Genomic DNA, 144,179 nt, shown 5'->3' with positions numbered 1-144,179 from the left:
GTGTTCCACTCCAAGGTGTTCTCCAGGTTGCCTTTCCTGAGCTTCGATCTTCCGGCTCTCGTTTAGTAGTTGTTGGAAACTACACTGCATTAGGCCTACAAATTGGGTATGGGGTGTAGAGAGATGGTGTGTTCCACTCCAAGGTGTTCTCCAGGTTGCCTTTCCTGAGCTTCGATCTTCCGGCTCTCGTTTAGTAGTTGTTGGAAACTACGCTACATTAGGCCTACAAATTGGGTATGGGGTGGAGAGAGATGGTGTGTTCCACTCCAAGGTGTTCTCCAGGTTGCCTTTCCTGAGCTTCGATCTTCCGGCTCTCGTTTAGTAGTTGTTGGAAACTACACTGCATTAGGCCTACAAATTGGGTATGGGGTGTAGAGAGATGGTGTGTTCCACTCCAAGGTGTTCCCCAGGTTTCCTCGCCATTGCTGCGATCTTAATGCTCTCGTTTAGTAGTTGTTGGAAACTACACTGCATTAGGCCTACAAATTGGGTATGGGGTGTAGAGAGACGGTGTGTTACACTCCAAGGTGTTCCCCAGGTTTCCTCTCCATTGCTTCGATCTTCTGGCTCTCGTTTAGTAGTTGTTGGAAACTACACTGCATTAGGCCTACAAATTGGGTATGGGGTGTAGAGAGATGGTGTGTTCCACTCCAAGGTGTTCTCCAGGTTGCCTTTCCTGAGCTTCGATCTTCCGGCTCTCGTTTAGTAGTTGTTGGAAACTACACTGCATTAGGCCTACAAATTGGGTATGGGGTGTAGAGAGATGGTGTGTTCCACTCCAAGGTGTTCCCCAGGTTTCCTCTCCATTGCTTTGATCTTCATGCTCTCGTTTAGTAGTTGTTGGAAACTACACTGCATTAGGCCTACAAATTGGGTATGGGGTGTAGAGAGATGGTGTGTTCCACTCCAAGGTGTTCCCCAGGTTTCCTCGCCATTGCTGCGATCTTAATGCTCTCGTTTAGTAGTTGTTGGAAACTACACTGCATTAGGCCTACAAATTGGGTATGGGGTGTAGAGAGACGGTGTGTTACACTCCAAGGTGTTCCCCAGGTTTCCTCTCCATTGCTTCGATCTTCTGGCTCTCGTTTAGTAGTTGTTGGAAACTACACTGCATTAGGCCTACAAATTGGGTATGGGGTGTAGAGAGATGGTGTGTTCCACTCCAAGGTGTTCTCCAGGTTGCCTTTCCTGAGCTTCGATCTTCCGGCTCTCGTTTAGTAGTTGTTGGAAACTACACTGCATTAGGCCTACAAATTGGGTATGGGGTGTAGAGAGATGGTGTGTTCCACTCCAAGGTGTTCCCCAGGTTTCCTCTCCATTGCTTCGATCTTCATGCTCTCGTTTAGTAGTTGTTGGAAACTACGCTGCATTAGGCCTACAAATTGGGTATGGGGTGTAGAGAGATGGTGTGTTCCACTCCAAGGTGTTCCCCAGGTTTCCTGTCCATTGCTTCGATCTTCATGCTCTCGTTTAGTAGTTGTTGGAAACTACACTGCATTAGGCCTACAAATTGGGTATGGAGTGTAGAGAGATGGTGTGTTCCACTCCAAGGTGTTCTCCAGGTTGCCTTTCCTGAGCTTCGATCTTCTGGCTCTCGTTTAGTAGTTGTTGGAAACTACGCTGCATTAGGCCTACAAATTGGGTATGGGGTGTAGAGAGATGGTGTGTTCCACTCCAAGGTGTTCCCCAGGTTTCCTGTCCATTGCTTCGATCTTCATGCTCTCGTTTAGTAGTTGTTGGAAACTACACTGCATTAGGCCTACAAATTGGGTATGGGGTGTAGAGAGATGGTGTGTTCCACTCCAAGGTGTTCTCCAGGTTGCCTTTCCTGAGCTTCGATCTTCCGGCTCTCGTTTAGTAGTTGTTGGAAACTACACTGCATTAGGCCTACAAATTGGGTATGGGGTGTAGAGAGATGGTGTGTTCCACTCCAAGGTGTTCCCCAGGTTTCCTCGCCATTGCTGCAATCTTAATGCTCTCGTTTAGTAGTTGTTGGAAACTACACTGCATTAGGCCTACAAATTGGGTATGGGGTGTAGAGAGACGGTGTGTTACACTCCAAGGTGTTCCCCAGGTTTCCTCTCCATTGCTTCGATCTTCTGGCTCTCGTTTAGTAGTTGTTGGAAACTACACTGCATTAGGCCTACAAATTGGGTATGGGGTGTAGAGAGATGGTGTGTTCCACTCCAAGGTGTTCTCCAGGTTGCCTTTCCTGAGCTTCGATCTTCCGGCTCTCGTTTAGTAGTTGTTGGAAACTACACTGCATTAGGCCTACAAATTGGGTATGGGGTGTAGAGAGATGGTGTGTTCCACTCCAAGGTGTTCCCCAGGTTTCCTCTCCATTGCTTCGATCTTCATGCTCTCGTTTAGTAGTTGTTGGAAACTACGCTGCATTAGGCCTACAAATTGGGTATGGAGTGTAGAGAGATGGTGTGTTCCACTCCAAGGTGTTCTCCAGGTTGCCTTTCCTGAGCTTCGATCTTCTGGCTCTCGTTTAGTAGTTGTTGGAAACTACGCTGCATTAGGCCTACAAATTGGGTATGGGGTGTAGAGAGATGGTGTGTTCCACTCCAAGGTGTTCCCCAGGTTTCCTGTCCATTGCTTCGATCTTCATGCTCTCGTTTAGTAGTTGTTGGAAACTACACTGCATTAGGCCTACAAATTGGGTATGGGGTGTAGAGAGATGGTGTGTTCCACTCCAAGGTGTTCTCCAGGTTGCCTTTCCTGAGCTTCGATCTTCCGGCTCTCGTTTAGTAGTTGTTGGAAACTACACTGCATTAGGCCTACAAATTGGGTATGGGGTGTAGAGAGATGGTGTGTTCCACTCCAAGGTGTTCCCCAGGTTTCCTCGCCATTGCTGCAATCTTAATGCTCTCGTTTAGTAGTTGTTGGAAACTACACTGCATTAGGCCTACAAATTGGGTATGGGGTGTAGAGAGTCGGTGTGTTACACTCCAAGGTGTTCCCCAGGTTTCAACTCCATTGCTTCGATCTTCTGGCTCTCGTTTAGCAGTTGTTGGAAACTACACTGCATTAGGCCTACAAATTGGGTATGGGGTGTAGAGAGATGGTGTGTTCCACTCCAAGGTGTTCTTCAGGTTGACTTTCCTGAGCTTCGATCTTCCTGCTCTCGTTTAGTAGTTGTTGGAAACTACACTGCATTAGGCCTACAAATTGGGAATGGGGTGTAGAGAGATGGTGTGTTCCACTCCAAGGTGTTCCCCAGGTTTCCTCTCCATTGCTTCGATCTTCATGCTCTCGTTTAGTAGTTGTTGGAAACTACACTGCATTAGGCCTACAAATTGGGTATGGGGTGTAGAGAGATGGTGTGTTCCACTCCAAGGTGTTCTCCAGGTTGCCTTTCCTGAGCTTCGATCTTCTGGCTCTCGTTTAGTAGTTGTTGGAAACTACACTGCATTAGGTCTACAAATTGTGTATGGGGTGTAGAGAGATGGTGTGTTCCACTCCAAGGTGTTCCCCAGGTTTCCTCGCCATTGCTGCAATCTTAATGCTCTCGTTTAGTAGTTGTTGAAAACTACGCTGCATTAGGCCTACAAATTGGGTATGGGGTGTAGAGAGATGGTGTGTTCCACTCCAAGGTGTTCTCCAGGTTGCCTTTCCTGAGCTTCGATCTTCCGGCTCTCGTTTAGTAGTTGTTGGAAACTACACTGCATTAGGCCTACAAATTGGGTATGGGGTGTAGAGAGATGTTGTGTTCCACTCCAAGGTGTTCCCCAGGTTTCCTCTCCATTGCTTCGATCTTCATGCTCTCGTTTAGTAGTTGTTGGAAACTACGCTGCATTAGGCCTACAAATTGGGTATGGGGTGTAGAGAGATGGTGTGTTCCACTCCAAGGTGTTCTCCAGGTTGCCTTTCCTGAGCTTCGATCTTCTGGCTCTTGTTTAGTAGTTGTTGGAAACTACGCTGCATTATGCCTACAAATTGGGTATGGGGTGTAGAGAGATGGTGTGTTCCACTCCAAGGTGTTCCCCAGGTTTCCTGTCCATTGCTTCGATCTTCATGCTCTCGTTTAGTAGTTGTTGGAAACTACACTGCATTAGGCCTACAAATTCGGTATGGGGTGTAGAGAGATGGTGTGTTCCACTCCAAGGTGTTCTCCAGGTTGCCTTTCCTGAGCTTCGATCTTCCGGCTCTCGTTTAGTAGTTGTTGGAAACTACACTGCATTAGGCCTACAAATTGGGTATGGGGTGTAGAGAGATGGTGTGTTACACTCCAAGGTGTTCCCCAGGTTTCCTCTCCATTGCTGCAATCTTAATGCTCTCGTTTAGTAGTTGTTGGAAACTACACTGCATTAGGCCTACAAATTGGGTATGGGGTGTAGAGAGATGGTGTGTTACACTCCAAGGTGTTCCCCAGGTTTCCTCTCCATTGCTTTGATCTTCTGGCTCTCGTTTAGTAGTTGTTGGAAACTACGCTGCATTAGGCCTACAAATTGGGTATGGGGTGTAGAGAGATGGTGTGTTCCACTCCAAGGTGTTCTCCAGGTTGCCTTTCCTGAGCTTCGATCTTCTGGCTCTCGTTTAGTAGTTGTTGGAAACTACGCTGCATTAGGCCTACAAATTGGGTATGGGGTGTAGAGAGATGGTGTGTTCCACTCCAAGGTGTTCCCCAGGTTTCCTGTCCATTGCTTCGATCTTCATGCTCTCGTTTAGTAGTTGTTGGAAACTACGCTGCATTAGGCCTACAAATTGGGTATGGGGTGTAGAGAGATGGTGTGTTCCACTCCAAGGTGTTCTCCAGGTTGCCTTTCCTGAGCTTCGATCTTCTGGCTCTCGTTTAGTAGTTGTTGGAAACTACGCTGCATTAGGCCTACAAATTGGGTATGGGGTGTAGAGAGATGGTGTGTTCCACTCCAAGGTGTTCCCCAGGTTTCCTGTCCATTGCTTCGATCTTCATGCTCTCGTTTAGTAGTTGTTGGAAACTACACTGCATTAGGCCTACAAATTCGGTATGGGGTGTAGAGAGATGGTGTGTTCCACTCCAAGGTGTTCTCCAGGTTGCCTTTCCTGAGCTTCGATCTTCCAGCTCTCGTTTAGTAGTTGTTGGAAACTACACTGCATTAGGCCTACAAATTGGGTATGGGGTGTAGAGAGATGGTGTGTTCCACTCCAAGGTGTTCCCCAGGTTTCCTCGCCATTGCTGCAATCTTAATGCTCTCGTTTAGTAGTTGTTGGAAACTACACTGCATTAGGCCTACAAATTGGGTATGGGGTGTAGAGAGACGGTGTGTTACACTCCAAGGTGTTCCCCAGGTTTCCTCTCCATTGCTTCGATCTTCTGGCTCTCGTTTAGTAGTTGTTGGAAACTACGCTGCATTAGGCCTACAAATTGGGTGTGGGGTGTAGAGAGATGGTGTGTTCCACTCCAAGGTGTTCTCCAGGTTGCCTTTCCTGAGCTTCGATCTTCCGGCTCTCGTTTAGTAGTTGTTGGAAACTACACTGCATTAGGCCTACAAATTGGGTATGGGGTGTAGAGAGATGGTGTGTTCCACTCCAAGGTGTTCCCCAGGTTGCCTTTCCTGAGCTTCGATCTTCTGGCTCTCATTTAGTAGTTGTTGGAAACTACGCTGCATTAGGCCTACAAATTGGGTATGGGGTGTAGAGAGATGGTGTGTTCCACTCCAAGGTGTTCCCCAGGTTTCCTCTCCATTGCTTCGATCTTCATGCTCTCGTTTAGTAGTTGTTGGAAACTACACTGCGTTAGGCCTACAAATTCGGTATGGGGTGTAGAGAGATGGTGTGTTCCACTCCAAGGTGTTCTCCAGGTTGCCTTTCCTGAGCTTCGATCTTCCGGCTCTCGTTTAGTAGTTGTTGGAAACTACACTGCATAAGGCCTACAAATTGGGTATGGGGTGTAGAGAGATGGTGTGTTCCACTCCAAGGTGTTCCCCAGGTTTCCTCGCCATTGCTGCAATCTTAATGCTCTCGTTTAGTAGTTGTTGGAAACTACACTGCATTAGGCCTACAAATTGGGTATGGGGTGTAGAGAGACGGTGTGTTACACTCCAAGGTGTTCCCCAGGTTTCCTCTCCATTGCTTTGATCTTCTGGCTCTCGTTTAGTAGTTGTTGGAAACTACGCTGCATTAGGCCTACAAATTGGGTATGGGGTGTAGAGAGATGGTGTGTTCCACTCCAAGGTGTTCTCCAGGTTGCCTTTCCTGAGCTTCGATCTTCTGGCTCTCGTTTAGTAGTTGTTGGAAACTACGCTGCATTAGGCCTACAAATTGGGTATGGGGTGTAGAGAGATGGTGTGTTCCACTCCAAGGTGTTCCCTAGGTTTCCTGTCCATTGCTTCGATCTTCATGCTCTCGTTTAGTAGTTGTTGGAAACTACGCTGCATTAGGCCTACAAATTGGGTATAGGGTGTAGAGAGATGGTGTGTTCCACTCCAAGGTGTTCTCCAGGTTGCCTTTCCTGAGCTTCGATCTTCTGGCTCTCGTTTAGTAGTTGTTGGAAACTACGCTGCATTAGGCCTACAAATTGGGTATGGGGTGTAGAGAGATGGTGTGTTCCACTCCAAGGTGTTCCCCAGGTTTCCTGTCCATTGCTTCGATCTTCATGCTCTCGTTTAGTAGTTGTTGGAAACTACACTCCATTAGGCCTACAAATTCGGTATGGGGTGTAGAGAGATGGTGTGTTCCACTCCAAGGTGTTCTCCAGGTTGCCTTTCCTGAGCTTCGATCTTCCGGCTCTCATTTAGTAGTTGTTGGAAACTACACTGCATTAGGCCTACAAATTGGGTATGGGGTGTAGAGAGATGGTGTGTTCCACTCCAAGGTGTTCCCCAGGTTTCCTCGCCATTGCTGCAATCTTAATGCTCTCGTTTAGTAGTTGTTGGAAACTACACTGCATTAGGCCTACAAATTGGGTATGGGGTGTAGAGAGACGGTGTGTTACACTCCAAGGTGTTCCCCAGGTTTCCTCTCCATTGCTTCGATCTTCTGGCTCTCGTTTAGTAGTTGTTGGAAACTACGCTGCATTAGGCCTACAAATTGGGTATGGGGTGTAGAGAGATGGTGTGTTCCACTCCAAGGTGTTCTCCAGGTTGCCTTTCCTGAGCTTCGATCTTCCGGCTCTCGTTTAGTAGTTGTTGGAAACTACACTGCATTAGGCCTACAAATTGGGTATGGGGTGTAGAGAGATGGTGTGTTCCACTCCAAGGTGTTCCCCAGGTTTCCTCGCCATTGCTGCAATCTTAATGCTCTCGTTTAGTAGTTGTTGGAAACTACACTGCATTAGGCCTACAAATTGGGTATGGGGTGTAGAGAGACGGTGTGTTACACTCCAAGGTGTTCCCCAGGTTTCCTCTCCATTGCTTCGATCTTCTGGCTCTCGTTTAGTAGTTGTTGGAAACTACACTGCATTAGGCCTACAAATTGGGTATGGGGTGTAGAGAGATGGTGTGTTCCACTCCAAGGTGTTCTCCAGGTTGCCTTTCCTGAGCTTCGATCTTCCGGCTCTCGTTTAGTAGTTGTTGGAAACTACACTGCATTAGGCCTACAAATTGGGTATGGGGTGTAGAGAGATGGTGTGTTCCACTCCAAGGTGTTCCCCAGGTTTCCTCTCCATTGCTTCGATCTTCATGCTCTCGTTTAGTAGTTGTTGGAAACTACGCTGCATTAGGCCTACAAATTGGGTATGGAGTGTAGAGAGATGGTGTGTTCCACTCCAAGGTGTTCTCCAGGTTGCCTTTCCTGAGCTTCGATCTTCTGGCTCTCGTTTAGTAGTTGTTGGAAACTACGCTGCATTAGGCCTACAAATTGGGTATGGGGTGTAGAGAGATGGTGTGTTCCACTCCAAGGTGTTCCCCAGGTTTCCTGTCCATTGCTTCGATCTTCATGCTCTCGTTTAGTAGTTGTTGGAAACTACACTGCATTAGGCCTACAAATTGGGTATGGGGTGTAGAGAGATGGTGTGTTCCACTCCAAGGTGTTCTCCAGGTTGCCTTTCCTGAGCTTCGATCTTCCGGCTCTCGTTTAGTAGTTGTTGGAAACTACACTGCATTAGGCCTACAAATTGGGTATGGGGTGTAGAGAGATGGTGTGTTCCACTCCAAGGTGTTCCCCAGGTTTCCTCGCCATTGCTGCAATCTTAATGCTCTCGTTTAGTAGTTGTTGGAAACTACACTGCATTAGGCCTACAAATTGGGTATGGGGTGTAGAGAGTCGGTGTGTTACACTCCAAGGTGTTCCCCAGGTTTCAACTCCATTGCTTCGATCTTCTGGCTCTCGTTTAGCAGTTGTTGGAAACTACACTGCATTAGGCCTACAAATTGGGTATGGGGTGTAGAGAGATGGTGTGTTCCACTCCAAGGTGTTCTTCAGGTTGACTTTCCTGAGCTTCGATCTTCCTGCTCTCGTTTAGTAGTTGTTGGAAACTACACTGCATTAGGCCTACAAATTGGGAATGGGGTGTAGAGAGATGGTGTGTTCCACTCCAAGGTGTTCCCCAGGTTTCCTCTCCATTGCTTCGATCTTCATGCTCTCGTTTAGTAGTTGTTGGAAACTACACTGCATTATGCCTACAAATTGGGTATGGGGTGTAGAGAGATGGTGTGTTCCACTCCAAGGTGTTCTCCAGGTTGCCTTTCCTGAGCTTCGATCTTCTGGCTCTCGTTTAGTAGTTGTTGGAAACTACACTGCATTAGGTCTACAAATTGTGTATGGGGTGTAGAGAGATGGTGTGTTCCACTCCAAGGTGTTCCCCAGGTTTCCTCGCCATTGCTGCAATCTTAATGCTCTCGTTTACTAGTTGTTGAAAACTACGCTGCATTAGGCCTACAAATTGGGTATGGGGTGTAGAGAGATGGTGTGTTCCACTCCAAGGTGTTCTCCAGGTTGCCTTTCCTGAGCTTCGATCTTCCGGCTCTCGTTTAGTAGTTGTTGGAAACTACACTGCATTAGGCCTACAAATTGGGTATGGGGTGTAGAGAGATGGTGTGTTCCACTCCAAGGTGTTCCCCAGGTTTCCTCTCCATTGCTTCGATCTTCATGCTCTCGTTTAGTAGTTGTTGGAAACTACGCTGCATTAGGCCTACAAATTGGGTATGGGGTGTAGAGAGATGGTGTGTTCCACTCCAAGGTGTTCTCCAGGTTGCCTTTCCTGAGCTTCGATCTTCTGGCTCTTGTTTAGTAGTTGTTGGAAACTACGCTGCATTATGCCTACAAATTGGGTATGGGGTGTAGAGAGATGGTGTGTTCCACTCCAAGGTGTTCCCCAGGTTTCCTGTCCATTGCTTCGATCTTCATGCTCTCGTTTAGTAGTTGTTGGAAACTACACTGCATTAGGCCTACAAATTCGGTATGGGGTGTAGAGAGATGGTGTGTTCCACTCCAAGGTGTTCTCCAGGTTGCCTTTCCTGAGCTTCGATCTTCCGGCTCTCGTTTAGTAGTTGTTGGAAACTACACTGCATTAGGCCTACAAATTGGGTATGGGGTGTAGAGAGATGGTGTGTTCCACTCCAAGGTGTTCCCCAGGTTTCCTCGCCATTGCTGCAATCTTAATGCTCTCGTTTAGTAGTTGTTGGAAACTACACTGCATTAGGCCTACAAATTGGGTATGGGGTGTAGAGAGATGGTGTGTTACACTCCAAGGTGTTCCCCAGGTTTCCTCTCCATTGCTTTGATCTTCTGGCTCTCGTTTAGTAGTTGTTGGAAACTACGCTGCATTAGGCCTACAAATTGGGTATGGGGTGTAGAGAGATGGTGTGTTCCACTCCAAGGTGTTCTCCAGGTTGCCTTTCCTGAGCTTCGATCTTCTGGCTCTCGTTTAGTAGTTGTTGGAAACTACGCTGCATTAGGCCTACAAATTGGGTATGGGGTGTAGAGAGATGGTGTGTTCCACTCCAAGGTGTTCCCCAGGTTTCCTGTCCATTGCTTCGATCTTCATGCTCTCGTTTAGTAGTTGTTGGAAACTACGCTGCATTAGGCCTACAAATTGGGTATGGGGTGTAGAGAGATGGTGTGTTCCACTCCAAGGTGTTCTCCAGGTTGCCTTTCCTGAGCTTCGATCTTCTGGCTCTCGTTTAGTAGTTGTTGGAAACTACGCTGCATTAGGCCTACAAATTGGGTATGGGGTGTAGAGAGATGGTGTGTTCCACTCCAAGGTGTTCCCCAGGTTTCCTGTCCATTGCTTCGATCTTCATGCTCTCGTTTAGTAGTTGTTGGAAACTACACTGCATTAGGCCTACAAATTCGGTATGGGGTGTAGAGAGATGGTGTGTTCCACTCCAAGGTGTTCTCCAGGTTGCCTTTCCTGAGCTTCGATCTTCCAGCTCTCGTTTAGTAGTTGTTGGAAACTACACTGCATTAGGCCTACAAATTGGGTATGGGGTGTAGAGAGATGGTGTGTTCCACTCCAAGGTGTTCCCCAGGTTTCCTCGCCATTGCTGCAATCTTAATGCTCTCGTTTAGTAGTTGTTGGAAACTACACTGCATTAGGCCTACAAATTGGGTATGGGGTGTAGAGAGACGGTGTGTTACACTCCAAGGTGTTCCCCAGGTTTCCTCTCCATTGCTTCGATCTTCTGGCTCTCGTTTAGTAGTTGTTGGAAACTACGCTGCATTAGGCCTACAAATTGGGTGTGGGGTGTAGAGAGATGGTGTGTTCCACTCCAAGGTGTTCTCCAGGTTGCCTTTCCTGAGCTTCGATCTTCCGGCTCTCGTTTAGTAGTTGTTGGAAACTACACTGCATTAGGCCTACAAATTGGGTATGGGGTGTAGAGAGATGGTGTGTTCCACTCCAAGTTGTTCCCCAGGTTGCCTTTCCTGAGCTTCGATCTTCTGGCTCTCGTTTAGTAGTTGTTGGAAACTACGCTGCATTAGGCCTACAAATTGGGTATGGGGTGTAGAGAGATGGTGTGTTCCACTCCAAGGTGTTCCCCAGGTTTCCTCTCCATTGCTTCGATCTTCATGCTCTCGTTTAGTAGTTGTTGGAAACTACACTGCATTAGGCCTACAAATTCGGTATGGGGTGTAGAGAGATGGTGTGTTCCACTCCAAGGTGTTCTCCAGGTTGCCTTTCCTGAGCTTCGATCTTCCGGCTCTCGTTTAGTAGTTGTTGGAAACTACACTGCGTAAGGCCTACAAATTGGGTATGGGGTGTAGAGAGATGGTGTGTTCCACTCCAAGGTGTTCCCCAGGTTTCCTCGCCATTGCTGCAATCTTAATGCTCTCGTTTAGTAGTTGTTGGAAACTACACTGCATTAGGCCTACAAATTGGGTATGGGGTGTAGAGAGACGGTGTGTTACACTCCAAGGTGTTCCCCAGGTTTCCTCTCCATTGCTTTGATCTTCTGGCTCTCGTTTAGTAGTTGTTGGAAACTACGCTGCATTAGGCCTACAAATTGGGTATGGGGTGTAGAGAGATGGTGTGTTCCACTCCAAGGTGTTCTCCAGGTTGCCTTTCCTGAGCTTCGATCTTCTGGCTCTCGTTTAGTAGTTGTTGGAAACTACGCTGCATTAGGCCTACAAATTGGGTATGGGGTGTAGAGAGATGGTGTGTTCCACTCCAAGGTGTTCCCTAGGTTTCCTGTCCATTGCTTCGATCTTCATGCTCTCGTTTAGTAGTTGTTGGAAACTACGCTGCATTAGGCCTACAAATTGGGTATGGGGTGTAGAGAGATGGTGTGTTCCACTCCAAGGTGTTCTCCAGGTTGCCTTTCCTGAGCTTCGATCTTCTGGCTCTCGTTTAGTAGTTGTTGGAAACTACGCTGCATTAGGCCTACAAATTGGGTATGGGGTGTAGAGAGATGGTGTGTTCCACTCCAAGGTGTTCCCCAGGTTTCCTGTCCATTGCTTCGATCTTCATGCTCTCGTTTAGTAGTTGTTGGAAACTACACTCCATTAGGCCTACAAATTCGGTATGGGGTGTAGAGAGATGGTGTGTTCCACTCCAAGGTGTTCTCCAGGTTGCCTTTCCTGAGCTTCGATCTTCCGGCTCTCATTTAGTAGTTGTTGGAAACTACACTGCATTAGGCCTACAAATTGGGTATGGGGTGTAGAGAGATGGTGTGTTCCACTCCAAGGTGTTCCCCAGGTTTCCTCGCCATTGCTGCAATCTTAATGCTCTCGTTTAGTAGTTGTTGGAAACTACACTGCATTAGGCCTACAAATTGGGTATGGGGTGTAGAGAGACGGTGTGTTACACTCCAAGGTGTTCCCCAGGTTTCCTCTCCATTGCTTCGATCTTCTGGCTCTCGTTTAGTAGTTGTTGGAAACTACGCTGCATTAGGCCTACAAATTGGGTATGGGGTGTAGAGAGATGGTGTGTTCCACTCCAAGGTGTTCTCCAGGTTGCCTTTCCTGAGCTTCGATCTTCCGGCTCTCGTTTAGTAGTTGTTGGAAACTACACTGCATTAGGCCTACAAATTGGGTATGGGGTGTAGAGAGATGGTGTGTTCCACTCCAAGGTGTTCCCCAGGTTGCCTTTCCTGAGCTTCGATCTTCTGGCTCTCGTTTAGTAGTTGTTGGAAACTACGCTGCATTAGGCCTACAAATTGGGTATGGGGTGTAGAGAGATGGTGTGTTCCACTCCAAGGTGATCCCCAGGTTTCGTCCACATTGCTTCGGTCTTCCGACTCTCGTTTAGTAGTTGTAGAAAACTACACTGCATTAGGCCTACAAATTGGGTATGGGGTGTAGAGAGATGGTGTGTTACACTCCAAGGTGTTCTCCAGGTTGCCTTTCCTGAACTTCTATCTTCAGGCTCTCATTAAATTGTGGTTAAATGGAACAACTGCATTTGGCGTACTAGTTGGTTTGGGGCCTACTATCGGTGTCTGCCACTCCTTGCTGTTCTCCTGGTTTCCTGTCCTGAAATTCCATTTTCAGGCTCTCGTTAAGTAGTTGTTAATGTTAGACTGCATTTGGCCTACTAGTTGGGTTGGGGCCTACTATCGGTGTCTGCCACTCCTTGCTGTTCTCCTCCACTGAACAAAGCTGTGCCGCCTGTTTACTACGGTTGCCAATTTTGAACTGCATTTCGACTACTTACTGATTTGGGCCTACTCTCTGTGTCAGACTCTCATTCCAGTTGTCCTCCACTGCAATGCCCCCTGGTTAGTCCTGTGTTACCAATTTTGAACTGCATTTAGCCAACTTTATTCTTTGGGCCTATATCTGTGTTTCCTCCTCATCCTGCCCATTGCCCAGCCAGTGATAGAGGAGTCTGCTGGTACATTGACCCATAACGCAAAATTCCCCGTGCACGCTACACAGCAAGATTGTGACCCTGCTGAAAGTCAGGTTCCTCTTCCCGCATACCATACCACATTACACGGGGACAAAGAGGAAGGTGCAGATGAAAGTGCAGGTTCCTTCATCAGGTGGGGGGAGGAATACTAGTTGGCGACGTCACTGGCACAGGGTCTCTCATAGTACGCAAAAGTGTTGCTGCCGGTGTGAGGCGCCCCCGCCGTGCAAACACACCGCTGTACTTTGAGGGGCCCTGTGCCAGTGCCAATGCCAACGAGTGGGCCCCCCCTGCTTGCTCAGGATCACAGCACTTGCAAAGTTGAAATACTTACCTCTCCCTGCTCCACTGCCGTGACGTGGTCCAGATTTACTGGGCCCACTAACTACTTGAACCAGCCCTACCCCCCACAACTTTAGCCAAATGACCCCCAATTTAAAATGCCTTCCAATTATTATAAGCTAAATTATGATTGACAAGCTTCTGTAACAAGAATGGATGTTTTTGCCATTAAAATGGGCAGTGTAGGTGTTTTCCTGGCCTCCACTCACTGCCGACTATGCTCCCCCATTGACTTGCATTGGGTTTCTTGTTTCGGGCGATACCCGACTTTTCGCCATAATCGGCCGATTCCACTCGACTCGACTCTAAAAAGGTCAAGGTCGCTCAACCCTATTCATCACCACAAAGTAACAAAGTGGGATATGGCAGCCTGTATCATGTTTAGCAGCAGATTTTTTTCTTTAATATCCATGAGCTCTGCAGCTTAATTTCACTGCCACCAATTTACAACATAGGATATGGTGTGCTGAATCATGTTTACAACAGCCAATATTTTTTTTTTTTACTGTGAGACAGCTCTACACACAGAAGAATTTCACTGCCACAAAGTTACAAGGTGGGATATGGTGGGCTGTATCACATTTAGCAACAGAATTTTTTTTTAATCTACATGCGTTATGCAAACAGTTGAATTGCACCGCCAATAAATGACAAGGTGAGATATGGCTTGCTGAATCACGGTAGCAACTGCCCCCCAAACAGTGCACAACACATTTCTACGACATGTGCCTTCCTGCTGTCTTTGTCTGTGGACCTCAGTAATGGAACAAAAAAAAATGCTAGAAGGCCAATTTCACAGCCACACAGGACACTAGCTACCTAAACTATCAGACCTCAAAACAATTGCCTAGCTAACTAGCTAAAAATCTATCAGCAAACAGTGCAGAGAGGAGCAGCCTCTCTGCGCTGTTACATTGTAAAATGGTGCTAAAACAAGATTCCGTTCTTTATATGGAGAGGGACATATGGACATTTGATTTGAGCAGCCAATGACAGAAGCCGTTGTGTAAAGACATTGTGGAATTTTCCTGCGCCCAGATTGGCTAACTGCAATGTGCACACAAAGTTAGAAGAAAAAAAAAAGTTTACAAGCACGCCGCTCCTCTGAGCTCTGCCAGCCCCCTACCCTCATAAAACACATGCCCCAAACTCATCATACACCAGAATTATCATAGCCAAAGTGCTCAAAATACTTTAGTTGGCAACGCCAATAATTTACTTCACTTTTTACCAGATGTTACCAATTTTTTCCGATTTTATAAAATTTTGCTCTTGTTTCCGATCACAAATCCGAATGTGTCATATTCATGCCAATTTTATGTTTGGCAATCTTTTTTCGAACAAATTCACTCATCGCTAGTCAGCATGCCCATTTTAGTCTAAGGCTAGGTTCACATTGCGTTAGTGCAGTCCGTTTAATGCATACGTTAAACGGACTGCGCTAACGCAAGTGCCGACTTTGCACAGCACTAGCACAGATGGAGCATCTGCTAGCTCCATCTGCACTAGCAGTGACGGACCCGGAAATGCTGCAGCCCGCGTCTTGGGTCCATCACTCAAATGACGGCACATCGCTAGCGCACACCCATTGTGGGGGTGCGCTAGCGATGCGTCCGACATTGCATTCAATGGCGGCAATAACGGACTATCTTACACCGCGTTATACTGCGGTGTAATGTAGTCCGTTTAACGTAGTCACTGAATGCAATGTGAACCTAGCCTAAATCAGCAGAAAAATTTCCAAAAATCAAAGAAAGTACAGATCATGCATTTTTCCATCTTATCTCACTGCTTGCTGTCCCCCCATATAATCCTCTGCGTCTCTTATTACTATTGCCACTTAATGGCAATGACAGATTTCTTCACACTAGGCTTCTGCAATTAGACCCAAAATTCCTCTGCATGTTGTAAGGTCATGTGAACTTGTGATCTTCACTCTAGGACAGGACTTCTGCTCACGTCAAGGTCTGCTAAAACGCACCCCAAATTTTGAAGAGAAAAATAGGAAAAAACCTTTTTTAATAAAATGGTGGTGCCTCTTATAATCCATGCAACTTATTGCTTACCGGGGGTGGTGGCCGTGGTGAAGAGGGGTCCCGGGTCGCTGCTGGGGGAGGCAAGAGTGGAGCGTTGCTCCAGGCGGCAGGCTGGGATGAGGGGGTGTTCGGATGTGCTACATGCGGCTGTGTGAGTTTGGTGCTGCGGGGGGCTCTGCCAACATTTTGTGAAAGCCCAGAGTCCCCGCAGGTACATGGTTTCCTATGCGGTGGACTCTGTGAAAATGGCTGTCGGGGGCGGCGCAGGGTCTCTGGGCTTTCACAAAATGTCGGCAGAGCCCCAGCAGCACCGAACACCCACTGCAGCGCGCCGCACATCCGAACACCCCCTCATCCCAGCCTGCAGCTTGCAGCAACGCTCCGCTCTTGCCTCCTCCAGCAGCGCCCATGAGACCCTGCTCCACCATGGTCAGTAAGGCATATCCGCATTTTAAGACGCACCCCCATTTTACCTCCAAATTTTGGGGAAAAAAGTGCATCTTATAATCTGAAAAATCCGGTATGTGTGTCGTAAGATTCAAGGACTAATGAGGAGATCCGGGTGTTCAAGTGTGCTGCATCAGAAAAAAAGAGGACCGTACAGTGGAGGATCGGGGTTGTCTTGAGAGGTGACCCGTAAGTGGGGAGTTTTTTTGGCTTTTTTCCCCAAAACTTTATGTTTATATATAGTGATGGGTGGACCCATGGATGTTCGAATCCGTTTAGTTTAGTTGGACTTTCAAAAAAAAGTTTGGTTCTGCAACGAACTCGAACCTGAACCCAGACCATATTCAAGTGAACTGCGAGCCCAAACATTCTGCATTTCCCACGCTGTCATCTGGATGACAGTGCGAAAAACACCAGCTCTGTCACTGCACAACAGTTGCCTTCCCAGTTCTATTTGCCCATTTTTAGAATGGAAACAAAGCTGCAGAACATTTTATTTTTCCATCTAAAAAAGGAGCACATAACTGAAGCCAGAAGGACCCGATTATAATCATTGAGGATCCTCCTTGTTGTGAGTTCCGTTCTGGAGCTCCCTCCTGTGGTTGCTAATGGTATTTTTGCGAGTTCTGCCCTTGGGCTCCCTCTGGTGGTTTCAAGTGGAACTGCTGCTCCGTTAGGTAGTTGTAGCAGCTGCCTTCACTAATCGCCTTGCCTGGGTTTGTTATTTAAACCTGCTCTGGGCTTTAGTCCTTGCCTGCTGTCAATGTTCTTGGTTGGATTTGATTCTTCCCTTGGATTTCTCATATGGCCAGTCCTTGTCTGCAAAAGATAAGTTTTGCTAGTTTTGTTTGTCCATTTGTTTGGACTCTATTGCTTTGCATTTTGTCTCTTTGTCCAGCTTGTCACTATGTCTTATTCAGGCTAGCTGGAAGCTCTGGGAAAGCAGTTTTGCCCCTCCACACCATGAGTCGGTGTGGAGTTCATTTTTGTAAACTCTGCGTGGATTTTGTAGTTTTTAATACTGACCGCACAGTATCTTTTGCTCTCTGTCTATCTAGTTTAGTTTTGGCCTCCCTTTGCTGAAATCTAATTTCATTTCTGTGTTCGTCATTTCCCTCTCCTTTCACAGTCAATATTTGTGGGGGGCTGTCTTTCCTTTTGGGGGTTTCTCTGAGGCAAGATAGCTTTCTATTTCCTTCTTTAGGGGTAGTTATATCTGAGGCTGTGACGAGGTGTCTAGGGAGTGTCAGGAACATCCCACGGCTATTTCTAGTTGTGTTGTTAGGATTAGGGACTGCGGTTAGTAGAGATACCACCTTCTCAGAGCTCGTTCCATGTTGCGTTTTAGCCACCAGGCCATTTCAGTGTGGCCTCTTAACCACCAGGAAATAACAATACAGCTGGCCCATAATGAATTGAATGCATCTCAAAAGAAGGATAAAAGAAGAGTTCTGAACCATTTTTTTTTCTGTGCTCTGTTCTGTCTTTTTTTTCCTCTTGATATCTGGGTGGTGCTGGATATATGCTCTGGTATGGAGGTTCAGGGTTTGTTTTCTCGTGTGGATCAACTTGCTGCAAGAGTCCAGAGTATCCAAGATTATATTGTTCAGACTCTGGCTCTAGAGCCAAGAATTCCTACTCCTGATTTGTTTTTTGGGGACAGATCCAAGTTTTTGAACTTTAAAAATAGCTGCAAATTGTTTTTTGCTTTGAAACCCCGTTCTTCTGGTGATCCCATTCAGCAAGTGAAAATCATCATATCCTTACTGCGTGGTGATCCTCAAGACTGGGCATTTGCTCTTGAAACAGGGAATCCAGCATTATTGAATGTAGATGCATTCTTTCAGGCGCTCGGATTGTTGTATGACGAACATAACTCTGTAGAGCATGCTGAGAAAACACTGTTGGCCCTGTGTCAGGGTCAGGAAGCGGCAGAGTTATATTGCCAGAAATTTAGAAAATGGTCTGTGCTCACTAAATGGAATGAAGAGGCGCTGGCTGCTATTTTCAGAAAAGGTCTTTCTGAAACCCTTAAAGATGTTATGGTGGGCTTTCCTACGCCTACCGGTTTAAGCGAATCTATGTCTCTAGCCATTCAGATTGATCGGCGCTTGCGTGAGCGCAAGGTGGTGCACCATATGGCAGTTTCCTCTAAGCGAAGTCCTGAGCCTATGCAATGTGATAGGATTTTGACTAGAGCAGAAAGGCAGAAATTCAGACGTCAGAATGGCCTGTGTTTTTACTGTGGTGATTCAGCTCATGCTATTTTTGATTGCCTTAAGCGTACTAGGAGGGTCCATAGGTCTGTTACCATTAGTACTGTGCAGCCTAAATTTCTCTTGTCTGTTACCCTGATTTGCTCATTGTCATCCTCTTCTGTTATGGCATTTGTGGATTCTGGCACTGCCCTGAACTTAATGGACTTTGCCAAGCGCTGTGGTTTTTCCTTGGAACCTTTGCAGAGTCCTATTCCCTTAAGGGGGATTGATGCTACGCCTTTGGCCAAGAATAAACCTCAGTACTGGACACAGTTAACCATGTGCATGGCTCCAGCACATCAGGAAAATATTCGTTTTTTGGTGTTGCATAGTTTGCATGATGTTGTTGTGCTGGGTTTTCCATGGTTACAGGAACATAATCCAGTGCTGGATTCGAGATCTATGTCTGTGACTAGTTGGGGTTGTCAGGGGATACATAGTGATATTCCTTTGATGTCCATTTCCTCATCCCCTTCTTCTGAAGTTCCTGAGTTTTTGTCGGATTTCCAGGATGTATTTGATGAACCCAAGTCCAGTTCCCTGCCTTCTCATAGGGACTGCGATTGTGCCATTAATTTGATTCCTGGCTGTAAGTTCCCTAAGGGCCGACTTTTCAATCTGTCTGTGCCAGAGCATGCCGCTATGCGGAGTTATGTAAAGGAGTCCTTGGAGAAAGGGCATATTCGCCCGTCTTCGTCACCGTTGGGAGCCGGATTTTTTTTTGTTGCCAAGAAGGATGGCTCCTTGAGACCCTGTATAGATTATCGCCTTCTCAATAAGATCACTGTCAAATTCCAGTATCCGTTACCTTTGCTTTCTGATTTGTTTGCTTGGATTAAGGGTGCTAGTTGGTTTACTAAAATCGACCTCAGGAGGGGCGTATAATCTTGTGCGTATTAAACAAGGTGATGAATGGAAAACAGCATTTAATACTCCTGAAGGCCATTTTGAATATCTTGTAATGCCATTCGGGCTCTCTAATGCTCCATCGGTATTTCAGTCCTTTATGCATGATATCTTCCGGAATTATCTGGATAAATTTATGATTGTGTGTTTGGATGATATTTTGGTTTTCTCCGATGATTGGCAGTCTCATTTGAAGCAGGTTAGGATGGTGTTTCAGGTCCTTCGTACTAATGCGTTGTTTGTGAAGGGGTCTAAGTGCCTCTTTGGAGTTCAGAGGGTTTCTTTTTTGGGTTTCATTTTTTCTCCCTCGGCTATTGAAATGGACCCTGTTAAAGTCCAGGCCATTCATGATTGGACTCAACCTACATCTGTAAAGAGCCTTCAGAAATTTTTGGGCTTTGCCAATTTTTATCGTCGCTTTATTGCTAATTTTTCTAGTGTGGTGAAGCCTCTGACCAATTTGACGAGGAAGGGCGCTGATGTGGTGAATTGGTCCTCTGCGGCTGTTGAGGCCTTTCAGGAGCTTAAACGTCGTTTTACTTCTGCCCCTGTGTTGCGTCAGCCAGATGTTTCTCTCCCTTTTCAGGTTGAGGTTGATGCTTCTGAGATTGGGGCAGGGGCCGTTTTGTCTCAGAGAAATTCTGATTGCTCTTTGATGAAACCTTGTGCCTTCTTCTCCAGAAAATTTTCGTCTTCTGAGCGTAATTATGATGTCGGCAATCGGGAGTTGTTGGCTATGAAGTGGGCATTTGAGGAGTGGCGACATTGGCTTGAGGGAGCCAAGCATCGCGTGGTGGTTTTGACTGATCACAAGAATCTGATTTACCTCGAGTCTGCTAAGCGGTTGAATCCTAGACAGGCTCAATGGTCTTTGTTTTTCTCACGTTTTGATTTTGTGGTCTCGTATATTCCTGGATCTAAGAATGTGAAGGCTGATGCCCTTTCTAGGAGTTTTTTGCCTGATTCTCCGGGAGTTCTTGAGCCAGCGGCGATCCTCAAGGAGGGGGTGATTCTTTCTGCCATCTCCCCTGATTTACGGCGGGTACTTCAGAAGTTTCAGGCTGATAAACCTGACCGCTGTCCTGTGGGGAAATTGTTTGTTCCTGATAGATGGACTAGTAGGGTAATTTCTGAGGTTCATTGTTCGGTGTTGGCTGGTCACCCTGGGATTTTCGGTACCAGAGATTTGGTGGCTAGGTCCTTTTGGTGGCCTTCCTTGTCGCGGGATGTGCGTTCGTTTGTGCAGTCCAGTGGGACCTGTGCTCGGGCTAAGCCTTGCTGTTCCCGTGCCAGCGGGTTGCTTTTGCCTTTGCCTATTCCTGAGAGGCCCTGGACGCATATTTCCATGGATATTATTTCTGATCTTCCTGTTTCTCAGAAGATGTCTGTCATCTGGGTGGTTTGTGACCGGTTTTCTAAGATGGTCCATTTGGTGCCGTTGCATAAGTTGCCTTCCTCTTCTGATTTGGTTCCATTATTTTTTCAGCATGTGGTTCGTGTGCATGGTATTCTGGAGAATATTGTGTCTGACAGAGGTTCCCAGTTCGTTTCTAGGTTTTGGCGGTCCTTTTGTGCTAGAATGGGCATTGATTTGTCTTTTTCTTCTGCATTCCATCCTCAGACAAATGGCCAAATGGAGCGAACCAATCAGACCTTGGAAACCTATTTAAGATGCTTCGTGTCTGCTGATCAGGATGATTGGGTGACCTATTTGCCGTTGGCCGAGTTTGCCCTTAATAATCGGGCTACTTCGGCTACCTTGGTTTCGCCTTTTTTTTGTAACTTTGGTTTTCATCCTCGTTTTTCTTCAGGGCAGCTTGAGCCTTCTGACTGTCCTGGTGTGGATTCCGTGGTGGACAGGTTGCAGCAAATTTGGACTCATGTGGTGGACAATTTGACGTTGTCTCAGGAGAAGGCTTAGCGTTTTGCTAACCGCCGTCGGTGTGTTGGTCCCCGGCTTCATGTTGGGGATTTGGTCTGGTTGTCTTCTCGTCGTGTACCTATGAAGGTTTCTTCCCCTAAGTTCAAGCCTCGCTTTATTGGGCCTTATAAGATTTCTGAAATTATCAATCCAGTGTCTTTTCGTTTGGCCCTTCCAGCTTCCTTTTCCATTCATAATGTGTTCCATAGATCCTTGTTGCGGAGATATGTGATACCTATGGTTCCCTCCGTTGATCCTCCTGCTCCGGTGTTGGTTGAGGGGGAATTGGAATATGTGGTAGAGAAGATTTTGGATTCTCGTTTTTCGAGGCGGAAGCTTCAGTATCTGGTCAAGTGGAAGGGTTATGGCCAGGAGGATAATTCTTGGGTTGTTGCCTCCGATGTTCATGCTCCCGATTTGGTTCATGCTTTCCATTTGGCTCGTCCTGATCGGCCTGGGAGCTCTGGTGAGGGTTCGGTGACGCCTCCTCAAGGGGGGGTACTGTTGTGAGTTCCGTTCTGGAGCTCCCTCCTGTGGTTGCTAATGGTATTTTTGCGAGTTCTGCCCTTGGGCTCCCTCTGGTGGTTTCAAGTGGAACTGCTGCTCCGTTAGGTAGTTGTAGCAGCTGCCTTCACTAATCGCCTTGCCTGGGTTTGTTATTTAAACCTGCTCTGGGCTTTAGTCCTTGCCTGCTGTCAATGATCTTGGTTGGATTTGATTCTTCCCTTGGATTTCTCATATGGCCAGTCCTTGTCTGCAAAAGATAAGTTTTGCTAGTTTTGTTTTTCCATTTGTTTGGACTCTATTGCTTTGCATTTTGTCTCTTTGTCCAGCTTGTCACTATGTCTTATTCAGGCTAGCTGGAAGCTCTGGGAAAGCAGATTTGCCCCTCCACACCGTGTCGGTGTGGAGTTCATTTTTGTAAACTCTGCGTGGATTTTGTAGTTTTTAACACTGACCGCACAGTATCCTTTGCTCTCTGTCTATCTAGTTTAGTTTTGGCCTCCCTTTGCTGAAATCTAATTTCATTTCTGTGTTCGTCATTTCCCTCTTCTTTCACAGTCAATATTTGTGGGGGGCTGTAGTTCCTTTTGGGGGTTTCTCTGAGGCAAGATAGCTTTCTATTCCCTTCTTTAGAGGTAGTTATATCTGAGGCTGTGACGAGGTGTCTAGGGAGTGTCAGGAACATCCCACGGCTATTTCTAGTTGTGTTGTTAGGATTAGGGACTGCGGTTAGTAGAGATACCACCTTCTCAGAGCTCGTTCCATGTTGCGTTTTAGCCACCAGGTCATTTCAGTGTGGCCTCTTAACCACCAGGTCATAACACCTCTGGTTTAGTTTGTATCAGACAAAAGAAAGATATATATCTTTGCTCCTCAGACCTTGTGGGGGCATCACAAAACAGAACCAGACCTCAATCAGAGGACAATAAAACATTCACACTCCTTATCTATGAACTGTTCCAATATTTATGGACACAACTGTTTATCACTCTCCCATAATGGTAGTTTTGCTTCACATCACCTGTCTTATCTATGGCATTATTTCTTAGCTGTGTTGTGCATAAATATGTGATTCTTCAGATTTTGTATTAGTCTATGCCTGATGAAGGGACCTGAATAGTCTCGAAAGCTTGCAATTTGTTACCATCTTTTCAGTTAGCCATTAAAAGGTATCAACCACTGAGGACTCTCAATTCTAAATATTTTTCTATCAGACAAAAGGTCACTTTTAGAAATTAATTATGTTTGTCAGACAAATGGAATATCCTAATAATTATGAACACAGCTTTACACGTATTATTGCTACTGTTCATTATTTAGGACATTGTGTCTGTTAAGTCTTCTGCTTCAGCTTTCTAGTACTCCAATATTATTTTAGCCTTTGCTTTAATGCCCACTAGCTTCATAGCAATGCATAATACTAGGATGACATCTAGTGGTTTCTTTTGGGTCTCCATATTACATTTTGTGACACAGTGCAACTTTATGCTTGGTAACTATTACATGACAATGCGCCTGGAAACTACAGCACCTTACAGAGCATAACATGTAATAGATTTATTTGTAAGTTCACCTAGACTTAAATGTTTGATCATTTTTAAATTAGATAGCGCTAAAGTTCATTTTCTAATGAAAAATTAACAGTAGATAAAACATTTTTTTTATTGAAAGTGGTATTGCAGCAATCATAATCACCATAGAATACAGTTTAAATGTTAAGTAGATGACAACATTCCAGACATTTTCATGAGGAGCAGGATGGACATCTTCAGCCTTAAGATATACTGTCTACGCACTATGTATATAATGCAACATGTTTATTCAAAAACTTTCCAGGCAGCACAGATTATATTAAAACCTTTTTACGTCAATAAATCATCTGTATGCCAAATTAAATTCTGAAACAATAATTAGACCCTTATACAATGGTGAGTGCAGTCTTTCACTATATATCAAATCCACAGAGTAAAATTAACGTCACTGCTATCATACATTGAATGTCCTAAAAAGAAACCCCAAAACAATAGCAGAATGGCTGCTTCTTTCATTACACATAGGTGCTTTTTACCACTTATTACTAATTTAAGCTAAATAATTTTGTTCCAGATGGATAGACTGGTGCAGACTAGAGACAAGGCATTGCCCTCCTGATCTGCCAGCTTCGGTGGCTTTGAAGACACTGTCCTAAGCACGGTCTATTAGATCATGAGTCAGTGTAAGGCTACAGTCACATGAGCCGTAATTCTCTCATGCAAGAGAATCGGCCCGATTATAGTAATGACACATTGATCAAACTCTGATCTGAGTTTGGTCAGAGTGTCTGATTGCTAAGATCTGATTCTTCATCCTACTGACATAGTCTGCTTAAGACCGCATTCAGATGACATGCAAATGCAGTCTGATATTTCACACCCACCCACAGACTTGTATGTATTTGCAGGCCATTTGCAGGCCACTCGCAGCATGCTGCGATTTTTTTCCACAGACCGATTCGATCTGTATAAAAAACACAGCTCTGCATCGCACCATAGAATAACATTGGCCTGAGGGCTATCCAATAAAACATCACACAGCAGTCATCCAAGTTATATGCCTGAGTGAGCGAGCCCTAAAACTGTCAGATCTAATTCACTGCAATACCTAAGTTTTGCAGTGTTTTGTACCAGAGATCTTTCTATTAAAGTTCAAGTCCCATAGCGGGAAACTCAAAAAATACAATAAAATTTTTTTAAGAATTGAGAAAGAACAGAAACACCAACAAAAATCTTTTGAAAACAATAATGATGTATTTATTTGCATTGCTCAGAGTCAACCTTTATTTTCAGAGTCAACCTTTTCTTTAGGTAACCATACCATAAAATACTCCTACTAATGTGAGATGTTGATTGCAAATTAAATTTTTAATTATGCACATCTTAAAAAAGACAATTTTCTCAGGTCACAGGGATGTATGGATACATCCAAGGTCAGAAAGTGTTACTAGGGCACAGGAAGCTGGCGGCTGCAGCTAACAGTGTGCCTGCTATTAAAGGGAATCTGTCACCCCAAAATTGGCCTATAAACTAAGGCCACCAGCATCAGGGGCTTATCTACAGCATTCTGTAATGCTGTAGATAAGCCCCCGATGTATCCTGAAAGATAAGAAAAACAGGTTAGATTATACTCAACCAGGGGCGGTCCCGATGCGGTCCGGTCCGATGGGCGTCGCAGTCCGGGTCCGGCACCTCCCATCTTCATACGATGATGTCCTCTACTTTTTTTCTTCTGCCACAGCTCCTGCGCAGACGTACTTTGTTGAGGGCAGAGCAAAGTACTGCAGTGCACAGGTGCTGGGCCTCTCTAAGCTTTCTCGGCCCCTGCGCACTGCAGTACTTTGCTCTACCCTCAACAGGGCAGACAAAGTACGCCTGCGCAGGAGCCGTGGTAGGAAGAAAAGAAGAGGACGACATCGTATGAAGATGGGAGGTGCTGGACCCAGACCGCGACGCCCTTCGGACCAGATAGCACCGGGACCGCCACTGGGTGAGTATAATATAACCTGTTTTTCTTATCTTTCAGGAAAACATCTGTGGCTTATCTACAGCATTACAGAATGCTGTAAATAAGCCCCTGATGCCAGTGGTCTTAGTTTATAGGCCAATTTTGAGGTGACAGATTCCCTTTAAACATAATTATTATTCGCTGCTCTCTACGCCCATAGTCCCAGGCGTGGGGAGCAGTGAATATTCCAGCAGATGACCACAGTGTGTGAGGGTGCATGGCAGTGACATCATGCGCTGTTTACACACTGAAATCAGTTGCTGGCATCAGAACAGGCTGTATTTTGTAGTATTCAAGAGGAAAAATATTTTTCCACCACCACGAGCAAAACGGTAACAATGCAGTGATATGACAAAAATCTGCATAACTAATCATATGCTAAATAGTTGAAAGTCAAATTTAAGTATGAGATATCCAAGATTATTGTCTATAAAATGATGGTAGTCTCACGTTTGAAGCAATAGTGGATAATGACATATGGAGCCTGAAAATCAAAAGTTTATAACATTGTTACTCTTTTGATCATCACTGTATGGCTGCCGTCACACTAGCAGTATTTGGTCAGTATTTTACATCAGTATTTGTAAGCCAAAACCAGGAGTGGAACAATTAGAGGAAAAGTATAATAGAAACATATGCTACATTTACAGTTATATGAAAAAGTTTGGGCACACCTATTAATCTTAAGCTTAATGTTTTATAAAAATGTTTTTTTTTTTGCAACAGCTATTTCGCTATTTCAGTTTCATATATCTAATAACTGTTGGACACAGTAATGTTTCTGCCTTGAAATGAGGTTTATTGTACTAACAGAAAATATGCAATCTGCATTCAAACAAAATTTAACAGGTGCATAAGTATGGGCACCCTTATCATTTTCTCATTTTAAATAAACCTACTTTTTACTGACTTACTAAAGGACTTTTTTTGGTTTTCTAACCTCAATGAGCTTTGAACTTCATAGCCAGGTGTATGCAATCATGAGAAAAGCTACTTAAAGTGGCCACTTGCAAGTTGTTCTCCTGTTTGAATCTCCTCTGAAGAGTGGCATCATGGGCTCCTTAAAAGAACTGTCTAATGATCTGAAAACAAAGATTATTCAACATAGTTGCTCAGGGGAAGGATACAAAAAGCTGTCTCAGAGATTTAACCTGTCAATTTCCACTGTGAGGAACATAGTAAGGAAGTGGAAGAACACAGGTACAGTTCTTGTTAAGGCCAGAAGTGGCAGGCCAACAAAAACATCAGAAAGGCAGAGAAGAAGAATGGTGAGATTAGTCAAGGACAGTCCTCAGACCACCTCCAGAGAGCTGCAGCATCAACTTGCTGCAGATGGTGTCACAGTGCATCGGTCAACTATACAACGCACTTTGCACAAGGAGAAGCTGTATGGGAGAGTGATGCGAAAGAAGCCGTTTCTGCAAGCACGCCACAAACAGAGTCGGCTGAGGTATGCAAAAGTACATTTGGAGAAGCCAATTTCTTTTTGGAAGAAGGTCCTGTGGACTGATGAAACCAAGATTGAGTTGTTTGGTCATACAAAAAGGCGTTATGCATGGCAGCCAAAAAACATAGCATTCCAAGAAAAACACTTGCTACCCACAGTAAAATTTGGTGGAGGCTCCATCATGCTTTGGGGCTGTGTGGCCAATGCCGGCACCTAGAATCTTGTTAAAGTTGAGGGATGTATGGATTCCTCTCAGTATCAGCAGATTCTTGACAATAATGTTCATGAATCAGTGACAAAGTTGAAGTTACGCAGGGGATGGATCTTTCAGCAAGACGATGATCCAAAACACCGCTCCAAATCTACTCAGGCATTCGGGCAGAGGAACAATTACACTGTTCTTGAATGGCCATCCTAGTCCCCAGACCTGAATATCATTGAACATCTGTGGGATCATTTGAAGAGGGTTGTCCATGCTCGGCGACCATCAAACTTAACTGAACTGGAATTGTTTTATAAAGAGGAATGGTCAAAAATACCTTCATCCAGGATCCAGGAACTCATTAAAAGCTACAGGAAGTGACTAGAGGCTGTTATTTTTGCAAAAGGAGGATCTAGAGGCTGTTATTTTTGCAAAAGGAGGATATTAATGTCACTTTTCTGGTGGGGTGCCCATACTTATGCACCTGTCAAATTTTGTTTAAATGCAGATTGCACATTTTCTGTTAGTACAATAAACCTAATTTCAAGGCAGAAACATTACTGTGTCCAACAGTTATTAGATATATGAAACTGAAATAGCTGTTGCAAAAAAAACAACTTTTATAAAACATTAAGCTTAAGATTAATAGGGGTGCCCAAACTTTTTCATATAACTGTATCATCCACTCCTGGTTTTGGCTTCCAAATAGTGATGTAAAATACTGACGAAATACTGCTAGTGTGACGGGAGCCTATATGTTAATGATTCCTCTGCTCAGAGTGTCTGGGACTCAGTGATTGACTCTTCTGTCATACTATCCTGTGCTTGGGCGTGCTGACTGTCAGTATTTTGATCGACAGCTCAGTTGACCTATCTGAGATTGGGAGTGCATAGATTTCCACAGGTGCTCCCTGTTCTTGGTAATTGCCCTGCAATTTAGGTGAGCTGCCTAGCCCAGATCACTGCCAGTCAAAAGCTTGATCTTAGTGTTAGTGCTTGATCTTAGTGCTCTCTGGTGTGTGTTCGCCTGATACCTGTGCTGTAAGTTCTGATCTTCTGCTGCTGACCATTGGACTGTGTTCTGACTACCGGATTGTTATTGCCTATTTGCATATGACATTCTGCTGCTGATCTTTGGACCGTGTTCTGACTACTCATTTGTTATTGCCTATTTGCTTATCTGCTATTTCTCTGGTATTCTGACCCTGGAATGGGACTTGCCTTATGACTTTGTATTTTTCCTCGGTTTACTATGTGCTTGGAGCACCAGCTAGAGCCGTGAGTACTTGGGCCAGGTCCGACAGTTCTTAACCCCTCTCTGACCTTAGATGTACTATCCCGTCGAGGTGCCCTGGGCCTATCTGACCCTCGACGGGATAGTACGTCATATCGATCGGCCGCGCTCATGGGGGGGCGTGGCCGATCGCAGCCGGGTGTCAGCTGCCTATCGCAGCTGACATCCGGTACTATGTGCCAGGAGCGGTCACGGACCGCCCCCGGCACATTAACCCCCGGCACACCGCGATCATGATCGCGGTGTGCTGGCGGTATAGGGAAGCGTCGCACAGAGAAGGGGCTCCCTGCGGGCTTCCCTGAGACCCCCAGAGAAACGTGATGTGATCACGTTGCTGTGAGGGTCTCCTTACCTCCCTCCCTGTGGCATCCGGGTCCTGCAGGGAGGGAGGTGGCTTACCAAGTACCTGCACAGAGCAGGCGCTTGGTAAGCCTGCAGTGCTCTAAGTCAGATCACTGATCTGACAGAATGCTGTGCAAACTGTCAGATCAGTGATCTGTGATTTTCGGCCCCCCCCCCCCCCCCTGAGACAAAGTAAAAAAGTAAAAAAAAAAAATTTCCACACGTGTAAAAAAAAAAAATCCTAAATAATGGAAATAAATATATATTATTCCCATAAATACATTTCTTCATCTAAATAAAAAAACAAACAATAAAAGTACACATATTTAGTATCGCCGCGTCCGTAACGACACAGCCTATAAAACTGTCCCACTAATTAAACCCTTCAGTAAACACCGCAAGAAAAAAAATTCGAGGCAAAAAACAACGCTTTATTATCATACCACCGAACAAAAAGTGGAATAACACACGATCAAAAAGACAGATATAAATAACCATGGTACCCCTGAAAACGTCATCTTGTCCCGCAAAAAACGATCCACCATACAGCATCATCAGCAAAAAAATAAAAAAGTTATAGTCCTCAGAATAAAGCGATGCAAAAATAATTATTTTTTCTATAAAATAGTTTTTATCGTATAAAAGCGCCAAAATATAAAAAAATAATATAAATGAGGTATTGCTATAATCGTACTGACATGAAGAATAAAACTGCTTTATCAATTTTACCAAACGCAGAACGGTATAAACGCCTCCCCCAAAAGAAGTTCATAAATAGCTGGTTTTCAGTCATTCTGCCTCACAAAAATCGGAATAAAAATGTTAACTCGTCCCGCAAAAAACAAGACCTCAGATGACTTTGTGGACCAAAATATGGAAAAATTATAGCTCTCAAAATGTGGTAACGCAAAAAATATTTTTTTCAATAAAAAGCGTCTTTCAGTGTGTGACGGCTACCAATCATAAAAATCCGTTAAATAACCCGCTATAAAAGTAAATCAAACCCCCCTTCATCACCCCCTTAGTTAGGGAAAAATGAAAAAATTGAAAAAATGTATTTATTTCCGTTTTCCCATTAGGGTTAGGGCTAGGGTTAGGGTTAGGGCTAGAGTTAGGGCTAGGGGTTAGGACTAGGGTTAGGGCTAGGGTTAAGGCTACAGTTAGGGTTGGGGCTAAAGTTAGGGTTAGGGTTGGGGCTAAAGTTAGGGTTAGGGTTTGGATTACATTTACAGTTGGGAATAGGGTTGGGATTAGGGTTAGGGGTGTGTCTGGGTTAGAGGTGTGGTTAGGGTTACCGTTGGGATTAGGGTTAGGGGTGTGTTTGCTTTAGGGTTTCAGTTATAATTGGGGGGTTTCCACTGTTTAGGCACATCAGGGGCTCTCCAAACGCGACATGGCGTCTGATCTCAATTCCAGCCAATTCTGCGTTGAAAATGTAAAACAGTGCTCCTTCCCTTCCAAGCTCTCCCGTGTGCCCAAACAGGGGTTTACCCCAACATATGGGATATCAGCGTACTCAGGACAAATTGGACAACAACTTTTGGGGTCCAATTTCTCCTGTTACCCTTGGGAAAATACAAAAATGCGGGCTAAAAAATAATTTTTGGGGGAAATTTTTTTTTTTCACGGCTCTGCGATATAAACTGTAGTGAAACACTTGGGGGTTCAAAGTTCTCACAACACATCTAGATAAGTTCCTTGAGGGATCTAGTTTCCAATATGGGGTCACTTGTGGGGGATTTCTACTGTTTAGGTACATTAGGGGCTCTGCAAACGCAATGTGATGCCTGCAGACCAATCTATCTAAGTCTGCATACCAAATGATGCTCCTTCTCTTCCGAGCTCTGCCATGCGCTCAAACGGTGGTTCCCCCCACATATCAGGTATCAGCGTACTCAGGACAAATTGGACAACAACATTTAGGGTCCAATTTCTCCTGTTACCCTCGGGAAAATACAAAACTGGGGCTAAAAAATAATTTTTGTGGGGAAAAAAATTTGTTTTATTTTTATGGCTCTGCATTATAAACTTCTGTGAAGCCCTTGGTGGGTCAAAGTGCTCACCACACATCCAGATAAGTTGCTTAGGGGGTCTACTTTCCAAAATAGTGGCACTTGTGGGGGGTTTCAATGTTTAGGCACATCAGTGGCTCTCCAAATGCAACATGGCGTCCCATCTCAATTCCTGTCAATTTTGCATTGATAAGTCAAACGGCGCTCCTTCCCTTCCGAGCTCTCCCATGCGCTCAAACCAGGGCCGGACTGGCCATCGGGCAGTTCTGGCAAATGCCAGAAGGGCCGGTGGCAGTAGTGGGCCGCTCGAGTGTGCCGCTGTCGGCACACTCCCGGCCCCGCATTCAACTCTACCGGCATCATAGACGTCGGTACAGTTGAATGCAATGATGGAGGAGAGAGAGCGTCTGCTGTCGCTCCATCTCCCATCATTCCCCGCTCTGCCTGCCGCTGACACTGCGGGTGCGCGATGACGTCATATCATCGCGCACCTGCTGTGTGACCAGGCGGGCAGACTACAGCTACTGAGACCGAAGCCAGGAGCAGCGCGGGGCAAGAGGAAAGGTGAGTAGAGTGTTTTTTTTATTATTATTATTATATATCAATGAGTGATAACTGGATTGTGGGGCTATGGGGGGCTGTATTACATTCTATGGGGCTGGGCTGCATTATATTGTATGGTGGCTGTGCTGCATTACATCCTATGGGAACTGGCTGCATTACATTGTATGGGGGCTGTGCTGCATTACATTCTATGGGGACTGGCTGCATTACATTGTATGGGGGCTGTGCTGCATTACATTCTATGGGGCTGTGCTGCATTACATCCTATGGGAACTGGCTGCATTACATTCTATGGGGGCTGTGCTGCATTACATTCTATGGGGGCTGTGCTGCATTACATCCTATGGGAACTGGGTGCATTACATTCTATGGGGGCTGTGCTGCATTACATCCTATGGGAACTGGCTGCATTACATTCTATGGGGGCTGTGCTGCATTACATTCCATGGGGGCTGTGCTGCATTACATTCTATGGGGGCTGTGCTGCATTACATCCTATGGGAACTGGCTGCATTACATTCTATGGGGGCTGTGCTGCATTACATTCTATGGGGCTGTGCTGCATTACATTCTATGGGGATGTGCTGCATTACATTCTATGGGGACTGGCTGCATTACATTCTATGGGGGCTGTGCTGCATTACATTCTATGGGGGCTGTGCTGCATTTCATTCTATGGGGGCTGGCTGCATTACATTCTATGGGGCTGTGCTGCATTACATTCTATGGGGGCTGGCTGCATTACATTCTATGGGGGCTGTGCTGTATTACATTCTATGGGGGCTGGCTGCATTACATTCTATGGGGGCTGTGCTGTATTACATTCTATGGGGGCTGGCTGCATTACATTCTATGGGGGCTGTGCTGCATTACATTCTATGGGGGCTGGCTGCATTACATTCTTTGGGGGCTGTGCTGCATTACATTCTATGGGGACTGGCTGCATTACATTCTATGGGGGCTGTGCTGCATTACATTCTATGGGGACTGGCTGCATTACATTCTATGGGGACTGTGCTGTATTACATTCTATGGGGCTGTGCTGTATTACATTGTATGGGGGCTGTGCTGTATTACATTCTATGGGGGCTGTGCTGTATTACATTCTATGGGGCTGGCTGTATTACATTCTATGGGGGCTGTGCTGTATTACATTCTATGGGGGCTGGCTGCATTACATTCTATGGAGGCTGTGCTGTATTACATTCTATGGGGGCTGTGCTGCATTACATTCTATGGGGGCTGAGCTGCATTACATTCTATGGGGGCTGAGCTGCATTACATTTTATGGGAGCTGTGCTGCATTACATTCTATGGGGGCTGAGGTGCCTTACATTCTATGGGGGCTGTGCTGTATTACATTTTATGGGGCTATGCTGTAATGCTGGATACAGCTGTGATTATATGTTATATAGTCGTGTTACACTCCCCTCACTTCTTGTAACCTACAAGTGTACAAAGATATTATACAGTCACCATGCGACAAGTGGGCCTGTGTGACTTCAAATGCCAGGGCTGAATTTTAGTCCCAGTCCGGCCCTGGCCCAAACAGTGGTTTACCCCCACATATGGGGTATCAGCGTACTCAGGACAAATTGTACAACAACTTTTACAGTCCAATTTCTTCTCTTACCCTTGGGAAAATAAAAAATTGGGGGCAAAAAATAATTTTTGTGAAAAAATATGATTTTTTATTTTTACGGTTCTGCATTATAAACTTCTGTGAAGCACTTGGTGGGTCAAAGTGCTCACCACACCTCTAGATAAGTTCCTTAGGGGGTGTACTTTCCAAAATGTTGTCACTTGTGGGGGGTTTCAATGTTTAGGCACATCAGTGGCTCTCCAAAACGCAACATGGCGTCCCATCTCAATTCCTGTCAATTTTGCATTGAAAAGTCAAATTGCCCTCCTTCGCTTTCGAGCTCTGTCATGCGCCCAAACAGTGGTTTACCCCCACATATGGGGTATCGGCATACTCAGGACAAATTGTACAACAACATTTAGGGTCCATTTTCTCCTGTTACCCTTGGTAAAATAAAACAAATTGGAGCTGAAGTAAATTTTTTGTGAAAAAAAGTTAAATGTTCATTTTTATTTAAACATTCCAAAAATTCCTGTGAAACACCTGAAGGGTTAATAAACTTCTTGAATGTGGTTTTGAGCACCTTGAGGGGTGCAGTTTTTAGAATGGTGTCACACTTGGGTATTTTCTATCATATAGACCCCTCAAAATGACTTCAAATGAGATGTGGTCCCTAAAAAAAAATAGTGTTGTAAAAATGAGAAATTGCTGGTCAACTTTTAACCCTTATAAATCCCTAACAAAAAAAAATTTTGGTTCCAAAATTGTGCTGATGTAAAGTAGACATGTGGTAAATGTTACTTATTAAATATTTTGTGTGACATATCTCTGTGATTTAATTAAATAAAAATTCAAAGTTGGAAAATTGCAAAATTTTCAAATTTTTCGCCAAATTTCCACTTTTTTCACAAATAAACGCAGGTAATATCAAATAAATTTTACCACTATCATGAAGTACAATATGTCTCGAGAAAACAATGTCAGAATGACCAGGATCCATTGAAGCATTCCAGAGTTATAACCTCATAAAGGGACAGTGGTCAGAATTGTAAAAATTGGCCTGGTCATTGACGTGCAAACCACCCTTGGGGTAAAGGGGTTAAGGGGGTGGTCACGACAGCAGTGACCCAGTCCGTGGCCCTGGATGTCCAATAAAATTAATGAAATGAAGAAGAAATAGAGTCTATTGGGAGTTAGTTCATGACGCCACCTGTGGTGTTCAGCAATGGATAGCTGAAGCTGCTTAAGGTGACCACTGGGCCCGATGGTGACACAGCTGGGATGGTTCTGCTCCCTACAAGTGGGGTTGGGCCCCAGGGCTACTGGTATAGTTGGTAAGAGATCGTAGACAATGGGGTGCAGGACTGAGAGTGTGGAAAATGACTGAAGGACACAAGGATTGCAGCTTCCTTTACCTTTACTTGGCAGTTGCAGGTGCAGTCCAGAGCACAGGTAACAGGTGATGATGGGGTCCGAGCAGCCTGGAAGGAGATTGAGATCCACCTAGCCAGGAGGGTTTGAAGACCTTCCTTCTGCACTTCTCTCTTAGGTCCTTGCTGCTTTAAGCTCTGTTCAAGTTCCTCTCCTGCGTGTTGCTTCTAACCTGTATGGCAGGCAGCATGAACTTATCATGGGAACTGGCAGCCCTGTCTCTTGGTCTGTTGCGGTGCCTCCAGGCATTCAGTGTGGCCAGGGAGCTTGCAGTTCCCTGTCCTCCAGATTCAGCTGTCAGGGCGTACAGCACCCACACAGCCAAGGACTCTGGCATCCTCTTTGTCAGTGCTTTGTTCTGGAGTGAGCCTGGCTACAGCTCCACTCCCCAGGTTCTTGCCTGCTGTCCTCTCACTAGACTCCAGCTACAGACTTACTAACTCCACCTCCAGGCCAGAACTTATATGGAAGCTCCCCTAAAACCGGGTGTTAGATCTTACCCTTCTGGTCTGAAGTCAGGAAGGTGTTGGATGCTGGTATTACCTGGTAAGGGGACCCCTACTTGCTTCCAGGCATGACATCACCCCCTGTGAGGAAGGCAATGCCACTGTGACAACCAGACTCCTGGGGTGCCATATGCTCTTTTGGTATTGAACATGGAATGTCTGACTTCGTTAGCTCACGGCCTGGCATCATATTCGCTCTGTTCTTGGGTTGTGATTAGCATCTCAGTATATACCAGGATGGGGGATATTAACCCCTTTCTGACATCTGATGTACTGACGATGCCTGGGCCCGTATAACCATTGACGGTATAGTATGTCATATGCGATCAGCCGCGCTCATGGGGGGAACGCGGCCGGGTGTCAGCTGATTATCACAGCTGACATCCGACACTACGTGCCAGGAGTGGTCATGGACTGTTCCCGGCACATTAACCCCTGGAACACTGAGATCAAACATGATCCCAGCGTTCCTGTGGCATTGGGAAGCATCGCGCAGGGAGAGGTCTCCCTGTGTGCTTCCCTGAGACCCTCAGAACAACGCGATGTTATCGCGTTGTCCAGAGGGTCTCTTCCGTTCTCCTTCTCCCTGCAGCCCCCGGGAAATCTCTGGGTTCTGCAGGGAGGTGGTTTGCGAGCACCTGCTGAGAGCAGACGACAGCAAGCCTCCTGCACTGCCTGTCAGATCGCTGATCTGACACAGTGCTGTGCAAAGTGTCAGATCAGCGATCTGACAATGTATAGTGAGGTCCCACCCTGGGACAATAAAAAAAAAAATACACTGTGTAAAAATATACGAGGGGCGATCCAAAAGTAATGATAATCAATACTAAACACAATAAATATAGTCAAAAAATAAATTTATTTTTCTACATAGTCTCCTAACAAGTCTATACATTTAGTCCATCTCTTTTCTAAACTTAGAATTCCCTTTGAAAAAAATTCTTGATCTTGACCCTCAAAAAAATCCCCAACAGCGGTTATCACGTCGCTATTGTCGTCAAATTTCTTGCCCCGGAGGTGTTCCTTGAGCCAAGGAAAGAGAAAGAAGTCACTGGGGGCTAGATCTGGTGAATAGCGGGGGTGTTCCACCAGTTCAAAGCCCGCTTCTTGAATGGTAGCCATGGCAACAGCAGCTTTGTGAGCCGGCGCGTTATCTTGGTGAAACAACACTCCAGCCCGCAGTTTGCCGCGCCTTTTCTCCTTGATAGCCTCCCGCAATCTTCTTTTTTGTTCTGCGTAGTAGGAGCCCGTAATAGTGGCTCCCTTCTCCAAATAGTCCACCATAATAATTCCTTCAGCGTCCCAAAAAACGGACGCCATAACCTTCCCTGCTGAGCTTGACACTTTGAATTTCTTCGGCGTCGGTTCGTCGGCTCGTTTCCATGTCATCGATTGTTGTTTAGTTTTAGGATCAAAGTGGTGGATCCAGGTCTCGTCCATGGTCAAAAAACGTGACAAAAAATTTTCCTTGTCTGCTTGGAACTTTTCGAGATTTGCTATTGAAATGTCAACTCGTTTCTTCTTTTGTTCGTCGGTTAACATTTTTGGCACCCAACGCGCGGAGACCTTTCTCATATGCAATTCTTTTGCAAGGATTCTTTGAATACTGCCTTATGAGATCCCTGTGACCTCAGCTACATGCCTGATAGTCACTCTTCGATCTGCCAATACAACTTCTTCAACTTTTTTCACGTTTTCTTCATTGAGGGACGTGGATGGGCGTCCTTCACGATGTTCATTTTCCGTCTATGTTCTTCCCAGCTTAAATTCCTTGGCCCAGCGTGCAACTGTGGAATATGGAGGAGAAGAGTCCCCCAATGTTTCCACCAAGTCGCTGTGTATGTCTTTGGTAGTCATTTTTTTCAAGCAGAGGTATTTGATGACAGCTCTGAGCTCGTTTTTTTCCATTTTGATGTTTACTCCTCGGCAGTTCATATTCAAATGAATGTAGCTCCCGGGAATCGTGGTCTATTTAAGTAATTTTTTTTTCCTGGACTAGTGGGTACCTAAGAGAGAAGAAAACATTTTATTTTAATTTCTGTGTGCAATAGAAATAACCGATTATCATTACTTTTGGATCGCCCCTCGTATTTTTTTAAATTCCTAAATAAAGAAAAAATATATATATTGTTCCAATAAATGCATTTCTTTATGAAAATAAAAAAACAATAAAAGTACACATATTTAGTATCGGCGCGACTGTAATGACCCGACCTATAAAACTGTCCCACTAGTTAACCACTTCAGTGAACACCGTTAAAAAAAAATAAATAAAAAGCGAGGCAAAAACAATGCCTTGCAGCGCTGGGGTCCTGGGTTCTAATCCCACCCAGGACAACATCTGCAAAGAGTTTGTATGTTCTCTCCGTGTTTGCGTGGGTTTCCTCCGGGCACTCCGGTTTCCTCCCACATTCCAAAGACATACTGATAGGAATTCTAGATTGTGAGCCCAATCGGGGACAGCGATGATAATGTGTGCAAACTGTAAAGCGCTGCGGAATATGTTAGCGCTATATAAAAATAAAGATTATTATTATTATTATTAATGCTTTATCATCATACCGCTGAACAAAAAGTGGAATAACACGCGATCAAAAAGACAGAAATCAAAAAACATGGTATCGCTGAAAATATAATCTTGTCCCGCAAAAAGCGAGCAGCCATACAGCGTCATCAGAGAAAAAAAAAACAAGTTATAGCCCTCAGAATAAAGCGATGCAAAAATAATAATTTTTTATATAAAATAGTTTTTATTGTATAAAAGCGCCAAAACGTAAAAAATGATATAAATAAGGTATCGCTGTAATCGTACTAACCCGAAGAATAAAACTGCTTTATTAATTTTACAAAACGCGGAATGGTATAAACACCCCCCCAGCCCCCAAAAGAAATTAATGAATTGCTGGTTTTTGTTCATTCCTCCTAACAAAAATCGGAATAATAAGCGATCAAAAAATGTCATGTGCCTGAAAATGGTACCAATAAAAATGTCAACTTGTCCTGCAAAAAACAAGACCTCACATGACTCTGTGGACCAAAATATGGAAAAATTATAGCTCTCAAAATGTGGTGATACAAAAACTATTTTTTGCAATAAAAAGAGTCTTTTAGCGTGTGACAGCTGCCAAACATAAAAACCCGCTATAAAAACCCACTATCAATAGTAAATCAAACCCCCCTTTATCACCGCCTTAGCTAGGGAAAAATAATAAAATAAAAAAATTGTATTTATTTCCATTTTACCATTTGGGTTAGGGTAAGGGTTGGGGGCTAAAACTAGGGTTGGGGCTAAAGTTAATAATTGTTAAGAATAAATTGTACAACAACTTTTGGGGTCCAATTTCTCCTCTTACCCTTGGTAAAATAAAACAAATTGGATCTCAAGTAATTTTTTTGTGAAAATATTTAAATGTTCACTTTTTTTAAACATTCCAAAATTTCCTGTGAAGCACCTGAAGGGTTAATAAACATCTTAAATGTGGTTTTGAGCACCTTAAGGGGTACAGTTTTTAGAATGGTGTCACTTTTTGCTATTTTGCTATATAGACCCCTAAAAGTGATATCAAATGTGATGTGGTCCCTAAAAAAAAATGATGTTGTAAAAATGAGAAATCGCTGGTCAACTTTTAACCCTTATAACTCCCTAACAAAAAAAATTTTTGTTCCAAAATTGTGCTGATGTAAAGTAGACATGTATGAAATGTCACTTATTACGTACTTTGTGTAACATATCTCTGTTATTTAAGGGCATGAAATTTAAAATAGGAAAAATTGCTAAATTTTCAAAATTGTCACCAAATTTCCATTGTTTTCACAAATACACGCAAGAAATATAAAAGAAATTTTACCACTAGCATGAAGTACAATATGTCACAAAAAATCAATGTCAGAATCACTGGAATCCATGCAAGCGTTCCTGAGGTATTACTTCATAAATGGACAGTGGTCAGAATTGTAAAAATTGGCCCGGTCATTAACCCCTTCACCCCGAAAGCCTGTTTTCATCTTCCTGACCAGGCCAATTCTGAAACGCTTCAACGGATCCTGGTGATTCGGAGATTGCTTTCTCGTGACATATTGTACTTTATGATAGTGGTAAAATTTCTTTGATTTGACTTGCGTTTATTTGTGAAAAAATGGACATTTGGCGAACATTTTGAAAATTTAGCAATTTTTGAAATTTGAATTTTTATGCCCATTTAAGGCTTAAGGATTTAACAGACAGATATGTCACAAAAATTTGTTCATATATAACATTTCCCACATGTGTACTATACATGAGCACAATTTTGGAACCAAAATATTTTTGGGTCAGGAAATTAGAAGGGTTAAAATATGACCTGGGATTTTTCATTTTTTCAATAAAATTTAGCAAACCATTTTTTTTAGGGACCACCTCATACTTGAAGTTACTTTGAGGGGTCTATATAACAGAAAATACCAAAAAGTGACACCATTCCAAAAACTGCACCTCTCAGAACCACATTTAAGAAGTTTATTAGCCCTTCTGGCGCTTCACAGGAGCTGAAGCAATGTGGAAGGAAAAAATGAACATTTAACTTTTTAGTCACAAAAATGATCATTCGGCAACAATTTGTTTATTTTCTCAAGGGTAAAAGGAGAAAATGATCTACTAAAGATGGTGAGCAATTTCTCCTGAATATGCCAATAACCCATATGTGGGGGAAAACCACTGTTAGGGTGCACAGCAGGGCTCGGAAGGGAAGGAGCGCCTTTTGACTTTTTGAACGCAAAATTGGCTGGAATTGAAAGTGGACGCCATGTTGCGTTTGAAGAGCCGCTGATGTGCCTAAACATTGGAAAACCCCCACAAGTGACCCCATTTTGGAAACTAGACCCTTTACCAAACTTATGTAGCTGTGTGGTGAGCACTTTGAACCCCCAGGTGCTTCACAGTTTATAACGTAGAGCTGTGAAAAAAAAAATCACATTTTTGCCATGAAAATGATTTTTAGCAATGATTTTTTTTATTTTCACAAGTGTAAAAGGAGAAAATGGTCCACTAACATTGTTGAGCAATTTCTCCTGAATATGACGATACTCCATATGAGGGCAAAAACCACTGTTTGGGCGTACAGCAGGGCTCGGAAGGGAAGGAGCGCCTTTTGACTTTTTGAACGCAAAATTGGCTGGAATTGAGAGTGGGCACCATGTTGCGTTTGAAGAGCCCCTGATGTGCCTAAACATTGGAAAGCCCCCACAAGTGACCCCATTTTGGAAACAAGACCCTTTAATGAACTTATGTAGCTGTGTGGTGAGCACTTTGAAACGTAGAGCCGTGAAAAAAAAATTACATTTTTTTCCACAAAAATGATATTTAGCCCCAATTTTTTATTTTCACAAGTGTAATGAGTAAAAATAAACCACTAAAGTTGTTGCACATTTTCTCCTGATTACACCGATACCCCATATGTGGGGGAAAACCCACTGTTTGTGCGCATGGCAGGGCTCAGAATGGAAGGAGCGCCATTTTGTATTGCAGACTTTGATGGAGTGGTCTGCGGGCGTCATGTTGCATTTGCAGAGCCCCTAATGTACCGAAACATTGGAAAACCCCCAAAAGTGACCCCATTGTGGAAACTAAACCCTTTAACGAACTTATGTAGCTGTGTGGTGAGCACTTTGAACCCCCAGGTGCTTCACAGAAGTTTATAAGGTAGAGCCGTGAAAAAAAAATCAAATTTTTTCCATAAAAATGATCTTTTAGCCCCAATTTTTTTATTTTCACAATGGTAATGAGTAAAAATAAACTACTAAAGTTGTTGCACATTTTCTCCTGAATATGCCGATACCCCATAAGTTGGGGGAAAACCACTGTTTGTGTGCACGACAGGGCTCTGAATGGAAGGAGTGACGTTTTGGATTGCAGACTTTGATGGAATGGTCTGCGGACATCATGTTACATTTGAAGAGCCCCTGATGTGCCTTAACAGTGGAAATCCTCCACAATTGACCCCATTTTGGAAACTACACCTCTGAAGGAATTTATCTAAAGGCATAGTTTTATAGTAATAACTATATTGCTTTTGGTTTTAGTGTATGAATTTATAATGTGGTGGTATGTGTAAGATGTGCTTGCTACATCAGATTATAGATGTGTTGTGTCAAAAGGGTATAAACTAATTTTATTAATTTGTGGACGTGTGGTACGCTTTGAAACAATCCTTAATGCAAAGGCCAGGTTTCTCAGGGCAGGTTTCACAATGGTAAGATGTGTCCTTTCGGATTCCCCTCTTGGAGCATACTCTGCACCGCTTTTGTGATCGGACTGTCCTTGCTGCTTGGGGAACCTGTCCTGGGAAATGTTGACCTGGGACAATACGGGCACTATCAGATTCAGAAGTACTCGGGCCCTCACCTCCCCGAGTGCCAAACATTAGGGCCTTGTTGACTTCCTCCTGAAACTGAAGGAAGGTCACCGTATTGCCTGCAGATCGGGACAACACAAAAGCATTGTACAGTGCTATCTGTACAATGTGCACGGCCAATTTTTTTGTACCATACTTTGGCTTTTCGCATTGGCACTGTATGGTTGGAGGACCTGATCTGAAAGATCCACACCCCCCATGTACCGATTGTAATCCAAGATACAATCTGGCTTTCGGACTCGTACTGTGGTCCCACGAGCAGTGACAAGGGTGCTATTGTCACGGTGTATGGTGGTCAGGATAAGGACATCCCTTTTTTCCTTATACTTGATCACCAGCATGTTGTTGCTGCATTGGGCTCTGCTTTCCCCTTTTCTCAGCATTTGCCCAATTAGCGGCTTAGGGAGGCCTCGCTGATTTTTTTTGCACGGTGCCACATGCAGCTGTACCTCTGGCAGAGAGGGCCTTGAAGAGTGGGATGCTGGTCAATGTAGCGGTGATAACCCTTATCCAGCAGTGGGTGCAGCAATTCCCCCACAATTTTCCCACTCACCCCCAGGATAGGGGGGGCATTCAGGGGGGTTAATTTGGGTGTCCTTTGTTATGATCCGGTGACCTTGGAGCCGCATGGAACTTTCTCTGGAGTTGGTGTAAACTGTACTGACCGCAAATCCTGAACTTAACACCGCAACTAGAAGTAGCCGTGGGGTGTGCCTAACAAATCCTAGACACCTAGACACAGCCGGAGGACTAAATACCCCTATAGATGGAAAAAGGAATTCTACCTTGCCTCAGAGCAGAACCCCAAAGGATAGGCAGCCCCCCCCCCACAAATATTGACTGTGAGTAGTAGAGGAAAAGACACACGCAGGCAGGAAACAGGATTTAGCAAAAGAGGCCACTCTAGCTAAAATAGGAAAGGATAGGACAGAATACTAAGCGGTCAGTATTAAAATCCTTCCAAAAATATCCACAGCAGAAAATACAAAAAACTCCACCATCTAACTAAAGATGTGGAGCGTATATCTGCAACTCCAGAGAATCCAACAAGACTGAGAAAACACTGACACAGTCTAAGCTGGACAAGAGAAAACAAATGAATAGCACAGAATTATTAAGCACACAGCATGTGTGCCACAGAAACAAAAACCAGACACTTATCTTTGCTGAATTGGCAGCAAGGCAGGAGGAACCAGACAAAGATCCAAAACCTCCCAGAACCATGGACAACTGGCAAGGACTAATGAATGCTGCACACCTAAATACCCCAGTCAGAACTGCAATCAGCAGAAATACCTGACCAAGACTGCAACTCAGGGACAACTGCATTACCACCTACAACCACTGGAGGGAACCCAAAAGCAGAATTCACAACAGTCCTTCCCCTCGTAGACCCTAAATCTGTGGGTGTACCCTGAGGTTCCCTTGCACAGTTTGTACAGCTTTATTCCGTACCTGGACCTCTTACTGGGCAGGTATTGTCGGAATTTTAGCCTCCCTTTGAAATGAACGAGAGATTCATCAATAGCGATGTCCCTCTGAGGTATGTACACCTCAGCAAATTTTCTACTGAAGTGTTCAACCACTGGCCGAATTTTATATAGATGATCAAAGTTAGGACCGTCTTGGGGTGGACACTGCGCATTATCACTATAATGCAAAAATCTTTGGATCCCTTCAAATCGTGTCCTTGTCATGGCCATGCGGAATACCAATGTACTGTCGAGAATATCAGTACTCCAGTACTGACGAATCTCTGTTTTTTTATTATGCCCATATGCAGCACAATTCCCCAAAATGTCATCATCTCTGCTGCATTTACGGGGGTCCATCTGGCGTATGATGACCTCGGATTTGGGGTGAAAAATTGCTGGGCATACAGGTTCTTCTGGGCCACCATAAGATTTATTATTTCCTCACGAAAAAGAATTTGAAGAAGTCAATTTCAGTGAGACCAGTGTGTCAAACTGGATTCCTGAGCTGCTGCTGAAATCCGGAATGACGGGCTGAAAATTTTTTTGGGGTGCAATCCATATGGGATCGATTGCTGCAGGAGTTGCCTGGGTCCTAGGGCGCCTTGTTGGGGGTCCGTCCTCACCAGATGAGGAGGATGAGGAGGAGGAGGATGAATAGAGGGATGTGGGATCTTCCTCACTGGCTGTATCCGTGTCGGACGCAAGGATGGCGTAAGCCTCCTCTGGTGAAGAGCGCCTTGTTGACGAATGGGCCATTTTTATTTTTTTTCCCAAACCCCGGGGATGTGTATGTAAGTGGTGCTTTTACACGTGTAATGTGTGGGGCTTGTGTATAGGGTACTCTTTATTATAACAAAACAGAGAAAAAAGAAGCAGAGGTAAAATGTAGAAAAAAAAATGTAAAGAAAAATCAGATTTAAAAAAAAGTTTGTATGAAAAAAACATACAAACCACATAGTAACAGGGAGCTATAAATTTATATGACGAAAATTATTTTTTACAAAAGAAAAACGGACGTCACCAACAATGTGATGTACGCTCCCCTAATGCACTTTTTATGGAAGAAAAAAAAAGCTACCTCCCTACCTATAAAACTACTCTGTACTTTTTTTTGCTAAAACAAGATCGGTCGTCACTAACGCTGTGACACCGGCTGTACTAACACGCTACCACTAGGGTTGAGCGAAACGGATCGGACAAATTCAAAAATCGCCAACTTTCGGCAAAGTCGGGTTTCATGAAACCCGACCCGATCCTAGTGTGGGATCGGCCATGAGGTCGGCGATCTTCGCGCCAAAGTCGTGTTTCGTATGACGCTTTCAGCGCCATTTTTCAGCCAATGAAGGAGGATGCAGAGTGTGGGCAACGTGATGACATAGGTCTAAGTCCCCACCATCTTAGAGAAGGGCATGACAGTGATTGGCTTGCTTTCTGCGGTGTCACAGAGGCTATAAAGGGGCGTGCATGCCGACCGCCATCTTACTTCTGCCGATCGTAGCATAGGGAGAGGTTGCCGCAGCTTCATCAGAAGAAGGGATATAGTTATGGAGGGAAGATTAAGCCCCGAAACTGCTTGTGCTGTAGCGATTTCCACTGTCCAACACCAACTTTTGTTTGCAGGGACAGTGGAGGCTATATTTTTGTGCATCAGCTCTGTAGCTTATTAGGCTGCCTTATAAGGCTCCCTGACAGCTGAATTGCTGTTTGCACGCCACTATGCAAACCAACTGCTTTTTTAAAAGCAAAAATCCTGTTGCTCCTTTCTGCACGGTTATCTTGTTTATTTGTCCACACTTTTGTGTGCAGCAGTCCTTTTTATTGCTGCCATACTTTTCCTGAGATCATTATAGGGAGACTGAAATTGTACTACAGTCCTTGTATTTTTTCATATATCTTCCAGCCACGTTCTGCCACTTACATTGTGTTGTTTTATACACTGGGCCTGAGTTTTGGTTCAGTCTCCCAAAAACAAAGTGAGATTCAAATTCTCACAAAGTGGATATACTTCAGTCCTGTTAGTTTGTTGTATATCAGCCATTGGAACATTGGCCCACATGGCTGAGTATGCCTTGCGTATCCTAAAAATGGACCCCCGCATTATCAAAATGATGACCAATGACGATTACTGGTTGGCCTGCCTCCTGGATCCACGATATAAAGGAAAATTACAAAATATCATGCCACATGAGAACCTTGAGCAAATATTGGCTACCAAACAAGCAACTCTTGTAGACTGTTTAGTTCAGACATTCCCAGCACACAGCGGCGGTGATGGTTCTCACACGAGCAGTAGGGGGCAACATGGCAGAGGTGTTAGAGGTGCACAAATCCGAAGTGGCATTGGACAGAGGGGTTTTATGACCGGGTTGTGGAGTGATTTCGCAATGACTGCTGACACGACAGGTAGTGCTGCATCGATTCAAAGTGACAGGAGACAGCATTTGTCCAGTATGGTTACAAACTACTTTTCCTCCCTTATTGATGTTCTCCCTGACAGGTCATTCCCCTTTGATTACTGGGCATCTAAAATAGACACCTGGCCTGAATTGGCAGAATATGCATTACAGGAGCTCGCTTGCCCTGCTTCTAGTGTGCTATCAGAAAGAGTCTTCAGTGCTGCTGGTTCAATACTGACCAAAAAAAGGACAAGTCTGGCTACCCAGAATGTTGATGATCTAACCTTCATTAAAATGAACCAATCATGGATTTCAAATTATCTTTTTACGGGGCTACTGCGACAGAGAGGTTCCAGAGAACCGCAGCGCTCTGGGCCTCGTTCACACACAGAAGCTCTTCACCTATATTCTGACCTGGCTGCTTTGTGCCAGCAGTGCAGGAGTTAACCTTATTGCTGAGTTGCTGAGAGCTGGGTCTCTCTCACCTAAAGTGGATTTTGTAATCTGATCCTCTATATAGACGCAGTCCTGACTTCAGCTATTGTCAGTGATCAGTTCTACTGCCTGGCTTGGAGGTTGAAAGAGCATAGTGTTGGTGTTGGAAGTTTATTTATAGAGATTGGTGTCTGCGGTTTTGGTTGCATGTTTAACCTGTTTTCCTTCCTAGTTTATTCCTTCTCTTCCCTTCTCTGTGTTTCCTCTGTGTTTGTGTGAGCATTTGGTGATTTTCAGATTTTTAGTCACCTTGTCTGTATACCCTGTTATTTGTTGCATTATTACACTGGTGCAGTCCACCTCCTTTGGGGGTAGAGGGGGCCACTGATAGGGCCTGCACAGGAGACAGGGATACGCTGGCGGCTCGGGCCTCCTAACCATTATAGGTACCCCCGAGATAAGGGAAAGCCAGGGCCCCATTAAAGTGGTAGGGACAGGTTCGGGTCCCAGTACGCCGTCTTGCCCCTTTTACGCCGCTTACGGCGTGACAGTATCACTGACCTTAAAAATTTTCCTTGGTCCAATATGGATCCCATTGCTGCTTTAGCTGGACAAATGCAGCAACTAAGTCTAGAGGTGGCTGACCTCCGCTCGGCAGTTGTACAGCGCACTCCAGTGGCCACTGCAAGGGTTGCTACACCTCCACAAGCTTAGCTGGAGCCGAAGATTGCGTTACCTTACAGGTGATCAGGGGGCGTGACAAATTTGTAAACTGCCTAAGAGTAGGCTATACAACATCTCAGCCCCAGAGAGACAGGCCATGAAGGACTATATCACAGAGAGTCTGGCCAAGGGTCATATCAGACCCTTGTCATCACCCATTGCTGCCAGGTTCTTTTTTGTTAAGAAGAAGGATGGGGATTTACGCCCAAGCTTAGACTTCCGTGAATTAAATCAGATTACGGTCCAGGATTCTTTTCTGCTCTCTCTTTTTCCGGACCTCTTTAACCAAATTGTGGGGGCTAAATGGTTCTCCAAATTAGACCTTAGGGGGGCATATAATCTCATTTGGATGAAGGAGGGGGATGAATGGAAGACGGCATTTAATACTCCAGAGGGGCATTACGAGAATTTGGTTATGTTTTTTGGGTTAAGTAATGCTCCTGCTGTGTTTCAACACTTTGTCAATGATATACTTAGTCACTTAATAGGTAGGTTTGTGGTGGTATATCTCGATGGCATCTTAATTTATTCCCCTGACCTCGAGTCTCATCAGGATCATGTACGTCAGGTCCTTCAGGTACTCAGGGACAATAAACTGTTTGCCAAACTTGAGGAATGCATGTTCGCGGTCGAAGAGATTCCGTTTCTGGGTTATTTCTTATCCTCCACAGGTTTTCGTATGGATCTGGCTAAGGTCAGGGCGGTCTTGGAGTGGGATCGTCCTGAGGACCTTAGGGCTTTACAGAGGTTTTTAGGTTTTGCAAATTTCTATTGCAAATTTATTAAAGACTTTTCAGTAGCCAAACCATTGACAGACATGACTAAGAGAGGCACGGATTTCTCCGTATGGTCCAGTGCGGCCAGTAAAGCTTTTGAAACTTTGAAAAAGTGTTTTTCCACTGCACCCATATTAGTACAGCCTGACATCACTCAGCCATTTGTGGTAGAGGTGGATGCCTCTGAGGTAGGGGTGGGAGCTGTATTGTCTCAGGGGATTTCTCCGAGTAAGTGGCATCCGTGTGCATTTTTCTCGAGAAAATTATCTCCTACGGAGAAGAATTATGGCATTGGTAACAGGGAGCTGTTAGCAATTAAATGGGCATTTGAGGAATGGCGTCATTTTTTGGAGGGAGCACTTCACCCTGTCATGGTGATCACAGATCACAAAAATCTGTTATATTTAGAATCTGCAAAGCGTCTTACACCTAGGCAGTCAAGGTGGTCTCTTTTCTTCGCCAGGTTCAATTTCTACATTATGTACTGGCCAGGAAATAAGAATGTCAAGGCTGATGCATTATCCCATTCTTTCACGGGGGGTGGGGATAATTGTGAACCAGGTCCTATATTGCAGAAGGGTGTAGTAGTCACCGCAATTAATTCTGATCTTGAGAAAGAGATGGTAGAGGCACAGGGGGACGTCCCAGCATCCTGTCCGTTAGGTAAACTTTTTGTTCCAGCTAATCTCCGTCTCAGGGTCATAAATGAGCATGACTCAGTTTTGGCCGGACACCCTGGAAGTAAGGTTACCGCGGACCTACTCACTCGGCGTTTTTGGTGGTCTGGGGTAAGACATGATGTACAGGAATATGTCGCTGCCTGCAGTGTGTGTGTGCGTTCCAAGTCCTCTCGCTCTCACCCGTCTGGGTCTCTCCAACCTTTGGAGATTCCCAATACACTTTGGACTCATTTGTCAATAGACTTCATCACTGACTTACCGGTTTCGGAGGGTAATACAGTTATTTTAGTCGTAGTTGATAGATTTAGCAAGATGTCTCATTTAATTGCGCTCCCCGCATTACCAAATGCTAAGACTCTGGCACAGGTCTTTATTAAGGAGGTTGTGAGACTGCATGGTATTCCTTCAGATATTGTCTCAGACCGGGGGGTGCAGTTTATTTCTAAGTTTTGGAGGGCTTTCTGCAGCCGGCTGGGGACTCATTTGTTGTTTTCTTCAGTTTTTCATCCTCAACCCAATGGTCAGACTGAACGCGTAAATCAAAATCTTGAGACTTATCTCAGGTGTTTCATCTCAGAGAATCAGGAGGACTGGGTTAAATACTTACCGCTAGCAGAATTTGCTATAAACAATCGTACTCATGAGTCTACTGGTAAGTCCCCGTTTTTTGGGGCATATGGTTTTCATCCTCAATCTAGTTCATTTAATAGGAGGGATTCCTCAGGTGTTCCTCAAGAGGAGAGGTTTTCTTCATCCATCACGTCCATATGGCAAGGGGTTCTTGAAAAATTAAAGAGAATGGGTTCCAGGTATAAGAATGAGGCTGATCGGAGACGTGTGGAAGGTCCGGACCTGTGTGTGGGTGATTGGGTTTGGTTGTCCTCGAAAAATATTAAGCTGAGAGTTCCCTCGTGGAAATTGGGCCCTAGGTTCATTGGCCCTTATAGGATTGTGGCCGTCGTGAATTCCGTTGCTTTTCGGCTGGCTTTGCCTCAGTCATTTAAGATCCATAATGTTTTTCATCGCTCCTTACTCAAAAAGGTTGTGGCATCATCCAATCAGTCCCCTTCACCTCCATCTCCGGTCCTTGTTGATGGAAATCTCGAGTTCCAGATTTCCAGGGTTATGGATTCTTGTTTAGTTCGTCGATCCCTACAATATCTGGTACACTGGAGAGGGTACGGTCCTGAGGAAAGGACGTGGGTACCTGCTGCCAATGTCCATGCGGTTAGGTTGGTTCGGGCATTTCATAGAGCTCATCCTGAGAAACCTGGTCCTGAGGTTCCGGAGGTCCCTCGTAGAAGGGCGGGTACTGTCACGGGGCTACCGCGACAGAGAGGTTCCAGAGAACCGCAGTGCTCTGGGTCTCGTTCACACACAGTGAACAGAAGCTCTTCACCTATTTTCTGACCTGGCTGCTTTGTGCCAGCAGTGCAGGAGTTAACCTTATTGCTGAGTTGCTGAGAGCTGGGTCTCTCTCAGCTGAAGTGGATTTTGTAATCTGATCCTCTATATAGACCCAGTCCTGACTTCAGTTATTCTCAGTGATCAGTTCTACTGCCTGGCTTGGAGATTGAAGGAGCATAATGTTGGTGTTGGAGATTTATTTACAAAGATTGGTGTCTGTGGTTTTGGTTGCATGTTTAACTTGTTTTCCTTCCTAGTTTATTCCTTCTCTTCCCTTCTCTGTGTTTCCTCTGTGGTTGTGTGAGCATTTGGTGAGTTTGAGACTTTTAGTCACCTTGTCTGTATACCGTGTTATTTGTTGTATTATTACACTGGTGCAGTCCTCCTCCTTTGGGGGGAGAGGGGGCCACTGATAGGGCCTGCACAAGAGACAGGGATACGCTGGCGGCTCAGGCCTCCTAACCATCATAGGTACCCCCAAGATAAGGGAATGCCAGGGCCCCATTAAAGTGGTAGGGACAGGTGCGGGTCCCAGTACGCTGTCCTGCCCCTTTAACGCCGCTTACGGCGTGTCAATTTTGCCCCACCTTCTCCTGCTGACACGTAGCTTGCCTGAAAATTGTCTTGCTTTTGGCCTCCTCTTACTGACTTCTCCAATTCCACCATTTGCAGCTACTGAATGTCCACCATAGGCAATTTTTATACCTCCCTAAATGGGCTGACTCCCCCCACAGGGCCCTGGTCACCACCTGGCGCAAGCACCCGTGCGAGTGCCGTTTGCCTGGACAGGTGGGTGCGCCCACTCTTCGGCGACAGCATTGGCACAGGGTCCCTCATAGTACAATGAAGTGTCTCTGATGGTGGTGGTGCACAACCAACGTCAGACACACCGTCGTAATATGAGGGGCCCGGTGCCAGTACCGCCACCCACGAGAGAGTGTTCTTCCCCAGCTCGAACTGTGCTCTACCACTTGCAATACTTACCTCTCCCTGCTCCACCACTGTGTAGTCTGTGCTGTTAAATCCTTCAATGGCACTGCCAATACAAATTTGTTGAAATGATAGATGATAGTTAAAATATACAGGGGCCCTGGCCTCCATTTAGACCAGTTAATACTTTGCGCCTACTACCACTGTCTGCTACGCAGCAGAGGAGCCCACCCCAGTACCTAGCTATGCCGCTTGTTTAGTCCTGTTACCAATTTTGAACTGCATTTAGCCTACTTTTGTATTGTGGGCCTGCAAACTGTGTCTGCGCCACTCATTACAGTTGTCCTCCACTGAACAAAGCAATGCCGCCTGTTTAGTCCTGTTACCAATTTTGAACTGCATTTAGCCTACTTTTTTATTGTGGCCTTACAAACTGTGTCTGCGCCACTCATTACAGTTGTCCTCCACTGAACAAAGCTATGCCGCCTGTTTAGTCCTGTTACCAATTTTTAACTGCTCTTAGTCTACTTTTTTATTTTGGGCCTACTAACTGTGTCTGCGCCACTCATTACAGTTGTCCTCCACTGAACAAAGCTAGGCCGCCTGTTTAGTCCTGTTACCAATTTTGAACTGCATTTAGCCGACTTTTTTATTTTGGGCCTACTAACTGTGTCTGCGCCACTCATTACAGTTGTCCTCCACTGAACAAAGCAATGTCGCCTGTTTAGTCCTGTTACCAATTTTTAACTGCTTTTAGCCTACTTTTTTATTTTGGGCCTACTAACTGTGTCTGCGCCACTCATTACAGTTGTCATCCACTGAACAAAGCTATGCCGCCTGTTTAGTACTGTTACCAATTTTGAACTGCATTTAGCCTACTTTATTATTTGGGCCTATATCTGTGTTTCCTCCTCATCCTGCCCATTGCCCAGCCACAGCTAGATGAGTCTGCTGGTACAGTGACCCAGACCACTACATTCCCCTTGCACTCTACACAGCCTGAATCTGACCCTGCTGAAAGTCAGGTCCCCCTTCCCGCATACTATACCACCTTACACGGGGACAAAGAGGAAGGTGCAGATGAAAGTGCAGGTTCCTTCATCAGGTGGGGGGCATACTCGTTGGCGACGTCACTGCCACAGGGCCCCTCATAGTACGCAAAAGTGTCTCTGGCAGTGGGAGTGCCAAGTGCCAACGAGTGCCCCCCCCCCCCGCTTGCTCAGGATCACAACACTTGCAAATTTGAAATACTTACCTCTCCCTGCTCCACCACCATGACGTATTCCGCGTTTCCTGGGCCCACGAAAATCATGAGCCAGCCCTACCCCCCCACAACTTTAGCCAAATGACCCCCTGTTTTCAATGCCTAGCAGTTATTAAAAAGTGAATTAAGATTGACAAACTTCAGTAATACGAATTGATGTCTTTGGCATTAAAATGGGCACTGTAGGTGTTTTCCTGTCCTCCACTCACTGCCGACTTTGATTTCCCATTGACTTGCATTGGGTTTCATGTTTCGGTCGGCCCCCGACTTTTCGAAATAATCTGACGATTTCACTCGACCCAACTTTTGAGAAAGTCGGGTTTCGCGAAACCCGACTCGGTCCTAAAGAAGTAAATGTCGCTCAACTCTAGCTACCACTAAAACTACGCTGTACAATTGTTTTTTTTCTCTAAAAGAAGTTCAGTCGTCACTAACGGTGTGACGCCAGCTACGCTACCTTGCTATGTGTAAGGCTATATTCACACTTTGTGGTTTTTACCGCGGAACCGCCGCGATTTTGATGCTGCGAGTCCGCAGCAGTTTCCATAGCGTTTACAGTAACATGTAAACCCTATAGAAACCGCAAACCGCTGTGCACATGCTGCGGGAAAAACCGCGCGGGAACGCAGCGGTTTACAACCCGCAGCATGTCACTTCTTTGTGCAGAATCGCTGCGATTCTGCACCCATAGGAATACATTGAACCGCTTACTTCCCGCATGGGGCTGTGCCCACGTTGCGGGAAGTAAGCGTATAATGTGCGGTTCCTACCCGGGGTGGAGGAGAGGAGACTCTCCTCCAGGCCCTGGGAACCATATTTGGGGTTAAAAAATAAAAAATCATGTTATACTCACCCTCTGAAGTCTTCAGCGCTGCACGCGGCCGTCCGGTCAGAGTTGCTGTGCGACCAGGACCTGCGGTGACGTCGCGGTCACATGACCGTGACGTCACGAAGGGTCCTTCTCGCACAGCATCTTTGGAACCGGACCGCCGGGTGCAGCGTCGAGGAGATCGGGACGTCAGAGGGTGAGTATAACCAATTTTTATTATTTTTAACATTACTATTGATACTGCATATTGCTGCATATGCAGCATCAATAGTATAGGCGGAAACCCGCAGCGGAAAACGCGGAACGAACCGCGATAAATCTGCAGGGAGAACCGCAGTTGTTTTGCCCTGCAGATTTATCAAATCCGCTGCGGGAGAACCCGCAGAAGGACAACGCAAAGTGTGAACATAGCCTAAAACTATGCTGTACTAATTACTATTATTTTTTTCTAAAAAGAACTTGGATGCTGCTTAGACTGCGAAGTCCACTACACTAACTAGCTAAAAAATAAAAATTCCTGTGGCGCAGTCTCTGATCAGCAGCGATACTGATCAAAGCGCTGCGGACACAGAAAGAGCACGAATGCTCTACGTGGGACGCCGCGCACAGCAAAAAAAGGCGCAAAAAAGTGCGCTAAAAATTCAATTGGACGGGGGGACGTCACCAAACACTGACGCCGGCTACACTACTTTGCTATGTCTAAAACTACACTATAATAACTATGATTATTTTTTTATAAAAAAACTTGGACGTCGCTTAGACTGCAAAGTCAGTTGCACTAACTAGCTAAAAAAGAAAAATTCCTATGGCGCAGTCTCTGATCAGCAGCAATACTGATCAAAGTGCTGCGGACACAGGAAAAGCACTAATGCTCTGCGTGGGACGCCGTGCACAGAAAAAAAAAACGCAAAAAAGTGCGCAAAAAAATCAATTGGAGGGAGGGGGTACTGGAAAAGGGAGGAGGGATGGAAAATTGGACATCAAATACTGACGCTGGCTACGGTACTTTGCTGAGTCTGAAACTACACTGTACTAACTACGATTATTATTTTTTCTAAAAAAAAAAAATCGGACTTCGCTCAGACTGCGAAGTCCACTACACTAACTAGCTAAAAAAAGAAAAATTCCCGTGGCGCACTCTCTGATCAGCAACAATACTGATCAAAGCGCTGCGAACATAGGAAGAGCACGAATGCTCTGCGCGGGACGCCGCGCACAGGAAAAAAAGCGCAAAAAAACAATTGAGGGGAGGGGGTTACTGGAACAGGGATGGGGGATGGGAAAGGGGTGGGGGAGGTGCTGCTGCTGCTGCTGCTGTGATCACAGGCCTCACACAGCAGGCAGATGGCAGCAGAGAGCAGGCAGATCACAGTGAAGATGCAGCAAAGGAGGACAGGAGATCGCCGGGTTGATCGCACTGGCCACCAATGGAATCGTTTCTCAGGTCAGACAGAGGGGCTTGGACAACCGCTCTGCATGCCAAATCTGAGGTAAAGATGGTGTGCAGGGCGGTGATCGGTATTTTAAATTAACCCCTTTGGCGCTGATTGGCTAGAAGCTTTTGTTCAGCCAATGAGCGCCATAGGGGTTAATCAGGTGAGGTGACGTGGTGATCACCCCACCTACTGTGACGGCTGTGATTGGCGCGACATCACACAGCACCAGTCACAGCCTGTCACATGCTTTTTTTTTAACAACTTTATTGTCAGCTTTGCTGTGATTGGCTGGTGAGAGTTCGCCAGCCAATCACAGTGATCGCTGATGGGGGGGGAGGGGGCGGATCCGCCCCTCGTGGTGACGTGCCAGGATGGTCTGCTGTTAGAAACAGCAGCCATCCTCACCTGGTCACCGCGCGATGACCGAATATTGCAGCGCCGTACTAGTACTGCGGTTCCCGCAAAGCAGTACTAGTACGGCGCATGTCAGGAAGGGGTTAACGTGCAAACCACCTTTGGTGGTAAAGGGGTTAATATAGAATTGGGGGACATTACCACCATAACAGTGTTAGCATCAGATCCTCCCCCCATAACAGTGCATCGTGACCACATTTTTAAATTAAATTTGTTTTATATTCCTCCTCTAAAACCTAAGTGTGTCTTATAGCCCGAAAAAATATGGTGTATACAGTATTTTTTTTTCTACAATACAAATGTGTCACCTTTAAATTTAGCTCTTTTAGAGATAATTTAATCTTCAATTTGCTTAATAGTGATGAGCGAATATACTCGTTACTCGCGATTTCTCGAACATGCTCGGGGGTCCTCCTAATATTTTTTAGTGCTTGGAGTTTTAGTTTTTAGTGCTGCAGCTGAATGATTTACATCTGTTAGCCAGCATAAGTACATGTGGGGGTTGCCTGGTTGCTAGGGAATCTAGCACTCAAAAATTCTCAGAGGACCCCCGAGCATGCTCGACAAATCTCGAGTAACGAGTATATTAAAGGAAGTAGGAAGTGATGAGGCATTAAATAAATACAGAAAATTAAATAAATTCTGTAAAAAGCAAATCAAGGAAGCAAAGATTGAGACAGAGAGACTCATTGCCAGAGAGAGTAAAAATAATCCCAAAATATTCTTTAACTACGTAAATAGTAAGAAACTAAAAAATGATAGTGTTGGCCCAGTTAAAAATAGTCTGGGTGAAATGGTGGATGAGGATGAGGAAAAAGCCAATATGCTAAATGACTTTTTTCATCAGTATTTACACAAGAAAATTCCATGACAGACAATATGATCAGTGATAACAAAAGTTCCCCATTAAGTGTCACCTGCTTAACCCAGCAGGAAGTGCGGCGGCGTCTAAAAATCACTAATATTGACAAATCTCCGGGCCCGGATGGGATACACCCCCCGAGTACTGCAGGAATTAAGTACAGTCATTGCTAGACCATTATTTTTAATCTTTAAAGACTCCATAATAACAGGGTCTGTACCACAGGGCTGGTGTATAGCAAATGTGGTGCCAATATTCAAAAAAGGGACAAAAACTGAACTCGGAAATTATAGGCCAGTAAGCTTAACCTCTACTGTGGGTAAAATCCTGGAGGGCATTCTAAGGGATGCTATACTGGAGTATCTGAAGAGGAATAACCTCATGACCCAGTACCAACATGGGTTTACTAGGGACCCTTCCTGTCAGACTAATTTGATCAATTTCTATGAAGAGGTAAGTTCCGGACTGGACAAAGGGAACCAAGTTGACGTAGTGTATATGGACTTTTCAAAAGCTTTTGATACGGTGCCACACAAAAGGTTGATACATAAAATGAGAATAATGGGGATAGGGGAAAATATGTGTTAGTGGGTTAAGAGCTGGCTCAGGGATAGGAAACAAAGGGTGGTTATTAATGGAGCCAGGGCCGGCGTTTGGCACAGGCAGACTAGGCAGACGCCTGGGGTCCCCACCTACAAAGGGGGCCCCCTGCATCTGCAACCCCTGTATGAAGTGCCCAGAGGGTGTACAGCAGTGAAGCAGCAGTCCCAGAGCGTCTCTCCTAAACCCCCCTTGAGACCCCCTCAGTGCAGTGATTTACTCATGTGGTCCTGGAGCTCTGTGCTGTTTGCTGTAGGATCAGGTTTCACAGTCACATACAGCAGCCATCAGCATAGCCTCTGACCACAGTCACTGCTTGTAATCTGACAGGGCGACCTGCTGTCACTACTGTCTGGATGACACAAGGCAGGAATATTGTCTGCTGAATCAGGGTATTTATTATATAGAAATAATTGAATTCCCACATGAAACAATAAGGGTAAACTGTACACATATATAGTACAGGTGTGCATAGGAATCAGCTTTTTTGGTGCATTTTTTTTGCAGCCAAAGCCTGCTCTCTTGGCAGTAAAAACACTGCTTTCAAAACACCCATTTTTTTAGGGTATGTGCAGAGGACCTGGAAATGGCAGCACCTTGGACGCAGTGGACATGTGCTGCGTCCAAAGTGCTGCCATGTTTTGAACACAGGTGATTCCGCATGTGTTCATTGAACTGTGTGGAATCACCACGTTCTATACATTGCAAGGGTGAGATTTCTCTTGTGGAGACTCCGTCTACACCAGATAAATTGGCATGCTGAGGTCTGGAGAGACGCGCCGCATGTCCGTCTCTGCGGGTGAGGTGCAGGTGATAGTGCACACATAGTAGAGATGGGGTTTCTTGAAATCCCATCCACTGTACTGTAACATCTGGCCGCTGCGGGTTGGACACATATACCGGTATCTTGGGACAGACTGAAAACTGTGTTTTAGGCTATGTGCACATGCCCCGCAGCGTTTACTGATTGTGGACACACACCCTTAGAGCTTTTGGTGTTTGTTTTTTACAGTTTGCATATTGTTTACAGTACATGTTTAATAAAGTTAGTGTTATTCACAAAAAGCGCAGCAAAAAACAACGTTGCAATATATTTGCAGCATTTTTTAAACTTTTTCATTGCTTTCTATGGGTGAAAAAATTTGCTGAAAGTGACACGCTGCAGAATTCAAAAAGGTTGCAGTTGTGAAATTCTGTCAGGGGAAAATAAAAGGGTGTGCAGGAGATTTCTGAAAATCTCAGTTTTTGCTTGTGTTGTAAACTGCTGTAAACTTCTTATTTGCAGAAGAAAAAGCTGCAAAAATTCTGCATATGAACATGACGAAAAGCTGCTTTTCAAATTGCCAGCAAAACATAGGAGATTTCCGAAATCTCCTGCAGGCGCTTGTTTTTTTCTGACTGGATTTCAGAACTGTAGCGCTATTTAAACTGTAGCGTGTCACTTCTTTCAGTGTGTTTTCACCTGTAGAAAGCAATGAAAGAATAAAAAAGCTGCAGATATTGCAACGGCATTTTTCACTGCAATTTTTTCAGTGGTTTTGGTGAATTAAACTATTAGGTCTCGTTCACATGTTCAGTATTTGTAATGCAGAAACAGCAATGGAACAATGAGGCTATGTACACACGTTGCGGAATCTGCCACGGATTTTTCCACGCAGATTCCTAAAAATCTGCAGGTAAGACGCCCTGCGTTTTACCTGCAGATTTATGGCGGAATTACCGCGGTTTTTGTGCGGTTTTCAACAGCGTTTTTACACCTGCGGATTTCTATTATGGAGCAGGTGTAAAACGCTGCAGAATCCGCACAAAGAATTGACATGCTGCAGAAAATACAGCACAGCATTTCTGCGTGGTATTTTCCGCAGCATGTGTATCGTGGATTTTGTTTTCCATACGTTTACATGGTGCTGTACAATGCATGGAAAACTGCTGCAGATCCACAGCAGAATCCGCAGCGTGTGCACATACACTGAGAAACACGTCACCACTTCTGTATTTATCACCCTCCTGGTTTTGGTTTACACATACTGACGTGAAATACTGATCGTATGAATGTGGTCTTAAACATACTGTAGACAAAGCAAACATCCTCACTCCCAAAAAAAGCTGAAGAAGGTGTGAAGAACACCACAAAACAAGCTGAAAACAGGTGTTTTGAACGCAACATTTTTACTGCTAATAGAAAAGGTTTTGGCTAGTGATAAAAATGCTGCATGTGAACATAGTCTTACTCTGAAACACTATGTCTATCTGTGGTGTTACATAGGACTGCATGTGATATATACTAAATTATCTGTACTCAGAGAATTATCACTGCTATCTCTGGTGTTACATAGGACTGCAGGTGACATCTACTACATTATCTGTTCTCAGAGAGTTAGCACTGTTTTATCTGAAGAGTTAAAAAAAATTAAGAGGGGGTTGGGGGCAACTCTTTGTCTTGGGGCTTGGGCCCCCAATCTTTTCTGACCCTAGCAAACGCCCCTGCATACAGCTAATAGTGGCAGACTAGTTGGCTGATATAAGGCCCCTAAATATGGGGGCCGCAGTGTGAGCACCCCTCCACCAACTGTATCCGCATCCTGCTCATGTACTGTAATCTAAATGTTTGTGTGATTTTACAATGTTAGCATTTGGGGCCCCACTTTAAATTTTTGCCTAGGGCCACACTTTGTCTAAAACCGGCCCTGAATGGAGCACACTCGGACTGGGTCGCGGTTAGCAGTTGGGTACCACAGGGGTCAGTGTTGGGCCCTCTTCTTTTTAACATATTTATTAATGATCTTGTAGGGGGCATACAGAGTGGAATTTCAATATTTGCAGATGACACTATACTCTGCAGGGTAATCAATACAGAGGGGGACAATTTTATATTACAGGATGATTTATGTAAACTAGAAGCTTGGGCTGATAAATGGCAAATGAGCTTTAATGGGGATAAATGTAAGGTCATGCACTTGGGTAGAAGTAATAAGATGTATAACTATGTACTTAATTCCAAAACTCTGGGCAAAACCGTCAATGAAAAAGACCTGGGAATATGAGTTGATGACAAACTCACATTTAGTGGCCAGTGTCAGGCAGCTGCTACAAAGGCAAATAAAATAATGGGATGCATTAAAAGAGGCATAGATGCTCAAGAGGAGAGCATAATTTTACCTCTATACAAGTCACTAGTTTGACCACACTTAGAATACTGTGTACAGTTCTGGTCTCCGATGTATAAGAAGGACATAGCTGAACTGGAGCGGGTGCAGAGAAGAGCGACCAAGGTTATTAAAGGACTGGGGGGTCTGCAATACCAAGATAGGTTATTACACTTGATCTATGGTGATCTTATGTTATTGTACAAGTATATGAGGGGACAGTGCAAAGATCTTTCTGATGATCTTTTTAATCATAGACCTGAGACCGGGACAAGGGGGCATCCTCTACGTCTGGAGGAAAGAAGGTTTAAGCATAATATAACAGACGCGGATTCTTTACTGTAATTTAAGAGGGGACTGGATACTTTTCTGGAAAAGTATAATGTTACAGGTTATATATACTAGATTCCTTGTTAGGGTGTTGATCCAGGGAACTAGTCTGATTGCCATATGTGGAGTCGGGAAGGAATTTTTTTCCCCAATGTGGAGCTTACTCTTTGCCACATGTTTTTTTTTTGCCTTCCTCTGGATCAACTGCTCATAGTAACATGAAAAACATGCAGCGTATCATTGTCGTGTTGAAAAACAGCTCCTAGAACACTTTCTCACACCTTTGTGAAAGTCTCCTCATGAGATGAGCCAATTGAATAAATTGACCAGGGAGTGGTGCCCAAACTTTTACATGCCACTGTATAACTGGCAGCCAGAGACAGACTGCTTAAAAATGAAACATAGTAGGATGATAGTGCAGCGCCCCAGAGACCTGGTCGTTGCAGTAATGTCGCTCTGCCGCTAAGGAGGGTGATGCTATGTCTGATTGCACTAAAGGAGTTCACCTGACCAGGTATCACAAGCACACATTACACTTCACACTCCGGCCTCTGGGGGGAACAAAAGGCACTATGTATTAGGCCACTCCTCACACTGGTAAAACTAGGGGTCGGATAGGAAGTTAGGAGAGAACGCAGTCTGGGGAGAGTCCAGGGAGGACCTGTCAGGGGTGGGTTCCTTACAGGGGCCTAGCAGAACGAATAGAAAGCAATGGAACCGTGCCTGCACTACCTTGCGGCGGTATCCTAAGAAAGGGCAAGAAGAGAAGGATATTGTGGACAGTGAGAAATGAGATCAAGCACAAAGGAGAGCCAGTAGGAGTCGTGCCCCGAGAACGGCAACATCCTACTGAGGCGCGTAGGCGGTGACCGGAACACCGAGGAAGTAACTGACATTATGCCTTACTTCAAATACCGCAGGACAGTTGATTATAGGTTGGCTGTCTACCAAACATCACCTAAGTAGACATAGGGGCAAGCGTGGAGAGGGGCGTCTCTAGGGTCCCAAAATAGCTCCAAGCCTTCCCGTCAAACGGGTGCGTCCTATCCAGATAAACTAGGGGGACAGAGAAAGAGAGAAAGAGAAAGAACGAGAACAGAAGTTGTGAGGACTATCCCGAATGCTCAGCAGGGAAGAACTACAACACACAGGCGCTAGTGGTAGGCAACGATTTCCACCTGCAAAGGGAACTGTGGATATGCTTTGGACCGGCCGGTCTCAGACAGCCCAGTTGACAGTGCTCTGGATTGAGGATCCCGAAGCCTTCAGTAAAAGGTAAAGAGACTGCAACCCTGTGTCCTCGTTATTGACTGCGCCTTACACCATCGCCACTTACACTACCGGGAAGCCCTGGGGACATACTTCACCTGTGGGAAGGTATACCATCTAGCTGCCATCACATCACCCCAGTGGACCCCTTGCAGCGTCGGTTGACCTGACCGAATACCACAGGTGGCGTCACAAAATTTTAGCCGACTTTTATCATCCCTTTTATTGGACGCCCCTTGGCAGGGTCACGGACCGGGTCCAGCCACCGTGACCACCCTAGAACTGAGACAGAGAGGACCGGTACCGAGTAACCTGCGGCCCTGCGTCTGGGGGCGCTCCAATTTGGCGTAACGAACAGGATCCTACTTAAGCCTGAGGAATCAGGTCATGTGTGCCTTGGAACTGTGATTGAATTGTGCTTGAACTGTGATTTATTGCAAAGACTGTGCATTGCTAATTGCCGCAAAGATTCCCGCCAAAACCTCCGCCATTGTAGTGCCATGAGGAGCGCAGAGGAAGAAGAAGAAGAGCGTGGAGTTGTGGGCATGAAGGAGCTGAGAAGCGCGAAAAGCCATGGCCACCCAGTCCAAATATTTCTGCACGTTGAGGACTTGTCCGTCAGCAGCCGAGATACGCCTCCTGATCCTGAATGGTGGGCGGAGGCCAAAGAAACGAAACCGCCCACGAAGAGGTCGCAACGCCACCTCCCTATGGTACTCACCGCCTCCAGCGCTTTGACCCCTAGGACCAGGTCACGGGTATGGGGCGGTTCCTTAAGGCCCCGATCGAGCCCATTACGCTGTCGGAAGAAGTCTATGCCGAGCGGACCGTATACCGCTGGGTGAACCCAGGGTCGGACTTCATGGGGTTTCCCGGGGCCGAAAAGCAGGAGGGAGAGAAAGTGGAGGTCCTTAGTTGGGAAAGCTACCAGGCCCAACTTGCCCGGGAGTGGGAGGAGAAGGAGGCCGAATCCCAGGCCAAGCGCCAGGCCTACCACCGGAGGGATCAAGCGGTCAAGGCTAAGACCCGTAAAGACTGCAGCACGGACCCGGCTCTGCGGAGGCAGGGCCAAGTGGTAACCTTTCGACTCCGTGGAGGCTGGGGTTTCATTAAAGAACCTGGGCTGTATGCGGAGGTGTTCGTCAATCGCAGAGATGTAGAGTCGCATCTAATAGAGGGACACCCGGATCGGAACCTCTACCCGGGGGACATTGTCACGTACACCAGACATTTTGGGGAGAAGGGCTGGTTTGCATTGAATGTGCATAAAAAGAAAAGTCCGGTGGCGCACCCGACCAAGGCGCCGACACAGCCGACCCCTGCAGTGACAGTGTCCCCTGGTGGCCAGGCTTCCGCGGTTACCGAGACTATCGTGAACACTCCGGCATGTACCATTGTCAGGACCACTACCTGCACTGTCACCACTACAACCGCCGTAGTTGCCAGAGAGTTGACCGCCATGACGACCGGTATTCCAGTGACTCCCAAGCAGGGAACGGTGGGTACGCAGACCCCTGTGTAGGATGAAGGAGTCCCTTCACCCTGTAGCTGCCAGTGCTTAGCTGGGCTACCGAGACCGGTGCTACCCCCTGAGTGGAACTAAACCTCGAAACCTGTATATAGTTAACTAACTGTTCCCTGCTCCTTTTGCTACTTGAACCCGTCTACGGTTAATCCCTAAAGGGGTCCCTTCGTTTATCGGGATCCCTATTGTTTTATATTTTTTTTATTTTTGCACAAGTTCCTTACTGTTTAAAAGACTGCCGAATCATGAACGGTGAATGATTCACAAACTGTGTTGTATATAGTTCGCACCCTCTTAAGGGTGCTCTCTACTGGTTTTACAAAGAAGGAAGACTTTGTGAAGAGACAATTCCAGATGACGACGTGGCAGTTTTTCGAGTCTTGCAGTTCCTTAGTGACTTGATGAAAGTTTGAACTATCTCAGAAAAGACTGATTTCCCCTCTTACAGGGAATGTTATTTGTTGCCTTTTGATAGTGATGCCTTAAGTAGTAAGATAGTGATAATGTTTGCATAGTAGATGCCATGTAGCTAGAAGAGCTAGAAAGTGAACCCATAGGGGTTAGTGAGTCTGAGAACCATAGAGAGATGGTTGCTGTGGACCTAGAAGAAGAGAGGCAGTAGGCCCGGACGAATAGCCAGGCGGTCCTGCATCTGAGTGAAGTTAGAAGAAGTAAAGAAAACGTTAGATTTGAACTGTAATGTTTTATAGTAAGCCTTTAGCGGGTTTAGCTTATACGCCCTCAAAGGAGAAGTTAAATTATTGTTCAAAGATTTGCACTTAGTAGAACACCAGGCTGGGTAATTGTAATTATTTATAGCTAGAAGATTAGAATGTTAAGATATTTAAACATGTTTCTGTTTGTAATGTTCAAGTGACCTCACCTCCCATAAAGGGAAGTATTGTAATGTTTACATTGTTCAAAGCATTTAAAAACTTTGTATATCCTTTTCTAATAACTATTGTTGTTCTTCTTTTCCCAGTCCGGGAGTACTGGATTTAACCGGGGGGAGTGCAGCGCCCCAGAGACCTGATCGTTGCAGTAATGTTGCTCTGCCGCTAAGGAGGGTGATGTTATGTCTGATTGCACTAAAGGAGTTCACCTGACAAGGTATCACAAGCACACATTACACTTCACACTCCGGCCACTAGGGGAGCAAAAGGCACTATGTATTAGGCCACTCCTTACACTGGTAAAACTAGGGGTCGGATAGGAAGTTAGGAGAGAACGCAGCCTGGGGAGAGTCCAGGGAGGACCTGTCAGGGGTGGGTTCCTGACAGGGGCCTAGCAAAACGAATAGAAAGCAACGGAACCGTGCCTGCACTACCTTGCGGCGGTATCCTAAAAAAGGGCAAGAAGAGAAGGATATTGTGGACAGTGAGAAACGAGATCAAGCACAAAGGAGAGCCAGTAGGAGTCATGCCCCGAGAACGGCAACATCCTACTGAGGCGCGTAGCCGGTGACCAGAACACCGAGGAAGTAACTGACTTTATGCCTTACTTGAAATACCGCAGGACAGTTGATTATAGGTCGGCTGTCTACCAAACATCACCTAAGCAGACATAGGGGGCAAGCGTGGAGAGGGGTGTCTCTAGGGTCCCAGAATAGCTCCGAGCCTTCCCGTCAAACGGGTGCGCCCTATCCAGATAAACTTGGGGGACAGAGAGAGAGAGAAAGAGAAAGAACGAGATCAGAAGTTGTGAGGACTATCCCGAATGCTCAGCAGGGAAGAACTACAACACACAGGCGCTAGTGGTAGGCAACGATTTCCACCTGCAAAGGGAACTCTGGATGTGCCTTCGGACCGGCCGGTCTCAGACAGCCCAGTTGACAGTGCTCTGGATTGAGGATCCCAAAGCCTTCAGTAAAAGGTAAAGAGACTGCAACCATGTGTCCTTGTTATTGACTGCGCCTTACACCATTGCCACTTACACTACCGGGAAGCCCTGGGGACATACTTCACCTGTGGGAAGGTATACCATCTAGCTGCCATCACATCACCCCAGTGGACCCCTTGCAGCGTCGGTCGACCTGACCGAATACCACAGGTGGCGTCACGAAACTTTAGCCGACTTTCATCATCCTTTTTATTGGACGCCCCTTAGCAGGGTCACGGACCGGGTCCAGCCACCATGACAACCCTAAAACTGAGACAGAGAGGACCGGTACCGAGTAACCCGTGGCCCTGCGTCTGAGGGCGCTACAATAAGACTAAAAATCAGAGCAAAAGATATCATCTAAATTATAAGCAGAAGAAGACTAAGCAGTGTATGTCCGAGTCCGTTCCTCCTCGTGGTGCCCCTGGAAAAAGTCTGCTGCTGAACGCCAAACTGAACGCGGACAAATCCTGTTGTAACTCTTTTGTGACAGGCAGAACGGAAGGTGTAATCTTCAAACTTTTATAGATAACAACTACAGGAATGCCTGTCACAAATAAGAATATGATGAAGAAGAATATGAAGAAGATGAAGAAGTAGAAAATGAAGAATTATAGTTGAAAAAAAAGAATATGAAGAATGTTAAAAAAAAAGAATAATAGGAAGAAGGTGAAGAAAAAGATGAATAAGGTGAAGAAGAAGTTGACGAAAAAGATGCTGTTGCTGAGGATGATGAAGAAGAAAGTGTGGGAGAAGTAAAAAAGAAGGTGAAGAGCATGGAATTAGTGAATCATAAATATCTGACAAAATATAAAAAAATCTTAACATATTAACATAGTCAATATCTTTGTAACTCTGAACGTCTTAAAAAAAAATTTAATTCCTGCTATTCCATTTGATTGGGCTAAACCTCTATGCATTTAATGTCTCCTCCACCTCCCCCAATACATCCTACACTGTTCTTAGTTGTTTTCCTTCATGTAGAATTAACCTACAAGGAAAGAAAGGGTTTAATTTAATTCAGATATTTTTGTCCCATTGACTTGCATTGGTATCGGGTATCGGTATCGGCGATATCCGATATTTTTTGAATATCGGCCGATCCAATCCGATACCGATATTTCCGAATATCGTAAGGTATCGCTCAATACTAACTGTCACCCTTACAGATAAGCACCCTCAAAGTATGATATTTCCCCACCATGCTTCACGGTTGGGACAGTATACTTGGGGTGGTTATCATCCTTCATGTTCCTCTAAAAACGGCGAGTGGAGTTGATACCAAAAAGTTCCATTTTGGTCTCATCTGACCACAGGACCTTCTCCCATGCTTCCTCTGGATCATTGAGATGGTCATTGGGGAACACCAAGGGGCCTGGACATGTGCTGGCATGAGCAGGGGCACTTTGCTTGCCCTGCAGGATTTTAATCCATGATGGCGTAGCTTGCTACTAATAGTAATGCTTGGGACTGTTGTCCCAGCTCTCTTCAGGTCATTGACCAAGTCCTCCCATGTAGTTCTGGCCTAATTCCTGACCATTCTCAGAATCATCCTTACCCCACGAGGCAAGATCTTGCATGGAGCCCCAGACCAAGGAAGATTGATAGTCATCTTGTGTTTCTTCCATTTTCTGATAATTGCGCTAACAGTTGTTGCTTTCCCACCAAGCTCCTTGCCTATTGTCCTGTAGCCCATCACAGCATTGGGCATGTCTACAGTTTTGACCCTAGTGTCCTTAGGGAGCTTTTTGGTCTTGGCCATGGTAGAGAGGCTGGCATGTGATTGAGTGAGTGTCTGTACAGATGTCTTTTATACAGGTAACAAGTGCAAACAGGTGCAATACCAGTGATGAGTGCAGATTAGGAGGGCTTCTTAAAGAAAAATTAACAGGTCTGTGAGAACCAGAATTCTTGCTGGTTGCTAGGTGATCAAATACTTATTTCATGCAATAAAATTCAATTTAATTTACGGTATTTAAAAATCAATAATGTGATTTTCTGTTTTTTAGATTCTGTCTCTCATAGTTGAACTGAGCCTACGATAAAAATTACAGACCCTTCCATTCTTTGTAGGTTGGAAAAACTCACAAAATCTGCAGTATATCAAATACTTATTTTCCCCACTTTAGTTTAGCAGAATTTGCATCAAGTAAACATTAATAACTTCTTTGATAGCATGCCATGGTGTGTAAATGTGTCAGTGCTAGTATTTCTGCGCACAGCATTTTTCTTCAATCTCAATAATAATCTTTATTTTTATATAGCGCTAACATATTCTGCAGCGCTTTACATTTTGCACACATTATCATTGCTGTCCCCGATGGGGCTCACAATCTAAATTCCCTATCAGTATGTCTTTGGAATGTGGGAGGAAACCGGAGTAACCAGAGGAAACCCACACAAACACGGAGAGAACATACAAACTCTTTGCAGATGTTGTCCTTGGTGGGGTTTGAACCCAGGACTCCAGCGCTGCAAGGCTGCTGTGCTAACCACTGCGCCACCGTGCCTCAATCAATTGATATTAGAAAATTTTGTTTCCATTTTTTAATCATTTGCATATCATTAATATAAATGCAATGATTTTCCTTAATTTAACTACTTTTCCTTCTTTGTTTTGTAATTTCAGTGTTGAGAAGTGTACTTTTTATTTCTTTATTTATTTAATCATCATGTGACATGGAAACTATTCTGAAACCCATTGTGTAACTACTTTGTTGGAACATCATCCTACTACGTTTACTTTTTAAGCAGTCTGTCTCTGGCTGCCAGTTATACAGTGGCATGTAAAAGTTTGGGCACCACTCCCTGGTCAATTTATTCAATTGGCTCATCATGAGGAGACGTTCACAAAGGTGTGAGAAAGTGTTCTAGGAGCTGTTTTTCAACACAACAATGATACGCTGCATGTTTTTCATGTTACTATGAGCAGTCTGCAAGGCCTAAACATGCTAACATTGCTTTCAATGTCTATGGACATGTTTCCCATCTAGTTCAACCCATAGCTTAACCTAACATGCCCTAACATGTTGATCCAGAGGAAGGCAAAAAAAAACCATGTAGCAAAGAGTAAGCTCCACATTGGGGAAAAAAATTCCTTTCCGACTCCACATACGGCAATCAGACTAGTTCCCTGGATCAACACCCTAATAAGGAATCTAGTATATATACCCTGCAACATTATACTTTTCAAGAAAGGCATCCAGCCCCTCTTAAATTTAAGTAATGACTCACTCATTACAACATCATACGGCAGAGAGTTCCATAGTCTCACTGCTCTTACAGTAAAGAATCCGCGTCTGTTATTATGCTTAAACCTTCTTTCCTCCAGATGTAGAGGATGCCCCCTTGTCCCTGTCTCAGGTCTATGATAAAAAAAGATCATCAGAAAGGTCTTTGTACTGTCCCCTCATATATTTATACATTAACATAAGATTACCCCTTAGCCTTCGTTTTTCCAAACTAAATAGCCCCAAGTGTAATAACCTATCTTGGTATTGCAGACCCCCCAGTCCTTTAATAACCTTGGTCGCTCTTCTCTGCACCCGCTCTAGTTCAGCTATGTCTTTCTTATACACCGGAGACCAGAACTGTACACAGTATTCTAAGTGTGGTCAAACTAGTGACTTGTATAGAGGTAAAATTATCCTCTCCTCTTGAGCATCTATGCCTCTTTTAATGCATCCCATTATTTTATTTGCCTTTGTAGCAGCTGCCTGACACTGGCCACTAAATGTGAGTTTCTCATCAACCCATACTCCCAGGTCTTTTTCATTGACGGTTTTGCCCAGAGTTTTAGAATTAGGCCGGGGTTACACTAGACCGTAATACGGACGAGTGCAATGCGATAAAAAAATCGCATAGCACTCGTCCCAATGTTAATCAATGGGGCAGCTCCCATCATCCGATATTTTCTCGGCCGTATTCAGGATCCGAGTGAAATCGCAGCATGCTGCGATTGTCAGCGTTTCTCGGCCGAGAATCGCCAATGAAAGTCTATGGAAGCCCCAAAAATACGGATCACACACGGACCAGCAGTGTGACTTGCGAGGAATACGCAGCGCTGTTAGAGAGAAAAGCCGGTAATTCAGTGCGTTGTACAGTAAAATCACACTGACAGCTTAGAATAGAATAGGTCGAATAAATGTGTACACATAGAATAGGTATATATATATATATATATATATATATATATATATATATATGTCAGTGAGACACACATATATATATATATTAATATTTCTTCCAGCGCTAGACAGCTTTAAAGCCGGTAATTCAATTACCGGCTTTTGCTTTCTCCTTCCTAAAACCCGACATGATATGAGACCTGGTTTACATACAGTAAACCATCTCATATCCCCATTTTTTTTGCATATTCCACACTACTAATGTCAGTAGTGTGTCTATGCAAAATTTGGCCGTTCTAGCTAGTAAATTAAGGGGTTAAATGGCGGAAAAAATTGGCGTGGGCTCCCGCACAATTTTCTCCGCCAGAGTAGTAAAGCCAGTGACTGAGGGCAGATATTAATAGCCTGGAGAGGGTCCATGGTTATTGGCCCCCCCCCTGGCTAAAAACACCTGCCCCCAGCCACCCCAGAAAAGGCACATCTGGAAAATGCGCCTATTCTGGAACTTGGCCACTCTCTTCCCATTCCCGTGTAGCGGTGGGATATGGGGTAATGAAGGGTTAATGCCACCTTGCTATTGTAAGGTGACATTAAGCCAAATTAATAATGGAGAGGCGTCAATTATGACACCTATCCATTATTAATCCAATACTAGTAAAGGGTTAAAAAAATACACAAACACATTATTAAAAATTAATTTAATGAAATAAACACAAAGGTTGTTGTAGTAATTTATTCTACTCTCAATCCACTCACTGAAGATCCTCGATCTGTAAATCAAAAAAACATAATAAACCAACAATATACATACCTTCCGATGATCTGGCACGTCCAACGATGTAGATCCATCTGAAGGGGTTAAACTATTTTGCAGACAGAGCTCCACTAATGCAGGATGCTCATTTCTGCAAAACCCCGGCGAATGAAGCTAAATATAGGTCAATGATCTGTCACATGCTTTTTTTTTTAACAACTTTATTGTCAGCTTTGCTGTGATTGGCTGGTGAGAGTTCGCCAGCCAATCACAGTGATCGCTGATGGGGGGGGAGGGGGCGGATCCGCCCCTCGTGGTGACGTGCCAGGATGGTCTGCTGTTAGAAACAGCAGCCATCCTCACCCGGTCACCGCGCGATGACCGAAGATTGCAGCGCCGTACTAGTACTGCGGTTCCCGCAAAGCAGTACTAGTATGGCGCATGTCAGGAAGGGGTTAACGTGCAAACCACCTTTGGTGGTAAAGTGGTTAATATAGAATTGGGGGACATTACCACCATAACAGTGTTAGCATCAGATCCTCCCCCCATAACAGTGCATCGTGACCACATTTTTAAATTAAATTTGTTTTATATTCCTCCTCTAAAACCTAAGTGTGTCTTATAGCCCGAAAAAATATGGTATATACAGTATTTTTTTTTCTACAATACAAATGTGTCACCTTTAAATTTAGCTCTTTTAGAGATAATTTAACCCCTTAATGACCGCCAATACGTCTTTTAACTGACCTGAGATATAAGAGAATAGCCTCCCCATACAGGTGACAATCCAGCATCTGTCGGTTGTACACTATAGCTGACAACTTGCTGTACCAGCCACGATCAGTATTTGCACCATCTAAATCTGTTTAACCCCTTAGATGCTGCTGTCAATAGTGACTACATCATTATAAATGGTTAACAGAGTGTGGTGGCTTCTTCTTTGTCACAATTGGTGCCCTCAGATCATGATTTTGTTGTCCTGATGTTTGCCATGGCAATTCATGACCAAATAGCGGCCTTAGAGTCTGACGGCTGTAGTAATCTGTTTAGAAGTTAGCAACATTTAGGTGGTAAAAATGCACATTTTCATTTCTGTCATACCACTTTGCATTAATTCCTGTAAAGCACCTGAAGGGTTAATAAACTACCTGACAGCAGTTTTCAATATGTCAGGGGGTGCTGTTTTTAAAATGGTATCACGTTTGTGGGTTTCCCAATATATGGGACCCCTAAAGTCACTTCAAACATGGATAAGTCCCTAAAAAAATAAATTTTGTAAATTTCTTTGAAAAAATGAAAAATTGTTGCTACATTTTTAAACCTCCTAAAATGCTAACAAAATAAAATAACATTTTACAAATGGTGCTGATGCAAAGCAGACATGTGGGAAATGTTATTTATTAATGGTTTGCTGTTGTATGACTATCTGGAATAAAGGAATAATCATTCAAATTTAGAAAATTGCTAATTTTTTAACATTTTTCTAAAATTTTTGATATTTTTTATAAATAAACACAAAAAATGTTAAACAAAATTTACCATTATCATAAAGTATAATGTGTCACGAAAAAACAATCTCAAAATCACTGGGATTTGTTGAAGCGTTGCAGAGTTATTACCACATAAAGTGACACTGGTCAGATTTCAAAAATTTGGCTCGGTCACTAAGGGGTTAATCTTCAATTTGCTTAATAGTGATGAGCGAATATACTCGTTACTCACGATTTCTCGAACATGCTCGGGGGTCCTCCTAATATTTTTTAGTGCTTGGAGTTTTAGTTTTTAGTGCTGCAGCTGAATGATTTACATCTGTTAGCCAGCATAAGTACATGTGGGGGTTGCCTGGTTGCTAGGGAATCTAGCACTCAAAAATTCTCAGAGGACCCCCGAGCATGCTCGACAAATCTCGAGTAACGAGTATATTAAAGGAAGTAGGAAGTGATGAGGCATTAAATAAATACAGAAAATTAAATAAATTCTGTAAAAAGCAAATCAAGGAAGCAAAGATTGAGACAGAGAGACTCATTGCCAGAGAGAGTAAAAATAATCCCAAAATATTCTTTAACTACGTAAATAGTAAGAAACTAAAAAATGATAGTGTTGGCCCAGTTAAAAATAGTCTGGGTGAAATGGTGGATGAGGATGAGGAAAAAGCCAATATGCTAAATGACTTTTTTCATCAGTATTTACACAAGAAAATTACATGACAGACAATATGATCAGTGATAACAAAAGTTCCCCATTAAGTGTCACCTGCTTAACCCAGCAGGAAGTGCGGCGGCGTCTAAAAATCACTAAAATTGACAAATCTCCGGGCCCGGATGGGATACACCCCCCGAGTACTGCAGGAATTAAGTACAGTCATTGATAGACCATTATTTTTAATCTTTAAAGACTCCATAATAACAGGGTCTGTACCACAGGGCTGGTGTATAGCAAATGTGGTGCCAATATTCAAAAAAGGGACAAAAACTGAACTCGGAAATTATAGGCCAGTAAGCTTAACCTCTACTGTGGGTAAAATCCTGGAAGGCATTCTAAGGGATGCTATACTGGAGTATCTGAAGAGGAATAACCTCATGACCCAGTACCAACATGGGTTTACTAGGGACCCTTCCTGTCAGACTAATTTGATCAATTTCTATGAAGAGGTAAGTTCCGGACTGGACAAAGGGAACCAAGTTGACGTAGTGTATATGGACTTTTCAAAAGCTTTTGATACGGTGCCACACAAAAGGTTGATACATAAAATGAGAATAATGGGGATAGGGGAAAATATGTGTTAGTGGGTTAAGAGCTGGCTCAGGGATAGGAAACAAAGGGTGGTTATTAATGGAGCCAGGGCCGGCGTTTGGCACAGGCAGACTAGGCAGACGCCTGGGGTCCCCACCTACAAAGGGGGCCCCCTGCATCTGCAACCCCTGTATGAAGTGCCCAGAGGGTTACAGCAGTGAAGCAGCAGTCCCAGAGCGTCTCTCCTAAACCCCCCTTGAGACCCCCTCAGTGCAGTGATTTACTCATGTGGTCCTGGAGCTCTGTGCTGTTTGCTGTAGGATCAGGTTTCACAGTCACATACAGCAGCCATCAGCATAGCCTCTGACCACAGTCACTGCTTGTAATCTGACAGGGCGACCTGCTGTCACTACTGTCTGGATGACACAAGGCAGGAATATTGTCTGCTGAATCAGGGTATTTATTATATAGAAATAAATGAATTCCCACATGAAACAATAAGGGTAAACTGTATACACATATATAGTACAGGTGTGCATAGGAATCAGCTTTTTTGGTGCATTTTTTTTGCAGCCAAAGCCTGCTCTCTTGGCAGTAAAAACACTGCTTTCAAAACACCCATTTTTTTAGGGTATGTGCAGAGGACCTGGAAATGGCAGCACCTTGGACGCAGTGGACATGTGCTGCGTCCAAAGTGCTGCCATGTTTTGAACACAGGTGATTCCGCATGTGTTCATTGAACTGTGTGGAATCACCACGTTCTATACATTGCAAGGGTGAGATTTCTCTTGTGGAGACTCCGTCTACACCAGATAAATTGGCATGCTGAGGTCTGGAGAGACGCGCCGCATGTCCGTCTCTGCGGGTGAGGTGCAGGTGATAGTGCACACATAGTAGAGATGGGGTTTCTTGAAATCCCATCCACTATACTGTAACATCTGGCCGCTGCGGGTTGGACGCTGCCCCGCAGCGTTTACTGATTGTGGACACACACCCTTAGAGCTTTTGGTGTTTGTTTTTTACAGTTTGCATATTGTTTACAGTACATGTTTAACAAAGTTAGTGTTATTCACAAAAAACGCAGCAAAAAACAACGTTGCAATATATTTGCAGCATTTTTTAAACTTTTTCATTGCTTTCTATGGGTGAAAAAATTTGCTGAAAGTGACACGCTGCAGAATTCAAAAAGGCTGCAGTTGTGAAATTCTGTCAGGGGAAAATAAAAGGGTGTGCAGGAGATTTCTGAAAATCTCAGTTTTTGCTTGTGTTGTAAACTGCTGTAAACTTCTTATTTGCAGAAGAAAAAGCTGCAAAAATTCTGCATATGAACATGACGAAAAGCTGCTTTTCAAATTGCCAGCAAAACATAGGAGATTTCCGAAATCTCCTGCAGGCGCTTGTTTTTTTCTGACTGGATTTCAGAACTGTAGCGCTATTTAAACTGTAGCGTGTCACTTCTTTCAGTGTGTTTTCACCTGTAGAAAGCAATGAAAGAATAAAAAAGCTGCAGATATTGCAACGGCATTTTTCACTGCAATTTTTTGAGTGGTTTTGGTGAATTAAACTATTAGGTCTCGTTCACATGTTCAGTATTTGTAAAGCAGAAGCAGCAATGGAACAATGAGGCTATGTACACACGTTGCGGAATCTGCCACGGGTTTTTCCACGCAGATTCCTAAAAATCTGCAGGTAAGACGCCCTGCGTTTTACCTGCAGATTTATGGCGGAATTACCGCGTTTTTTGTGCGGTTTTCAACAGCGTTTTTACACCTGCGGATTTCTATTATGGAGCAGGTGTAAAACGCTGCAGAATCCGCACAAAGAATTGACATGCTGCAGAAAATACAGCACAGCATTTCTGCGTGGTATTTTCCGCAGCATGTGTATCGTGGATTTTGTTTTCCATACGTTTACATGGTGCTGTACAATGCATGGAAAACTGCTGCAGATCCACAGCAGAATCCGCAGCGTGTGCACATACCCTGAGAAACACGTCACCACTTCTGTATTTATCACCCTCCTGGTTTTGGTTTACACATACTGACGTGAAATACTGATCGTATGAATGTGGTCTTAAACATACTGTAGACAAAGCAAACATCCTCACTCCCAAAAAAAGCTGAAGAAGGTGTGAAGAACACCACAAAACAAGCTGAAAACCGGTGTTTTGAACGCAACATTTTTACTGCTAATAGAAAAGGTTTTGGCTAGTGATAAAAATGCTGCATGTGAACATAGTCTTACTCTGAAACACTATGTCTATCTGTGGTGTTACATAGGACTGCATGTGATATATACTAAATTATCTGTACTCAGAGAATTATCACTGCTATCTCTGGTGTTACATAGGACTGCAGGTGACATCTACTACATTATCTGTTCTCAGAGAGTTAGCACTGTTTTATCTGAAGAGTTAAAAAAAATTAAGAGGGGGTTGGGGGCAACTCTTTGTCTTGGGGCTTGGGCCCCCAATCTTTTCTGACCCTAGCAAACGCCCCTGCATACAGCTAATAGTGGCAGACTAGTTGGCTGATATAAGGCCCCTAAATATGGGGGCCGCAGTGTGAGCACCCCTCCACCAACTGTATCCGCATCCTGCTCATGTACTGTAATCTAAATGTTTGTGTGATTTTACAATGTTAGCATTTGGGGCCCCACTTTAAATTTTTGCCTAGGGCCACACTTTGTCTAAAACCGGCCCTGAATGGAGCACACTCGGACTGGGTCGCGGTTAGCAGTTGGGTACCACAGGGGTCAGTGTTGGGCCCTCTTCTTTTTAACATATTTATTAATGATCTTGTAGGGGGCATACAGAGTGGAATTTCAATATTTGCAGATGACACTATACTCTGCAGGGTAATCAATACAGAGGGGGACAATTTTATATTACAGGATGATTTATGTAAACTAGAAGCTTGGGCTGATAAATGGCAAATGAGCTTTAATGGGGATAAATGTAAGGTCATGCACTTGGGTAGAAGTAATAAGATGTATAACTATGTACTTAATTCCAAAACTCTGGGCAAAACCGTCAATGAAAAAGACCTGGGAATATGAGTTGATGACAAACTCACATTTAGTGGCCAGTGTCAGGCAGCTGCTACAAAGGCAAATAAAATAATGGGATGCATTAAAAGAGGCATAGATGCTCAAGAGGAGAGCATAATTTTACCTCTATACAAGTCACTAGTTTGACCACACTTAGAATACTGTGTACAGTTCTGGTCTCCGATGTATAAGAAGGAAATAGCTGAACTGGAGCGGGTGCAGAGAAGAGCGACCAAGGTTATTAAAGGACTGGGGGGTCTGCAATACCAAGATAGGTTATTACACTTGATCTATGGTGATCTTATGTTATTGTACAAGTATATGAGGGGACAGTGCAAAGATCTTTCTGATGATCTTTTTAATCATAGACCTGAGACCGGGACAAGGGGGCATCCTCTACGTCTGGAGGAAAGAAGGTTTAAGCATAATATAACAGACGCGGATTCTTTACTGTAATTTAAGAGGGGACTGGATACTTTTCTGGAAAAGTATAATGTTACAGGTTATATATACTAGATTCCTTGTTAGGGTGTTGATCCAGGGAACTAGTCTGATTGCCATATGTGGAGTCGGGAAGGAATTTTTTTCCCCAATGTGGAGCTTACTCTTTGCCACATGTTTTTTTTTTGCCTTCCTCTGGATCAACATGTTAGGGCATGTTAGGTTAGGCTATGGGTTGAACTAGATGGACTTAAAGTCTTCCTTCAACCTTAATAACTATGTTACTATGTTAGTATGTTATATTCGCTCATCACTATTGCTTAACTGTTCACAATAACAGTCATTTTGACCAGGGGTGCCCAAACCTTTACATGCTACAGTATAGCCGGCAGCCCGAGATGGACAGTTGAAAAATTAAACAGAGACAAGCCCTAGTGCCTATGGCTCCTGGAGGAAAGCTAATTACACAGATGTCCAGCACTCTTCTGCAAAATACAGAAGAACTGGAGGGGGAATAACAAGCCCCAGCCTCTCTTTTCAATTGTCGACCAATGAAATTCCATATTTGCTTGATGGGAAACATGTCCATAGACATTGAAAGCAATGTTAGCATGTTTAGGCCTTGCAGACTGCTCATAGTAACATGAAAAACATGCAGCATATCATTGTCGTGTTGAAAAACAGCTCCTAGAACACTTTCTCACACCTTTGTGAAAGTCTCCTCATGAGATGAGCCAATTGAATAAATTGACCAGGGAGTGGTGCCCAAACTTTTACATGCCACTGTATAACTGGCAGCCAGAGACAGACTGCTTAAAAATGAAACATAGTAGGATGATAGTGCAGCGCCCCAGAGACCTGGTCGTTGCAGTAATGTCGCTCTGCCGCTAAGGAGGGTGATGTTATGTCTGATTGCACTAAAGGAGTTCACCTGACCAGGTATCACAAGCACACATTACACTTCACACTCCGGCCTCTGGGGGGAACAAAAGGCACTATGTATTAGGCCACTCCTCACACTGGTAAAACTAGGGGTCGGATAGGAAGTTAGGAGAGAACGCAGTCTGGGGAGAGTCCAGGGAGGACCTGTCAGGGGTGGGTTCCTTACAGGGGCCTAGCAGAACGAATAGAAAGCAATGGAACCGTGCCTGCACTACCTTGCGGCGGTATCCTAAGAAAGGGCAAGAAGAGAAGGATATTGTGGACAGTGAGAAACGAGATCAAGCACAAAGGAGAGCCAGTAGGAGTCGTGCCCCGAGAACGGCAACATCCTACTGAGGCGCGTAGGCGGTGACCGGAACACCGAGGAAGTAACTGACATTATGCCTTACTTCAAATACCGCAGGACAGTTGATTATAGGTTGGCTGTCTACCAAACATCACCTAAGTAGACATAGGGGCAAGCGTGGAGAGGGGCGTCTCTAGGGTCCCAGAATAGCTCCAAGCCTTCCCGTCAAACGGGTGCGTCCTATCCAGATAAACTAGGGGGACGGAGAAAGAGAGAAAGAGAAAGAACGAGAACAGAAGTTGTGAGGACTATCCCGAATGCTCAGCAGGGAAGAACTACAACACACAGGCGCTAGTGGTAGGCAACGATTTCCACCTGCAAAGGGAACTGTGGATATGCTTTGGACCGGCCGGTCTCAGACAGCCTAGTTGACAGTGCTCTGGATTGAGGATCCCGAAGCCTTCAGTAAAAGGTAAAGAGACTGCAACCCTGTGTCCTCGTTATTGACTGCGCCTTACACCATCGCCACTTACACTACTGGGAAGCCCTGGGGACATACTTCACCTGTGGGAAGGTATACCATCTAGCTGCCATCACATCACCCCAGTGGACCCCTTGCAGCGTCGGTCGACCTGACCGAATACCACAGGTGGCGTCACAAAACTTTAGCCGACTTTCATCATCCCTTTTATTGGACGCCCCTTGGCAGGGTCACGGGCCGGGTCCAGCCACCGTGACCACCCTAGAACTGAGACAGAGAGGACCGGTACCGAGTAACCTGCGGCCCTGCGTCTGGGGGCGCTCCAATTTGGCGTAACGAACAGGATCCTACTTAAGCCTGAGGAATCAGGTCATGTGTGCCTTGGAACTGTGATTGAATTGTGCTTGAACTGTGATTTATTGCAAAGACTGTGCATTGCTAATTGCCGCAAAGATTCCCGCCAAAACCTCCGCCATTGTAGCGCCATGAGGAGCGCAGAGAAAGAAGAAGAAGAGCGTGGAGTTGTGGGCATGAAGGAGCTGAGAAGCGCGAAAAGCCATGGCCACCCAGTCCAAATATTTCTGCACGTTAAGGACTTGTCCGTCAGCAGCCGAGATACGCCTCCTGATCCTGAATGGTGGGCGGAGGCCAAAGAAACGAAACCGCCCACGAAGAGGAGAGCGAGAAAAGGACAAAGAGGACAGCAGCCACGTGGAGGAGGCTATGACCAGTCACCCGGAGCCGGAGTGTGAGGTCAAAGACAGAGACCTCCCCAGTTACCCGGAGGAGCCTCATGGGCTAGCCATCGCTGCTGACGCCGATTCCCTGCAGCTTGGGATGGAGGAGCTGATTGATCAACTCCTGGAGCCGCAGGTAGAGACTAAGTCCTTGCACCTGGTGGCGCCGGCGGAGGACCCGTCGTCGCTGATGTCGACCCTTGTGCCGCGATCGGAACCCCTGCTGACACCATCGCAGAGCCCGCCGCCGGCAGAGCCAGCCGACCCCGAGGACATCGTGGAGGCAGGTAAAGACACCGATCCTGTCCCGGTGGCTGAGGACCTGTTAGTGGGCCCGGTTGCAACGCCACCTCCCTATGGTACTCACCGCCTCCAGCGCTTTGACCCCTAGGACCAGGTCACGGGTATGGGGCGGTTCCTTAAGGCCCCGATCGAGCCCATTACGCTGTCGGAAGAAGTCTATGCCGAGCGGACCGTATACCGCTGGGTGAACCCAGGGTCGGACTTCATGGGGTTTCCCGGGGCCGAAAAGCAGGAGGGAGAGAAAGTGGAGGTCCTTAGTTGGGAAAGCTACCAGGCCCAACTTGCCCGGGAGTGGGAGGAGAAGGAGGCCGAATCCCAGGCCAAGCGCCAGGCCTACCACCGGAGGGATCAAGCGGTCAAGGCTAAGACCCGTAAAGACTGCAGCACGGACCCGGCTCTGCGGAGGCAGGGCCAAGTGGTAACCTTTCGACTCCGTGGAGGCTGGGGTTTCATTAAAGAACCTGGGCTGTATGCGGAGGTGTTCGTCAATCGCAGAGATGTAGAGTCGCATCTAATAGAGGGACACCCGGATCGGAACCTCTACCCGGGGGACATTGTCACGTACACCAGACATTTTGGGGAGAAGGGCTGGTTTGCATTGAATGTGCATAAAAAGAAAAGTCCGGTGGCGCACCCGACCAAGGCGCCGACACAGCCGACCCCTGCAGTGACAGTGTCCCCTGGTGGCCAGGCTTCCGCGGTTACCGAGACTATCGTGAACACTCCGGCATGTACCATTGTCAGGACCACTACCTGCACTGTCACCACTACAACCGCCGTAGTTGCCAGAGAGTTGACCGCCATGACGACCGGTATTCCAGTGACTCCCAAGCAGGGAACGGTGGGTACGCAGACCCCTGTGTAGGGTGAAGGAGTCCCTTCACCCTGTAGCTGCCAGTGCTTAGCTGGGCTACCGAGACCGGTGCTAACCCCTGAGTGGAACTAAACCTCGAAACCTGTATATAGTTAACTAACTGTTCCCTGCTCCTTTTGCTACTTGAACCCGTCTACGGTTAATCCCTAAAGGGGTCCCTTCGTTTATCGGGATCCCTATTGTTTTATATTTTTTTTATTTTTGCACAAGTTCCTTACTGTTTAAAAGACTGCCGAATCATGAACGGTGAATGATTCACAAACTGTGTTGTATATAGTTCGCACCCTCTTAAGGGTGCTCTCTACTGGTTTTACAAAGAAGGAAGACTTTGTGAAGAGACAATTCCAGATGACGACGTGGCAGTTTTTCGAGTCTTGCAGTTCCTTAGTGACTTGATGAAAGTTTGAACTACCTCAGAAAAGACTGATTTCCCCTCTTACAGGGAATGTTATTTGTTGCCTTTTGATAGTGATGCCTTAAGTAGTAAGATAGTGATAATGTTTGCATAGTAGATGCCATGTAGCTAGAAGAGCTAGAAAGTGAACCCATAGGGGTTAGTGAGTCTGAGAACCATAGAGAGATGGTTGCTGTGGACCTAGAAGAAGAGAGGCAGTAGGCCCGGACGAATAGCCAGGTGGTCCTGCATCTGAGTGAAGTTAGAAGAAGTAAAGAAAACGTTAGATTTGAACTGTAATGTTTTATAGTAAGCCTTTAGCGGGTTTAGCTTATACGCCCTCAAAGGAGAAGTTAAATTATTGTTCAAAGATTTGCACTTAGTAGAACACCAGGCTGGGTAATTGGAATTATTTATAGCTAGAAGATTAGAATGTTAAGATATTTAAACATGTTTCTGTTTGTAATGTTCAAGTGACCTCACCTCCCATAAAGGGAAGTATTGTAATGTTTACATTGTTCAAAGCATTTAAAAACTTTGTATATCCTTTTCTAATAACTATTGTTGTTCTTCTTTTCCCAGTCCGGGAGTACTGGATTTAACCGGGGGGAGTGCAGCGCCCCAGAGACCTGATCGTTGCAGTAATGTTGCTCTGCCGCTAAGGAGGGTGATGTTATGTCTGATTGCACTAAAGGAGTTCACCTGACAAGGTATCACAAGCACACATTACACTTCACACTCCGGCCACTAGGGGAGCAAAAGGCACTATGTATTAGGCCACTCCTTACACTGGTAAAACTAGGGGTCGGATAGGAAGTTAGGAGAGAACGCAGCCTGGGGAGAGTCCAGGGAGGACCTGTCAGTGGTGGGTTCCTGACAGGGGCCTAGCAAAACGAATAGAAAGCAACGGAACCGTGCCTGCACTACCTTGCGGCGGTATCCTAAGAAAGGGCAAGAAGAGAAGGATATTGTGGACAGTGAGAAATGAGATCAAGCACAAAGGAGAGCCAGTAGGAGTCATGCCCCGAGAACGGCAACATCCTACTGAGGCACGTAGCCGGTGACCAGAACACCGAGGAAGTAACTGACTTTATGCCTTACTTCAAATACCGCAGGACAGTTGATTATAGGTCGGCTGTCTACCAAACATCACCTAAGCAGACATAGGGGGCAAGCGTGGAGAGGGGTGTCTCTAGGGTCCCAGAATAGCTCCGAGCCTTCCCGTCAAACGGGTGCGTCCTATCCAGATAAACTTGGGGGACAGAGAGAGAGAGAAAGAGAAAGAACGAGATCAGAAGTTGTGAGGACTATCCCGAATGCTCAGCAGGGAAGAACTACAACACACAGGCGCTAGTGGTAGGCAACGATTTCCACCTGCAAAGGGAACTCTGGATGTGCCTTCGGACCGGCCGGTCTCAGACAGCCCAGTTGACAGTGCTCTGGATTGAGGATCCCAAAGCCTTCAGTAAAAGGTAAAGAGACTGCAACCATGTGTCCTTGTTATTGACTGCGCCTTACACCATTGCCACTTACACTACCGGGAAGCCCTGGGGACATACTTCACCTGTGGGAAGGTATACCATCTAGCTGCCATCACATCACCCCAGTGGACCCCTTGCAGCGTCGGTCGACCTGACCGAATACCACAGGTGGCGTCACGAAACTTTAGCCGACTTTCATCATCCTTTTTATTGGACGCCCCTTAGCAGGGTCACGGACCGGGTCCAGCCACCATGACAACCCTAAAACTGAGACAGAGAGGACCGGTACCGAGTAACCCGTGGCCCTGCGTCTGAGGGCGCTACAATAAGACTAAAAATCAGAGCAAAAGATATCATCTAAATTATAAGCAGAAGAAGACTAAGCAGTGTATGTCCGAGTCCGTTCCTCCTCGTGGTGCCCCTGGAAAAAGTCTGCTGCTGAACGCCAAACTGAACGCGGACAAATCCTGTTGTAACTCTTTTGTGACAGGCAGAACGGAAGGTGTAATCTTCAAACTTTTATAGATAACAACTACAGGAATGCCTGTCACAAATAAGAATATGATTAAGAAGAATATGAAGAAGATGAAGAAGTAGAAAATGAAGAATTATAGTTGAAAAAAAAGAATATGAAGAATGTTAAAAAAAAAAGAATAATAGGAAGAAGGTGAAGAAAAAGATGAATAAGGTGAAGAAGAAGTTGACGAAAAAGATGCTGTTGCTGAGGATGATGAAGAAGAAAGTGTGGGAGAAGTAAAAAAGAAGGTGAAGAGCATGGAATTAGTGAATCATAAATATCTGACAAAATATAAAAAATCTTAACATATTAACATAGTCAATATCTTTGTAACTCTGAACGTCTTAAAAAAAAATTTAATTCCTGCTATTCCATTTGATTGGGCTAAACCTCTATGCATTTAATGTCTCCTCCACCTCCCCCAATACATCCTACACTGTTCTTAGTTGTTTTCCTTCATGTAGAATTAACCTACAAGGAAAGAAAGGGTTTAATTTAATTCAGATATTTTTGTCCCATTGACTTGCATTGGTATCGGGTATCGGTATCGGCGATATCCGATATTTTTTGAATATCGGCCGATCCAATCCGATACCGATATTTCCGAATATCGTAAGGTATCGCTCAATACTAACTGTCACCCTTACAGATAAGCACCCTCAAAGTATGATATTTCCCCACCATGCTTCACGGTTGGGACAGTATACTTGGGGTGGTTATCATCCTTCATGTTCCTCTAAAAACAGCGAGTGGAGTTGATACCAAAAAGTTCCATTTTGGTCTCATCTGACCACAGGACCTTCTCCCATGCTTCCTCTGGATCATTGAGATGGTCATTGGGGAACACCAAGGGGCCTGGACATGTGCTGGCATGAGCAGGGGCACTTTGCTTGCCCTGCAGGATTTTAATCCATGATGGCGTAGCTTGCTACTAATAGTAATGCTTGGGACTGTTGTCCCAGCTCTCTTCAGGTCATTGACCAAGTCCTCCCATGTAGTTCTGGCCTAATTCCTGACCATTCTCAGAATCATCCTTACCCCACGAGGCAAGATCTTGCATGGAGCCCCAGACCAAGGAAGATTGACAGTCATCTTGTGTTTCTTCCATTTTCTGATAATTGCGCTAACAGTTGTTGCTTTCCCACCAAGCTCCTTGCCTATTGTCCTGTAGCCCATCACAGCATTGGGCATGTCTACAGTTTTGACCCTAGTGTCCTTAGGGAGCTTTTTGGTCTTGGCCATGGTAGAGAGGCTGGCATGTGATTGAGTGAGTGTCTGTACAGATGTCTTTTATACAGGTAACAAGTTCAAACAGGTGCAATACCAGTGATGAGTGCAGATTAGGAGGGCTTCTTAAAGAAAAATTAACAGGTCTGTGAGAACCAGAATTCTTGCTGGTTGCTAGGTGATCAAATACTTATTTCATGCAATAAAATTCAATTTAATTTATGGTATTTAAAAATCAATAATGTGAAATAATGTGATTTTCTGTTTTTTAGATTCTGTCTCTCATAGTTGAACTGAGCCTACGATAAAAATTACAGACCCTTCCATTCTTTGTAGGTTGGAAAAACTCACAAAATCTGCAGTATATCAAATACTTATTTTCCCCACTTTAGTTTAGCAGAATTTGCATCAAGTAAACATTAATAACTTCTTTGATAGCATGCCATGGTGTGTAAATGTGTCAGTGCTAGTATTTCTGCGCACAGCATTTTTCTTCAATCTCAATAATAATAATCTTTATATAGCGCTAACATATTTCGCAGCGCTTTACATTTTGCACACATTATCATTGCTGTCCCCGATGGGGCTCACAATCTAAATTCCCTATCAGTATGTCTTTGGAATGTGGGAGGAAACCGGAGTAACCAGAGAAAACCCACGCAAACACGGAGAGAACATACAAACTCTTTGCAGATGTTGTCCTTGGTGGGGTTTGAACCCAGGACTCCAGCGCTGCAAGGCTGCTGTGCTAACCACTGCGCCACCGTGCCTCAATCAGTTGATATTAGAAAATTTAGTTTCCATTTTTTAATCATTTGCATATCATTAATATAAATGCAATGATTTTCCTTAATTTAACTACTTTTCCTTTTTTGTTTTGTAATTTCAGTGTTGAGAAGTGTACTTTTTATTTCTTTATTTATTTAATCATCATGTGACATGGAAACTATTCTGAAACCCATTGTGTAACTACTTTGTTGGAACATCATCCTACTACGTTTACTTTTTAAGCAGTCTGTCTCTGGCTGCCAGTTATACAGTGGCATGTAAAAGCTTGGGCACCACTCCCTGGTCAATTTATTCAATTGGCTCATCATGAGGAGACGTTCACAAAGGTGTGAGAAAGTGTTCTAGGAGCTGTTTTTCAACACAACAATGATACGCTGCATGTTTTTCATGTTACTATGAGCAGTCTGCAAGGCCTAAACATGCTAACATTGCTTTCAATGTCTATGGACATGTTTCCCATCTAGTTCAACCCATAGCTTAACCTAACATGCCCTAACATGTTGATCCAGAGGAAGGCAAAAAAAAACCATGTAGCAAAGAGTAAGCTCCACATTGGGGAAAAAAATTCCTTTCCGACTCCACATACGGCAATCAGACTAGTTCCCTGGATCAACACCCTAATAAGGAATCTAGTATATATACCCTGCAACATTATACTTTTCAAGAAAGGCATCCAGCCCCTCTTAAATTTAAGTAATGACTCACTCATTACAACATCATACGGCAGAGAGTTCCATAGTCTCACTGCTCTTACAGTAAAGAATCCGCGTCTGTTATTATGCTTAAACCTTCTTTCCTCCAGATGTAGAGGATGCCCCCTTGTCCCTGTCTCAGGTCTATGATAAAAAAAGATCATCAGAAAGGTCTTTGTACTGTCCCCTCATATATTTATACATTAACATAAGATTACCCCTTAGCCTTCGTTTTTCCAAACTAAATAGCCCCAAGTGTAATAACCTATCTTGGTATTGCAGACCCCCCAGTCCTTTAATAACCTTGGTCGCTCTTCTCTGCACCCGCTCAAGTTCAGCTATGTCTTTCTTATACACCGGAGACCAGAACTGTACACAGTATTCTAAGTGTGGTCAAACTAGTGACTTGTATAGAGGTAAAATTATCCTCTCCTCTTGAGCATCTATGCCTCTTTTAATGCATCCCATTATTTTATTTGCCTTTGTAGCAGCTGCCTGACACTGGCCACTAAATGTGAGTTTCTCATCAACCCATACTCCCAGGTCTTTTTCATTGACGGTTTTGCCCAGAGTTTTAGAATTAGGCCGGGGTCACACTAGACCGTAATACGGACGAGTGCAATGCGATAAAAAAATCGCATAGCACTCGTCCCAATGTTAATCAATGGGGCAGCTCCCATCATCCGATATTTTCTCGGCCGTATTCAGGATCCGAGTGAAATCGCAGCATGCTGCGATTGTCAGCGTTTCTCGGCCGAGAATCGCCAATGAAAGTCTATGGAAGCCCCAAAAATACGGATCACACACGGACCAGCAGTGTGACTTGCGAGGAATACGCAGCGCTGTTAGAGAGAAAAGCCGGTAATTCAGTGCGTTGTACAGTAAAATCACACTGACAGCTTAGAATAGAATAGGTCGAATAAATGTGTACACATAGAATAGGTATATATATATATATATATATATATATATATATATATATATATATATGTCAGTGAGACACACATATATATATATATATTAATATTTCTTCCAGCGCTAGACAGCTTTAAAGCCGGTAATTCAATTACCGGCTTTTGCTTTCTCCTTCCTAAAACCCGACATGATATGAGACCTGGTTTACATACAGTAAACCATCTCATAGCCCCATTTTTTTTGCATATTCCACACTACTAATGTCAGTAGTGTGTCTATGCAAAATTTGGCCGTTCTAGCTAGTAAATTAAGGGGTTAAATGGCGGAAAAAATTGGCGTGGGCTCCCGCACAATTTTCTCCGCCAGAGTAGTAAAGCCAGTGACTGAGGGCAGATAGTAATAGCCTGGAGAGGGTCCATGGTTATTGGCCCCCCCCTGGCTAAAAACACCTGCCCCCAGCCACCCCAGAAAAGGCACATCTGGAAAATGCGCCTATTCTGGAACTTGGCCACTCTCTTCCCATTCCCGTGTAGCGGTGGGTTATGGGGTAATGAAGGGTTAATGCCACCTTGCTATTGTAAGGTGACATTAAGCCAAATTAATAATGGAGAGGCGTCAATTATGACACCTATCCATTATTAATCCAATACTAGTAAAGGGTTAAAAAAATACACAAACACATTATTAAAAATTAATTTAATGAAATAAACACAAAGGTTGTTGTAGTAATTTATTCTACTCTCAATCCACTCACTGAAGATCCTCGATCTGTAAATCAAAAAAACATAATAAACCAACAATATACATACCTTCCGATGATCTGGCACGTCCAACGATGTAGATCCATCTGAAGGGGTTAAACTATTTTGCAGACAGAGCTCCGCTAATGCAGGATGCTCATTTCTGCAAAACCCCGGCGAATTAAGCTAAATATAGGTCAATGATCTGTCACATGCTTTTTTTTTTAACAACTTTATTGTCAGCTTTGCTGTGATTGGCTGGTGAGAGTTCGCCAGCCAATCACAGTGATCGCTGATGGGGGGGGAGGGGGCGGATCCGCCCCTCGTGGTGACGTGCCAGGATGGTCTGCTGTTAGAAACAGCAGCCATCCTCACCCGGTCACCGCGCGATGACCGAAGATTGCAGCGCCGTACTAGTACTGCGGTTCCCGCAAAGCAGTACTAGTATGGCGCATGTCAGGAAGGGGTTAACGTGCAAACCACCTTTGGTGGTAAAGGGGTTAATATAGAATTGGGGGACATTACCACCATAACAGTGTTAGCATCAGATCCTCCCCCCATAACAGTGCATCATGACCACATTTTTAAATTAAATTTGTTTTATATTCCTCCTCTAAAACCTAAGTGTGTCTTATAGCCCGAAAAAATATGGTATATACAGTATTTTTTTTTCTACAATACAAATGTGTCACCTTTAAATTTAGCTCTTTTAGAGATAATTTAATCTTCAATTTGCTTAATAGTGATGAGCGAATATACTCGTTACTCACGATTTCTCGAACATGCTCGGGGGTCCTCCTAATATTTTTTAGTGCTTGGAGTTTTTGTTTTTAGTGCTGCAGCTGAATGATTTACATCTGTTAGCCAGCATAAGTACATGTGGGGGTTGCCTGGTTGCTAGGGAATCTAGCACTCAAAAATTCTCAGAGGACCCCCGAGCATGCTCGACAAATCTCGAGTAACGAGTATATTCAAGGAAGTAGGAAGTGATGAGGCATTAAATAAATACAGAAAATTAAATAAATTCTGTAAAAAGCAAATCAAGGAAGCAAAGATTGAGACAGAGAGACTCATTGCCAGAGAGAGTAAAAATAATCCCAAAATATTCTTTAACTACGTAAATAGTAAGAAACTAAAAAATGATAGTGTTGGCCCAGTTAAAAATAGTCTGGGTGAAATGGTGGATGAGGATGAGGAAAAAGCCAATATGCTAAATGACTTTTTTCATCAGTATTTACACAAGAAAATTCCATGACAGACAATATGATCAGTGATAACAAAAGTTCCCCATTAAGTGTCACCTGCTTAACCCAGCAGGAAGTGCGGCGGCGTCTAAAAATCACTAAAATTGACAAATCTCCGGGCCCGGATGGGATACACTCCCCGAGTACTGCAGGAATTAAGTACAGTCATTGATAGACCATTATTTTTAATCTTTAAAGACTCCATAATAACAGGGTCTGTACCACAGGGCTGGTGTATAGCAAATGTGGTGCCAATATTCAAAAAAGGGACAAAAACTGAACTCGGAAATTATAGGCCAGTAAGCTTAACCTCTACTGTGGGTAAAATCCTGGAGGGCATTCTAAGGGATGCTATACTGGAGTATCTGAAGAGGAATAACCTCATGACCCAGTACCAACATGGGTTTACTAGGGACCCTTCCTGTCAGACTAATTTGATCAATTTCTATGAAGAGGTAAGTTCCGGACTGGACAAAGGGAACCAAGTTGACGTAGTGTATATGGACTTTTCAAAAGCTTTTGATACGGTGCCACACAAAAGGTTGATACATAAAATGAGAATAATGGGGATAGGGGAAAATATGTGTTAGTGGGTTAAGAGCTGGCTCAGGGATAGGAAACAAAGGGTGGTTATTAATGGAGCCAGAGCCGGCGTTTGGCACAGGCAGACTAGGCAGACGCCTGGGGTCCCCACCTACAAAGGGGGCCCCCTGCATCTGCAACCCCTGTATGAAGTGCCCAGAGGGTGTACAGCAGTGAAGCAGCAGTCCCAGAGCATCTCTCCTAAACCCCCCTTGAGACCCCCTCAGTGCAGTGATTTACTCATGTGGTCCTGGAGCTCTGTGCTGTTTGCTGTAGGATCAGGTTTCACAGTCACATACAGCAGCCATCAGCATAGCCTCTGACCACAGTCACTGCTTGTAATCTGACAGGGCGACCTGCTGTCACTACTGTCTGGATGACACAAGGCAGGAATATTGTCTGCTGAATCAGGGTATTAATTATATAGAAATAAATGAATTCCCACATGAAACAATAAGGGTTGTCGGGATCACACTCAGTCGGAGCAGCCTTTGGAAGTGGTGAATCACCAGAAATAATACACAAGACACGTCTCGTATAGTGTATCACTGGGAAGTCTCTGTTGCACGCCTGCCTTCAGAGTGCTATCCCTTCTTTTTATAGTTGTTTCAGCAGGCTTAGTGGTTATACAAGTTTTGCATGTTTAAACAAAGAGACAAAACAGGAAAGAAAGAAAAGAAAAGAAAACAGTTTCGTGGGCGGCAGTTTCACAACAAACAGTACAAAGGCAATTCCACAGACAAGAAAAACAGGATTTCATACTATAGCTAAAATGTCCTTGAATGGACAGGTCAATATTTATCACAAATTCCTTTTTTTATTTTTGTTCATTGAGGTAATCATTTTTGATCTGCTCTTCACAATCCCCCCTTTGACATATTCCATTCAAAACCTTGTCGATCATTTTAGTCATTCTTTTTGTGATATTACAAAAAAAAACTTTATATTCTCGCATCCATTACACAAAATTTATTTGTGCATACCGAGATACCCTTGAGTACAACCTTGAATAATACATATATAATTCCAATAACCATAACTGTATGTATTAGGCTTTGCATAATCCCGGTAACCCACCCACCGATCCCTCTGAACCAATTGGCCGGGTTAAGAAAAGAAAAGGTATCTGACCACCAGCCATCCTTATTTTGGTCATTGTCTTTGTCATACTGATCCCTGAGTCGTTGTACGTCTTTTAATTTAAATCTCATACTCATAGTACTATTCGGGTCTATATAATGACAGCAGGTGGGTCCGATGATTTGACACATACCCCCTTGTGAGGCAGTTAGGTAATCCAATACCAGGGTATGTTGGTTAGTGACTATTATAAGCTGATTCTGTACAGCTATACTAGTATTTAATATGTCCAATATATCCCAAATCTGATCATCTAGATAATCCGTGGCTCTAACTAATTTATCCCACATTTGTGTTAACATAGGATAAATAAAAATGGTACTAGCAATTTTGTTGGGAATTCCCATTTGTACTATATGCGGCCTCCCCGAGGGACGTGGTGAGTTATCTGCAGCTCTTTTATACAGTGTGTGCTTGGGCACGGCTTGCATATTCACTTGTTTATTTGAAATTATGAAAGTAGCCGGGGTTAGGCGTCCTAATGTACAAGTACCCTTTATACCTACGGGAAGCCATTTATATGCTCCTTCTCCGCATATCCAAAATGTACCCTCAGGCAGATCCCACAAAGCTGAGTGCTGCAATACCAATCTGTGAGCCAAATCCACAAAACTAGATACATTTTGAAGCATACACCAAGAGGGTTTTTGTCCCAAGGGGCTACAGTACCCGGCTGCGGGATTCCCACATACATGCATTCCGTTGACATACTCATTGGATTCATTACAAACCAGGTTCCCCGGCTTACTTGTACAACTGTCTGCATCACCTTGGGGGAACAACTCAGAATGTTCCCATTTTCTATTATGTATGTATCTTTCCAATACTGTAGGTTTGAAAGCATCAGAGGAAGGGGTGGTTGTACTGAAACTGAGCTGTAGATTTTCAGTGGGGACCTGTCCTAAATCAGTTAATCCAGTCTTATTCCTAGGTACCCATTTTCCTCCCTTGAATGCTAAATATTGTAAGTTGTCTATTTTTCCTGTAAGATTGCCCTGCCATCAAGGAAATTCTACCCATCCCACAATTGGTATGGCGATTGTAGTATTCCATAGTCTAGTATTGCCAGGTTGGTTGTTGGCCAGGTTGTCTGAACAATTAGGCCAAGCGAATATTTCTTCAGCTGACACGGGAACTGCTAGAAAAGGTATACTTGTGGCTGATACTGGTGAATGGGTACAGATCCAACAATCTGCCAGGGGTTGCGTATTATTTAACAAGTCATGCACTAATTTTCTATGATGTTGTACGAATCTATTGTTCAAAGGGGCTAGAGAATTTAGTCTTTCCCATGCCTCCGTTGAGGTTAACATTATTAACATCAATATCATGAGTCTTATACTGCTTTTTTGCAATGGCTTGCATGTATCCATGATGCCTTTCCTTCAAGCTTGACTGCTGTTGGAGTTGTTAACAGGACTTGGAAAGGTCCGTCAAATCTCGGTTCCAGAGTCTTTCTAGTGTGTCTTTTCACGTAGACTTAATCACCAGGTTCCAACTTGTGGCCTCCTTCGAGATTTTCTGGATCTGGAAGGGAAGCAAAAACTTGCGAATGCACTTTAGTTAAGCGTTTTTGTAATTCTTGTACATAAGCAGTTAAAGTCTCAGTATTCAACATCAGTTGTTGTGGAAAATAACAACCCAAATTTGCTGCTCTACCAAAAAGAATCTCATGTGGTGACAGCTTAGCCTTCCCCCTTGGGGTGTTTCGGATGGAATACAGGGCAAGTGGTAGACACTCGGTCCAAGGCTTTCCTGTTTCTGCCATGGCCTTCTGGATTTTTAATTTTATTGTCCCATTTAATCTTTCCACTTTACCTGAACTCTGTGGATGATATGGAGTGTGAAACTGGTTTTCTACTCCCAACATTTTCATAACATTCTGGAATATTTCCCCAGTAAAATGGGTACTCCTATCTGACTCGATCACCTCAGGCATGCCGTAACGGGGTATCAGTTCATGTGCTATTTTAATGGCAGTAGTTTTTGCTGAGGCTTTACGAACTGGATAAGCCTCTGGCCACCCTGAGAACATGTCCACACACACAAGCACATATTCGTATCCATTGTACCTAGGAAGTTGGATGTAGTCGATCTGGAGTCTTTGAAAGGGATACAGTGGTCTTACATGATGCTTGGTTGGGGTTTTTAATGGCCTGACCTGGATTGTGTGCCAGGCATATAGCGCATGCAGCACACATGTTCCGAGCAAAATTACCAAAACCTGGAGCCAACCACCTTTCTTTTACCTTGAGCGTCATACCATTTGCCGACACATGCGTGGGTAGGTGGAGGTCACTTGCCACTGCGGGGTACCAGGCTCTGGGTAAACACAACAAAGTTCCTTTTTTCCATAATCCTTGCTGATCTTCTGCCCCTTTTTTCTGCCACTGCCCTCGTTCTTCGTCGTCTACCTGTTTCTGAGCTTCCTTCAATCTTTCCTCATCATCTTCAGAGCTATCTAGTGTGTGGGCATGATGTAAGGGTTTACGTGCTGCCTGTTTTGCTGCCTTATCGGCTTTATCGTTACCCCTGGCTTCCTCGGTGTCGAGTCTCAAATGTGCAGCTACCTTTATCACCGCTATTTCTTTAGTTTCTTGTGCTGCCTCCAGAATCTGTCTAATGAGGGAGGCATGTTTAACAGGTTGGCCTGAAGCAGTCATATAACCTCTGGCTCTCCATATTACGCCAAAATCGAAAATAATGCCATGTGCATATCTAGAATCAGTGTATATGTTTGCTGTCTGATCTTTGGCTATTTTTAGAGCTTCAACTAATGCCGTAAGTTCTGCTTCTTGTGCAGACTGATTAGCAGGGAGAGGTTCTGCTTTCAGCACTTCATGCTGAGTTACTACCGCATAACCTGTATGAAATTGTCCATTCATATCTGCATATCTACTGCCATCTATGAAAAGTTCAAATGTAGCATTACAGAGTGGCTTGTCACGTACATTACATAAGCCCTGAGTCTCTTGTTCCATTAATTGTACACAATCATGCATTGACTTTGATGGGTCAAAGGAGTTGGAGAGTGCAGTTTCAAAGGAGTTGGAGAGTGCAGTTTCCTCAGGTATGGTGCCCCCCTCAGACTCTAAAGGGAGCAAAGACGCGAGATTAAGAGTCTGAATCCTGGCAAAGGAAATGTTGGGCGGCAGTAGTAGGGAACATTGGAGACGGAGGTGTCTGGCCATTGAAATATGTTTAGGTTGGACCTGGTTAAGAATGCCATGTACATCATGAGTGGTCTGAACTAGAAGTGGGTGATCAAGAACAATCTCAGAAGCTTTATCTAATAACAGTGAATTTGCGGCTACTACTCTTACACAAGAAGGTGCGGCTCTAGCTACAGGGTCCAGATGAGCTGATATGTATGCCACAGGTCTCTGTTTGTTTCCATGTTTTTGTGTGAGCACCCCTGTAGCATGTGAGGATATCTCAGCTGCCATCAATTGAAAAGGTTTAGTGTAGTCTGGGAGTCCCAAAGCCGGAGCTGATAACAGTGCTGTTTTCAAAGAGGAAAATGACTGTTTAGCCTCTTCACTGAGTGAATATGGTGTGTTGGCAATACAGTCATATAAAGGCTGCATGAGTTGACTTGCATGTATGATCCACTGTCTACAGTGTGAAACAATACCTAGGAAAGCACGCAGCTGTTTGTGATTCCTGGGTTCAAGCATGTTACGTATGGCTTCCGTACGTTGAGGTGTGAGGTGTCTGATGCCCTGTGATATGCAGTGACCTAAAAACACGACTGTTTGTTGACAAGCCTGGAGTTTCTGTCTATTTACTTTACAGCCTTCTTGCGCTAGGAAAATTAAGAAATTAACAGTTGAGGTAACTGCCGTCTGCTCATCAGGGCAACAAATAAGTAAGTCATCTACATACTGTAGAATGACTACTCCTGGTTCTGGGATGAAATTTTTTAGCACGGTCTGCATTGCTTCAGAGTACAAAGTTGGTGAGTGTACCATACCTTGTGGCAATCTTGTCCATGCTAATTGTTTACCCTTGAATGTAAAGGCAAACAAATGCCAACAGTTCTTATGTAGTGGCACAGAAAAAAATGCGTTTGATAAGTCAATTACCGTAAAATATGCAGCAGTGCTGGGAATTTGAGACAGTAAGGTATGAGGATTCGGTACCACAGGGGTGACCGGTGCCAAAACCTTATTGATTTCCCGTAAGTCGTGCACCATGCGATATTTCACCATAATTTCTTTGGAGGACACTTTCTTTTTAACAGGATATAAGGGTGTATTGGCGGGTGACCTGATTTCTACCAAAACACCTTGTAACACATAATCCTGAATTTGTTGAGAAATCGCCTGTTCTTGCTGGGCGCTGATGGGGTATTGCCTAAGCTGAGGTAATATGGTTCCCGGGGCAGTTTCTAACAGTATAGGAGCTACTGATAAAAATCCTACATCAGTGTCTCCTTTTGCCCATAGGCTGTCAGGAACCCGAGACAAGTCAATTTTTGCTTGTTGAGTGTAAATTTCGGGAAAATCCTCCATTGCCTGTATTCTAACATATGGTTCCAGAGTTTCTGCATCTTCAGGGATGGTCAGCATAACTGTGCCATCTTCTCTAAAATGGATGTTTGCATGCATTTTACTTAAGACATCAGTACCCAACAAGCAGGTAGGTGCACGTTTAGCAAATAAAAATATGGATACAAAAGTTTTAGGGCCAAAGCTCACATTTAAAGGTTTTGTAAAGGGCAACGCCTGAATTTTACCATCATACCCTTCTGCATATGTAACCTTTGAGGATATATTGTCAGGATATGGTAAAAAGTCCTGATTTAAAATGGAGGATGTTGCTCCCGTATCTATCAGAAAAGGTACATTTTTACCCTCAACTTCAACTTGTATTATTGGTCTTCTAGAAGGAAGAGAGACCTGCATAACTTTCAGTCATTCTGAGCTGTCTGTTTGATCAGGCACTGGGTTATTTATCCTATTTTTGGGTACAAAGGTTCCTGAATCTATATCTGTTTTTCTCTTCCTACATTCCCTTTGGAAATGTCCTGGCTTCTTACAGTAATGACAAGTAAACTTTTGATTAGCAGAGCCAGTATTAGCCTGTGCAATTCTTACTGGCTTAGAATTTTCTCTTAAGTCCATTTCTATCCCTACTGCTTTCTGTCTAGCCAGGTGTGGGTCTTCCAAGGTTCTCCAATCAGGGGTTGCGGCCTTAAGCTTTTCCTTCACTTTTGGAGACAATCCATCTATAAAGGTTTTTGTAACTAACCTCATCATTCCTGGAGCGGTTAGATCCATGCCTTCATCTCTGAAATTATTTTCTACACTTAGATAATATTCGTCTACTGATTGTCCAGATTTCTGAGCCACCACTCCCGTTGTTCCTCTCTGCCTCTGTCTCTCCCTCATGAAAACCATTAAGTGATCTACAAATTGTGTACCTGATTCTATCGTTTGTAAGGCACCATCTCCTGCTTGGGGCCTATGTACCTGTAGATTTGCTAATAGCTCCTGGAAGAGTCCAGGAGTCATTTTCATTCTACATAATTCTTCTCCATCTGCCCAAACTCCAGCGTGAGTCTGCATAATTTGCTGTATATATTGTGCAAATCTAACTGGACACTGGGTGTGATCTGGTGCGTTATGCAAGAGAGACATGCCTTCAGCGGGGGACCAAGGGAAATATTGTCGAGTTTGGTGATATCTAGTTCCCATTACTCCATCAGCACCAGGTTCCCTAAAGGGTCTTGGTACTACCCTAACAGGGGCAAGTACAGCGCCATGTCTAGGTGTACCACAGGCTAGGCAATCATTTCTCCAGTCTGGATTTTGTTGTCCACAGTGCGGACATACCCATCCTCCTGGTCCGGCTAAACTTTGAGGTGGTGTTTGGAGAAAAGATGGGGCATGTGGGTTAAGGTATGGGGGTGGGGTATTTTTAGATTCCACATTTTGTTTTTCTCCACAGCCTGTGGGTCTAATACACCACTTTTTACTCTGTTGATTATATGTCCATCCCTCATTTTCTGCTACCCTAGAGACATCAATCAATGCTTGGATCTGATCTATCCATTTCTTGTCTCTGATTATGCCTTTTTTCCTTTCCTGAATTCCTTCCCATAGTTTTCTACTAAAAGCTTCTGCCCTAGTAACTCCAAACTTACTAAAAATCTTTTTCAGCCCCTTAGTGGCATCTTCACCACTTCTCTCCTTTATGATAGTATAGATATCTAATTCTTCTGGTTCCGACTTTGTTTGCTTATTCCCCATTTTCTTATCCTGAGCTTTCTTGCCCTAGGTGGCGTTTGGGTATGAGAATACCTCGTTACCTTCTTCCTAAGGAGCTAGGATGTCTTTTTTCTTGCCCTAGGTGGCGTTTGGGTATGAGAATACCTCGTTACCTTCTTCCTAAGGAGCTAGGATGTTTAAACTGTGTTGATGTAAGAAAATCCTGATTCCTACACCTATAGCAAACAACACAAATGCAACCAGACAGAAAAAGAACATACAACGTATCTTGTCCCAGGCTAATTTATCTGTCCTGGGCTTATACTATCACATACAACGTATTCTTGTCCCAGGCTAATTTATCTGTCCTGGGCTCATACTATCATACACTTATCCGTCACCAGGTTTTTGTCAAAGACAGGATCAGAGATTGAACATAGGCGCAGAGGTCTCCCCGAAAGGACGCAACCACGTTGCCCAGTGGGACAGTCACTTCTTCTGTTTCAACCCCCTGGGCGGCTTATAGGGCTTTTCCCAACTTCCACACACCTTCTATTCACATTCACTCTCATTCAATGCCGTACTCCGTGAGGTGATCAATTCCTAAATAGTTCAAGAACCCGAGCTATAGGTATCCTCCTCTACTAGAACTACCCGCTAAAGAACACGACACAGAAAATCTTACGGACAGTGCAGGGCAGATATAAGAGATCTAACAGTGTCTCTTACCTGGCCAGGTTTTTGTTCATCTGCCGTCCATTATCCCAGATTCTCTTTTCGTTCGTATTCTGCCGGTGTTCTTGAAGGAATACACAGACCTCGGGTCCCTGTTCGGGCGCCAGGAAATGTCGGGATCACACTCAGTCGGAGCAGCCTTTGGAAGTGGTGAATCACCAGAAATAATACACAAGACACGTCTCGTATAGTGTATCACTGGGAAGTCTCTGTTGCACGGCTGCCTTCAGAGTGCTATCCCTTCTTTTTATAGTTGTTTCAGCAGGCTTAGTGGTTATACAAGTTTTGCATGTTTAAACAAAGAGACAAAACAGGAAAGAAAGAAAAGAAAAGAAAACAGTTTCGTGGGCGGCAGTTTCACAACAAACAGTACAAAGGCAATTCCACAGACAAGAAAAACAGGATTTCATACTATAGCTAAAATGTCCTTGAATGGACAGGTCAATATTTATCACAAATTCCTTTTTTTATTTTTGTTCATTGAGGTAATCATTTTTGTTCTGCTCTTCACAGGGTAAACTGTACACATATATAGTACAGGTGTGCATAGGAATCAGCTTTTTTGGTGCATTTTTTTTGCAGCCAAAGCCTGCTCTCTTGGCAGTAAAAACACTGCTTTCAAAACACCCATTTTTTTAGGGTATGTGCAGAGGACCTGGAAATGGCAGCACCTTGGACGCAGTGGACATGTGCTGCGTCCAAAGTGCTGCCATGTTTTGAACACAGGTGATTCCGCATGTGTTCATTGAACTGTGTGGAATCACCACGTTCTATACATTGCAAGGGTGTGATTTCTCTTGTGGAGACTCCGTCTACACCAGATAAATTGGCATGCTGAGGTCTGGAGAGACGCGCCGCATGTCCGTCTCTGCGGGTGAGGTGCAGGTGATAGTGCACACATAGTAGAGATGGGGTTTCTTGAAATCCCATCCACTATACTGTAACATCTGGCCGCTGCGGGTTGGACGCTGCCCCGCAGTGTTTACTGATTGTGGACACACACCCTTAGAGCTTTTGGTGTTTGTTTTTTACAGTTTGCATATTGTTTACAGTACATGTTTAATAAAGTTAGTGTTATTCACAAAAAACGCAGCAAAAAACAACGTTGCAATATATTTGCAGCATTTTTTAAACTTTTTCATTGCTTTCTATGGGTGAAAAAATTTGCTGAAAGTGACACGCTGCAGAATTCAAAAAGGCTGCAGTTGTGAAATTCTGTCAGGGGAAAATAAAAGGGTGTGCAGGAGATTTCTGAAAATCTCAGTTTTTGCTTGTGTTGTAAACTGCTGTAAACTTCTTATTTGCAGAAGAAAAAGCTGCAAAAATTCTGCATATGAACATGACGAAAAGCTGCTTTTCAAATTGCCAGCAAAACATAGGAGATTTCCGAAATCTCCTGCAGGCGCTTGTTTTTTTCTGACTGGATTTCAGAACTGTAGCGCTATTTAAACTGTAGCGTGTCACTTCTTTCAGTGTGTTTTCACCTGTAGAAAGCAATGAAAGAATAAAAAAGCTGCAGATATTGCAACGGCATTTTTCACTGCAATTTTTTCAGTGGTTTTGGTGAATTAAACTATTAGGTCTCGTTCACATGTTCAGTATTTGTAATGCAGAAGCAGCAATGGAACAATGAGGCTATGTACACACGTTGCGGAATCTGCCACGGGTTTTTCCACGCAGATTCCTAAAAATCTGAAGGTAAGACGCCCTGCGTTTTACCTGCAGATTTATGGCGGAATTACCACGGTTTTTGTGCGGTTTTCAACAGCGTTTTTACACCTGCGGATTTCTATTATGGAGCAGGTGTAAAACGCTGCAGAATCCGCACAAAGAATTGACATGCTGCAGAAAATACAGCACAGCATTTCTGCGTGGTATTTTCCGCAGCATGTGTATCGTGGATTTTGTTTTCCATACGTTTACATGGTGCTGTACAATGCATGGAAAACTGCTGCAGATCCACAGCAGAATCCGCAGCGTGTGCACATACCCTGAGAAACACGTCACCACTTCTGTATTTATCACCCTCCTGGTTTTGGTTTACACATACTGACGTGAAATACTGATCGTATGAATGTGGTCTTAAACATACTGTAGACATAGCAAACATCCTCACTCCCAAAAAAAGCTGAAGAAGGTGTGAAGAACACCACAAAACAAGCTGAAAACAGGTGTTTTGAACGCAACATTTTTACTGCTAATAGCAAAGGTTTTGGCTAGTGATAAAAATGCTGCATGTGAACATAGTCTTACTCTGAAACACTATGTCTATCTGTGGTGTTACATAGGACTGCATGTGATATATACTAAATTATCTGTACTCAGAGAATTATCACTGCTATCTCTGGTGTTACATAGGACTGCAGGTGACATCTACTACATTATCTGTTCTCAGAGAGTTAGCACTGTTTTATCTGAAGAGTTAAAAAAAATTAAGAGGGGGTTGGGGGCAACTCTTTGTCTTGGGGCTTGGGCCCCCAATCTTTTCTGACCCTAGCAAACGCCCCTGCATACAGCTAATAGTGGCAGACTAGTTGGCTGATATAAGGCCCCTAAATATGGGGGCCGCAGTGTGAGCACCCCTCCACCAACTGTATCCGCATCCTGCTCATGTACTGCAATCTAAATGTTTGTGTGATTTTACAATGTTAGCATTTGGGGCCCCACTTTAAATTTTTGCCTAGGGCCACACTTTGTCTAAAACCGGCCCTGAATGGAGCACACTCGGACTGGGTCGCGGTTAGCAGTTGGGTACCACAGGGGTCAGTGTTGGGCCCTCTTCTTTTTAACATATTTATTAATGATCTTGTAGGGGGCATACAGAGTGGAATTTCAATATTTGCAGATGACACTATACTCTGCAGGGTAATCAATACAGAGGGGGACAATTTTATATTACAGGATGATTTATGTAAACTAGAAGCTTGGGCTGATAAATGGCAAATGAGCTTTAATGGGGATAAATGTAAGGTCATGCACTTGGGTAGAAGTAATAAGATGTATAACTATGTACTTAATTCCAAAACTCTGGGCAAAACCGTCAATGAAAAAGACCTGGGAATATGAGTTGATGACAAACTCACATTTAGTGGCCAGTGTCAGGCAGCTGCTACAAAGGCAAATAAAATAATGGGATGCATTAAAAGAGGCATAGATGCTCAAGAGGAGAGCATAATTTTACCTCTATACAAGTCACTAGTTTGACCACACTTAGAATACTGTGTACAGTTCTGGTCTCCGATGTATAAGAAGGACATAGCTGAACTGGAGCGGGTGCAGAGAAGAGCGACCAAGGTTATTAAAGGACTGGGGGGTCTGCAATACCAAGATAGGTTATTACACTTGATCTTGATCTATGGTGATCTTATGTTATTGTACAAGTATATGAGGGGACAGTGCAAAGAGCTTTCTGATGATCTTTTTAATCATAGACCTGGGACAAGGGGGCATCCTCTACGTCTGGAGGAAAGAAGGTTTAAGCATAATATAACAGACGCGGATTCTTTACTGTAATTTAAGAGGGGACTGGATACGTTTCTGGAAAAGTATAATGTTACAGGTTATATATACTAGATTCCTTGTTAGGGTGTTGATCCAGGGAACTAGTCTGATTGCCATATGTGGAGTCGGGAAGGAATTTTTTTCCCCAATGTGGAGCTTACTCTTTGCCACATGTTTTTTTTTTGCCTTCCTCTGGATCAACATGTTAGGGCATGTTAGGTTAGGCTATGGGTTGAACTAGATGGACTTAAAGTCTTCCTTCAACCTTAATAACTATGTTACTATGTTAGTATGTTATATTCGCTCATCACTATTGCTTAACTGTTCACAATAACAGTCATTTTGACCAGGGGTGCCCAAACCTTTACATGCTACAGTATAGCCGGAAGCCCGAGATGGACAGTTGAAAAATTAAACAGAGACAAGCCCTAGTGCCTATGGCTCCTGGAGGAAAGCTAATTACACAGATGTCCAGCATTCTTCTGCAAAATACAGAAGAACTGGAGGGGGAATAACAAGCCCCAGCCTCTCTTTGCAATTGTCGACCAATGAAATTCCATATTTGCTTCATGGGAAACATGTCCATAGACATTAAAAGCAATGTTAGCATGTTTAGGCCTTGCAGACTGCTCATAGTAACATGAAAAACATGCAGCGTATCATTGTCGTGTTGAAAAACAGCTCCTAGAACACTTTCTCACACCTTTGTGAAAGTCTCCTCATGAGATGAGCCAATTGAATAAATTGACCAGGGAGTGGTGCCCAAACTTTTACATGCCACTGTATAACTGGCAGCCAGAGACAGACTGCTTAAAAATGAAACGTAGTAGGATGATAGTGCAGCGCCCCAGAGACCTGGTCGTTGCAGTAATGTCGCTCTGCCGCTAAGGAGGGTGATGTTATGTCTGATTGCACTAAAGGAGTTCACCTGACCAGGTATCACAAGCACACATTACACTTCACACTCCGGCCACTAGGGGGAGCAAAAGGCACTATGTATTAGGCCACTCCTCACACTGGTAAAACTAGGGGTCGAGTAGGAAGTTAGGAGAGAACGCAGTCTGGGGAGAGTCCAGGGAGGACCTGTCAGGGGTGGGTTCCTTACAGGGGCCTAGCAGAACGAATAGAAAGCAATGGAACCGTGCCTGCACTACCTTGCGGCGGTATCCTAAGAAAAGGCAAGAAGAGAAGGATATTGTGGACAGTGAGAAACGAGATCAAGCACAAAGGAGAGCCAGTAGGAGTCGTGCCCCGAGAACGGCAACATCCTACTGAGGCGCGTAGGCGGTGACCGGAACACCGAGGAAGTAACTGACATTATGCCTTACTTCAAATACTGCAGGACAGTTGATTATAGGTTGGCTGTCTACCAAACATCACCTAAGCAGACATAGGGGCAAGCGTGGAGAGGGGCGTCTCTAGGGTCCCAGAATAGCTCCAAGCCTTCCCGTCAAACGGGTGCATCCTATCCAGATAAACTAGGGGGACGGAGAAAGAGAGAAAGAGAAAGAATGAGAACAGAAGTTGTGAGGACTATCCCGAATGCTCAGCAGGGAAGAACTACAACACACAGGCGCTAGTGGTAGGCAACGATTTCCACCTGCAAAGGGAACTGTGGATATGCCTTTGGACCGGCCGGTCTCAGACAGCCCAGTTGACAGTGCTCTGGATTGAGGATCCCGAAGCCTTCAGTAAAAGGTAAAGAGACTGCAACCCTGTGTCCTCGTTATTGACTGCGCCTTACACCATCGCCACTTACACTACCGGGAAGCCCTGGGGACATACTTCACCTGTGGGAAGGTATACCATCTAGCTGCCATCACATCACCCCAGTGGACCCCTTGCAGCGTCGGTCGACCTGACCGAATACCACAGGTGGTGTCACGAAACTTTAGCCGACTTTCATCATCCCTTTTATTGGACGCCCCTTAGCAGGGTCACGGACCGGGTCCAGCCACCGTGACCACCCTAGAACTGAGACAGAGAGGACCGGTACCGAGTAACCTGCGGCCCTGCGTCTGGGGGCGCTCCAATTTGGCGTAACGAACAGGATCCTACTTAAGCCTGAGGAATCAGGTCATGTGTGCCTTGGAACTGTGATTGAATTGTGCTTGAACTGTGATTTATTGCAAAGACTGTGCATTGCTAATTGCCGCAAAGATTCCCGCCAAAACCTCCGCCATTGTAGCGCCATGAGGAGCGCAGAGGAAGAAGAAGAAGAGCATGGAGTTGTGGGCATGAAGGAGCTGAGAAGCGCGAAAAGCCATGGCCACCCAGTCCAAATATTTCTGCACGTTGAGGACTTGTCCGTCAGCAGCCGAGATACGCCTCCTGATCCTGAATGGTGGGCGGAGGCCAAAGAAACGAAACCGCCCACGAAGAGGAGAGCGGGAAAATGACAAAGAGGACAGCAGCCACGTGGAGGAGGCTATGACCAGTCACCCGGAGCCGGAGTGTGAGGTCAAAGACAGAGACCTCCCCAGTTACCCGGAGGAGCCTCATGGGCTAGCCATCGCTGCTGACGCCGATTCCCTGCAGCTTGGGATGGAGGAGCTGATTGATCAACTCCTGGAGCTGCAGGTAGAGACTAAGTCCTTGCACCTGGTGGCGCCGGCGGAGGACCCGTCGTCGCTGATGTCGACCCTTGTGCCGCGATCGGAACCCCTGCTGACACCATCGCAGAGCCCGCCGCCGGCAGAGCCAGCCGACCCCGAGGACATCGTGGAGGCAGGTAAAGACGCCGATCCTGTCCCGGTGGCTGAGGACCTGTTAGTGGGCCCGGTCGCAACGCCACCTCCCTATGGTACTCACCGCCTCCAGCGCTTTGACCCCTGGGACCAGGTCACGGGTATGGGGTGGTTCCTTAAGGCCCCGATCGAGCCCATTACGCTGTCGGAAGAAGTCTATGCCGAGCGGACCGTATACCGCTGGGTGAACCCAGGGTCGGACTTCATGGGGTTTCCCGGGGCCGAAAAGCAGGAGGGAGAGAAAGTGGAGGTCCTTAGTTGGGAAAGCTACCAGGCCCAACTTGCCCGGGAGTGGGAGGAGAAGGAGGCCGAATCCCAGGCCAAGCGCCAGGCCTACCACCGGAGGGATCAAGCGGTCAAGGCTAAGATCCGTAAAGACTGCAGCACGGACCCGGCTCTGCGGAGGCAGGGCCAAGTGGTAACCTTTCGACTCTGTGGAGGCTGGGGTTTCATTAAAAAACCTGGGCTGTATGCGGAGGTGTTCGTCAATCGCAGAGATACAGAGTCGCATCTAATAGAGGGACACCTGGATCGGAACCTCTACCTGGGTGACATTGTCACGTACACCAGACATTTTGGGGAGAAGGGCTGGTTTGCATTGAATGTGCATTAAAAGATAAGTCCGGTGGCGCACCCGACCAAGGCGCCGACACAGCCGACCCCTGCAGCGACAGTGTCCCCTGGTGGCCAGGCTTCCGCGGTTACCGAGACTATCATGAACACTCCGGCATGTACCATTGTCAGGACCACTACCTGCACTGTCACCACTACAACCGCCGTAGTTGCCAGAGAGTTGACCGCCATGACGACCGGTATTCCAGTGACTCCCAAGCAGGGAACGGTGGGTACGCAGACCCCTGTGTAGGGTGAAGGAGTCCCTTCACCCTGTAGCTGCCAGTGATTAGCTGGGCTACCAAGACCGGTGCTACCCCCTGAGTGGAACTAAACCTTGAAACCTGTATATAGTTAACTATCTGTTCCCTGCTCCTTTTGCTACTTGAATCCGTCTACGGTTAATCCCTAAAGGGGTCCCTTCGTTTATCGGGATCCCTATTGTTTTATATTTTTTTTATTTTTGCACAAGTTCCTTACTGTTTAAAAGACTGCCGAATCATGAACGGTGAATGATTCACAAACTGTGTTGTATATAGTTCGCACCCTCTTAAGGGTGCTCTCTACTGGTTTTACAAAGAAGGAAGACTTTGTGAAGAGACAATTCCAGATGACGACGTGGCAGTTTTTCGAGTCTTGCAGTTCCTTAGTGACTTGATGAAAGTTTGAACTACCTCAGAAAAGACTGATTTCCCCTCTTACAGGGAATGTTATTTGTTGCCTTTTGATAGTGATGCCTTAAGTAGTAAGATAGTGATAATGTTTGCATAGTAGATGCCATGTAGCTAGAAGAGCTAGAAAGTGAACCCATAGGGGTTAGTGAGTCTGAGAACCATAGAGAGATGGTTGCTGTGGACCTAGAAGAAGAGAGGCAGTAGGCCCGGACGAATAGCCAGGCGGTCCTGCATCTGAGTGAAGTTAGAAGAAGTAAAGAAAACGTTAGATTTGAACTGTAATGTTTTATAGTAAGCCTTTAGCGGGTTTAGCTTATACGCCCTCAAAGGAGAAGTTAAATTATTGTTCAAAGATTTGCACTTAGTAGAACACCAGGCTGGGTAATAGGAATTATTTATAGCTAGAAGATTAGAATGTTATTTAAGATATTTAAACATGTTTCTGTTTGTAATGTTCAAGTGACCTCACCTCCCATAAAGGGAAGTATTGTAATGTTTACATTGTTCAAAGCATTTAAAAACTTTGTATATCCTTTTCTAATAACTATTGTTGCTCTTCTTTTCCCAGTCCGGGAGTACTGGATTTAACCGGGGGGAGTGCAGCGCCCCAGAGACCTGGTCGTTGCAGTAATGTCGCTCTGCCGCTACGGAGGGTGATGTTATGTCTGATTGCACTAAAGGAGTTCACCTGACCAGGTATCACAAGCACACATTACACTGTGCCAGTAGGAGTCATGCCCCGAGAACGGCAACATCCTACTGAGGCGCGTAGCCGGTGACCGGAACACCGAGGAAGTAACTGACTTTATGCCTTACTTCAAATACCGCAGGACAGTTGATTATAGGTCGGCTGTCTACCAAGCATCACCTAAGCAGACATAGGGGGCAAGCGTGGAGAGGGGTGTCTCTAGGGTCCCAGAATAGCTCCGAGCCTTCCCGTCAAACGGGTGCGTCCTATCCAGATAAACTTGGGGGACAGAGAGAGAGAGAAAGAGAAAGAACGAGATCAGAAGTTGTGAGGACTATCCCGAATGCTCAGCAGGGAAGAACTACAACACACAGGTGCTAGTGGTAGGCAACGATTTCCACCTGCAAAGGGAACTCTGGATGTGCCTTCGTACCGGCCGGTCTCAGACAGCCCAGTTGACAGTGCTCTGGATTGAGGATCCCAAAGCCTTCAGTAAAAGGACATACTTCACCTGTGGGAAGGTATACCATCTAGCTGCCATCACATCACCCCAGTGGACCCCTTGCAGCGTCGGTCGACCTGACCGAATACCACAGGTGGCGTCACGAAACTTTAGCCGACTTTCATCATCCTTTTTATTGGACGCCCCTTAGCAGGGTCACGGACCGGGTCCAGCCACCATGACAACCCTAAAACTGAGACAGAGAGGACCGGTACCGAGTAACCCGTGGCCCTGCGTCTGAGGGCGCTACAATAAGATTAAAAATCAGAGCAAAAGATATCATCTAAATTATAAGCAGAAGAAGACTAAGCAGTGTATGTCCGAGTGGTGCCCCTGGAAAAAGTCTGCTGCTGAACGCCAAACTGAACGCGGACAAATCCTGTTGTAACTCTTTTGTGACAGGCAGAACGGAAGGTGTAATCTTCAAACTTTTATAGATAACAACTACAGGAATGCCTGTCACAAATAAGAATATGATGAAGAAGAATATGAAGAAGATGAAGAAGTAGAAAATGAAGAATTATAGTTGAAAAAAAAGAATATGAAGAATGTTAAAAAAAAAAGAATAATAGGAAGAAGGTGAAGAAAAAGATGAATAAGGTGAAGAAGAAGTTGACGAAAAAGATGCTGTTGCTGAGGATGATGAAGAAGAAAGTGTGGGAGAAGTAAAAAAGAAGGTGAAGAGCATGGAATTAGTGAATCATAAATATCTGACAAAATATAAAAAATCTTAACATATTAACATAGTCAATATCTTTGTAACTCTGAACGTCTTAAAAAAAAATTTAATTCCTGCTATTCCATTTGATTGGGCTAAACCTCTATGCATTTAATGTCTCCTCCACCTCCCCCAATACATCCTACTCTGTTCTTAGTTGTTTTCCTTCATGTAGAATTAACCTACAAGGAAAGAAAGGGTTTCATTTAATTCAGATATTTTTGTCCCATTGAATTGCATTGGTATCGGGTATCGGTATCGGCGATATCCGATATTTTTTGAATATCGGCCGATCCAATCCGATACCGATATTTCCGAATATCGTAAGGTATCGCTCAATACTAACTGTCACCCTTACAGATAAGCACCCTCAAAGTATGATATTTCCCCACCATGCTTCACGGTTGGGACAGTATACTTGGGGTGGTTATCATCCTTCATGTTCATCTAAAAACGGCGAGTGGAGTTGATACCAAAAAGTTCCATTTTGGTCTCATCTGACCACAGGACCTTCTCCCATGCTTCCTCTGGATCATTGAGATGGTCATTGGGGAACACCAAGGGGCCTGGACATGTGCTGGCATGAGCAGGGGCACTTTGCTTGCCCTGCAGGATTTTAATCCATGATGGCGTAGCTTGCTACTAATAGTAATGCTTGGCACTGTTGTCCCAGCTCTCTTCAGGTCATTGACCAAGTCCTCCCATGTAGTTCTGGCCTAATTCCTGACCATTCTCAGAATCATCCTTACCCCACGAGGCAAGATCTTGCATGGAGCCCCAGACCAAGGAAGATTGACAGTCATCTTGTGTTTCTTCCATTTTCTGATAATTGCGCTAACAGTTGTTGCTTTCCCACCAAGCTCCTTGCCTATTGTCCTGTAGCCCATCACATCATTGGGCATGTCTACAGTTTTGACCCTAGTGTCCTTAGGGAGCTTTTTGGTCTTGGCCATGGTAGAGAGGCTGGCATGTGATTGAGTGAGTGTCTGTACAGATGTCTTTTATACAGGTAACAAGTTCAAACAGGTGCAATACCAGTGATGAGTGCAGATTAGGAGGGCTTCTTAAAGAAAAATTAACAGGTCTGTGAGAACCAGAATTCTTGCTGGTTGCTAGGTGATCAAATACTTATTTCATGCAATAAAATTCAATTTAATTTACGGTATTTAAAAATCAATAATGTGATTTTCTGTTTTTTAGATTCTGTCTCTCATAGTTGAACTGAGCCTACGATAAAAATTACAGACCCTTCCATTCTTTGTAGGTTGGAAAAACTCACAAAATCTGCAGTATATCAAATACTTATTTTCCCCACTTTAGTTTAGCAGAATTTGCATCAAGTAAACATTAATAACTTCTTTGATAGCATGCCATGGTGTGTAAATGTGTCAGTGCTAGTATTTCTGCGCACAGCATTTTTCTTCAATCTCAATCAATTGATATTAGAAAATTTAGTTTCCATTTTTTAATCATTTGCATATCATTAATATAAATGCAATGATTTGCAACAAAATTAATAAAGGGGATGGGAGAACTACAATACCCAGATAGATTAGCGAAATTAGGATTATTTAGTCTAGAAAAAAGACGACTGAGGGGCGATCTAATAACCATGTATAAGTATATAAGGGGACAATACAAATATCTCGCTGAGGATCTGTTTATACCAAGGAAGGTGACGGGCACAAGGGGGCATTCTTTGCGTCTGGAGGAGAAAAGGTTTTTCCACCAACATAGAAGAGGATTCTTTACTGTTAGGGCAGTGAGAATCTGGAATTGCTTGCCTGAGGAGGTGGTGATGGCGAACTCAGTCGAGGGGTTCAAGAGAGGCCTGGATGTCTTCCTGGAGCAGAACAATATTGTATCATACAATTATTAGGTTCTGTAGAAGGATGTAAATCTGGGGATTTATTATGATGGAATATAGGCTGAACTGGATGGACAAATGTCTTTTTTCGGCCTTACTAACTATGTTACTATGTTACTATGATTTTCCTTAATTTAACTACTTTTCCTTCTTTGTTTTGTAATTTCAGTGTTGAGAAGTGTACTTTTTATTTCTTTATTTATTTAATCATCATGTGACATGGAAACTATTCTGAAACCCATTGTGTAACTACTTTGTTGGAACATCATCCTACTACGTTTACTTTTTAAGCAGTCTGTCTCTGGCTGCCAGTTATACAGTGGCATGTAAAAGTTTGGGCACCACTCCCTGGTCAATTTATTCAATTGGCTCATCATGAGGAGACGTTCACAAAGGTGTGAGAAAGTGTTCTAGGAGCTGTTTTTCAACACGACAATGATACGCTGCATGTTTTTCATGTTACTATGAGCAGTCTGCAAGGCCTAAACATGCTAACATTGCTTTCAATGTCTATGGACATGTTTCCCATCTAGTTCAACCCATAGCTTAACCTAACATGCCCTAACATGTTGATCCAGAAGAAGGCAAAAAAAAACCATGTAGCAAAGAGTAAGCTCCACATTGGGGAAAAAAATTCCTTTCCGACTCCACATACGGCAATCAGACTAGTTCCCTGGATCAACACCCTAATAAGGAATCTAGTATATATACCCTGCAACATTATACTTTTCAAGAAAGGCATCCAGCCCCTCTTAAATTTAAGTAATGACTCACTCATTACAACATCATACGGCAGAGAGTTCCATAGTCTCACTGCTCTTACAGTAAAGAATCCGCGTCTGTTATTATGCTTAAACCTTCTTTCCTCCAGATGTAGAGGATGCCCCCTTGTCCCTGTCTCAGGTCTATGATAAAACAAGATCATCAGAAAGGTCTTTGTACTGTCCCCTCATATATTTATACATTAACATAAGATTACCCCTTAGCCTTCGTTTTTCCAAACTAAATAGCCCCAAGTGTAATAACCTATCTTGCTATTGCAGACCCCCCAGTCCTTTAATAACCTTGGTCGCTCTTCTCTGCACCCGCTCTAGTTCAGCTATGTCTTTCTTATACACCGGAGACCAGAACTGTACACAGTATTCTAAGTGTGGTCAAACTAGTGACTTGTATAGAGGTAAAATTATCCTCTCCTCTTGAGCATCTATGCCTCTTTTAATGCATCCCATTATTTTATTTGCCTTTGTAGCAGCTGTCTGACACTGGCCACTAAATGTGAGTTTCTCATCAACCCATACTCCCAGGTCTTTTTCATTGACGGTTTTGCCCAGAGTTTTAGAATTAGGCCGGGGTCACACTAGACCGTAATACGGACGAGTGCAATGCGATAAAAAATCGCATAGCACTCGTCCCAATGTTAATCAATGGGGCAGCTCCCATCATCCGATATTTTCTCGGCCGTATTCAGGATCCGAGTGAAATCGCAGCATGCTGCGATTGTCAGCGTTTCTCGGCCGAGAATCGCCAATGAAAGTCTATGGAAGCCCCAAAAATACGGATCACACACGGACCAGCAGTGTGACTTGCGAGGAATACGCAGCGCTGTTAGAGAGAAAAGCCGGTAATTCAGTGCGTTGTACAGTAAAATCACACTGACAGCTTAGAATAGAATAGGTCGAATAAATGTGTACACATAGAATAGGTATATATATATATATATATATATATATATATATATATATGTGTCAGTGAGACACACATATATATATATATTAATATTTCTTCCAGCGCTAGACAGCTTTAAAGCCGGTAATTCAATTACCGGCTTTTGCTTTCTCCTTCCTAAAACCCGACATGATATGAGACCTGGTTTACATACAGTAAACCATCTCATATCCCCATTTGTTTTGCATATTCCACACTACTAATGTCAGTAGTGTGTCTATGCAAAATTTGGCCGTTCTAGCTAGTAAATTAAGGGGTTAAATGGCGGAAAAAATTGGCGTGGGCTCCCGCACAATTTTCTCCGCCAGAGTAGTAAAGCCAGTGACTGAGGGCAGATATTAATAGCCTGGAGAAGGTCCATGGTTATTGGCCCCCCCCCCCCCTGGCTAAAAACACCTGCCCCCACCTGTTGTAGTAATTTATTCTATGATCTATATTTAGCTTCATTCGCCGGGGTTTTGCAGAAATGAGCATCCTGCATTAGCGGAGCTCGTGTCTGCAAAATAGTTTAACCCCTTCAGATGGATCTACATCGTTGGACGTGCCAGATCATCGGAAGGTATGTATATTGTTGGTTTATTATGTTTTTTTGATTTACAGATCGGGGGTCTTCAGTGAGTGGATTGAGAGTAGAATAAATTACTACAACAACCTTTGTGTTTATTTCATTAAATTAATTTTTAATAATGTGTTTGTGTATTTTTTTAACCCTTTACTAGTATTGGATTAATAATGGATAGGTGTCATAATTGACGCCTCTCCATTATTAATTTGGCTTAATGTCACCTTACAATAGCAAGGTGGCATTAACCCTTCATTACCCCATATCCCACCGCTACATGGGAATGGGAAGAGAGTGGCCAAGTGCCAGAATAGGCGCATCTTCCAGATGTGCCTATTCTGGGGTGGCTGGGGGCAGATGTTTTTAGCCAGGGGGGGGGGCAATAACCATGGACCCTCTCCAGGCTATTAATATCTGCCCTCAGTCACTGGCTTTACTACTCTGGCGGAGAAAATTGTGCGGGAGCCCACGCCAATATTTTCCGCCATTTAACCCCTTAATTTACTAGCTAGAACGGCCAAATTTTGCATAGACACACTACTGACATTAGTAGTGTGGAATATGCAAAAAAAATGGGGAGAAGACATGGTTTACTGTATGTAAACCAGGTCTCATATCATGTCGGGTTTTAGGAAGGAGAAAGCAGAAGCCGGTAATTGAATTACCGGCTTTCTGCTATATCGCGCTGGATGAAATATTAATATATATATACATATATGTGTCTACTGACATATATATATATATAGACAGTATATATGTTTTTTTTTTTTTGTCACATGGATCCCTTGTATAGCCGTATGTTGGTTTTGCAAGCCTGCGATAAAAACACGCAGTACGGATGCCATACGGATGTCACACGGATCATTTGATGCGAGAAAATCGCATCCTCGCACTGCACACGGATCAATGTTTTGGTAACATTTGTGCGATTCTCGCCCATCAAAAACGGTCCTTTTTTTATACGTTGTGTGTGTCCCCGGCCTTAAGCACAAAGTTATTCATCTTACTACTTCTACCCAAGGGCATGACCTTACATTTATCCCCATTAAAGCTCATTTGCCATTTATCAGCCCAAACTTCTAGTTTACATAAATCATCCTGCAATATAAAATTGTCCTCCTCTGTATTGATTACCCTGCAGAGTTTAGTGTCTCTCTTGCCAGAAAACGCAGGTGCGGTTTTGTTGCGTTTTTGCTGCCTTTTTCCATGCGGATTTGTATGCATTTTTGAAAGCTACATAAAGATCTATTATTGAAAAAAAAAAACGATTTGTGATGTTTTTTCTTGTCCAATCTCCTCTTTCACATTTGTCCAACCGACACTCCATTACACACAGATAGACAGATAGACAGACAGACAGACAGAAGGAATGAGATAGTTTTATGGACATATGGGAGGCGCAAAAACAACGCATTGCACACGAACCAATGATTCTCTATGGGGCAGCTCCTATCTGCCGTATATTTTGCAGCCGCATTTTATGGGCGTAGAAAATCGCAGCATGCTGCGCTTGTCAGCGTATTGCGCAAAAATTCTGCCAATGAAAGTCTTGCCAACCTTGCCAACGGATTACATACAGAACACTGTTTTGGGAACATTTCTGCATATTGCGCCTGTAAAAAACGGACCGTATTTTCCTACGCCAAGTGTGACACCGGCCTGAGGTAGATAGAGATATAGATAGAAAAATAGATAGATAGATAGATAGATAGAAGGAATGAGATGGATAGATGTAGATAGATATATGGATAGTTAGGCTACTTTCACATATCAGTTTTTTTTTCCTTCAGGCAGGATCGGGCGAATTTTTGAAAAAACGGATCCGTTGCAAATATTGAAAAACTGAGGCAACTGATCTGTTTTTTTTTTTTCTAAAGAGAGAGCGAACGGAAAATGTGCATGATTTGAATGGAAACAGGCAAGAAAAAACGGATTCGGAGGCCGGATTCATTGTTTCACATCTGTTTCATACGTTTTTTGCCGGATCCGTCGCTGTGCGTTTTTTTGCAGGACAGAAAAAACGTTCCTCTGTATGTTTTCTCCCTCCGCCGGAAACAGCTTTTTTGACAGATCCTGCAAAAATGGATGAAACGTGAGGCCATCAGGCGCAATCCGGCGCTAATACAACTCTATGAGAAAAAACCAGATCCAGTGGAAAAAAACAGATCCGTTTTTTTCAAAACTCGCCGGATTTCGCCTGACGGCTAGAGTTGAGCGACTTTTACTTCTTTAGGACCGAGTCGGGTTTCGCGAAACCCGACTTTCTCAAAAGTTGCGTCGAGTGAAATCGTCCGATTATTTCGAAAAGTCGGGGGGCGACCGAAACACGAAACCCAATGCAAGTCAATGACAAATCAAAGTCGGCAGTGAGTGGAGGACAGGAAAACACCTACAGTGCCCATTTTAATGCCAAAGACATCAATTCGTATTACTGAAGTTTGTCAATCTTAATTCACTTTTTAATAACTGCTAGGCATTGAAAACAGGGGGTCATTTGGCTAAAGTTGTGGGGGGGTAGGGCTGGCTCAAGATTTTCATGGGCTCAGGAAACGCGGAATACGTCATGGCGGTGGAGCAGGGAGAGGTATGTATTTCAACTTTGCAAGTGCTGTGATCCTGAGCAAGCTGGGGGGACCCACTAGTTGGCACTGGCACAGGGCCCCTCATAGTACGGCGGTGTGTTTGACGGCGGCCGGCGCCTCCCACTGCCAGAGACACTTTTGCGTACTATGAGGGGCCCTCTGCCAGTGCCAACGAGTATGCTCCCCCCCCCCCCACCTGATGAAGAAGGAACCTGCACTTTCATTTGCACCTTCCTCTTTGTCCCCGTGTAAGATGGTATATGGCCAATGGGCAGGATGAGGAGGAAACACAGATATAGGCCCAAATAAGAAAGTAGGCTAAATCCAGTTCAGAATTGGTAACAGGACTAAACAGGCGGCATTGCTTTGTTCAGCGGAGGACAACTGTAATGAGAGGCTGACACAGTTAGTAGGCCTCAAAAAGTAAGTGGGCTAAATGCAGTTCATAATTGCTAACAGGACTAAACTGGCGACATTGCTTTGCTCAGCGGAGGACAACTGTAATGAGGGGCAGACACAGTTAGTAGGCCCAAATAAGAAAGTAGGCTAAATGCAGTTCAAAATTGGTAACACGACTAAACTGGCGGCATTGCTTTGTTCAGCGGAGGACAACTGTAAGGAGTGGCTGACACAGTTACTAGGCCTAAAATAAAAAAGTAGGCTAAATGCAGTTCAAAATTGGTAACAGAAGTTCACAGGCGGCATAGCTTTTTTCAGCGGAGGAGGACAACTGTTATGAGAGGCTCACACAGTTACTAGGCCCAAGTAAGTAATTAGGCTAAATGCAGTTCAAAATTGGTAAGAGGAGTACACAGGCGGCATAGCTTTTTGTAGCGGAGGAGGACAACTGTTATGAGAGGCTCACACAGTTACTAGGCCGAAGTAAGTAAGTAGGCTAAATGCAGTTTAAAATTGGTAAGAGGAGTACACAGGCGGCATAGCTTTGTTCAGTGGAGGACAACTGTTATGAGAGGCTCACACAGACTTAGTAGGCCTAAAATAAAAAAGTAGTCTAAATGCAGTTCAAAATTGGTAAGAGGAGTACACAAGCGGCATAGCTTTGTTCAGTGGAGGAGGACAACTGTTATGAGAGGCTCACACAGTTACTAGGCCCAAGTAAGTAAGTAGGCTAAATGCAGTTCAAAATTGGTAAGAGGACTACACAGGCGGCATAGCTTTGTTCAGCGGAGGAGGACAACTGTTATGAGAGGCTCACACATTTACTAGGCCCAAGTAAGTAAGTAGGCTAAATGCAGTTCAAAATTTGCAACAGGAGTACACAGGCGGCGTTGCTTTGTTCAGTGGAGGACAGCTGTATTGAGTGGCGCAGACAGACTTAGTAGGCCCAAAAAAAAAAAGTAGGCTAAATGCAGTTTAAAATTGGTAACAGGAGTACACAGGCGGCATAGCTTTGTTCAGCGGAGGAGGACAACTGTTATGGGAGGCTCACACTGACTTAGTAGGCCTAACATAAAAAAGTAGGCTAAATGCAGTTCAAAATTGGTAAGAGGAGTACCCAGGCGGCATTGTTTTTTTCAGTGGAGGACAACTGTAATAAGTGGCTGACACAGTTAGTAGGCCAAAATAATAAAGTGGGCTAAATGTCAGCCCAAAAAATGTTCATAAATAAACTGGTGGCATAGCTAGGTACAGGGATGGGCTCCTCTGCTGAGTAGTAGACAGTGGTAGTTGGCGCAAAGTATTAACTGGTCTAAATGGATGCCAGGGCCCCTGTATATGTTTACTATTATCTATCATTTCAACAAATTTGTATTGGCAGTGCCATTGAAGGATTTAGCAGCACACACTACACAATGTTGGAGGAGGGAGAGGTAAGTTTTGCAAGTGGTAGAGCACTGTTCGAGCTGGGGGGAACACTCTCTCATGGGCGGCGGTACTGGCACAGGGCCCCTCATATTACGACGGTGTGTCTGACGTTGGTTGTGCACCACCACCTTCAGAGACACTTCATTGTACTATGAGGGACCCTGTGCCAGTGCTGTCGCCCAAGAGTGGGCATACCACCTGTCCAGGCAAACGGCACTCGCACGGGTGCTTGCGCCAAGTGGTGACCACGGCCCATAGGGAGGTATAAAAATGGCCTATGGTGGACATTCAGCAGCTGCAAATGGAGGAATTGGAGCAGTCAGTAAGAGGAGGCCAAAAGCAAGACATTTTTAAGGCAAACAACGTGTCAGCAGGGGAAAGTGGAGCAAAATAATTTGAAATCCATGATTGGTTCATTTTAATGAAGGTTAGATCATCAACATTTCGGGTAGCCAGACGTGTCCTTTTTTCGGTCAGTATTGAACCAGCAGCAATGAAGACTCTTTCTGATAGCACACTAGCAGCTGGGCAAGCGAGCTCCTGTAATGCATATTCTTACAATTCAAGCTAGGTGTCTATTTTAGATGCCCAGTAATCAAAGGGGAATGACCTGTGAGGGAGAACATCGATAAGGGAGGAAAAATAGTTGGTAACCATACTGGACAAATGCTGTCTCCTGTCACTTTGAATTGATGCAGCAGTACCTGTCGTGTCTGGGGTCATTGCGAAATCACTCCACAACCTGATCATAAAACCCCTCTGTCCAATGCCACTTCAGATTTGTGCACCTCTAACACCTCTGCCATGTTGCCCCCTACAGCTCGTGTGAGAACCATCACCGCCTCTGTGTGCTGGGAATGCCTGAACCAAACAGTCTACAAGAGTTGCTTGTTTGGTAGCCAATATTTTCTCAAGGTTCTCATGTGGCATGATATTTTGTAATTTTCCTTTATATCGTGGATCCAGGAGGCAGGCCAACCAGTAATCGTCATCGGTCATCATTTTGATAATGCGGGGGTCCCTTTTTAGGATACGCAAGGCATACTCTGTCATGTGGGCCAATGTTCCAGGTGTCAATTCACTGCTTGTGCTGGGTTGAGGAGCACTTTCTTGCAAATCAACTTCACTTGTGGTCCGCAAAAACCCTGTACCTGACCTTGCAACGCCACCAGTTTCTATTGCCCCCTGAGAAGCATCCTCCTCCCATAAATATTCATCCCCATCCTCCTCCTCCTCCTCTTCGTCCGCCACCTCGTCCGGGAGAGATCCCTGACCAGACAATGGCTGACTGTCATCAAGGCTTCCCTCCTCCTCGGCTGCAGACGCCTGGTCCTTGATGTGCGTCAAACTTTGCATCAGCAGACGTATTAGTGGGATGCTCATGCTTATGATGGCGTCGTCTGCACTTACCAGCTGTATGCATTCCTCAAAACACTGAAGGACTTGACAGAGGTCTTGGAGCTTCGACCTCTGCACACCAGACAACTCCATGTCTGCCATCCAACTGCCTGCCCTTGTATGTGTATCCTCCCACAAATAAATGACAGCATGCCTCTGTTCGCACAGCCTCTGAAGCATGTGCAGTGTGAAGTTCCACCTTGGGGAAGATTCAGCGATCGCTGATGGTTCTGCATACGGCTGGAGCGTACGGACGATCGGCGGATGTGCGAGCAAAGTCTTCGCACCTTCAGGAGCAGGGCTGGTAACTCCGGATAATTTTTCAGGAAGCACTGCACCACCCGGTTCAAGGTGTGAGCCAGGCAAGGAATGTGTTTCAGTTCTAAAAGGGCTATGGCAGCCATAAAATTCCTTCCGTTATCACTGACTACCTTGCCTGCCTCAAGATGTACACTGCCCAGCCATGACTGAGTTTCTTGCTGCAAGTACTCAGCCAGTACTTCCGCGGTGTGTCTGTTGTCGCCCAAACACTTCATTTGTAGCACAGCCTGCTGACGCTTACCACTAGCTGTTCCATAATGGGACACCTCGTGTGCAACAGTGGCAGCTGCGGATGGAGTGGTTGTGCAACTGCGCTCTGTGGACGAGCTTTCACTTCTGGAGGAGGAGGAGGAGGTGGGGTGGCGAACACCTACAGCAAACTGTTTCCTAGACCGTGGGTTAGGCAGAACTGTCCCACTATGGCTGTCCCCTGTGGACCCTGCATCCACCAGATTAACCCAGTGCGCCGTGATCGACACGTAACGTCCCTGGCCATGCCTACTGGTCCATGCATCTGTAGTGAGGTGCACCTTTCTACTGACTGATTGCCTCAGTGCATGGACAATGCGGTTTTTGACATGCTGGTGGAGGGCTGGGATGGCTTTTCTCGCAAAGAAGTGTTGACTGGGTAGGTCATAGCATGGTACTGCGTAGGCCATCAGGGCTTTGAAAGCTTCGCTTTCAACCAACCGGTAGGGCATCATCTCTAACGAGATTAGTCTAGCAATGTGGGCGTTCAAACCCTGTGTACGCGGAGGACAGGATGAGTACTTTCTTTTCCTAACGAGAGTCTCTTGTAGGGTGAGATGGACTGGAGAGCTGCATATAATGGAACTAGCGGGGGTGGTGGTGGACATGGGAGATTGAGAGAGGGTTGGTGATGGTATACTTGATGTTGGCCTACCTACAGTGTTTCCTACCTAGAACCTTGTGATTCCCTGACTGCTTTGGCCTTGCGACGATACCTCCACATTTGCTGCTGGTGGTGTCCTAACCGGTGGGCTTACTGTGAGGGAAACAATGTAGCGTTGCTGACTACCTTCATTCTGAGCAGGTGCACCAACGGTACTTGGTAGTTAGTCCAGGCTTGCAAGTGCATGCTGGCTAAATCTCTATGCATGCCCGTTGTATTTAAATTTAGGAGATTCTTCCCTCTGCTAAAGGTCTTTGAGCACTTCTTACAGATAGCTTTGCACTGATCATTTGGATCTTGGTTAAAAAATTCCCACACTGCACTCTTCCTACTATGGATTACCTTTTCAGGCATTGCATGCTGTGCTACTTTCACCGGATGGCCACGCTGTCCTAAAACTGTTTTTGGTTTTGACAAACATTTTTGGCCAGATACGGGCCTGCCAGATGAAAGCTGTTGTGATGTAGATGGCTGCTGCGGATCACCCTCCTCCGCTTCGGAGCTACTGGCAGCGGCACCCTCTTCCCCCAAAGGCTACCAATCTGGGTCAACAACTGGGTCATCTATCACGTCCTCTTCAATGTCATGTGCACCTTCCTCTGTGTCACCGTGTAAGGTGCTCTAGCGTTCGTGACAGGGCACCATAGTCTCATCAGGGTTAGATTCTGGCTCAGTACACTGCGAGGGCAATGTAGTGATCTGAGTCAATGGAACAGCATAATAATCTAGCTGTGGCTGTGCATCTGTGCACTACATGTCCAATTCATCTTGTAATGGGCTTTTAACAATTTCCCTCTCTAACCCAGGCACGGTATGTGTAAAGAGCTCCATGGAGTAAACTGTAGTTTCGCCTGCCGCATCCTTCACTTTTGGTTTGGGTGAAGGACACAAGGAAGCGACTTGTTCCTGACCGGGAGCATCCACTGACGACTCGCTGTTTTTACATTTCGAATCTTCTGAAGAGGAGGCGAAAGAGCTACAGGCTGAGTCAGCAAGGAAAGCCAAAACTTTTTCCTGCTGCTCCGGCTTTAAAACCTGTTTTCATACTCCCAGATAAGGGAGCCTTCGAGGCTTTGTGTAGCCAGACGATGACGCTGGCTCAACACCTCGAGCCTTTGGTGCTATTTTGCTTTTCCCACTACCACCAGATGCTCCACCACCACCACCATCAGTACCAGCTGGCAACGACCGCCCACGGCCTCTTCCACCAGACTTCCTCATTTTTGGAAAAACTGAGGCCCAGTGTATTACACTACACAATGAGTGGCAGAACGTGGCCGGAAGATATTTAAAAAAATACAAGGGCTGTAGTACAATTTCAATCTCCCTACAATGATCTCAGGACAAGTATGGCAGCAATAAAAAGGACTGCTGCACACAAAAGTGTGGACAAATAAACAAGATAACTGTGCAGAAAGGAGCAAAAGGATTGTTGCTTTTAAAAAAGCAGTTGGTTTGCACAGCGGCGTACAAACAGCAATGCAGCCATCAGGGAGCCTTATAGGGCATCCTCATAAGCTACAGAGCTGATGCACAAAAATATAAACTCCACTGTCCCTGCAAAGAAAAGGTGGTGATGGACAGTGGAAATTGCTACAGCACAAGCAGTTTCGGGGTTAATCTTCCCTCCTTAACTATATCCCTTCTTCTGATGAAGCAGCAGCAACCTCTCCCTATGCTAAGATCGGCAGAAGTAAGATGGCGGTCGGCGTGCACACCCCTATATAGCCCCTGTGATGCCGCAGAAAGCAAGCCAATCACTGTAATGCCCTTCTCTAAGATGGTGGGGACCAAGACCTATGTCATCACGCTTCCCACACTCTGCGTCCTCCTTCATTGGATGAGAAATGCAAACGTCATACAAAACGCAACTTTGGCGCGCTGATCGCCGACCTCATGGCCGATCCCACACTAGGATCGGGTCGGGTTTCACGAAACCCGACTTTGCAGAAAGTTAGCAACTTTTGAATTTGTCCCATCCGTTTCGCTCAACCCTACTGATGGCAAAATCCTGATGTGTGAAAGTAGCCAAATAGATATATGGATAGATATATCTATCTATCTATAAATATATCTATAGATAGATATATCCATAGATATATCTATCTATGGATATATCTATCTATAGATATATCCATAGATAGGTCGGTTAATTAATGAACATAAAGAAAAAAACAGGAAAAAAAATGGCGTGGCTCCTGCACAATTTTCTGCTCTAGAAGGGGAAAGCCGACTGCTGTGGGCCAATATTTGTAGCCTGGGAAGGGGGTAATACCCATGGCCCCCTCCCAGGCTATGAATATCAGCCCGCACCTGTCTGCGTAGCCTTTACTGGCTATTAAGTTAGGGGGACCCCCAAAAAAATCATGTGGGGTCCCCCTATATTTTATAGCCAGAAAGGCTACGCAGACAGCTGCGGACTGATATTCATAGCCTAGAAAGGGACCATGGATATTTCCCCCCCGGCTACAAATACCAGCTCACAGCCGCCACAGAAATGGCGCATCTGTAAGATGCGCCAATTCCAACACTTAGCCCCTCTCTTCCCTCTGCCGTGTAGCGGTGGGATATGGGGTAATAAGGATTTAATGTCACCTTGCTATTTTAAGGTGACATTAAGCCGGGTTAATAATGGGGAGGCATCAATAAGATGCCTATCCATTATTAATCCTATAGTAGTGAAAGAGTTAAAAAAATAAAGACACAGCCAGAAAAAAGTATTTTAATATTCTTAATTTAACCATACTTACCATACTCGATCACCTGCAAAAAATAAAAAATAATAAAACCGTATACTACCTGTCCACCGTAGTCCAATTAATAATGTGTCCCACGATGATCTCCCCTATAGAACAGTGACATTGGGTGATGTCACTGCTCTAGAGGACCTTCAGTGACACACTGACAGGAGACAATGGCTCCTGTAGAGCATCACTGAGGTTACTATAATTCAAAGTCTCACTTTATGGCAATTGCTGCGTGGGAAAATTTCTCACAAGGCAATGCCAAAAGTGAGACTAGGGACTTTTTTTTTACAGCGGCGGAGGAATACAGTGCGGAAGGATATCTTTCTCCTGTCATTGGATTCCTGGAGCCCCTGGAGAGCGGTCGCATTAGCTGATGATGCTGCTTTCCACGGGACATCGTCGTGGAACACTCATTTTAATTGGATTTCTGCAGATCAGGGAGTATAGTGTTTGTTTGCTACTTTAATATTTTTTACAGGTGACACTGGCTTCGGGGATCAAGGTGACAAGTGATGGTGAGTATGTACTCTATGTTTAATGTACTGTATGTCTGTATTGTATGTCTATATGTAAGAATGCTATATGTTGTTTGACTGTTATATGTTGTATGTACTGTCATATGTTGTATGTTATGTCATATGTTGTATGTACTGTCATATGTTGTATGTTCTGTCATATGTTGTATGTACTGTCATATGTTGTATGTTCTGTCATATGTTGTATGTTCTGTCATATGCTGTATGTACTGTCATATGTTGCATGTTCTGTCATATGTTGTATGTACTGTCATATGTTGCATGTTCTGTCATATGTTGCATGTTCAGTCATATGTCATATGTTGTATGTACTGTAATATGTTGTATGTTCTGTCATATGTCATATGTTGTATGAACTGTCATATGTCATATGTTGTATGTACTATCATATGTTGTGTTATGTTCTGTCATATGTTGTATGTTGTCATATGTTGTATGTACTGTCATATGTTGCATGTTCTGTCACATGTCATATGTTGTATGTACTGTCATATGTTGTATGTTATGTCATATGTCATATGTTGCATGTACTGTCATATGTTGTATGTGCTATCATATGTTGTGTTGTATGTTCTGTCATATGTTGTATGTTGTCATGTTGTATGTTCTGTCATATGTTATATGTTGTATGTTCTGTCATGTCATATGTTGTATGTTCTGTCATATGTCATATGTTGTATGTTCTGTCATATTTTGTATGTTGTATGTACTGTCATATGTTGTATGTTCTGTCATATGTCATATGTTGTATGTTCTGTCATGTTGTATGGTCATGCTTTTGTTTTTTTTACATTCACACATTAGCCGGATGATAGGACTACTACTGTCCCAGCATTGGCTAATGTGTCAATCACTGTCACTGTAGCAGGCATAGCCAGATGGGACTTGTAGTCCCATCGGACGATGCCTGCACGTGCACAGCCCGGCATAGACCCCCCACAGCCCGGCACAGACCCCCCACAGCCCGGCACAGACCCACCGCAGACCCCCGACAGCCCGGGACAGACTCCCAACAGCCCGGCACAGACTCCCAACAGCCGCGCACAGACCCCCGACAGCTGCGCATAGACCCCCGACAGCCCAGCACAGACCCCCGACAGCCCGCCGCAAATCCCCGGCAGCCCGGCACAGACCCCCGACAGCTGGTGCAGACCCACGACAGCCGCGCACAGACCCCCGACAGCCACGCAAAGACCACCGACAGCCCGCCGCATACCCCCGACAGCCGCGCACAGACCCCCGACAGCCCGCCGCAGACCCCAAGCAGCTCCACACAGATGCCCGACAGCCCCGCGCTCCCCTCTGACCCACGCAATCGCCCCACAGACACACACAAACACCCGCACACAGACAAGCACATCTTCCCCGCACACACACAGACTCCGCCCACACACTCTTCCCCCCTCCCGATCTTCAGCGTTTCTTGCAGCAAAACCGCAGATCGGGGTTGGGGCTAAAGTTAGAATTAGGGTTGGGGCTAAAGTTAGGGCTACAGTTAGGGTTGGGGCTAAAGTTAGGGTTTGGATCACATTTACAGTTGGGATTAGGGTTAGGGGTGTGGTTAGGGTTATGGTTGGGATTAGGGTTAGGGGTGTGTTGGAGTTAGGGGTGTGGTTAGGGTTGGGACTATGGATGTGTTGGGGTTAGGAGTGTGGTTGGGGTAGGTTGGGGTTAGGGCTGTGGTTGGGATTAGGGGTGTGTTTGGGTTAGGGTTTCAGTTAGAATTGGGGGTTTCCACTGTTTAGGCACATCAGGGCTCTCCAAACGCGACGTGGCGTCTGATCTCAATTCCAGCTAATTCTGCGTTGAAAAAGTAAAACAGTGCTCCTTCCCTTTCGAGCTCTCCCGTGTGCCCAAACAGGGGTTTACCCCAACATATGGGGTATCAGCGTACTCAGGACAAATTGGAAAACAACTTTTGGGGTCCAATTTCTCTTGTTACCTTTCAGAAAAAAAAAAATTGGGGGGCTAAAAAACATTTTTGTGGGAAAAAATTATTTTTTATTTTCACGACTCTGCGTTATAAACTGTAGTGAAACACTTGGGGGTTCAAAGTTCTCACAGCACATTTAGATGAATTTCTTGGGGGGTCTAGTTTCCAATATGGGGTCACTTGTGGGAGGTTTCAATGTTTAGGCACATGAGTGGCTCTCCAAACGCAACATGGCGTCCCATCTCAATTTCAGTCAATTTTGCATTGAAAAGTCAAATCGCGCTCCTTCCCTTCCGAGCTCTGCCATGCGCCCAAAAAGTGATTTATCCCTACATATTGGGTATCAGCATACTCAGGACAAATTGCATAACAACTTTTGGGTCCAATTTCTTCTCTTAGCCTAGGGAAAATAAAAAATTGGAGGCGAACAGATCATTTTGTGAAAAAAATATGATTTTTTATTTTTACGGCTCTGCATTATAAACTTCTGTGAAGCACTTGGTGGGTCAGAGTGCTCACCACACATCTAGATAAGTTACGTAGGGGGTCTACTTTCCAAAATGGTGTCACTTGTGGGGGCATCCCATCTCAATTCCTGTCAATTTTGCATTGAAAAGTCAAACGGCGCTTCTTCCCTTCCAAGCTCTGCCATGCACCCAAACAGTGGTTTACCCCCACAAATGGGGTATCAGTGTACTCAGGACAAATTGTACAACAACTTTTGGGGTCCATTTTCTCCTGTTACTCTTGGTAAAATAAAACAAATTGGAGCTGAAGTAGATTAGTGGTTTACCCCGACATATGTGGTATTAGCGTACTCAGGACCAATGGCTCAACAACTTTTGGGGTCCAATTTCTTTTCTTACAATTGGGAAAATAACAAATTGGGGCCAAAAAATCATTTTTGTGAAAAAATAAGATTTTTTATTTTTACGGCTCTGCATTATAAACTTCTGTGAAGCACTTGGTGGGTCAAAGTGCTCACCACACATCTAGATAAGTTCCTTAGGCGGTCTACTTTCCAAAATGGTGTCACTTGTGGGGGGTTTCAATGTTTAGGCACATCAGTGGCTCTCCAAACGAGACATGGTGTCCCATCTCAATTCCAGTCAATTTTGCATTGAAAAGTAATATGGCGCTCCTTCCCTTCCGAGCTCTGCCATGCGCCCAAACAGTGGTTTACCCCCACAAATGGGGTATCAGTGTACTCAGGACAAATTGTACAACAACTTTTGGGGTCCATTTTCTCCTGTTACTCTTGGTAAAATAAAACAAATTGGAGCTGAAGTAAATTTGAAAAAAAAGTTAAATGTCCATTTTCTTTTAAACATTCCAAAAATTCCTGTGAAATACCTGAAGGGTTAATAAACTTCTTGAATGCGGTTTTGAGCACATTGAAGGGTGCAGTTTTTAGAATTGGTGTCACACTTGGTTATTTCCTATCATGTAGACCCCTCAAAATGACTTCAAATGTGATGTGGTCCCTAAAAAAATGGTGTTGTAAAAATGAGGAATTGCTGTTCTACTTTTAACCCTTTTAACTCCCTAACAAATAAAATGTTAGTTCCAAAATTGTGCTGATGTAAAGTAGACATGTGGGAAATGTTACTCATTAAGTATTTTGTGTGACACATCTCTGTGATTTAAGGGCATAAAAATTCAAAGTTGGAAAATTGCGAAATATTCAAAATTTTCGCCAAATGTCCATTTTTTTCACAAATAAACGCAGGTAGTATCAAACAAATTTTACCACTATAATGAAGTACAATATGTCACGAGAAAACCATGTCAGAATCATCAGGATCCGTTGAAGCGTTCCAGAGTTATAACCTCATAAAGGGACAGTGGTCAGAATTGTAAAAATTGGCCCGGTCATTAACGTGCAAACCACCCTTGGGGCTTAAGGGATTAAATCATAATGGCAACCCAAAACATCCAAATGACCCTGATCAAAAGTTCACATACCCCGGTGACTTTGGCTTGACAACATAGACAGAAGTTGACACAAATGGTTCTGAATGGCTACTAAAGGTAACACCTGTAGTCCTCAACTGTGACCTGTTTGCTTGTAATCTGTGTGTGTGCATAAAAGCTGAGTGAGTTTCTGGGATCAAGACTCTTGCATCTTTCATCAAGCCACTAACGTTTCTGAATTGTGAGTCATGGGGAAAGCAAAAGAATTGTCATCGGATCTACAGGAAAAGGTAGTTGTACTGTATAAAACAGAAAAGGGATGCAAAAAGATATCCAAGGAATTGATAATGCCAGTCAGCAGCGTTCAAACTGTGATTAACAAATGGAAAATCAGGGGCTCTATGAAAGCAAAACCATGGTCAGGTAGACCAAAACAATGTCGTCCACAACGGCCAGGAAAATTGTTCGGGATGCAAAGAAAAACCCACAAATAGCATCAGCTGAAATACAGGACTCTGAAAATTAGCAGTGTGGCTGTTGCAAGACGAACAATAAGGAGACACTTGAAGAAAAATGAGCTGCATGGTCGAGTCACCAGAAAAAATCTATTACTGCGCAAATGCCACAACTAGGGTTGAGCGACTTTTAGTTTTTTAGGGTCGAGTCGGGTTTCTCGAAATCCGACAATCTCAAAAGTCGAGTCGAGTGGAATCGGCCGATTATCGCGAAAAGTCGGGGATCGACCGAAACACGAAACCCAATGCAAGTCAATGGGGGAGCATTACACCACAAAGTTGGCTTGACGCAGGTTTAAAAAAGGTTACATGGGTACACGGTCTTCATTGGTGTGCTCAGTGGAGGACAATTGGAAGGAGGGACCACAGAAAGACTTAGTAGGCCTAAAATAACAAAATAGGCTCTATGCAGCTTCGATTATGTGGCAACCTGGAGAACACCTTGGAGCGGGGGACACCGTCTCTACAAGCCAGACCCAACTTGTAGGCCTAATGCAGTGTTGTTTCAACAACTACTTAACAAGAGCATAAAGATTGAAGCTATGGAGAGGCAACCTGGAGAACACCTTGGAGCGGGAGACACCGTCTCTACAACCCAGACCCAACTTGTAGGCCTAATGCAGTGTTGTTTCAACAACTACTTAACAAGAGCATGAAGATTGAAGCTATGGAGAGGCAACCTGGAGAACACCTTGGAGCGGGAGACACCGTCTCTACAACCCAGACCCAACTTGTAGGCCTAATGCAGTGTTGTTTCAACAACTACTTAACAAGAGCATGAAGATTGAAGCTATGGAGAGGCAACCTGGAGAACACCTTGGAGCGGCAGACACCGTCTCTACAACCCAGACCCAAGTTGTAGGCCTAATGCAGTGTTGTTTCAACAACTACTTAACAAGAGCATGAAGATTGAAGCAATGGAGAGGCAACCTGGAGAACATCTTGGAGCGGGAGACATCGTCTCTACAACCCAGACCCAACTAGTAGGCCTAATGCAGTGTTGTTTCAGCAACTACTTAACAAGAGCATGAAGATTTAAGCTATGGAGAGGCAACCTGGAGAACACCTTGGAGCGGGAGACACCGTCTCTACAACCCAGACCCAACTTGTAGGCCTAATGCACTGTTGTTTCAACAACTACTTAACAAGAGCATGAAGATTGAAGCTATGGAGAGGCAACCTGGAGAACACCTTGGAGCGGGAGACACCGTCTCTACAACCCAGACCCAACTTGTAGGCCTAATGCAGTGTTGTTTCAACAACTACTTAACAAGAGCATGAAGATTGAAGCTATGGAGAGGTAACCTGGAGAACACCTTGGAGCGGCAGACACCGTCTCTACAACCCAGACCCAAGTTGTAGGCCTAATGCAGTGTTGTTTCAACAACTACTTAACAAGAGCATGAAGATTGAAGCAATGGAGAGGCAACCTGGAGAACATCTTGGAGCAGGAGACATCGTCTCTACAACCCAGACCCAACTTGTAGGCCTAATGCAGTGTTGTTTCAGCAACTACTTAACAAGAGCATGAAGATTTAAGCTATGGAGAGGCAACCTGGAGAACACCTTGGAGCGGCAGACATCATCTCTACAACCCAGACCCAACTTGTAGGCCTAATGCAGTGTTGTTTCAACAACTACTTAACAAGAGGATGAAGATTGAAGCTATGGAGAGGCAACCTGGAGAACACCTTGGAGCGGCAGACACCGTCTCTACAAGCCAGACCCAACTTGTAGGCCTAATGCAGTGTTGTTTCAACAACTACTTAACGAGAGCTAGAAGATAAAAGCTATGGAGAGGCAACCTGGAGAACACCATGGAGAGGCAACCTGGAGAAAACCTTGGAGCGGCAGACACCGTCTCTACAACCCAGACCCAACATGTAGGCCTAATGCAGTGTTGTTTCAACAACTACTTAACAAGAGCATGAAAATTGAAGCTATGGAGAGGCAACCTGGAGAACACCTTGGAGCGGCAGACATCGTCTCTACAACCCAGACCCAACTTGTAGGCCTAATGCAGTGTTGTTTCAACAACTACTTAACAAGAGCATGAAGATTGAAGCTATGGAGAGGCAACCTGGAGAACACCTTGGAGCGGCAGACACCGTCTCTACAAGCCAGACCCAACTTGTAGGCCTAATGCAGTGTTGTTTCAACAACTACTTAACGAGAGCTAGAAGATAAAAGCTATGGAGAGGCAACCTGGAGAACACCATGGAGAGGCAACCTGGAGAAAACCTTGGAGCAGCAGACACCGTCTCTACAACCCAGACCCAACTTGTAGTCCTAATGCAGTGTTGTTTCAACAACTACTTAACAAGAGCATGAAGATTTAAGCTATGGAGAGGCAACCTGGAGAACACCTTGGAGCAGGAGACACCGTCTCTACAAGCCAGACCCAACTTGTAGGCCTAATGCAGTGTTGTTTCAACAACTACTTAACAAGAGCATGAAGATTGAAGCTATGGAGAGGCAACCTGGAGAACACCTTGGAGCGGCAGACATCGTCTCTACAACCCAGACCCAACTTGTAGGCCTAATGCAGTGTTGTTTCAAGAACTACTTAACAAGAGCATGAAGATTGAAGCTATGGAGAGGCAACCTGGAGAACACCTTGGAGCGGCAGACACCGTCTCTACAAGCCAGACCCAACTTGTAGGCCTAATGCAGTGTTGTTTCAACAACTACTTAACGAGAGCTAGAAGATAAAAGCTATGGAGAGGCAACCTGGAGAACACCATGGAGAGGCAACCTGGAGAACATCTTGGAGCAGGAGACATCGTCTCTACAACCCAGACCCAACTTGTAGGCCTAATGCAGTGTTGTTTCAGCAACTACTTAACAAGAGCATGAAGATTTAAGCTATGGAGAGGCAACCTGGAGAACACCTTGGAGCGGGAGACACCGTCTCTACAACCCAGACCCAACTTGTAGGCCTAATGCAGTGTTGTTTCAACAACTACTTAACAAGAGCTTCAAGATAGAAGCGAAGGAGAGGCAACAGAGAGAACACCTTGGAGCGTCAGACATCATCTCTACAACCCAGACCCAACTTGTAGGCCTAATGCAGTGTTGTTTCAACAACTACTTAACAAGAGCATGAAGATTGAAGCTATGGAGAGGCAACCTGGAGAACACCTTGGAGCGGCAGACACCGTCTCTACAAGCCAGACCCAACTTGTAGGCCTAATGCAGTGTTGTTTCAACAACTACTTAACGAGAGCTAGAAGATAAAAGCTATGGAGAGGCAACCTGGAGAACACCATGGAGAGGCAACCTGGAGAAAACCTTGGAGCGGCAGACACCGTCTCTACAACCCAGACCCAACATGTAGGCCTAATGCAGTGTTGTTTCAACAACTACTTAACAAGAGCATGAAGATTGAAGCTATGGAGAGGCAACCTGGAGAACACCTTGGAGCGGCAGACATCGTCTCTACAACCCAGACCCAACTTGTAGGCCTAATGCAGTGTTGTTTCAACAACTACTTAACAAGAGCATGAAGATTGAAGCTATGGAGAGGCAACCTGGAGAACACCTTGGAGCGGCAGACACCGTCTCTACAAGCCAGACCCAACTTGTAGGCCTAATGCAGTGTTGTTTCAACAACTACTTAACGAGAGCTAGAAGATAAAAGCTATGGAGAGGCAACATGGAGAACACCATGGAGAGGCAACCTGGAGAAAACTTTGGAGCAGCAGACACCGTCTCTACAACCCAGACCCAACTTGTAGGCCTAATGCAGTGTTGTTTCAACAACTACTTAACAAGAGCATGAAGATTTAAGCTATGGAGAGGCAACCTGGAGAACACCTTGGAGCGGGAGACACCGTCTCTACAACCCAGACCCAACTTGTAGGCCTAATGCACTGTTGTTTCAACAACTACTTAACAAGAGCATGAAGATTGAAGCTATGGAGAGGCAACCTGGAGAACACCTTGGAGCGGCAGACATCGTCTCTACAACCCAGACCCAACTTGTAGGCCTAATGCAGTGTTGCTTCAACAACTACTTAACAAGAGCTTCAAGATAGAAGCGAAGGAGAGGCAACAGAGAGAACACCTTGGAGCGGCAGACATCGTCTCTACAACCCAGACCCAACTTGTAGGCCTAATGCAGTGTTGTTTCAACAACTACTTAACAAGAGCATGAAGATTGAAGCTATGGAGAGGCAACCTGGAGAACACCTTGGAGCGGCAGACACCGTCTCTACAACCCAGACCCAACTTGTAGGCCTAATGCAGTGTTGTTTCAACAACTACTTAACAAGAGCATGAAGATTGAAGCTATGGAGAGGCAACTTGGAGAACACCTTGGAGCGGCAGACATCGTCTCTACAACCCAGACCCAACTTGTAGGCCTAATGCAGTGTTGTTTCAACAACTACTTAACAAGAGCATGAAGATTGAAGCTATGGAGAGGCAACCTGGAGAACACCTTGGAGCGGCAGACACCGTCTCTACAAGCCAGACCCAACTTGTAGGCCTAATGCAGTGTTGTTTCAACAACTACTTAACGAGAGCTAGAAGATAAAAGCTATGGAGAGGCAACCTGGAGAACACCATGGAGAGGCAACCTGGAGAACATCTTGGAGCAGGAGACATCGTCTCTACAACCCAGACCCAACTTGTAGGCCTAATGCAGTGTTGTTTCAGCAACTACTTAACAAGAGCATGAAGATTTAAGCTATGGAGAGGCAACCTGGAGAACACCTTGGAGCGGGAGACACCGTCTCTACAACCCAGACCCAACTTGTAGGCCTAATGCAGTGTTGTTTCAACAACTACTTAACAAGAGCTTCAAGATAGAAGTGAAGGAGAGGCAACAGAGAGAACACCTTGGAGCGGCAGACATCATCTCTACAACCCAGACCCAACTTGTAGGCCTAATGCAGTGTTGTTTCAACAACTACTTAACAAGAGCATGAAGATTGAAGCTATGGAGAGGCAACCTGGAGAACACCTTGGAGCGGCAGACATCGTCTCTACAACCCAGACCCAACTTGTAGGCCTAATGCAGTGTTGTTTCAACAACTACTTAACAAGAGCATGAAGATTGAAGCTATGGAGAGGCAACCTGGAGAACACCTTGGAGCGGCAGACACCGTCTCTACAAGCCAGACCCAACTTGTAGGCCTAATGCAGTGTTGTTTCAACAACTACTTAACGAGAGCTAGAAGATAAAAGCTATGGAGAGGCAACCTGGAGAACACCATGGAGAGGCAACCTGGAGAAAACCTTGGAGCAGCAGACACCGTCTCTACAACCCAGACCCAACTTGTAGGCCTAATGCAGTGTTGTTTCAACAACTACTTAACAAGAGCATGAAGATTGAAGCTATGGAGAGGCAACCTGGAGAACACCTTGGAGCGGCAGACATCGTCTCTACAACCCAGACCCAACTTGTAGGCCTAATGCAGTGTTGTTTCAACAACTACTTAACAAGAGCTTCAAGATAGAAGCGAAGGAGAGGCAACAGAGAGAACACCTTGGAGCGGCAGACATCGTCTCTACAACCCAGACCCAACTTGTAGGCCTAATGCAGTGTTGTTTCAACAACTACTTAACAAGAGCATGAAGATTGAAGCTATGGAGAGGCAACCTGGAGAACACCTTGGAGCGGCAGACACCGTCTCTACAAGCCAGACCCAACTTGTAGGCCTAATGCAGTGTTGTTTCAACAACTACTTAACAAGAGCATGAAGATTGAAGCTATGGAGAGGCAACCTGGAGAACACCTTGGAGCGGCAGACATCGTCTCTACAACCCAGACCCAACTTGTAGGCCTAATGCAGTGTTGTTTCAACAACTACTTAACAAGAGCATGAAGATTGAAAATATGGAGAGGCAACCTGGAGAACACCTTGGAGCGGCAGACACCGTCTCTACAAGCCAGACCCAACTTGTAGGCCTAATGCAGTGTTGTTTCAACAACTACTTAACGAGAGCTAGAAGATAAAAGCTATGGAGAGGCAACCTGGAGAACACCATGGAGAGGCAACCTGGAGAAAACCTTGGAGCGGCAGACACCGTCTCCACAACCCAGACCCAACTTGTAGGCCTAATGCAGTGTTGTTTCAACAACTACTTAACAAGAGCATGAAGATTTAAGCTATGGAGAGGCAACCTGGAAAACACCTTGGAGCGGGAGACACCGTCTCTACAACCCAGACCCAACTTGTAGGCCTAATGCAGTGTTGTTTCAACAACTACTTAACAAGAGCATGAAGATTGAAGCTATGGAGAGGCAACCTGGAGAACACCTTGGAGCGGCAGACACCGTCTCTACAAGCCAGACCCAACTTGTAGGCCTAATGCAGTGTTGTTTCAACAACTACTTAATGAGAGCTAGAAGATAGAAGCTATGGAGAGGCAACCTGGAGAACACCATGGAGAGGCAACCTGGAGAACACCTTGGAGCGGGAGACACCGTCTCTACAACCCAGACCCAACTTGTAGGCCTAATGCAGTGTTGTTTCAACAACTACTTAACGAGAGCTAGAAGATAAATGCTATGGAGAGGCAACCTGGAGAACACCATGGAGAGGCAACCTGGAGAAAACCTTGGAGCGGCAGACACCGTCTCTACAACCCAGACCCAACATGTAGGCCTAATGCAGTGTTGTTTCAACAACTACTTAACAAGAGCATGAAGATTTAAGCTATGGAGAGGCAACCTGGAGAACACCTTGGAGCGGGAGACACCGTCTCTACAACCCAAACCCAACTTGTAGGCCTAATGCACTGTTGTTTCAACAACTACTTAACAAGAGCATGAAGATTGAAGCTATGGAGAGGCAACCTGGAGAACACCTTGGAGCGGCAGACACCGTCTCTACAAGCCAGACCCAACTTGTAGGCCTAATGCAGTGTCGTGTCTGGGGTCATTGCGAAATCACTCCACAACCTGATCATAAAACCCCTCTGTCCAATGCCACTTCAGATTTGTGCACCTCTAACACCTCTGCCATGTTGCCCCCTACAGCTCGTGTGAGAACCATTACCGCCTCTGTGTGCTGGGAATGCCTGAACCAAACAGTCTACAAGAGTTGCTTGTTTGGTAGCCAATATTTTCTCAAGGTTCTCATGTGGCATGATATTTTGTAATTTTCCTTTATATCGTGGATCCAGGAGGCAGGCCAACCAGTAATCGTCATCGGTCATCATTTTGATAATGCGGGGGTCCCTTTTTAGGATACGCAAGGCATACTCTGCCATGTGGGCCAATGTTCCAGGTGTCAATTCACTGCTTGTGCTGGGTTGAGGAGCACTTTCTTGCAAATCAACTTCACTTGTGGTCCGCAAAAACCCTGTACCTGACCTTGCAACGCCACCAGTTTCTATTGCCCCCTGAGAAGCATCCTCCTCCCATAAATATTCATCCCCATCCTCCTCCTCCTCCTCTTCATCCGCCACCTCGTCCGGGAGAGATCCCTGACCAGACAATGGCTGACTGTCATCAAGGCTTCCCTCCTCCTCGGCTGCAGACGCCTGGTCCTTGATGTGCGTCAAACTTTGCATCAGCAGACGTATTAGTGGGATGCTCATGCTTATGATGGCGTCGTCTGCACTTACCAGCTGTATGCATTCCTCAAAACACTGAAGGACTTGACAGAGGTCTTGGAGCTTCGACCTCTGCACACCAGACAACTCCATGTCTGCCATCCAACTGCCTGCCCTTGTATGTGTATCCTCCCACAAATAAATGACAGCATGCCTCTGTTCGCACAGCCTCTGAAGCATGTGCAGTGTGAAGTTCCACCTTGGGGAAGAGTCAGCGATCGCTGATGGTTCTGCATACGGCTGGAGCGTACGGACGATCGGCGGATGTGCGAGCAAAGTCTTCGCACCTTCAGGAGCAGGGCTGGTAACTCCGGATAATTTTTCAGGAAGCACTGCACCACCCGGTTCAAGGTGTGAGCCAGGCAAGGAATGTGTTTCAGTTCTAAAAGGGCTATGGCAGCCATAAAATTCCTTCCGTTATCACTGACTACCTTGCCTGCCTCAAGATGTACACTGCCCAGCCATGACTGAGTTTCTTGCTGCAAGTACTCAGCCAGTACTTCCGCGGTGTGTCTGTTGTCGCCCAAACACTTCATTTGTAGCACAGCCTGCTGACGCTTACCACTAGCTGTTCCATAATGGGACACCTCGTGTGCAACAGTGGCAGCTGCGGATGGAGTGGTTGTGCAACTGCGCTCTGTGGACGAGCTTTCACTTCTGGAGGAGGAGGAGGAGGTGGGGTGGCGAACACCTACAGCAAACTGTTTCCTAGACCGTGGGTTAGGCAGAACTGTCCCACTATGGCTGTCCCCTGTGGACCCTGAATCCACCAGATTAACCCAGTGCGCCGTGATCGACACGTAACGTCCCTGGCCATGCCTACTGGTCCATGCATCTGTAGTGAGGTGCACCTTTCTACTGACTGATTGCCTCAGTGCATGGACAATGCGGTTTTTGACATGCTGGTGGAGGGCTGGGATGGCTTTTCTCGCAAAGAAGTGTTGACTGGGTAGGTCATAGCATGGTACTGCGTAGGCCATCAGGGCTTTGAAAGCTTCGCTTTCAACCAACCGGTAGGGCATCATCTCTAACGAGATTAGTCTAGCAATGTGGGCGTTCAAACCCTGTGTACGCGGAGGACAGGATGAGTACTTTCTTTTCCTAACGAGAGTCTCTTGTAGGGTGAGATGGACTGGAGAGCTGCATATAATGGAACTAGCGGGGGTGGTGGTGGACATGGGAGATTGAGAGAGGGTTGGTGATGGTATACTTGATGTTGGCCTACCTACAGTGTTTCCTACCTAGAACCTTGTGATTCCCTGACTGCTTTGGCCTTGCGACGATACCTCCACATTTGCTGCTGGTGGTGTCCTAACCGGTGGGCTTACTGTGAGGGAAACAATGTAGCGTTGCTGACTACCTTCATTCTGAGCAGGTGCACCAACGGTACTTGGTAGTTAGTCCAGGCTTGCAAGTGCATGCTGGCTAAATCTCTATGCATGCCCGTTGTATTTAAATTTAGGAGATTCTTCCCTCTGCTAAAGGTCTTTGAGCACTTCTTACAGATAGCTTTGCACTGATCATTTGGATCTTGGTTAAAAAATTCCCACACTGCACTCTTCTTACTATGGATTACCTTTTCAGGCATTGCATGCTGTGCTACTTTCACCGGATGGCCACGCTGTCCTAAAACTGTTTTTGGTTTTGACAAACATTTTTGGCCAGATACGGGCCTGCCAGATGAAAGCTGTTGTGATGTAGATGGCTGCTGCGGATCACCCTCCTCCGCTTCGGAGCTACTGGCAGCGGCACCCTCTTCCCCCAAAGGCTACCAATCTGGGTCAACAACTGGGTCATCTATCACGTCCTCTTCAATGTCATGTGCACCTTCCTCTGTGTCACCGTGTAAGGTGCTCTAGCGTTCGTGACGGGGCACCATAGTCTCATCAGGGTCAGATTCTGGCTCAGTACACTGCGAGGGCAATGTAGTGATCTGAGTCAATGGAACAGCATAATAATCTAGCTGTGGCTGTGCATCTGTGCACTACATGTCCAATTCATCTTGTAATGGGCTTTTAACAATTTCCCTCTCTAACCCAGGCACGGTATGTGTAAAGAGCTCCATGGAGTAAACTGTAGTTTCGCCTGCCGCATCCTTCACTTTTGGTTTGGGTGAAGGACACAAGGAAGCGACTTGTTCCTGACCGGGAGCATCCACTGACGACTCGCTGTTTTTACATTTCGAATCTTCTGAAGAGGAGGCGAAACAGCTAGAGGCTGAGTCAGCAAGGAAAGCCAAAACTTTTTCCTGCTGCTCCGGCTTTAAAACCTGTTTTCATACTCCCAGATAATGGAGCCTTCGAGGCTTTGTGTAGCCAGACGATGACGCTGGCTCAACACCTCGAGCCTTTGGTGCTATTTTGCTTTTCCCACTACCACCAGATGCTCCACCACCACCACCATCAGTACCAGCTGGCAACGACCGCCCACGGCCTCTTCCACCAGACTTCCTCATTTTTGGAAAAACTGAGGCCCAGTGTATTACACTACACAATGAGTGGCAGAACGTGGCGGGAAGATATTTAAAAAAATACAAGGGCTGTAGTACAATTTCAATCTCCCTACAATGATCTCAGGACAAGTATGGCAGCAATAAAAAGGACTGCTGCACACAAAAGAGTGGACAAATAAACAAGATAACTGTGCAGAAAGGAGCAAAAGGATTGTTGCTTTTAAAAAAGCAGTTGGTTTGCACAGCGGCGTACAAACAGCAATGCAGCCATCAGGGAGCCTTATAGGGCATCCTCATAAGCTACAGAGCTGATGCACAAAAATATAAACTCCACTGTCCCTGCAAAGAAAAGGTGGTGTTGGACAATGGAAATTGCTACAGCACAAGCAGTTTCGGGGTTAATCTTCCCTCCTTAACTATATCCCTTCTTCTGATGAAGCAGCAGCAACCTCTCCCTATGCTAAGATCGGCAGAAGTAAGATGGCGGTCGGCGTGCACGCCCCTATATAGCCCCTGTGATGCCGCAGAAAGCAAGCCAATCACTGTAATGCCCTTCTCTAAGATGGTGGGGACCAAGACCTATGTCATCACGCTTCCCACACTCTGCGTCCTCCTTCATTGGATGAGAAATGCAAACGTCATACAAAACGCAACTTTGGCGCGCTGATCGCCGACCTCATGGCCGATCCCACACTAGGATCGGGTCGGGTTTCACGAAACCCGACTTTGCAGAAAGTTAGCAACTTTTGAATTTGTCCCATCCGTTTCGCTCAACCCTACTGACGGCAAAATCCTGATGTGTGAAAGTAGCCAAATAGATATATGGATAGATATATCTATCTATCTATAAATATATCTATAGATAGATATATCCATAGATATATCTATCTATGGATATATCTATCTATAGATATATCCATAGATAGGTCGGTTAATTAATGAACATAAAGAAAAAAACGGGAAAAAAAATGGCGTGGCTCCTGCACAATTTTCTGCTCTAGAAGGGGAAAGCCGACTGCTGTGGGCCAATATTTGTAGCCTGGGAAGGGGGTAATACTGGCTATTAAGTTAGGGGGACCCCCAAAAAAATCATGTGGGGTCCCCCTATATTTTATAGCCAGAAAGGCTACGCAGACAGCTGCGGACTGATATTCATAGCCTAGAAAGGGACCATGGATATTTCCCCCCCGGCTACAAATACCAGCTCACAGCCACCACAGAAATGGCGCATCTGTAAGATGCGCCAATTCCAACACTTAGCCCCTCTCTTCCCTCTGCCGTGTAGCGGTGGGATATGGGGTAATAAGGATTTAATGTCACCTTGCTATTTTAAGGTGACATTAAGCCGGGTTAATAATGGGGAGGCATCAATAAGATGCCTATCCATTATTAATCCTATAGTAGTGAAAGAGTTAAAAAAATAAAGACACAGCCAGAAAAAAGTATTTTAATATTCTTAATTTAACCATACTTACCATACTCGATCACCTGCAAAAAATAAAAAATAATAAAACCGTATACTACCTGTCCACCGTAGTCCAATTAATAATGTGTCCCACGATGATCTCCCCTATAGAACAGTGACATTGGGTGATGTCACTGCTCTAGAGGACCTTCAGTGACACACTGACAGGAGACAATGGCTCCTGTAGAGCATCACTGAGGTTACTATAATTCAAAGTCTCACTTTATGGCAATTGCTGCGTGGGAAAATTTCTCACAAGGCAATGCCAAAAGTGAGACTAGGGACTTTTTTTTTACAGCGGCGGAGGAATACAGTGCGGAAGGATATCTTTCTCCTGTCATTGGATTCCTGGAGCCCCTGGAGAGCGGTCGCATTAGCTGATGATGCTGCTTTCCACGGGACATCGTCGTGGAACACTCATTTTAATTGGATTTCTGCAGATCAGGGAGTATAGTGTTTGTTTGCTACTTTAATATTTTTTACAGGTGACACTGGCTTCGGGGATCAAGGTGACAAGTGATGGTGAGTATGTACTCTATGTTTAATGTACTGTATGTCTGTATTGTATGTCTATATGTAAGAATGCTATATGTTGTTTGACTGTTATATGTTGTATGTACTGTCATATGTTGTATGTTATGTCATATGTTGTATGTACTGTCATATGTTGTATGTTCTGTCATATGTTGTATGTACTGTCATATGTTGTATGTTCTGTCATATGTTGTATGTTCTGTCATATGCTGTATGTACTGTCATATGTTGCATGTTCTGTCATATGTTGTATGTACTGTCATATGTTGCATGTTCTGTCATATGTTGCATGTTCAGTCATATGTCATATGTTGTATGTACTGTAATATGTTGTATGTTCTGTCATATGTCATATGTTGTATGTACTGTCATATGTCATATGTTGTATGTACTATCATATGTTGTGTTATGTTCTGTCATATGTTGTATGTTGTCATATGTTGTATGTACTGTCATATGTTGCATGTTCTGTCACATGTCATATGTTGTATGTACTGTCATATGTTGTATGTTATGTCATATGTTGCATGTACTGTCATATGTTGTATGTGCTATCATATGTTGTGTTGTATGTTCTGTCATATGTTGTATGTTGTCATGTTGTATGTTCTGTCATATGTTATATGTTGTATGTTCTGTCATGTCATATGTTGTATGTTCTGTCATATGTCATATGTTGTATGTTCTGTCATATTTTGTATGTTGTATGTACTGTCATATGTTGTATGTTCTGTCATATGTCATATGTTGTATGTTCTGTCATGTTGTATGGTCATGCTTTTGTTTTTTTTTACATTCACACATTAGCCGGATGATAGGACTACTACTGTCCCAGCATTGGCTAATGTGTCAATCACTGTCACTGTAGCAGGCATAGCCAGATGGGACTTGTAGTCCCATCGGACGATGCCTGCACGTGCACAGCCCGGCATAGACCCCCCACAGCCCGGCACAGACCCCCCACAGCCCGGCACAGACCCACCGCAGACCCCCGACAGCCCGGGACAGACTCCCAACAGCCCGGCACAGACTCCCAACAGCCGCGCACAGACCCCCGACAGCTGCGCATAGACCCCCGACAGCCCAGCACAGACCCCCGACAGCCCGCCGCAAATCCCCGGCAGCCCGGCACAGACCCCCGACAGCTGGTGCAGACCCACGACAGCCGCGCACAGACCCCCGACAGCCACGCAAAGACCACCGACAGCCCGCCGCATACCCCCGACAGCCGCGCACAGACCCCCGACAGCCCGCCGCAGACCCCAAGCAGCTCCACACAGATGCCCGACAGCCCCGCGCTCCCCTCTGACCCACGCAATCGCCCCACAGACACACACAAACACCCGCACACAGACAAGCACATCTTCCCCGCACACACACAGACTCCGCCCACACACTCTTCCCCCCTCCCGATCTTCAGCGTTTCTTGCAGCAAAACCGCAGATCGGGGTTGGGGCTAAAGTTAGAATTAGGGTTGGGGCTAAAGTTAGGGCTACAGTTAGGGTTGGGGCTAAAGTTAGGGTTTGGATCACATTTACAGTTGGGATTAGGGTTAGGGGTGTGGTTAGGGTTATGGTTGGGATTAGGGTTAGGGGTGTGTTGGAGTTAGGGGTGTGGTTAGGGTTGGGACTATGGATGTGTTGGGGTTAGGAGTGTGGTTGGGGTAGATTGGGGTTAGGGCTGTGGTTGGGATTAGGGGTGTGTTTGGGTTAGGGTTTCAGTTAGAATTGGGGGTTTCCACTGTTTAGGCACATCAGGGCTCTCCAAACGCGACGTGGCGTCTGATCTCAACTCCAGCTAATTCTGCGTTGAAAAAGTAAAACAGTGCTCCTTCCCTTTCGAGCTCTCCCGTGTGCCCAAACAGGGGTTTACCCCAACATATGGGGTATCAGCGTACTCAGGACAAATTGGAAAACAACTTTTGGGGTCCAATTTCTCTTGTTACCTTTCAGAAAATAAAAAATTGGGGGGCTAAAAAACATTTTTGTGGGAAAAAATTATTTTTTATTTTCACGACTCTGCGTTATAAACTGTAGTGAAACACTTGGGGGTTCAAAGTTCTCACAGCACATTTAGATGAATTTCTTGGGGGGTCTAGTTTCCAATATGGGGTCACTTGTGGGAGGTTTCAATGTTTAGGCACATGAGTGGCTCTCCAAACGCAACATGGCATCCCATCTCAATTTCAGTCAATTTTGCATTGAAAAGTCAAATCGCGCTCCTTCCCTTCCGAGCTCTGCCATGCGCCCAAAAAGTGATTTATCCCTACATATTGGGTATCAGCATACTCAGGACAAATTGCATAACAACTTTTGGGTCCAATTTCTTCTCTTAGCCTAGGGAAAATAAAAAATTGGAGGCGAAAAGATCATTTTGTGAAAAAAATATGATTTTTTATTTTTACGGCTCTGCATTATAAACTTCTGTGAAGCACTTGGTGGGTCAGAGTGCTCACCACACATCTAGATAAGTTACGTAGGGGGTCTACTTTCCAAAATGGTGTCACTTGTGGGGGCATCCCATCTCAATTCCTGTCAATTTTGCATTGAAAAGTCAAACGGCGCTTCTTCCCTTCCAAGCTCTGCCATGCGCCCAAACAGTGGTTTACCCCCACAAATGGGGTATCAGTGTACTCAGGACAAATTGTACAACAACTTTTGGGGTCCATTTTCTCCTGTTACTCTTGGTAAAATAAAACAAATTGGAGCTGAAGTAAATTAGTGGTTTACCCCGACATATGTGGTATTAGCGTACTCAGGACCAATGGCTCAACAACTTTTGGGGTCCAATTTCTTTTCTTACAATTGGGAAAATAACAAATTGGGGCCAAAAAATCATTTTTGTGAAAAAATAAGATTTTTTATTTTTACGGCTCTGCATTATAAACTTCTGTGAAGCACTTGGTGGGTCAAAGTGCTCACCACACATCTAGATAAGTTCCTTAGGCGGTCTACTTTCCAAAATGGTGTCACTTGTGGGGGGTTTCAATGTTTAGGCACATCAGTGGCTCTCCAAACGAGACATGGTGTCCCATCTCAATTCCAGTCAATTTTGCATTGAAAAGTAATATGGCGCTCCTTCCCTTCCGAGCTCTGCCATGCGCCCAAACAGTGGTTTACCCCCACAAATGGGGTATCAGTGTACTCAGGACAAATTGTACAACAACTTTTGGTGTCCATTTTCTCCTGTTACTCTTGGTAAAATAAAACAAATTGGAGCTGAAGTAAATTTGAAAAAAAAGTTAAATGTCCATTTTCTTTTAAACATTCCAAAAATTCCTGTGAAATACCTGAAGGGTTAATAAACTTCTTGAATGCGGTTTTGAGCACATTGAAGGGTGCAGTTTTTAGAATTGGTGTCACACTTGGTTATTTCCTATCATGTAGACCCCTCAAAATGACTTCAAATGTGATGTGGTCCCTAAAAAAATGGTGTTGTAAAAATGAGGAATTGCTGTTCTACTTTTAACCCTTTTAACTCCCTAACAAATAAAATGTTAGTTCCAAAATTGTGCTGATGTAAAGTAGACATGTGGGAAATGTTACTCATTAAGTATTTTGTGTGACACATCTCTGTGATTTAAGGGCATAAAAATTCAAAGTTGGAAAATTGCGAAATATTCAAAATTTTCGCCAAATGTCCATTTTTTTCACAAATAAACGCAGGTAGTATCAAACAAATTTTACCACTATAATAAAGTACAATATGTCACGAGAAAACCATGTCAGAATCATCAGGATCCGTTGAAGCGTTCCAGAGTTATAACCTCATAAAGGGACAGTGGTCAGAATTGTAAAAATTGGCCCGGTCATTAACGTGCAAACCACCCTTGGGGCTTAAGGGATTAAATCATAATGGCAACCCAAAACATCCAAATGACCCTGATCAAAAGTTCACATACCCCGGTGACTTTGGCTTGACAACATAGACAGAAGTTGACACAAATGGTTCTGAATGGCTACTAAAGGTAACACCTGTAGTCCTCAACTGTGACCTGTTTGCTTGTAATCTGTGTGTGTGCATAAAAGCTGAGTGAGTTTCTGGGATCAAGACTCTTGCATCTTTCATCAAGCCACTAACGTTTCTGAATTGTGAGTCATGGGGAAAGCAAAAGAATTGTCATCGGATCTACAGGAAAAGGTAGTTGTACTGTATAAAACAGAAAAGGGATGCAAAAAGATATCCAAGGAATTGATAATGCCAGTCAGCAGCGTTCAAACTGTGATTAACAAATGGAAAATCAGGGGCTCTATGAAAGCAAAACCATGGTCAGGTAGACCAAAACAATGTCGTCCACAACTGCCAGGAAAATTGTTCGGGATGCAAAGAAAAACCCACAAATAGCATCAGCTGAAATACAGGACTCTGAAAATTAGCAGTGTGGCTGTTGCAAGACGAACAATAAGGAGACACTTGAAGAAAAATGAGCTGCATGGTCGAGTCACCAGAAAAAATCTATTACTGCGCAAATGCCACAACTAGGGTTGAGCGACTTTTAGTTTTTTAGGGTCGAGTCGGGTTTCTCGAAATCCGACAATCTCAAAAGTCGAGTCGAGTGGAATCGGCCGATTATCGCGAAAAGTCGGGGATCGACCGAAACACGAAACCCAATGCAAGTCAATGGGGGAGCATTACACCACAAAGTTGGCTTGACGCAGGTTTAAAAAAGGTTACATGGGTACACGGTCTTCATTGGTGTGCTCAGTGGAGGACAATTGGAAGGAGGGACCACAGAAAGACTTAGTAGGCCTAAAATAACAAAATAGGCTCTATGCAGCTTCGATTATGTGGCAACCTGGAGAACACCTTGGAGCGGGGGACACCGTCTCTACAAGCCAGACCCAACTTGTAGGCCTAATGCAGTGTTGTTTCAACAACTACTTAACAAGAGCATAAAGATTGAAGCTATGGAGAGGCAACCTGGAGAACACCTTGGAGCGGGAGACACCGTCTCTACAACCCAGACCCAACTTGTAGGCCTAATGCAGTGTTGTTTCAACAACTACTTAACAAGAGCATGATGATTGAAGCTATGGAGAGGCAACCTGGAGAACACCTTGGAGCGGCAGACACCGTCTCTACAACCCAGACCCAAGTTGTAGGCCTAATGCAGTGTTGTTTCAACAACTACTTAACAAGAGCATGAAGATTGAAGCAATGGAGAGGCAACCTGGAGAACATCTTGGAGCGGGAGACATCGTCTCTACAACCCAGACCCAACTTGTAGGCCTAATGCAGTGTTGTTTCAGCAACTACTTAACAAGAGCATGAAGATTTAAGCTATGGAGAGGCAACCTGGAGAACACCTTGGAGCGGGAGACACCGTCTCTACAACCCAGACCCAACTTGTAGGCATAATGCACTGTTGTTTCAACAACTACTTAACAAGAGCATGAAGATTGAAGCTATGGAGAGGCAACCTGGAGAACACCTTGGAGCGGGAGACACCGTCTCTACAACCCAGACCCAACTTGTAGGCCTAATGCAGTGTTGTTTCAACAACTACTTAACAAGAGCATGAAGATTGAAGCTATGGAGAGGCAACCTGGAGAACACCTTGGAGCGGCAGACACCGTCTCTACAACCCAGACCCAAGTTGTAGGCCTAATGCAGTGTTGTTTCAACAACTACTTAACAAGAGCATGAAGATTGAAGCAATGGAGAGGCAACCTGGAGAACATCTTGGAGCAGGAGACATCGTCTCTACAACCCAGACCCAACTTGTAGGCCTAATGCAGTGTTGTTTCAGCAACTACTTAACAAGAGCATGAAGATTTAAGCTATGGAGAGGCAACCTGGAGAACACCTTGGAGCGGGAGACACCGTCTCTACAACCCAGACCCAACTTGTAGGCCTAATGCAGTGTTGTTTCAACAACTACTTAACAAGAGCTTCAAGATAGAAGCGAAGGAGAGGCAACAGAGAGAACACCTTGGAGCGGCAGACATCATCTCTACAACCCAGACCCAACTTGTAGGCCTAATGCAGTGTTGTTTCAACAACTACTTAACAAGAGCATGAAGATTGAAGCTATGGAGAGGCAACCTGGAGAACACCTTGGAGCGGCAGACACCGTCTCTACAAGCCAGACCCAACTTGTAGGCCTAATGCAGTGTTGTTTCAACAACTACTTAACGAGAGCTAGAAGATAAAAGCTATGGAGAGGCAACCTGGAGAACACCATGGAGAGGCAACCTGGAGAAAACCTTGGAGCGGCAGACACCGTCTCTACAACCCAGACCCAACATGTAGGCCTAATGCAGTGTTGTTTCAACAACTACTTAACAAGAGCATGAAGATTGAAGCTATGGAGAGGCAACCTGGAGAACACCTTGGAGCGGCAGACATCGTCTCTACAACCCAGACCCAACTTGTAGGCCTAATGCAGTGTTGTTTCAACAACTACTTAACAAGAGCATGAAGATTGAAGCTATGGAGAGGCAACCTGGAGAACACCTTGGAGCGGCAGACACCGTCTCTACAAGCCAGACCCAACTTGTAGGCCTAATGCAGTGTTGTTTCAACAACTACTTAACGAGAGCTAGAAGATAAAAGCTATGGAGAGGCAACATGGAGAACACCATGGAGAGGCAACCTGGAGAAAACCTTGGAGCAGCAGACACCGTCTCTACAACCCAGACCCAACTTGTAGGCCTAATGCAGTGTTGTTTCAACAACTACTTAACAAGAGCATGAAGATTTAAGCTATGGAGAGGCAACCTGGAGAACACCTTGGAGCGGGAGACACCGTCTCTACAACCCAGACCCAACTTGTAGGCCTAATGCACTGTTGTTTCAACAACTACTTAACAAGAGCATGAAGATTGAAGCTATGGAGAGGCAACCTGGAGAACACCTTGGAGCGGCAGACATCGTCTCTACAACCCAGACCCAACTTGTAGGCCTAATGCAGTGTTGTTTCAACAACTACTTAACAAGAGCTTCAAGATAGAAGCGAAGGAGAGGCAACAGAGAGAACACCTTGGAGCGGCAGACATCGTCTCTACAACCCAGACCCAACTTGTAGGCCTAATGCAGTGTTGTTTCAACAACTACTTAACAAGAGCATGAAGATTGAAGCTATGGAGAGGCAACCTGGAGAACACCTTGGAGCGGCAGACACCGTCTCTACAACCCAGACCCAACTTGTAGGCCTAATGCAGTGTTGTTTCAACAACTACTTAACAAGAGCATGAAGATTGAAGCTATGGAGAGGCAACCTGGAGAACACCTTGGAGCGGCAGACATCGTCTCTACAACCCAGACCCAACTTGTAGGCCTAATGCAGTGTTGTTTCAACAACTACTTAACAAGAGCATGAAGATTGAAGCTATGGAGAGGCAACCTGGAGAACACCTTGGAGCGGCAGACACCGTCTCTACAAGCCAGACCCAACTTGTAGGCCTAATGCAGTGTTGTTTCAACAACTACTTAACGAGAGCTAGAAGATAAAAGCGATGGAGAGGCAACCTGGAGAACACCATGGAGAGGCAACCTGGAGAACATCTTGGAGCAGGAGACATCGTCTCTACAACCCAGACCCAACTTGTAGGCCTAATGCAGTGTTGTTTCAGCAACTACTTAACAAGAGCATGAAGATTTAAGCTATGGAGAGGCAACCTGGAGAACACCTTGGAGCGGGAGACACCGTCTCTACAACCCAGACCCAACTTGTAGGCCTAATGCAGTGTTGTTTCAACAACTACTTAACAAGAGCTTCAAGATAGAAGTGAAGGAGAGGCAACAGAGAGAACACCTTGGAGCGGCAGACATCATCTCTACAACCCAGACCCAACTTGTAGGCCTAATGCAGTGTTGTTTCAACAACTACTTAACAAGAGCATGAAGATTGAAGCTATGGAGAGGCAACCTGGAGAACACCTTGGAGCGGTAGACACCGTCTCTACAAGCCAGACCCAACTTGTAGGCCTAATGCAGTGTTGTTTCAACAACTACTTAACGAGAGCTAGAAGATAAAAGCTATGGAGAGGCAACCTGGAGAACACCATGGAGAGGCAACCTGGAGAAAACCTTGGAGCGGCAGACACCGTCTCTACAACCCAGACCCAACATGTAGGCCTAATGCAGTGTTGTTTCAACAACTACTTAACAAGAGCATGAAGATTGAAGCTATGGAGAGGCAACCTGGAGAACACCTTGGAGCAGCAGACATCGTCTCTACAACCCAGACCCAACTTGTAGGCCTAATGCAGTGTTGTTTCAACAACTACTTAACAAGAGCATGAAGATTGAAGCTATGGAGAGGCAACCTGGAGAACACCTTGGAGCGGCAGACACCGTCTCTACAAGCCAGACCCAACTTGTAGGCCTAATGCAGTGTTGTTTCAACAACTACTTAACGAGAGCTAGAAGATAAAAGCTATGGAGAGGCAACCTGGAGAACACCATGGAGAGGCAACCTGGAGAAAACCTTGGAGCAGCAGACACCGTCTCTACAACCCAGACCCAACTTGTAGGCCTAATGCAGTGTTGTTTCAACAACTACTTAACAAGAGCATGAAGATTGAAGCTATGGAGAGGCAACCTGGAGAACACCTTGGAGCGGCAGACATCGTCTCTACAACCCAGACCCAACTTGTAGGCCTAATGCAGTGTTGTTTCAACAACTACTTAACAAGAGCTTCAAGATAGAAGCGAAGGAGAGGCAACAGAGAGAACACCTTGGAGCGGCAGACATCGTCTCTACAACCCAGACCCAACTTGTAGGCCTAATGCAGTGTTGTTTCAACAACTACTTAACAAGAGCATGAAGATTGAAGCTATGGAGAGGCAACCTGGAGAACACCTTGGAGCGGCAGACACCGTCTCTACAAGCCAGACCCAACTTGTAGGCCTAATGCAGTGTTGTTTCAACAACTACTTAACAAGAGCATGAAGATTGAAGCTATGGAGAGGCAACCTGGAGAACACCTTGGAGCGGCAGACATCGTCTCTACAACCCAGACCCAACTTGTAGGCCTAATGCAGTGTTGTTTCAACAACTACTTAACAAGAGCATGAAGATTGAAGCTATGGAGAGGCAACCTGGAGAACACCTTGGAGCGGCAGACACCGTCTCTACAAGCCAGACCCAACTTGTAGGCCTAATGCAATGTTGTTTCAACAACTACTTAACGAGAGCTAGAAGATAAAAGCTATGGAGAGGCAACCTGGA

This window comes from Ranitomeya imitator, chromosome 6, assembly GCF_032444005.1.
Source record: "Ranitomeya imitator isolate aRanImi1 chromosome 6, aRanImi1.pri, whole genome shotgun sequence".
NCBI lineage: Eukaryota > Metazoa > Chordata > Amphibia > Anura > Dendrobatidae > Ranitomeya > Ranitomeya imitator.
Note: the sequence above shows the minus strand (reverse complement) of the source record.